Source organism: Lactuca virosa, chromosome 5 (assembly GCF_052849685.1).
Source record: "Lactuca virosa cultivar CGN04683 chromosome 5, Lactuca_virosa_CGN04683_v6, whole genome shotgun sequence".
Taxonomy (NCBI): domain Eukaryota; kingdom Viridiplantae; phylum Streptophyta; class Magnoliopsida; order Asterales; family Asteraceae; genus Lactuca; species Lactuca virosa.
The window spans coordinates 432141556-432285734 of record NC_136430.1 but is presented as its reverse complement, the minus strand read 5'-3'; the positions used below and the strand labels follow the sequence as shown (position 1 = coordinate 432285734).

At 37.0% G+C, this 144179-nt stretch overlaps 3 protein-coding genes and 1 pseudogene across 3 annotated transcripts; all 4 read right to left on the bottom strand.

Annotated features, from left to right (window-relative positions):
• Window positions 1–9861: 9861 nt before the first annotated feature.
• Window positions 9862–11583, bottom strand: LOC145114177 (uncharacterized). The gene is made up of 3 exons (XM_079050171.1): window positions 11329–11583; window positions 10739–11138; window positions 9862–10655 (listed from the first exon to the last, which is right to left on the bottom strand). The coding sequence occupies exons 1-3, from the start codon at window positions 11581–11583 to the stop codon at window positions 9862–9864; spliced, it is 1449 nt and encodes a 482-aa protein (XP_078906297.1).
• Window positions 11584–22416: 10833 nt separating this feature from the next.
• On the bottom strand, window positions 22417–23981 carry LOC145113329 (ran-binding protein 1 homolog a-like). Its single transcript, XM_079049431.1, has 4 exons — window positions 23726–23981; window positions 23484–23635; window positions 23258–23383; window positions 22417–22783 (listed from the first exon to the last, which is right to left on the bottom strand). The coding sequence occupies exons 1-4, from the start codon at window positions 23869–23871 to the stop codon at window positions 22566–22568; spliced, it is 642 nt and encodes a 213-aa protein (XP_078905557.1). The 5' UTR covers window positions 23872–23981; the 3' UTR covers window positions 22417–22565.
• A 21466-nt stretch (window positions 23982–45447) lies between these two features.
• LOC145114176 (protein PLASTID TRANSCRIPTIONALLY ACTIVE 12, chloroplastic-like) lies at window positions 45448–116217 on the bottom strand (annotated as a pseudogene).
• Window positions 116218–138755: 22538 nt separating this feature from the next.
• LOC145114175 (mitogen-activated protein kinase kinase kinase 18-like) lies at window positions 138756–140263 on the bottom strand. The gene has a single exon (XM_079050170.1). It carries the CDS (start codon window positions 140193–140195, stop codon window positions 138756–138758), a length of 1440 nt encoding a protein of 479 aa, XP_078906296.1. The 5' UTR covers window positions 140196–140263.
• Window positions 140264–144179: the final 3916 nt, after the last annotated feature.

The window sequence follows — 144179 nt, the reverse complement described above, 5'->3', positions numbered from 1 at the left end:
CCCACCGAAACGTCACATTCTTCTTGGTCATACGGGTCAATGGCACCGCAATCTTGGAGAAATCCTAAATAAATCTTCGGTAATAACCCGCTAAACCCAGGAAACTACGAATCTCTGACGCATTCTTCTGTACTTCCCACTGCATCACAGCCTCGACCTTGGCTGGATCAACCGAAATACCCTCCTGGTTGATGATATACCCCAAGAATTGTACATCTCGCAGCCAGAAATCACACTTGGAGAATTTGGCATACAGCTTCTCCGCCCTTAGGGTCTCCAGCACTTCCCTTAAGTGCTGTTCGTGCTGCTCCCTGGTCTTAGAATAGCCCAGGATATCATCAGTGAAAACGATCACCGACCGATCCAACATCGGTCTACACACCCTGTTTATAAGATCCATGAACGCTGCTAGGGCATTGGTGAGCCCAAACGGCATCACTACAAACTCATATTGCCCATACCGAGTCCTGAAAGCCGTCTTCGGTATATCCTCATCCCGAATCCTCATCTGATGGTATCCCGGCCGAAGATCAATCTTGGAAAACCAAGACGCACCCTGCAGCTGATCGAACAAATCATCGATCCTTGGCAACGGATAACGGTTCTTCACCGTTAGCTTGTTTAGTTCCCTATAATCGATACACATCCTGTGAGATCCATCATTCTTTTTCACGAAAAGAATTGGTGCTCCCCACGGGGAACTGCTCGGACGAATGAATCCTCGGTCTAACAACTCCTGAAGTTGTGTAGATAACTCCTGCATCTCGGGTGGTGCCAACCGATATGGTGCCTTTGCTATCGGAGCAGCACCCGACACCAAATCGATGCGAAACTCCACCCGCCTCTCCGGAGGCACTCCTGGTAACTCTTCGGGGAAAACATCCCGAAAGTCCTGAACAACCAGCACACTGCCTACGTCCTTTGTGATCTCTACCCTTGTATCCGAGATATAAGCCAGAAATCCCGAACAACCCCGCTGCAGGAACCTCTTAGCCCTCGCAGCCGAACAGAGGGTCGGCCCCCGCGATGCCCTATCACCATATATCACCAGTTCTCCCCCACTTGGGGTTCGAACCCTCACCAAATGATGCTCACAGTCAATCATGGCCCCGTTAGCCCCCAACCAATCCATTCCGATAATCACTTTCAACCCTCGTAACGGTATCGGGACTAGGTCGATACGAAATCTCTCACCAAGCACATTCAGGACACAGTCCCGATACACCCTTGCAGCACTAACGGTGCGGTCATCTGCAATCTCCACCTCGAGTGGGGAATCCAAAGTTCCCGACGCGTCCCGGAACTTCTTGCTAAGCGCAAGAGATATGAACGATCGGGTAGCACCCGAATCAAACAAGACATGAGCAGACATACCATTGACCAAAAAGGTCCCTATACAAGCATATAATACACATAAGCGAAACATATACATAGAGCAAAGAAAGAATAATTACGTACCAGCCACAACGTATGGCGCTGTGCGTGCATCTTCGGTAGTCAGCTGAAACGCACGACTCTTCACTGCTGGAGCTTCCGCTTTAGCAGGGCGACCATCGGTGATCCTCATTGTGGCGGGCGCAGGCGCCACCACCGCTCCTCCTCCTCCACGCAACCTCGAACAATCGACATTTTTATGGCCAGTCTGGTTGCAGTGGAAACATATCAAACCCTTCTTGGGGCAATCCATACTCACGTGGCCCTGCTGACCACAAGAGTAACATCCCGATATCCCAGCTGTCCGATAAGCCCCACTATGAAACCTCCCGCACTTGGCACATCGGCCCCGACCCTGCTGGCCTCTTCCCGAAGAATCTGAGGTCTTAGGCTTCTTAGCCTGACCCCCTGCTGCCTGCACCTGCTCAGTTTTCTGCTTCGTGCGGGAATCCAACTCCATCTCCCTCTCACGGGCCTTCTCCACCATCTCATTTAGGGTTTTGCACCCCGTAAAGCTCACAAACTCCCGAATATCATCCCTCGACATGGAATGATATCGGGTCCGTCTCATCTCCTCATCGGTAGCATACTAAGGGATCAACAACGCTCGTTCCCGAAACTTGGCGGTGATCTCCGCCACAGTCTCGATGGTCTGCTGCAAATCATGAAACTCTCGCACTAGCCGTTGCACCTCAACGGGTGGTGCAAACTCCAAATCAAATCGCAGAACAAACTCGGCCCATGTCATCTCAGCCACCCCGACTGGTCCCACCTGTTTAGTAACCTCGCCCTACCAATCCCGTGCTATGTCTCTCAGCATGCAAGAAGCAAAACCAACCTTTGCAACATCCTAGCAAGAACTCGTGCGCTAGGCGTTTTCGATATCCGCCATCTAGCGTCGGCTGACAATGGGGTCCCTGACCCCGAAAAACTCCGGCGCCCCACACGCCTTGAACGCCCGGAACGAGGGAGTCCGGGCTCCAATCTGGCCTGAAGCAATCTCAGCCCTAAATGATCTGAGTTTCTCATACATGATCTCTATAATGCCCTCCTTGACCATCCCAAAGATGACTAGGGTAGCGTCGAGGATGCTCTTCGTAACCTCGACTGCAATGATATCGCGCAGTCTCTCATCAATATGCTCGGTACCGCTGCCCGATCAGGACCCAGACCCCGATCCGGACCCTGATCCTGATCCCCCGGTCCCGAATCGTGTCACCACCATGCTGAACTGAAATGTCATAAATCAGAACGTCTATAAAGGGGATCTTCCCACATCGCTCCTCCTTAGAGCTGTCAGATGTAGCATTGGCTCGGGCACAGGTCATGTGCTTTCAGTAGTACGGGCCCAATACTACCTTCCACACCTACCTGTACCTTTCCCCAAAGCTCTACCTGATAACTCCAATTCGTCCCAAAACAAATCATATACTACAAACCACCGCATACCCTAAATCCTAGGCTGTCCTAAGATTTGCTCTACCCATATCAATCAGACCAATCATAACAGGTTGCCTTTATGCATGCAAATTATACACATAAAAGGATCAAATAGGCTTTCGAATAAAAGATTCTACCCTAGGACCACAACCAAACAAGGAACAGGAAATAAGGCCAAATCAATCATTTTGAGGCTATAACCTCCTAACCGTATACAATTTTAAAAGCCTACACATACATACAATCATCAAGCTCAACTATCAGTATAACATGGCTAACACATTGGGAACTACTTACTTGGCTCGGCCGATCGCGCGCGTTGCACTCTCTTCTTTTCATTTCTTAAAAGTTTTTAACTTTTATTTTGAAAACAATTTATCATTTCCTTAGTTTGAGTCCTGACACACCGACAGTGTGCCCGAATCCCTCAAACCAAGGCTCTGATACCAACTTGTAACGACCCAATTTTTCAAAGAAAATTTTCATTTTTAATTAACCAAACACATTTCCATAAATCAAGTAATTCCAAAACAATTGTTTCAAATCCATATTCATTACAACTTTATTTTCAAATATCAGAGTGCCCCATAAATCGCCTGAGAGATAGTGCACACCGCGCCATCAAGCTTTGCCCATGCCATTGGACTCAGATGAACCTGAAACAAATCCACAAACTGTAAGCGAATGCTTAGTGAGTCCCCCAGAGCATACCACACACATACACATATCCTGTTAGCTAATCAAAGCTACGCACATAACACATAAGCCATGCATACATAAAACCTGTAAGAATGCCATGGGCTACCCCACATGGTCTTTACTTAGGACTGCCATGGGCTACCCCACATGGTCTTACATCCAATGCCATGGGCTCCCCCACATGGTCTTTACCTAGGAATGCCATGGGCTACCCCACATGGTCTTATATCCAATGCCACGGGCTCCCCCCGGGGTCTTCCATGCAAAAACACACAATAACATATCATAACAAATCACATATCATATTAAATCACATAATGACCAACACATATAACATAATCACATAATGGGCCGGCCTTGGTGCCTTAGACCCATGGATATGGTGAGAAGACTCACATCTCAAAGGCTGAACTGGCGAGCTGAAAACATATATATCCCACGCTGCTCCTCCCAAACTTCCTATATTCAATGAGTAAATAACTCAGCATAAACCGATAAATACCCCCAGGGTCAACCCTGGTCAAAGTCAAGGTCTCGTCAATAGTAGTACAACGGTAAAAAGACAGACGAAAACGGACGTCAGATGAAGAAGTTATGAAATTTTAACGGACTTTTCCTGTCTCGCCCAGTTAAAAATATAATATTAATATAATATTAAAAATAAAGTCAACATTAGCCGATGGAGTCTAAATGAAAGATGTAGAGCATAATCTCACCTACGCGTGGATATAAAGAACGTCAAAAACGGAGCTCGTATGCGAAAGATATGGATTTTTGAAGTTCAGAGCACAAACTTTGAGAATTTGACTGCATTCACGACGTGAACACAATGTTCACGACGTGAACTCAGTGAACGACGCGTTTCGAGCCTAGAAGACACACGACAAGCCTAGTGGATGACCGAGATCAAACCTCACGACGTGAACAAGCATGGTTCACGTCGTGAATCTCGAAATTCAGCCTATAAATAGGAATCGAAGCCCTCCGGTTTTAGGTTACAATTTCTCACTCTCTCTCACTTTTTACTCTCTTCCAAGCTACTTTTAACCCCCCTAAAGTCCCGGTATCATCCCTAAAATCCGAAGCAAGTCCCGACGCCCCGAAGTTCCCGATAAAATCATCTTTCCAGTCGAAACTCTGCCCGCATAAAGTCTGGATTTTAACTAAAATCATCGGTTTCGTCAAAGAAAGTCATATATAGAAACGCAGTGCTGCCTGAATCGTCATATCATTATTCGGTTAATTCATGGTGAGTTCAATATACAGGAACAATTGTATGTTACGTGTTATATGTGTTATGTGTTTTTCTGTGTTATCATCTCGTGTTATTATTTCCGCTATTATGGTAGCAAAGTTGTACCTTTGACCATGTGATCAGTGAAAGGACTTAGATTCACGGTGGTACTGGTATGTAGCCTCTGGCCATGTAAATCATGTCTCGTAAGAGAATGACTTCTATTCTATGGCATTGGCAGAAGGTTAGATAGGGCTAAAAGCCTGAAATCTACCAAAATGTTTAATCAGAAATCGTATGTCTTCTGTGCCATTTGGGCCGAAGTGTTATTGATGTATATCAAGTATTAAAATTGCTATGTCTCATTGATTGTTATGGAAAGCCTGTCGCATGATTCACATATGCCTTTGTTGTTCCTTGTTCCCTTTGTTTCTGTCATATTGGTATATATATGGCATAGCGTTATATTGTATCTATTATTGAACTCACTAAGCGTCACCGCTTACCCCTCTCAATGTTTAACAATTGCGGGAGATAAGTAACCAGTATAGTCATATATTGTTGGAAGGTTTAGAATAGTTATAATATTACTTTTGTATTTAGGGATCATGTATGTATAAAAGTATAGTATCCTGGGTAGTTGTGTAAATATAACACTTTGTAATAGTCGGTTTGTATCCAGTAGTTTGTAATCACTTTATCAATGTAAAATATTGTTTTTATGAATATGCATGTAGCATGTTTTGGAGTAACAATTGTCAAGTATGAAAGTTTGGGTCTTTCAGAAATACGAAAGTTAGGGTCTTTCAATCATGGTATCAGAGCACTAGTTTAAGCGAACTAAATATCACAGATTGATATTTAGACTTAAACTGTCTAACGTTCAATATATGAACGGAGTCATTTGTAAGCAGTGTTGTAGAAATCGGCCTTGGCGGCCGATTAATCGCTTGGCGGCCTCGAACCGATTACGATTAGGGTGCTTGGCGGAATTTGGTCAAAATTGGTCAAACTCGGACTTGGCGGTCCTTGGCGGTCATAGGCGGGAAATATTCAAAAAATTCAAAAAAAAATAATTTTCAAATATTACACCAAAATTTTAAAATTTTAAAATTTTAAATTTTTAAGCTTTCAAATTTTAATATATTATACTAAAATTTTTAAATGTTCAAAGTTTTAAAATTAAAATTTCCAAATACTTAATTTTTTTGGAAATATTAATTTTTTAAATAACTTTATTAATAATTTAGGGTCCCCGATTAATCGCCGATTAATCTCCGCAGAGTCTGATTAATCGCTTATCGCCATTCGACCGCCGAGCTACCGCCGAGCGATTTTTACAACCTTGTTTGTAAGTATATGGATACAAACCATAGGAAAGACTTAAGTGGGGTATTGGGTAGTGATAAACCTTAGTATTCTAAAATATTAAGTTACTTTAAAATTTTTCAGAGAATTAGTTTAAGTGAACTAGGAATTTTGAGAATTTCTAGACTTAAACATAGATTGTTAAGGGACGATGATACGATGTGTATCTAGTATACTTTAGGTTGAATACCTAAATGGACAAGCACTAGAATATTAGAGGAGATATGCCTTATATTCTAATATGTGCTAAATGATAAATGGATATAGCATGCCTTAGGTTGCTTACTTATATTGCTATTACTTGAGAAAGTTTAAGGTCTGTTGCCGACCTTGGTCTGGAAGTGAAATTCCTTTCGACTTAGGAAAAATATTAGGATATGCTGGATCGAGCTTATGCATAAAAGAATTCTAGAAAAATGAATTTAAGAAATCCAAGATATGTTTGATAGAAACGTGAAATCCCTAGTTGAGTCTTGGAGAAATTGTTCTATGTACTTGTTTGAACACACTCAAGTGTGAAAAGTTGTTTTGTGAAAACTTTTGAATGGTGACTTGGGAACTGCGAGACAATACTTGGGACGAGTATGAGTAGGTGTGAATAGTAGTAGAGGCCTATACTACTGGAAGCACATGACTCACACTTGGATCAGGTAAAGTCACAAGATGACCAAGAAGCTAGAAAATTGATTTCGTTTTTGTTCGAGTATGTCATTACCTTCGTTTCGGTGATGACTAAGAAGATGATTTTCGTTCAGACCTAAATGATCGTAAAGATTCGAGTCCGACTAATATACATCTGCAAAGTGAATTGATTGGTTCAGAGAACCATGTCTCGTGTAGTGACAAAATTTCAGTCAGAGAATTGAAGAAGGAGATGGTCAGACGGAGAGAACAATCCAAACAGTAGAAGATATGCTTTGTGCATATGTCTCGGAGTTGGTGCGCGTCAAGTGGAAACACCATCGAGGCCCAAATTATAATTAGGAAAATAAGAATGAGATAAGAGCGAAATATTCCCAGTCATTTATATCGTTATGATTTCGGGGAAGAAATCCTCAAAAGGAGGAGGTATTTGTAACATACACGTTCAATTATCGGGTTATGTAATTTTAAAAGTGAAAAATATAATGAAATATTATATGAATTTGAGCGTTGAGTTCTAACAGATAGTTTTTACTAGAAGTGAAGTAAAACTATGTTTAGAATCGCTCGGAAAATATTGGAAGTCTTATAAGATTCCAATCAAAAGTCAGATATTGAAATTTAACGAAAATATAAAATTTGAAATAAGTAAAATTTTATTTTTGAAAGTTGTAGATAATTTCGTTAGAAACATTTAGGCAAAAACCTCATCGAAATCCGAGTTATAACGAAGAAGTTATGACCAATCGAAGATCCGCGACAAAACCGGCACGGCGCCGAATGACGTAAAAAGTTAGTTTTTGATAAACTACTTTTTTATCCTTGGTGATCTAAACGAAAGTCGTAGTATTCGTTAAACCGAGAATTTCTATAAAAAGAACTTCCAAATCTGACTTCGTATTAGGAAGTTATGATTTTTCTAAAGTTTCGGAATAGCAGTAGACAACTAAAAACTTGAAATAAAGATCGATTGATTTTTAGCCGACGCAACCTAAACGAGAATTGAAGGTCTCGTCAATATTAGTACAACGGTAAAAAGACAGACGAAAACGGACGTCAGATGAAGAAGTCATGAAATTTTAACGGACTTTTCCCGTCTCGACCCGTTAAAAATATAATATTAATATAATATTAAAAATAAAGTCAAAATTAGCCTACGGAGTCTAAATGAAAGATGTAGAGCATAATCTCACCTACACGTGGATATAATAAACGTCAAAAACGGAGCTCGTATGCGAAAGATATGGATTTTTGAAGTTCGGAGCACAAACTTCGAGAATTTGACTGCATTCACGACGTGAACACAGTGTTCACGACGTGAACTCAGTGAACGGCGCATTTCGAGCCTAGAAGACACACGGCAAGCCTAGGGGATGACCGGGATCAAACCTCACGACGTGAACAAGCATGGTTCACGTCGTGAATCTCGAAATTCAGCCTATAAATAGGAATCGAAGCCCTCCGGTTTTAGGTTACAATTTATCACTCGCTCTCACTTTTTACTCTCTTACAAGCTACTTTTAACCCCCCTAAAGTCCCGGTATCATCCCTAAAACCCGAAGCAAGTCCCGACGCCCCGAAGTTCCCGATAAAATCATCTTTCCAGTCGAAACTCTGCCCGCGTAAAGTCCGGATTTTAACTAAAATCATCGGTTTCGTCAAAGAAAGTCATATATAGAAACGAAGTGCTGCCTGAATCGTCATATCATTATTCGGTTAATTCATGGTGAGTTCAATATATAGGAACAATTGTATGTTACGTGTTATATGTGTTATGTGTTTTTCTGTGTTATCATCTCGTGTTATTATTTCCGCTATTATGGTAGCAAAGTTGTACCTTTGATCATGTGATCAGTGAAAGGACTTAGATTCACGGTGGTACTGGTATGTAGCCTCTGGCCATGTAAATCATGTCTCGTAATAGAATGACTTCTATTCTATGGCATTGGCAGAAGGTTAGATAGGGCTAAAAACCTGAAATCTACCAAAATGTTTAATCAGAAATCGTATGTCTTCTGTGCCATTTGGGCCGAAGTGTTATTGATGTATATCAAGTATTAAAATTGCTATGTCTCATTGATTGTTATGGAAAGCCTGTCGCATGATTCACATATGCCTTTGTTGTTCCTTGTTCCCTTTGTTTCTGTCATATTGGTATATATATGGTATAACGTTATATTGTATCTCTTATTGAACTCACTAAGCGTCACCGCTTACCCCTCTCAATGTTTAACAATTGCAGGAGATAAGTAACCAGTATAGTCATATATTGTTGGAAGGTTTAGAATAGTTATAATATTACTTTTGTATTTAGGGATCATGTATGTATAAAAGTATAGTATCCTGGGTAGTTGTGTAAATATAACACTTTGTAATAGTCGGTTTGTATCCAGTAGTTTGTAATCACTTTATCAATGTAAAATATTGTTTTTATGAATATGCATGTAGCATGTTTTGGAGTAACAATTGTCAAGTATGAAAGTTTGGGTCTTTCAGAAATACGAAAGTTAGGGTCTTTCACTAATTTTATCAAAAACAGGAACACATTTATAAATAAGTTCAAAAGGATTTTTACCATTTAAAACAAAAGAATGAGTTATATTTATTAAAAAAACAATTGTAAGAACAACATCTCCCCAAAACTTTCTAGGCAAACTAGACTGAAATAAAAGAGACCTAGAAACATTTAGAAGATGTTTATGTTTTCTCTCCACAACACCATTCTGTTGTGGAGTATGAACACATGAAGTTTGATGTATAATACCCTTACTCTCAAGAAAAGTTTTCATATTAAAATTCACAAACTCAATCCCATTATCAGATCTGATTGTTTTAATTTTAGCTCTAAATTGATTTTCAACCAAGGCATGAAACTCATGAAAACAAAATAAAGAATCACTTTTAGACTTCAACAGATAAACCCAAGTAGCTCTAGTAAAATCATCAACTATTGTAAGAAATAAACTAAAACCACCAGAAGCAAGAACTTTATAAGGACCCTAAACATCCAGATGAATAAGTTCACCAAGTTTACTAGATTTATGTTAACTTAATGGAAAAGGTTCTCTTGTTTGTTTAGCCTTATGGCAAACTTCACATGGCATGACATTTTCATTTTCAAATTTAAGAACAGGTTTTAACACATTTAAAGCCTTATCAACAGGATGACCTAACCTATTATGCCAAGTAAGTTTAGAAACAAAGCACTTAGAACTGTTGACAAAACTTGACCTACCTAGAGAGTTATTTTCAACATAGTAAAGACCTCCAAATTCATTACCAGTTTCCATAGTCATCTTGGATAGAGAATCCTGAACATAGCAATAATTTTCATCAAAAGTAACTTTACATTTGTTTTCCTTACACAACTTATGAACAGATAAAAGATTGACATGAATATCAGAAACAACAAAAACATCGGTTAAGATGATAGAATTTGAAAGATTCATGTTTCCAATTTTGTCAATCTTGGCAGTGGACCCATTAGGATGATCCACCTTCAAGTTCAACTTGGAAACATCAACCATATCAAAAAGTTGTGATTCAGAAGCAGTCATATGTTGATTAGCTCCTGAATCAACAACCCAACTTTTATTTTTAAAAGAAACATTATTACACATCATAACTACCATGTTGGCATTTCCAGTAATATCTTCTGAAGATTGTTTTTCATTAAGAAGTGCCAAGACTTTAGAAAATTGTTCACTTGTTAAAAAATGTTGATCAGGCTTGTCTGAAGAGGTTACTGAAGAATTAAAGTTCTCACTTGCATGAGAACAAACATGGGAAGCAGTTCTAGATGAAGAAACCTTATTAAAACCAGATTTAGGTTTGAAATCTTTGGGATATCCAATAAGTTTATAACACTTTTCAATTGTGTGACCCTTTATACCATAATTTTTACCAAATTCTGATTTCTACCTTTAAATTTCCTGTTATCATTAATTTTTCCAGCAAAAGCTGAAGAAGAACTACTCTTGTTAGACAAAACAGAAGTAGATCCATTTCTTTGATTAGAATCTTCTCTAGACACAACATAAAAGGCAGTTTTAACATCAGGTAAAGGTTCCATTAACAAAATGTAACTCTTGACCTGATTAAAGGACTCATCTAAACCACTTAAAAATTGCATGAGTTTCATGAGTTTAGAATGACATTTAGATTGAGTAGCAGCATCACAAACACATTCAGTACACTTAGTTAAACCATCAAATTCCTTCCATGGACCATCAAGTTCGTTATAGTAATCAGAAACAGAAAAACCATTTTGAGAAAGAGAATTTATTTTTTGATGAACATTAAAGACAACAGATCCATCAGCCTTGTAATAAGTGTCACATAGATCATTCCAAATATCCAAAGCAAACTCAGAACATACATGACTAATATATATATATATATATATATATATATATATATATATATATATATATATATATATATATATATATATATATATATATATTCTCAGATAAAGAGTTAAGAATCCAAGAACAAACAATAGCATTTACCCTGTCCCACTTAAGAGATCTAACATGATCCTTTTTATCCTGAACCTCAGTACCTTCAATAAATCCTTTTTTATTTCTAGCTTTCAAAGCTCTAGTCATAGAGCTTTTCCAAACCCTGAAATTCTCAGTTCCTAGTAGCTTAAAGCTAATGATTGTACTACTAGTGTAATCAGAAGGGTGAAGATACAAATGATCATCAAAATCAACAGTTTCAAGTTTACCAGAAGAAGATCCTTCAGGTGTTTGACCAGTCATGATTACCAAGAATCAGACACAAGAAAAATCATAAATCCAAACTCTAATCTTAGAAGTTTACATCTAGTTTCTGTAAATCAGTCCAGATCTGTAACCATATAAGGTCAGAGCAAGATGAGATACATATGTAAAACAACCAAGATCAGCAGATAGATGATAGATCTAAAACACCACAACGAGAGAACAGGAAAAGAAAAGAAGTGTGCGAAACTTACATAGATCCACAATAAACGCACAACAAGCAGCTAAGTCGTTTCGATAGATCAAAATATCTACCACTGACCACCACAGGGCAATCAAATTCCAGACACCAACCCTGTTAATGATATCATGTTTGCACAATCTTGACGTTGACCGTCAAGATAATGTATACGTCGGTTTTAACCTAGGTTAAACCACCACATACAAGAACGTTTACTCTCAAGATAGTGACAAGACAACACCATAGTTGATGGAGGAAAAAAACTTCAGGATCTGAAATCAGATCAACGACCAAACTTCGCGATCTAACAATAGACCGACGGACAACTTCACGATCTAACAATAGATCGACAAAAAAAGAGCCAGATTAAGACACAAACCCTAATCTGAAACCCAAATCAGGAACCCTAAAATGAAAACAATGAACTTCGGACAACTAGAACGTCAAACCACTCTCTGATACCAACTTAAGAAAATAGAAACAAAGAGATTCAAGATATCACAACATCAACAATTCTTATTCATGTAAGAATCAGTTGGTTTTCATCTACTTACAAAGGAAACCTCACTAGAAAAACACTCAACCCTCTTATAGCCTAATCTATCTACTGAATACAAATAATCAATCAAAGAAGGAACAAGAACAAGCCTAACTCAATATGAACAGACTCAGATTCAATATGAACAACGCAGAGAGAAAGAGTGAATCGTAAGAATGAAAGTAGTCAGAATGAATTAAAACCACACACAAAGCACACATTTATACAACGGGTCAACCCGATTATAAATCAAGTACAACCCGCGTGTTTCTACTTGATAAGTTCCAAAAGTGCTTCGCAGTCTAGAAGATCCACTAACTTTGTACTAACAACCCTTCCTGCAAATATCTAACAAACGCAAGAAATACAAACTAACATAATCTATCCTAAATAAATAATAAATATCTATTAAGGATACAGAAAGATATACCAATGAATTATAAGTTTGAAGAAATAGACATTAACTAACTCAACAGGGTTGCACAATCCTTTTGTGAAAACATTTGTCAACTGTTGCTTTGTTGGAATATGCATGGGAGAGATAAACCCTAATTTGTATTGGTCTCTCACTATATGTCAAACAATGTCAAGATGTTTTGTTCGTTCATGAAAAATAGGATTTTTGGTAATGTGTATAGTTGCATTATTATCACACCATAGGGAAACATGGATTTTCAATGTGATATGTAAATCTTTAAGAATGTAGCTTATCCAAAATAGCTCGCATACAGTTGAAGCCAAACTCCTGTATTCAGCTTCAAATGAAGATTTTGATATAGTCTTTTGCTTCTTAGTTTTCTAGGAGATCAACGATGATCCCAAAAATATACAATATCCAGTTAAAGATCTTCTTATGTCTGCACAACTAGCCCAATTTGAATCACTGTATGCATTAATTATCATTGGTAAATATGATTTCTTAAAAAAATAAACCTTTTAAAGGATTTCATTTTAAGTATTTTAACACGTGCAGAACAACCTTCCAATGTAAATCTGTTGGGGCATGTAAGTATTGGCTTAGTTGTAGTACAACATAGCTAATATCCGGCCTAGTAAAACTAAGATAAAGAAGCCTTCCCACTAATCTTCTATATCTTTCAGGATCTGCAAGTATTACTCCTTTATCAGAATTAATAGTTGGAGTGCATGGTGGTTTGACCCCACCTAGACCAGCATCAACAAGAATATCCAAAATGTATTTCCTTTGATTAACATATAAACCATTTTCTGTTTTGAGATTCAACTCCCAAAAAATAACTTGCTTCACCCAGATCTTTATTGGTAAATTCTTTGTAAAGAAACTACTTGACTTTTTCAATTTTACTTTTGTTTGGATCTTTTATTAAGACATCATCAACATACATTACTAGTGCCATAAAGTATTTATATTCCCCTATGGTGAACAGACAATGGTCATGTCTAGATTGCGTTAAACCAAACTTTATAAGCTTGTTACAAAACTCAATGTGTCATTGTCTACTGGCTTGTTTCAAACTATAAAAGGATCTATTCTACTTGCATACTTATCCTTCCTTGGCTTTTGTATACCCTTGTGGTGGTGTTATTGATACCCAGATGATGTAAATGCCAACCTTTTAATGTTGAAAGAGACAATAACATTTTGATTGTGACAACTTTGGAAACTGGAGAAAAATTGTCCACATAATCAATACCATAGACTTGATTGTGGCCTTTAGCTACCAACCTTGCTTTATACCTTTCAACTGTTCCATCAGGATGAATTTTCACTTTATAGACCCATTTAGAGCCAATACGTTTCTTGTTATTTGGTAGGGGCATAAATTTCTTCAGAGGCATCAAGTTCTGCTTCCATTGCCTTCACCATTCTAAACTTTGAGAAGCTTCATTGTATGAATTAGGTTCCTTGATTTTGGTGATTGAAGTTAAAAAAATCTTGTGACATTTAATAAGTAAGACATATTAAATATACAGAAAAGTAGGTGGAAAGTGTGGAGAAAAGTATGTTTTTGAAGTTTGAGTGGTTCCATTAGGTTCTACAGTAGAATGTATGACATAATATTTATGCGAAACGAGTTGAGTTCTTATACGTGTACTATTTCTAGTATCATGGATTAAAAGATAAGGAGATTTTTTTGTAGGAATTGAAGCTACTTGTGAGTTGTCTTGACTGTTATGAAATGATTCATCTTCATTAAGGTCAACATGATTTGGATCATAATTGTCCGAAGGTATAAAGTCATCTTCATGTGTTTCAAACAAGGGTGAATGGGTGTATGACAGTCTGCACTAAAATAATATATTTCAATAGAAAAAATTGGATGGGTGGTATTATCATCTTGTTGTTTTGATAACCAAATATTCCTTCATAGAATATATAGAAAATGTGTGTTTTCATGGGTTGCTTATGACTCACATTTTATAAATCGGGATTTTGATTTACTAACCTTTCATTCCATTTTAATACTTTAGCTGATACTTTTTTAACTTTAAACACTTATCCTATCAAACCCTTTCGGTAACTCAAATTTCAAAATGCAAAGAGGCGACAATGGTAGTAAGCCTAAGAGCCTTTAAAAACCGACTTTATTCAGAATCGATGAGACCTTCTTAAATCTCTCTTATATCATCAGATTGAGTGAGCCTAGTCATGGTTTGATGATGATGTTTCTGCTAAACATGTAAAGGGACATGTTTGTAATAATCCATTATATATATAGTATTACTATAAGTTTAAACCTTTTAAATTTGTATCTTTATCTTTTAAATATTCTAATTTAATTCTCTAATTAAATCATATTCTAATTAAACAATAATCAAAATTAATTTATTAAATATTCATATTTAATTTTTTATTTAAATAATATTTAAAATTAATCTTGGGTTGAATATTTAGATTTAAATAATTTAAATAATTATTAGATTTATCCATTTAAGTATTCAGAAAGTCCCAAAATTTTGGAAATCTGGAAAACGTAAGGGACACGCTGCGAACTTCGCAGATCCAAAAAAATGATTTTGATTTTACAAAGCAGTGCATATAATTAAAACCTAAAGGCTCTGATACCACTGTTGGGATTTTAATACATCTATACACATTATATTAGCACAACGAAATAAACAAATAATCCTTATGTGTACATGCATGATAGGATCTAGGTTTTACTAATTATAGCAACCTACTTTAAAACTGTAAATCTACTAAAGAAATACATAATTAATAATGTCTTTGTAGCTTGATCTTGATATTCTTGAACCTTCTTGATCCAACTATGTTGCTTGGATGAGAAGGCCCAACAGAAAATCCCTCTAATGGAATCACACCAAAGACTCCAAAAAGAGAACGAAAAGAAAACTATGAGAGAGTTAAAATTTATACAGTCCAAGGAAGGGTTAAGAAATTCTCACATAGAAAGGGAGGCAAGAAGTTGGCGAAATCTCAAGCCAGGGTGCAAGTAGGAATGAAACCATTATCACCATATGTATAGCCTTAAAGCTTTTGTCAAGTTTAATCTTCCATCCCATGTGGGATGGAGTGAATTCGAATTTTCCTTATTCCATAAGGGTTTAGGAACATTCCAATTAGTCAATCTTTTAACTAATTAATATTCAACCATTTGAATTAATTAATTCTCAGTTAATTCCAAAAATAATTTATGATTAATTTATTAAACATAATAAATAAATTAACTAATTTTCTCCTTAATTCTATTTCTTTTAATTCTCATTTGTGTCATTGGGGAAACCTAAAAGGATCCTATTATTATTTATAAATATTACCAATAGTTAATGATGTTGTACATTATTTCCAACAATAGCATGAAATTTGAAAGGGTAGAAGTGTTTAATGCATAACATGAAAAGTACAAGTTGTGTAAATTGGTAATACAGAGTTTTGAAACTTGTTTATGGAACGATTAACATATCATTAATAGAGATTAGCAAGCTAATGATGTATAGCTTGAATTTGAAGATGGGTACCATTGTTAGTGCTAAATATAAAGTGTTATAAGCCATAACAAGCTTGGTTAATGAATATAACATAGGACTATGAATTATTAAAATAACTATGGAATAATCGATTCTATAGGAAAGTAAGGTAATAGAGTTAAAGAGCAAAGCAAGGATGTGGGAACATGACTTATATAAAATATTTTTATGTTTGAAAGATTTCTAAAGCACTAATTTAAATGTATGGATAACTTTCTTATAAAATCACTGGTTGAAATGCTTGAAAGGTTTTCTTATAAAGCAATAGTTTAAAGGTTTAAAAGGCTTTCCTACAAAGCGAGTGTAAATGTTTATAAAGCATACTAAATGAATTACAACTTGGTAATGTTAAAGCTTTTGTTATGGTTTTATACAAGGTTATTAATGTTTCCAAATTGTTTTAAGCTTATATGTAGCATATGCATATCAAGGCATATTGTGTGAATGGATTGCGTAAAAGAAAGGTGATGAGCATGTGTACACTAAATGTAGTTGCATAAGTGTCAAGTAAGACTGGGAGATGTCTTGGTAACAATATAAGAAGATTCTACCGGGATGATACCTCCTTCGTGAGGTAGATGTCTTATGGAAAAAAGAGGCAAGATAGGTTGATATGTTCTTGTCGTTTTGGTCTAGGCTTGGGGTATCACTAAAGGTGATTAGACGGTATAAAAATCTAAAATCAGTAATTAACGGATAAACATAATTAACAGTATTACTGTATTAGCAAGAAAAGCACTAGTTGTAAATCATGCATTGCATGATTTCAAGAAAAAAAAAATAAAGAACTGGTCAAAGAGTCTAAAAGTAAAGAAAAGAGTTTTGTTAAGTTTTCTTAGAAGTAAAGTAAAGAGTTTTATATAAACTTTTGGAAAGTATAGTAAAAGTTTTGGTAAAATCTTTTGAATTTTTTTTTGTGTCTAGACGTTTTTCGTCTTAGGTATCTCTTTTATGACATGTACAAAAAGTTTTTGTTTTGGACCACTTTTGAAAAACTTACCTTGATGTCATGATTATTTTTACAACCATAACACTAAAAACATTAAAAAAAATATTGGATATTACAAGTTGTTTAAACAAATTAAGATTGGATTATCCACTCCTACGCTTAAACTTTGAAAATCAGAAATGTTTGAAAGTCGTAACATCCATATGCCTATGTGTTTGGAATCTTATGCGTTATTTTAAGTTATTAGAATTGCATGCTTAAGTAATTGTCGAGATAATGTCATAAAAACTCTTAAGTTTGACCGAAAATGTCGGTTTTACCTTCCGACGGATTTTTGGTCGTTTATGCCGCAAACCTGTCACTTTTTTTGTTGGTTTTACCATTTTTACTTGTAATAGCAAATTTCCAGGTTACCATAAAATATTATTTGTGAAAACCCCTTAAGTTTATTTTGCAAAAAAAAAAAAACCCTTAAGATTATAAACATATATTAATTTTACCGTACTTATATTATGAAATTAAAACCAAAACATATTTTTACCTTTAATTACGGTAATTTTATATTGGTTCGATATAAACTTTTGATATTTGAATTTTAAAAAATATTTAGTTTTATCTAGTTTTAAATATATTTCTTAATTAATACTTAAAACTTTTCAAAACAAAATTAAAAAACATTTTTTAGCTAATAATTAACTACCCTAAAATAGTTAAACCTTTTAAACATATAAAATATTTATGTTTTTGTTTTAGAAATGATAACATATACAACTATATTTATTTTTATAAAAAAAATATAATATAACATTATTTCTGAAATACAAACTTTTTAAACATATAAAATAATTTTATTTTCTTTAAAAAAATTAATTGCATGGAAATAATGTAACCACATGGTGACCATGATCAACTCTAAAACTGTTTTACGAGCCATAAATATATACAACGAATCCAAAAAATACATGTAAATCACATATAAGAATAAGATTAGACAAACATATAGCACACCAACGACTTATTTGAAAAGAATTTGGGACGTCACAAACACTTAATGAGCATATGTCGAATATCTTTTTGTAGAGTTGTTACAAATCGGATATAAAGAATAATGAATGTCAATATCACAACTAGATAAATTTGTTTTGGTAGGAAAGCGTATTAACCTTACTAATGGGTCATTTGATAGTTGTGAACTGAGTTAGAAGCCGACTGAGTTAGAAGTTCTAATTGAGTTTACTTTGACTAAAACTTGTTGTTTGATTTTGCATCTAACTGCCTGTGTAAAATAACTATATTACCCTTAAACAATATTTTTTATGTTTTTAAATCATTCTTCTCTGTTTATGTTTTCTGTTTTTACACAAATATACACATATTTTTGGCATACACACATATATACACTGATAAGTTCATTAACATCTACACACTACAATACCCTTCTAAAGACAATAAATAAACTTTTCATATAAAAAATTATAAAATGCAAACTTCAAAGTATAACAACATACAATTAAAACCCATCGGCATCGTGTCATCAACAATAAACAATAGAAAATTAATAACAAAAGCTGACCAAAAATACCAATGTGAAGATGTTCTTTTTTGGACCATGATTCACATTTTAACAAAACATACACTTTAAAAGTTCACTCGAACTGCAAGACAAAATTGCTTTTGAGAGATTTGTTTATCTTCACCCACGATTTTGAATGTGCTCTCCACGTGATGACCAAAATGTGAATTCACATGTTTTGAGTTGGTTAGTAATCTTCTACGTAAATTCAAAGATGACCCAAGATGCAATTCAAGTGTTTGAACATATGAGGGTTCATGGCTTAAAACCAAATTTGTCTGCTTAAGATTATTGGTTAAAGAGAGGTTGACAGACACAAATCGTAAATATATTCAACAATCACAATTCAAGTATTTCGGTCTTAGTCTCATAAGATTGAATTGAAAATTCCTCTCAAATCAGCATAAATAGTTCATAAAATCCAAATGCCCCAGTGGATATGAGGAACAAATGATAATTTGATCGAATAGGGTTCCATGAACTTGATTGTAGTCCAAATTGTATAGAGTTTGAATTAGAATCACTCGAATTCCAACCACTGGAAATTGATTGCCAATAAAAAATATCAACATATGAAACATGGACAAGGCTTTGAATTTAACTGCACCATTATAGTTATATATATCATCAATGATCAACATCCACATCGATGAATAGGTGCAACATTTATAAGGGCAAAGATGTAAACAGTTAAAATTGATCCTAATGGCTTTTACAAGCTGTCAATAAAAATAACAAGATTTGAATATGTGAATATTAGAGCATACGACATGATCAAAATTGTTCTCGATATCTCGATTTAGCAATTGGAGCGACGCAGATGGAGGGGAATGAGGAAGATGGTGGCACCGTTTTTTGTTCAGCCCTAACACACACATGGACGACAGTGTAAGTCAAAAGAGGGAGGAGCGACCCAGACGGAGGTAAACTGGGGGGAGGCACCGACGTAGGAGGTGGGAAAAAAGGAATGTGTGGGAAGGAGGGGGCAAATCGGCAGAAAATGATGTTTTAGTCTCGGTTAGCATTATATTTCTATCGGACCAAGTTGAATAATTTTGTGGACCGAGTAAGAGGTATCGACCGAGTTAGGTGCAAATCAAACACTCTAACCGAACCAAGTTAGACAGATCGAACCCGATCAACACCAAATCAAACAGACCCTAAGAGAGATTTTATTCCATTTGGTCTTTATAGGAAGCGACGTCAATTTGAGAATCCTTAATAACATACCCAGACCATTATTAAGATTTATAATCTTAAGGGTTTCTTTGCAAAATATTTGTAAACTTAAGGATTTTTTTTTTTGCATAATATGCTTAAAATGTTAAAGACAAAACTATAAAATTGGTCCTGTGGTTTGCGAAAAACTTTGAATAGGGTCCAAAAAATTTTCAACTTGCATGAAAATTCCAAAATCAAGAATTTCCTTTGATTTTGGTCCAAAAAAACTTGAAAAGACGATTATGCATTTTTATTTTCTTTTTTGTATTTTTTATAATTATTCTAATACTATTTTGACATTACAAATAAAAAGAAAATGAAAGAGTTATCCTCTCTCTCTCTCTCTCTCTCTCTCTCTCTCTCTCCTCGTCTGCAATTTAAACTAGATACACATTGTTTGATCTCGAGAAGAAATTAACAGAATCAAAACAAAACGAAGATGTGAAGCTAAAATTACGATTGATAGAACAAGTCGTGTTTATCATGGAAGAAGCAGCAGAAGTCGTTTGGGGTCGTTTTTGGAAGCCGAGAATGCTTCTGTTGTGCTCAATATCAACTCATTTAATTTAATCTCAATGGCTTCAATCACAAAGAAGATGGATTTAGGTTAAAACTTGAAAGCTGTATCAAGTTATTGAACACAAAAGATGCTTCAATCGAGAAACTCAATAGAAAAATCACCCAACTTATTGCAGATAATCTTGAAGTTTTAAGTTTGAGAGAAAAATTCAAATCGCTAGAAGAAAAAGTCAACGAATCAGAATATAACCTGAAGAATGCGAATTCAACAAACGAATCGATTGAAGAACATGTAAGAGAAATAGAAAGCATTATAAAGTCATTAAAAGATAAAATTTACACAATAGAAGCTAGGGCTAAAACAACCGAAGGGATGATGGCTCAATTGACCGATTCAAACATTAAATTAACTGACAAATTAGGGTTTCTGAAAGGAAGCCATGAAAGCATCTCCAAGAACAATACTTGAAAAACAATCAAGAGAACGCGAGCTTCAGTTATAAAATGCAAAGGGGTCTTTTGAAGTTGTTCAAGAACAACAAAAATGCAAAGGGGTCTTTTGAAGTTGTTCAAGAACAACAAAACATGTTGTATTCTGTACTGGTGGCGGTGGAATTGAGATCCAACTTTTTTTTATTAATAATTTCTTCATTCACTTATCTCTTCTTCTCAAGAACATCATCTTCAGAACCAAAGAAAAATTGGTAGAGGAGGATGTCGTCCCTGAGCAATCATCTTCATCGTATCAGCTAAATCTAGGTTTGAATATGGATTTTAAGGTTTTTGGGATGATCAGAGAAGATGAATTAGGTGATTGTTTAGAGAGAGAGAGAAAGAGAAAGAGAGAGAGAACGTTGATGGTTGGTGGGGGGATAATTCTTTCATTTTTGGGATGATCAGAGAAGATGAATTAGGTGATTGTTTAGAGAGAGAGAAAGAGAAAGAGAGCACGGTGATGGTTGGTGGGGGGATAATTCTTTCATTTTCTTTTTATTTTTAATGTAGAATAGTATGAGAATAAATATAAAAAATACAAAAAAAATGACATAATCGTCTTTTCAAGTTTTTTTGAACCTTTGGACCTTTCAAGCGAAGAGAACTTTTTGAACCCTATCCACAGTTTTTCGCAAACCACAATGACCAACTTTGTAGTTTTGTCAATGTTAAATGTGATACAAAAAAGATGTAAGGTGAAGAATGTAACATGCTTAATGCCTTGATTACGACCACAATAATCAAAACTTAAAGAAAGTAAGTGCAAAATTTCACAAAATTAAAGGGTCAACATCACCAAAAAAAATCCTCACAAAAATCTAAAGCCAAATATTGTGTGTCAAACATTGATAGAAAGATATGTATGCCTACTTTCTGGTATTTGCAATTATCATGTAAGTTCTACCAAACCATAGGGACCAATTGTGTAATTTTATCTAGCACGTCTAAAAGAAGGAAAACCATAAATTTCAGTTTTGACCATCTCTGACCCAAATTATTACTCGTCCAAACTTCTACAATAATTATGTAGTGCTATTTAAAAAACAAGTTCTTGGATTCAATTTTCTTGTGAGAAAATAAAATAAAGAAGTGAGAAACATTAAATAAGAAAATGATATAAAATAAAATAAAGAAGTGAGAAACATTAAATAAGAAAATGATATAAAATAAAATCCAAAATGACTCAAACCAGAGTTTTGTAGAAACAAATAACAGACGTATGCATATGCATTAACCCAACAAACGTACCATAACATCTGTAACATAAAATCCATTCGCCCACCCCACCCCACCCCACCCCTATTAATTTATATCTATACTCATAATAAACTCAACCAGACTCAATTGACCCACCAAACTGACCCATCACACAAATTCAAAACCCAAACCCGACTGACCCAACTGACCCAAAATGACTCCATTCTTGCAACATCATCTCTTACAGATGCTGACTCAACAAGACCTCTCATTAGGTGATGTTACAATACCTGGTATATGTGAGATACATGATGATGCCTTATGTAGATGAAGCTGCTTCAACTTCTTTCTTCTCTTCTGATTCAGCTGCTTTTTCAGTCTCCTTCACTTCCTCTTTCTCTTTCACTTCTTCTTTCTTTTCATCTCCAACACTCAACTTCTCAAGCAATCCAGCAGCATTTGAAGCATCTTTGTTCTCTTCTTTTCCTTGTTGGGACTCCGCCACTTCTTGAAACGTTTCCATAAACTTCTTGCAATCTATCATACACATTACAGCAATGAATCAATGATATAAACAAAAGAAACACAAATTGTAATTCAAACAAGGGATGATCAGCATGAAAGTTGTGATCATGTGCATGAAATGGAGTGGAAGGATGGGGGACAAGAATGTAGGGAGAAGTCTAAGTTGGCATTCAATACTAGAATGCAACCCACGCCTTTTGTTACAACCCTTAACCAAAAGCATACTAAAGAATATGCAAATGGTGTTTTGTATGATATTGAAGAGGTTGCGAATGTCACAATGTTATAACTTAAACAAGGACAGGGGCCCTCTTCTAGAGATTACCAACGTCTCCCTTCCATTTCACTACCATATCATGCTCAGACCTTTTACTTGAGACATCATATCAATCCCAAATTTCTAGACATATCATAGCTTGGAATTTAAACTCAAATTTGAGTAAAAAGTAATCTGATGCAAATATAATCGAATAGAAGTAAACTTACTGTCAATTGATCCAAATCTAATGCAGAAAAGCTCATCCTTGAGTTCGCCATCAGAAAAATCAGCAGCATGCCACACACATGACTTTTCGTTTCCAGCGTGTTCTTGAACAGTCATGGTAGGTATAACTACATAACATAGCAGATGTGAATCAGCAACGTATCCAGGATTTGGTATAATCAAATCGATAATATGATCTAACAGATTCAGGTAGTTGTCTATCCATACCTAGATGATTGGCGCAGATCTTTAAGGTTTTAGATTGACGCATAACGAGACGAACTTTTCCAGTTTGTTTGTGCTTTAAGAACTTAACTGAACCAGCACCTCGTTCTTTCCACTGGTTTCCATCCTTATCAAACCGATATAACTTGGCTTTACTAAAAATTGAAAATAATAAAAGTTAAATTTCAAAACTAGTAGCATAAACAGCAGAACAAAGTAAGATCAGATCGAAAAGAAAATATTACAGATCGAGAATAGCGTCTTCGTCTTCTTCCCCAGTGGTGACAGCGACTTCTTCAAGTTTGACGATCGGGGCGACCTGTGCTCCGGTGTCTTCGTCTTCGGCTGCGACGGTTTCCTCCTCCTTGTGCTCTGGATCGTTGCTTGCCATTGAAGTTGAAGATTGTAGAGATCGAAAAAGCAAACTGTGTGTGTGACAGTAAGAAGAATGGAAATCGGAGCTTCTGGAGGCAGAACGGCGGCCAAAGGTGAGGGTTACATACAATTATACAAATGGGGGAGTAATGTGTTTTTGTACTTCATATTGGGCTTGCACTTGGGCCTAGTTTTATGATTAAAAGTATGGATTCAATTTGGGTTTAGCTAATTTAGGCCCAATCGTTTTAATAGTTATGTTTATCAATTAGCAATTATTATTTAAAGAAAAAAAAATGTGGATGGAAGTGGTTTGTGTTTACTACATCATTTTCATTTTGACATGTAAACTGATTTATACCATGCCAATGTTTTCGCTCTTATTTGGCTACACATTACAACCAATAAGCGAATAACCCCGTTTGAAAATATTACAATTCCAATTTAGAATATCATTCACCAGTATTTTAGAATATATATTCTTTCAACCGTTCAACTAGTAAAATTAATTTATAAAACTATATAGAGATGTTAGCGTTCACAAAGGTAAAATGGTTATTTACTTACATTCAAATGATTCATCTGGTCCATAAAAGAAACATTAGAGTGGTGGGTATGGGCAACGCCCCACACGCGTTACTAGGAGAAAAAGAAGGAAATGCCGTTAAGAGATGTTATGGTGGTAACGGGAAGCAACGGGGATGCCTTTAACATGGAATAACATGGGAGGGGGGCGGTGTTCATTGGCGTTATTAGGTGTTATTAGGCATAATAACGGGAGTGGGCAACGCCGAGTAGCCTTACTCATCCACACATACATCATTTTTCCGGTTAATACTTTATCTATGCAAACATTTAATGTCTCCACCATTCAGACATTTAATATATTTTAACAAAAGGTGGTTAATTGTGGCATGTTAAAAAAATATAAAAAGCACAAGTTTTATCCTTTTGACTTATTATTTGTTAACAAATACCTGAATTTATAAATTCATTTACCTCTGGAAAGTATCCGATATATGGCTCATTATATGTTCTCTTGATTTGTAGGCCTTCTTAACTTTACATCTAATATCTTTAATCATATCCTTTACCAGGTCCAAGGTGATCCCATATCTCCCATTTACGAAAACAACCCAGTCATCAACATGAACTATGTTAAAAGTGTCGACGTATATATGAATTTTTTATTTTAAAAATGATTCTATATGTAAATGTTTTTAAAGGCAAGCAAATAATTTGGGAAATCTAGAAACTATCAAGCGCCTTTAGCATTTCCACCTCTGATTTTGTCCATTAGAGTTTATTTCGCCGTATCGAAAGAATTGATGGAGATATGCTACAAATAAGAATCAAGATTCATGAAAGTCATGCAAAATTGAACATATAATATGAAAATTGTTTTACTAATAATAGCAATGTACTTACATTTTGTTATCTATATAGGCTTTGTACTTATATCTTACGTTTTGTTATTGTCAGTAAAGAAATATAACTATTTTATTATTGTGGGTGGAGATAATGCAAGTATGTTGCTATAAATATAATGGATAAAAATATGTAGTACATTGCATATGTTAATAAATAAAATATTAATAATTCATCATCAAAATTTAAGAAAGTTTCTTTATATCTTCCGTTTACACTTCCTAGAAAGACATATTTCAGTAAAAGAATTTGAACTGAAGATGATAATAACATAATTCTTCTAAACGTTAGGACGACCTAATAATACAACATACCTAGACAAATTTTCCCGAACATAGAAAATTTGGATTAATTCATAGTTTATCTTGGTGGATTAAGGTAACAAATTAATGTTTACATGAATTCTTTTACATGCTTATTGACCTTCTATTATACTCTAATGTAAAAAAAATCATTGGATGAGATTCATTTAGATATATATATATATATATATATATATATATATATATATATATATATATATATATTATGAAAGTAATAGAATATGTAAATTACTTTGAAAAAATCTACTTAATGAGACAAAAAAGGGGAAACATGGAAAGAGAAAGAAAGAGGATGAAGTCGGTATACACTGAAGTCAATATAAAAATATAACCTTGAAAGTCACATCAGGAGGGTGAGACTGCAATACTATATGAAAGCTCGTATCAAATACCCACCAAATGATTCATATGAATCCCATATGAACTCACATCATTCCATATTAATGTTCACAAAACTTATAAAAATGAATACAGTTTGGTTAGTGTACATACCCACCTAAGGATTCACATAAAACACAATAGCCTGTAAATTTTGTTGCAGTTGCATCAGCTCTCTATATTGGTAACCAAAGAAACATAATGTTTCAAAATTTTAAATAAATTTTCTATCATTTTAAATTGAAAGCATGGAATTAGAGTGTTGGAAAATGGGTAGAAGAATTTACCTAGACATATCAAGATCCAGCATACATAAAATGTACTTTTCTTGACCAAAAAGTATGTGTATATCGTATATAAGTACCTACCTAACTTATATAAAAATATACTTTTTTATAACCTAAAAGTATGTGTTTTCGTGTATGAGTGCATAACGGACTTATATAAAATTATATATTTGTAAACTCTACAATTATGTGTTAGTCTACATATAAGTACTATTTCAACTTATATGGTGGTTGACAGTGGTTGTCGGTCGTCGGAAAAGCTCATCGGCAAATATTTTTTTGTCGGAAATGAAGGTTGTCGGAGTAGGGAGGTGGTCGTAGATTTGATTGGAGCAGAAGGGGTGGTCGTCGGCATCATATCGACACAAAATGTGGCTGCCAGCGGTAGCGATGGGCGACGGTTGGCCCGAAACACAGAGAGAGAGAGAGAGAGAGGGATATATATATATATATATATATATATATATATATATATATATATATATATGTGTGTGTGTGTGGGGGGGGGGGGGGGAGGAGAGGGGTTGATCCTTTTTCATATTTATAGGGATTTGGTGGCAATGTGGTCCACCAGATTTACGACAGGTGGCACCACTACAATTGCGAGAAGTGGCGCTACCTCGATCCACGTGCGACAGTCCGACAACTTACTTTTTTTTTTTCGAAAAAACTAGTTCGTTGCCTATGAAATTATAGTTCGAAATATGTAAAAATATTCACCTAATAAATAGCATAGCAATGTCAAATAAGCTTTTGAAGTGAGTTATCAGTGGGTTCCCGGTTGCGGCTATTCGACTGTTTTTTGTGAAAGTACAAAACTTTGTGATACGGAAATTTCGAGAGTATAATCAAATACTTCAATATTGTCTGATTCATAAAATGTAAAGGTTTTTACTTAACAAAATGCATAGCCATTCCAATGAATCATTTGAAGATTCGTTTACGGGAGGCCAGTAATGTTTTGTTTCATTCTTATCCACAATGGTGTCAGGTTTTTTCGAGAAAAATGATTTAGTTCCAAAATCATATAATATATTGATTGGTGTTTATGGAAAAAATGTTTAGAACCAAAAATTGACGTTTTAAAGTACCCTACGCAGTGTTCAAAGAGTCGTTTCTGGCAATTCCAGACCGCAAACTGTTATTTAACAGATTGTTTTCTTTAAATGTCTGTAACTTTTGCATTCGGACTCTGTTTTCGACGTTCTTTATATCTACGGAATTGTATTTGCATTTACTATATGTTTAGTGTAATATTTATACATAATAATACTTAATACACAAATCTTGTTTTCAGTGTATCAAATTATTACTTATGTATAATGAATAGTGTTTCTTTGTCAATGATATATGTCCAATGAAGACTTGAGTGGTATTCTGCATGCATTTCTAAGTATAAATACTTTAATTGAATTAAAATAAATGGAATATATTACATTATGTCAATTACATTGAGTGTTTGTGGTAGATTGACCGACGAACATTGACATAATTTCACAGGTTGTAACAATTGGAGAGTCATCATTAACGAACTTCATGGAAATAAGATATTAGAATCTTACCTCCCAAATTCAAAACCCACACTTGTAACAATTGGAGAGTCACCATTACCGGACCTCAACAACTTTATGAAAAAAAGTTAAAAGTAAGAAGGCAAGTTAAGAGTAAATGTAGATCAAACAACCTTTATAACCTGGAATGGCCATATGATGTTACATGATAAGTCCCTTTCATTGTAACATATTGTAATCCAACCCTTCAACATTCCGAGTACATGTTTGTAATTCTAAATCCTCATCGTCTAGTGTACAATTTTGAATGTTGAGTTATTTGCATGCCTAGAAATTAGTCAACGACTGCCCTTCCAACAAAACTATTGATGCTCTTGCTTTTTTGACATAGAAAAGTAAATTTTATTTAATTTTACCAACAAAGCATTAACCTATAGGTAACACTAATTACACTTTCAATCTCTGAATTCAACAGTCATGTGGGGACAAAAGAGCATATACTACGAAAAAAGAAGAAGCGAGTTTTGTTTGTTTTCTTCTTTATCACTTGGTGATTGCATCAGACATGGTTATCATACATGCCTTACTCTTGAATAAAACATACTTAAACTTGGTTCCAAAATTGAAATTCATCGTATCTAAATGTAAATTCAACCACTTACCTTTCAGAAAATATAATTTCACTCCCCTCCAAAACATATGCACCAATCAAACAAAAGAAAACCAAAAACAGTTTGCTATGAATTGAAAGACCTGAAATGGGTTTGAAAATAGGTTCTTGAAGGGGCTCCTGTTAAGACAAACAACAACATAAGTGTGTAGCCTACAATAAAAGAAAAAAATAGCACCAAAAAGACAAAAAAAAATGTAACATTCATAAAAATCATGCCAAATTTAAACTTTTTAAAACATTTCAAAACCAATTGATTATTACAAAACTTGTTTTCAAAATAGTTCAATGTCAGAGTATCCCATAATTAAATCATAAAACCATAGGAGGTGTACGATCACGCCTTCGCCTTCCCGCGATCGTCAGAAGCACCTGAAACAAAATCAACAACTGTAAGCCCGAAGCTTAGTGAGTTCCCCCAAAATACCAACGTCATTCAGATATAACTGTATCATATAAACAAACACAACATGCATAATGAGCCATCAGTCTGACTGGACCGCCTCACAGGTCATCAGTCTATCTGGACCGCTCTCCGAGTCATCGGCACGTCTGGACCGCATCTCAGGGCATTCAGCCTATCTGGACCGCTCGTCGGGCCTTCGGCCTGGCTAGTGTTCCCTAACCGGGTCTGCAGTCTATCCAGTATGTCGTGGGTATCTTGGCCTACAGCACAAAGCAGGACCTGCCTCAACCCAATCCCCAACCCAACAAACATGTGCATATAAATATCATACGCTGGCATGCAAGTACAGATAGTCATACAGATCTAACAGATCACTAACATGGAAACCATCCTATAACCAGGATACCGATCTAACCGATCAATAACATAGCAACCATCCTATAACCCGGATACAAATCATAAAAGGGTCGACCTTGGTGTCGTAGACCCTGTTGATATAGTGAGAAGAACTCACCTCACAAGTAGCTCGAAGTGATAAGATCAAACTTCACCAAATGCAGCTCCAAGTCCAACACCTACATCCACCGGTGATCCACTTCTATAAATTCCCAAATTACCAAAATACCCCCAGAATTCAAACTGGTCAACCTTTGGTCAAAATAAAAGTCAACGGTCAAAGTCAACAGTCCATGTTGACCCGACTCGTCGAGTTCCTTAAGAACTCAGAAAGTCATAAAACCCTAACTCACTCGCCGAGTTTCCAACCAACTCGTCGAGTCCATGCGTGTCCATAAGTCGGGGGAAACCCTTACAGACTCGTCGAGTCCCCTTACTGACTCGCCGAGTCCATGCAGAACCCAACCACAGTCATGATGGGTTTTGAGCACTACATCATTCCTATGGTGTACATGCAAATCCTAAAGCTTTGGATCTAGTTTGTCTAATGAACATGCAATAATCATCCAAAACCATAAACCCTAGATTTAGCATACAATAATCAAATTAACATATGAATTAGGGTTTAGATCTTACCTTGATTGTTATGTAGCAATAACAATATCAATTCCTCCTTGTAATTGCCTTCTGAAAGCTTAGTGTCACAAGTGTTACACCTCTAATGGCTCACAAACACCAAGAGCAAGAGGATGACTTAGGAGAAGAGAAGGAGGCACCAAAAACGTCCAAGAACCCTTAGGGATTACTTCCACACGTTTTTGGGGCCTTAGGGATTCATTATATAGTGAGGCTATTAGGGTTTTGAACTAGGAAACCGTAATCTGACTGCTTAGGCCCTAAGCAGCCCATTGACTCCCTCCTTAGAAGCCTTGGACGAATGCTAATGGGTTTCCCCATAGATTTCGTCCACTCCAATCTTTTATGGAGTCCATTAGCCCAACATTAAACTATCACACAATTGACAGTTCTAGTCCTCTTTATTTAATTAATGTCTTTTAGCCACAAAATTAATTCTTATTAATTCTTGACTAATATTAATTAAACAATATGATTTCTCTTTTAATATATTATTCGTATAATATATTAACAAATCATAATCAATCTCTTTCTCCACAAATCATCCTATCAAGTTGCTTTGGTGAAGGCAACCCAAAAGGACCATGCTCACGATCGGGTCAAGTACATACCAAAATAGTTTTGGGCTTAGACACCTAATCCAACAGTCTCCCACTTGGATAAGTCTAATAACTATTTTACAGATACGACTTCGGAACCTGATCAACAATCGTAGCTTTCAAAAGTCGCTGTCGAACTCTGATCTTATCAGTAACGCGTCCTTTAGATAAGGGATCATATATTCCTCCATTCTAGATATCGTATGAACTGAGACATGGAATTTAATTATACTCTTTGCTCATGTGTTGTTTCCCGATTTCCGATTTATGACGACTGACAACAGACTACAATTGAACACATCAACTCAGTCCCGGCTTGGCCAAGCGCTTAGAGTGTCATCACTAAGTCATCGAGGGGCCCACATATATCGCTTTTATCCCACATTGGGTAAAAGGAACGGATAAAATTGGACTCAATGCTCGCTTGTACATACTCATCAAATCACACACAACAATATGTTTTATAACACCAAGTTACTGGTGCGTTTACATATTATCAATGTGCAACCAACTTGTAGAATACAACTCACACGTCTTCGTTTCAAGAATATAAGATATTATCGTCTCACCAATCACTCGTGATAAAATCCATGAAGCGATCCAAGTGAGTGTGGGTTTAATCCAATGCTCAAATCTTAATTCATAAGCACTCATGAACGTTGTAGCAAACTTTTGCTATGTCTAATACACTTTAGACATTCTACAAGCCAATTCACGACGGTCTTCTTTCATACCTACTTCTAAAATATGAACGACTGTGGAACGTTTGAATAATTATTATTCGGGAAGTCAAAACATGCAAAGTGAAACACAAGAATAATCGAATCCAATATGGCCCCAAACTTTTGAGTATAAATAAAACTCCTTTTATTTAGTCGCCATATTTATTACATATTATTCATTGTATAATGTTTCGGATAATCAACTTATTACTTGAATTATAACAGCAGTTGTCCCATGCACCAAGCATGCACACTCTGTTTACCTATGATCCTTACTTTGTGAAACAGATCAATTGAAAACATTTCTAATGATGCTCATTTCACAATCCCTAATCCTTATCGTTAGGGTAAGAACACAAAATTCTCACAACTAGTAGAATATGTTAGATTCTAACATTTTATACAATGATCCTTTTGTAATCTTATTGCACAAAAGTCACCAAGACTTTGCCAATGAAATTACAAAGTTCTCTATTGGATATTGCTACAAGGCAATTCCATAGATATGAAGTCTCACATTCAAAGTACATTCCTTTGAACATCCTTCTTGCATAAAAGTTTCTAATCTAGACATGGATTCTCAATATCCAACTCCCAATATGGAAACATTTCCATATTTGCCATATGGCAACTCATTATTAATAGAATCATATCTATTCATAATAATGTCATTGTGCTCCATTCATTACTATACTTCCAACTGCTCACAAGCGACCAATCCTTAGCGAACCTTAGATTATCCTTGATAGTTGTTTAATTATTTTAGTCAAATCTGGTTCTAGTCCTTCTCCCTCTTAATGCCCTAGGCATTTGGAAAATTTTAGAACGGTCAAATATTACAGCATATGCAATCGATCCTATACCAGAAGCGTATGGGATACGATTCATAATGTCTTACATAAAAGCATGATACTTTATCAGCCATTTGCCATAATATTTTTGTTTGTCACATTCTCACAATTCGAACTATGAAGAGGGATGTCGTGATCATAATCGAATTTTGAGACCGTAATTAATATATCCTTGACTAAATTTGATTAAAATTTCTCGATCTAAGCTTTTAGATTTCGAAACTAAGTATAATATTCTCTCCCTTAATTATAGCAAAACAACTTTTCAACCCCTGCAACTTTGCAAAGTGAACCTTTTGTTTTCTATAATTAACATTGCTAACTTGCAATACTTAAAATAATAATCATGCTCCCACTAACATGATGATTATATCCTTACCAGCATAACACTTATGCTCCCACTAGCTTTGACATGTATTCAGAAATTTGCTAAACTTCTAGAAAACAATACTTATTGATTTCCAAAGATCATATTTCTAATACGATACGCTTCGACAATCTTTTATCTAGGCTTTTAGAAAACAACTCATACACCTTTCCTTAGATAGCTCACATGTGTGCCTAAACAATTCTAGAACTTATAACAATAAGTCTCGAATGTTCAAACTAATTGTCAAATCTCACAAGTCGAACTATGAAGAGGGATGCCGTAGTCATAATCGAATTTGAGAATGCAATTTACATAATCGCTATCTCATTAAAATCTTCCTAGTGAAAGCGTTTCCTCACAATCATTTTCATGAAGGAGAGAAACCTTATGACACTTAGATTTTATGGTGTATGTGTTCCTATCCATGTAAATTTGTCATAACCATAATCATAAGATAATGTTTGTGACAAATCCAAACTCTTATGGACAGAACTTGTTCATTCTTTATTTCTTGCCATCAAGGGTCCCACCATTTCTTCCAAGTCTTCGAGCAGCTCACCCCTACCTATCAATGTACTTTCCATTGATCAGGATGCCTTGCCTTTATGCAATCAATTGAGAACTCAGAGAAATCATATGCATAGTTGACTTAAACTGGAATGGCACAGAAACAAAAAACTATGTCAACACGATAGGTTACAAACCTCAAGTCGTGTGCTAGTGTTTAACAATAGGTTTACCCTTGATTAGTTCTTGAAACTTTTCAAGATCATTTAGACTCCCACTGACCTCTTGACATATAAGATTCTCTTGTCAAGAAACATTTCTTGACAAACAAATATTCAAGAGTTAGTGCGGATTCTTATCAAGACAAACCACTACACACATTTGGTCTTAGTTGGTCTTTGTCTTACCCACGACATCACAACCTACCAATTTCAAGCGTGCAATAGCAAGAAAACATTTTCCTACTTCACATTTGATGAGTGTGTTAAAACTTCTTAAGATGTGTCACTCAAGTCACAATCTTGTAATATGACTCTAAGACTTGATTTTGAACGAAGTATGATTCACCTATTGATTTAACCATTTCAACAATTTCCGATTCCTCTTCTTAGCCATACTAGTGCACTAAGATTTACTTAGAGGAACAATTGTGACATGGCTATACAATCACTAAGTTAATCATAAAACAGATACTTAAGTACTCTCCCATTTTTTCATATTGGAGAAACTTTTATCTTTCTGCCTAATTGATTCTTCTTATTCGTTCTGCTATTCATTGAAACCTTTCCAATGATTCAGAATCATACTTAATCTTGTAAGTATAACCATATTTACTAATCTTTTAGCAAATCATGACGAATATTTTATTGTTCTTTGTGATGGACTCGACCAGTGTACAACATTGTGTACCAGATCTCCTAGTCCTTCACATGAGTCGCATACTTATGTGAACAATGAATTAGTCTCAATTTCCCAAATACGAAGGTTCTCATTCATCACATAATACCAGTTGCATGATTCCAAGTTTCTGTCCAATTGAAACTTGGGCGATGAGAATCTTTCCTTATTTGGTAAATTTCTGACATTACCACAAATAACATAACTAAAAAGCAAATCCATTCACAATATTGCAAAAATAGAAACATTCAAACACCAATTTTCATAAAATCCATCACAAGGAAACATAAATAAGATAAAATCAAAATTTATTTTATTGAGGAAAAAATCCTGTCCTTACAATGCGATTACACATGAAAACTATGTAAATATTATTTAGCAATCTGTCTTAACTCTAAAGTAGCAGCTAAAAAATCTGATCTTTGAATCATGCGATCGAAATCCATTTCTTCATGTCCAGATTCAGCTCACTTCTTTCTTTTAAGCTTCATTTCTTTTCTTCGATCCTATAAAACACCAAATGTAATCATATCACATCATGTATTAAGAATCTAAAAAGGAACTTAATGGAGCCAGATAGTGGATATTACCTGAAGCAAAGTCATACATCTTGACTCTCACATCTCTTAGATCTCTCAGGTAATCAGGGCAGCTTCGTAACCAATGCCCCTTTTCTTGGCAATAGAAACATGTGGACCTCTTCGGAATGGCACACGGGACAATCTCAGACTCAGCCTTTCTCTTGCGTAGAGAAAACTTTTCTGGACTTCCAATGTTGCCATTGCCCATAGAAGATTGGGACATTGATTTACCAGACAAATTTGCTCGACCAGTGCGCCAAATCATTTCTGATTCAGCAGCAATAAGCAAATAAGTCAAATCAATGAGGGTCACGTCGTGGTCCATCATATAGTACTCTCTAACGAACTTACCATATGATTTGGGAAATGACTGAAGAACCAAGTCAACAGTCAACTTCCCCGAGACATCGACACCCAACATTCCCAATCTATCAATATGCAACTTCATATCCAAGACATGAGCGCATACCGACTTTCCATCTTCGTATCTTTTCGCCAATAGGGCTTGAGTGACCTTGAACTTTTCAAGTCTTCGAACACGTAGGTCAGGGAGAATTATTGGAGGAGGTGGAGGAAGTGAAACATGATTTCCATTTCCACAATCCAATCGTGGAACATCATCTTAATTTGAAAAACTTTTTTTCCTAAGGATTCCGGAAGACCATATTTGTCAGACTTTGACATCTACAAAACGGGAGAAATTCAAGTTAGTTGATTGAGTCCTTAATAAAACATTCAAATGAGATATTAAGGTTAGGACCCAACACAATATTCTACAACTTGGAAGAGGGATGTCATAATCCAAACCGCAAAACTTTTGAAGGTAGGTAAATGACGATTTACCAATTTCCACCATGAAAACGAAAATTGAAGGTTTAAGTTTTAAATGAATCGAAACTCCTAGATCTTTTGAGATTCATTGAACTTTTCAATGACATGTTTAATCTCGATTATGCCCTTCATTTGTGATTGGGATGCTGAGGATCACAAATAAGGTGTGAATAACCATGCGAATGTACGAGGTGCCCTCAATGTTGCAGTCACCTAATCGATGTGCCGGGCAACCACACACGCTCCGTTGATCTATGACAAACATCGAGTCACCCTTTGCTACCAATGTCAATCCCAACTTAGTGTGTCGGTTAACCACACACGCTCCACTAACTGTCTCGGCAAGGGTACAAAGTGTAATTCCATGGAATTGCATCATATTCACTTTTCCTAAAGTAACTAAGATTTGGGAATTTATAAAAGCGTTTAGTTACTTCGTATTTTATTATACTTATAATGGAAGGGTGTGTCCTATCCTACCCGTTCGGCTAACGACCCTCCACTAGTCAATAGTGTGGTGGGTAAGAGTGTATACCCATTCAATCGCCATTTTATAAGCAATTTCCTTAAACACCCCTTAGAGACCAGCTTCGTGAATGAGACCTACTAACGGTAAGATTGACTCTTTACTCATACATATATAATATGTTAGACTTTTAAATGTTATATAGTATAAGGTGTATTTTACACTTTTAAAATACTATATGGTCTTATTTAATAAATTATACTTTTAATTTAATTAAATGTAAACCAAATTATTATGGATTTATTAACTCTCTTTTAATTATACACTTAATTAACTTAATAAAACCATAAGGGTGTAATTTGAACTTTTCAAAAAAAAACTAGGGTTTTAGAATTTAATATTTTAAAATTAAACTTTTAATCAAAATTTTAAATTCCAAAACTTGAGGGCAAGTTTTGAAACTTTTCAAAACATTAGGGTATAGAATTTAAATATTTCGAAATTAAACTTTTTAATAAAAATTTAAATTCCAAAACTTGAGGAAAGGTTTTGAAACTTTTCAAAACATTATCAAGAACATTCTAGATCAAATTACAAATAATAACAATTAAACAATTAATTGGTGATTATCTAAATATGACCTAATTTAATTTCTTGCAAGATAATTCAAAACAAAATTACAAGTAATTAAAATTTATCTTATAAAACAAGTAATTATATTAATTTTGACAATTATCTTCTATTTTGGTAAGGATAATCACCAAATATTGATAAAATTCGGATTTTATTAATGAAAAACATTTTTGGTAATTATCCCACAACAAAATATGGCAAAATCTCGAAAATTCCTCCTTCTGACCATCTGACTCGTCGACTCAGGGATGGACTCGTCGAGTTCCCACTGGACTCGGCGAGTGCACATATGGACTCGACGAGTCCAGGCTCCAGAAGGCAGAATTTTTGACTTTCAGTAATGAATGATCATGAAAAACATCAATTACATCAAACAAACGGCCTAGGCTCTGATACCACTGATGGGTTTTGAGCACTACATCATTCCTATGGTGTACATGCAAATCCTAAAGCTTTGGATCTAGTTTGTCTAATGAACATGCAATAATCATCCAAAGCCATAAACCCTAGATCTAGCATACAATAATCAAATTAACATATGAATTAGGGTTTAGATCTTACCTTGATTGTTATGTAGCAATAACAATATCAATTCCTCCTTGTAATTAACTTCTGAAAGCTTAGTGTCACAAGTGCCACGCCTCTAATGACTCACAAACACCAACAGCAAGAGGATGACTTAGGAGAAAAGAAGGAGGCACCAAAAACGTCCAAGAACCCTTAGGGATTACTTCCACACGTTTTTGGGGCCTTAGGGATTCATTATATAGTGAGGCTATTAGGGTTTTGAACTAGGAAACCGTAATCTGACTGCTTAGGCCCTAAGCATCCCATTGACTCCCTCCTTAGAAGCCTTGGACGAATGCTAATGGGTTTCCCCATAGATTTCGTCCACTCCAATCTTTTATGGAGTCCATTAGCCCAACATTAAACTATCACACAATTGACAGTTCTAGTCCTCTTTATTTATTTAATGTCTTTTAGCCACAAAATTAATTCTTGATTAATATTAATTAAACAATATGATTTCTCTTTTAATATATTATTCATATAATATATTAACAAATCATAATCAATCTCTTTCTCCACAAATCATCCTATCAAGTTGCTTTGGTGAAGGCAACCCAAAAGGACCATGCTCACAATCGGGTCAAGTACATACCAAAATAGTTTTGGGCTTAGACACCTAATCCAACATGTCAATCATCATCGGAATCGCCGAGTCGTCTATTCGACTCGTCGAGTTCATGCAATCCATTTCTTATACAGATGTTTTTAAGCCACCCCAAAGCTCCATATTGCAGATCCAACCTCCTAGGGCATGGTTCTTACGTAAAGTTGCAAACTTTACATACATGCATGGTCCTAAATGCCAAAACTAGACTAAGGGAAAGGTTAACTCAAAGGGAAGGACCCAAGCTTGCCAAATCTCATAACTTTATGGCTAAAGGGACCCAGGGGAGTCCAGACCTGAAGTTGCAACTCTAGATCTTGCCCCAATACCCGAAATGACTTCCAAAGGTGCTAAAGATGGCCCTAAACCCAAACATGAAGAGATCTAGCTAAAGATAAGCCAAGGTAACGACTTGTTACCTTCAAAATGATGCCAAGAAGAAGTAGAGTCAGATCCACTAGCTCCTCTTTGCTCCAAGCTTCTTATACTTCACACCTTCTTCACAAATGCACCAAAAATTACTCTTTAAGCATCACAACACTCAAGAACAAGGTTAATAGCGATTAGGGTTTCTTCTAGCCGTCAAGGGGTGATAAGGGACTGGAGGAAAGGACTTAAGATCGTTTAAATAGGGTGCAAACCCTAAAAATTAGGGTTTCATCTCCCAGCTCCTACTCGTCGAGTCCGGGTCCTCCGACTCGTCGAGTAGATCCAATAATCCACGCGGACTGACTAAGTTCTACACGATGAGTTGGGGCCTCCAACTCGTCGAGTTCCTTCTATAAAATAAGCAAAAAAAAATTTAAAAATATACCTGGGAGTCGGGGTGTTACAAAAAACATACAACACGACAATATGCAACAAAGGAACGAAACAGTTGACACATAAAAAATCAAATTAAAGACAACATCTCAAGAATAAGATAAACTAGCACTTGTACATAAGCAACACAAACCATACAAGTGCAACAAATAACATATGGTAAAAAATTAAGCATACAAAATTTCGACAAGTATGGCAACAATCGTAGCAATCATATATAAAGCAACGTTCACATGGGAAACATAAACCCTAGAAAGACAGAAAAGAAGATGGCACACCCAACAAATAAGAGATAAGAAATCTACATAATACAGAAGGTGCGCATTCGAGAAGTCGACAACTAATTTGAATTTGGTAAAAAAAAACTTGGAAAGATGTGAAATTACGATGTGATGAAAAGATGACACGTATCCAAAGAGAAGGTTGTTGGAGTGAGACAAAGATGGCACTATCCAGAGAGAAGACAAAGTAAATCCAAATTCAGTGGAGCTAATATACATGAAAACCAACCAGCCGATGGAGAGACAGTTTGACTCGGCTCGAAACTAAAATTATTCATAAGCCGTTACATAAATTGATGTATAAAATAATATTCTAGAGATAGTAAAAAATTAAGGTCTCGTTTGATAGACATCTTTTCAGGTCCAAACAGATCTTTCTGGTTGAATGGACCGGAAAGACTGTTTGATATGCACAAAAAAATGAGACTTTCCCGGTAAGATATGTCTTTCCCAAAAAGCTCCAAAACCATATCTTTCTGGCTGAATAGGCTGGAAAACAATTGTGCCCCAAACCCTGCCTCTTTCTTTCTTGGATTATTAATTTCTTTTAAATGTATTTTTTTAAAATTTCGTTTTTATTTTATTATTACTTTTTATTGGATTGTTATATATTAATAAATATTATTTTTAATATATAATATTTATGTATTAAATTTTATTGAATTATTAATTTCTTTTAAATAGTTCTTTTTTTATTTCCTTTTTATGGATTAATTTTTTATTGGGTTATTATATATTAATAAATATTGTTTATAAACATATAATATTTATATATTAATAAATATTATTTTATTGGATTATTAACTTATTCTAGTTATTTTTTTAATTCGTTTTTGTTGGATTAATTCTTTCTTTTTTTGGAAAACACCATCATCATCCTAATATATTTTAAAAAAATGCATTCATCCCACAACTATTAGACATAAAGCGGGTCAAAAATCACATGTTGAATTATAAAAAAAAATGTTAGAAAGAATAACAATGCAACATCAACTTGAAAAAAAAAACTAAAAACAACTTAATCGGCATTCTAATTGAATATATAAATGATTATTGTAAATTTTGATTTTGTTTGACAATTTGTATGTTTTTATAATTATTCAGCAACTCCATCCATCACAGTATATAACAAGAGGGTAATATTGTCATTTTTCATCATTCAACACAGTAAATCAGACAACATGGTTTCTTTCCCAGTCAGAAAACTTTTCCATACACCACTTTCTCAGACAACACTTTTCCGGACATAAACTATTAAACGTGACCTTGGAAAAAAATCAAAATAATAAATGAAATCGAAGAAGACTCTTCGTCATCATTCAAAATAATCATGGGCTGCGAATTAGTGGAACCTATCTACAATTTTGTTGTAAGTGTAAAAAAAAATCTCTCTAATCCATGATTTCATGTGTAATCTTTCACTTTGTTAGCATGATACTTTGACTATAATTTCATATGTTTTTATTGTGATTTTTTACATTTTAATTGCGATATTTGACTATAAAAATACATAAAAATTTTATACAATATATTCTTATCTATGTAAAGAAATTATATAAAAAGAAATAGTGATTTTGAATCTTACTAGATTATGATCCGCGTTAAACGCGGCGAACATATAAAAAAATTACATGTAAAGTTATAAAAAGCCAACACACTAAAATAAGATAAAATAACTTAAAAAAGTTAATATCATTAGACAAAATAAAACATGAGTTGACGATTAAAACTACAAATTAAAAAAAAAATATATTCAATCATAAACTAATATGAAATAATAAATATCTTCATTATAAAAAAACAACGATTTTCTAATGTAATTTAAAATATATACAATCATATATTTCTACTTGGCATAGTCACTATCTCAAAATCTGAACAAAATGAAAATACTTAATGAGAACGATGTGTCGGATCGACATACTCAATCGTATTTCCTTTAAAGAAATAAAAGAGATTGTTTCGATAATCTCACCATTCATGTGCACCGACATTGTAATTACAAACATCTATTTTAACCCACAGATTCTGAATGAAAACCCAAATACCCCACAAACGATCTCCACTTATTGAAAAATATCTCAATTTTCCGTCAAACTTGATAAGTCTCGATGCATACAAGTTGAAATCATTAATAATATAATGTGCATATATCACTGAATATTCTTCGGAATATACATCGAATCGCAAAATGTCATTATTAGACAATAAGAAGTAAACCAAACATCCACTTATAATTGCCTCATCCGAAACAGTATAAATAGAAGATGGTAACCGAATACTACGAAGCTCCCTCAATTCTCATGTAGTAGAAGCAAACAATTCTAGGTGGAAGTAATCATAGTCCACCTGATGCTTAAGCAGATCACTACAAAGAAAATAACATATCATTAATAAAATAAACTAAAATAATATACCTAAAATATAATACAAACAAAGTCTTACGATGACAGCGCGGGTCTTACACCTAATTTTGATATGTATTAAAGTAATTTCATGTTTAAAATAAAATATACCTTATACCGATTCCTTGCTAATTTATGGTTTTTAAAATTTACGGACAAAATCATTGTTTTTTATTATGTAGTGATATTAAATAGTTTTTTATGTTGTAAAACAAAATCATTGTTGTTTTTATGTTGTAAACAAATCAATTCTTATGTAATTTCTGAAAGTATGTATTAGAGGATACAATCATATATCGAGAAATAACCATCGGGCTTTAAAAAATGTAACCTGCTCACAATGATTCAATGTAATTTGAGCTAATTATGTTAATAACTTTAATTATAAGGTATAACTACTATAAATAGTTGTCTATGTTGCAATTTATAGTTTTTTTTAGAAAAATTAAATATTCTGCTACTTTTGGTCCTACAAATCTTACTATCCAATTAAATGATGACATGTGTCATTTTAGTATACTAAAATATCATTAAATGAGCATTAAATGTGACACATGCCATCATTTAATTGGGTAGGAAGATTTGTAGGAACAAAAAGTAAGAGTATATTAATTAATATTAACTAATTTTATTAATATATTAATTTTATTAATATATTAATTAATTTTATTAAATGCAACCTAATATTAACTAATTTTATTAATATATTAATTAATGTACATAATAACCTTCTATTTATGAATTCCTCTTTCTATTAATATATTAATTAATGCATATAAATGTAGATAGTAACATTCCATTTGTAAATTCATATTAATTAATTTTATTAGTATTTATTAAAATAAGACCAAATTACATAAATGGTCTATACTATGAACATGGTCCTTGTGGTTACCAAATGTTACAAACTCAGTCGTTATTATGAACATGGTCCTTGTGGTTACCAAAACTTGCGTGAATGGTCATTTTTTGCTCACATCGTTACTTTTGGTCCTTTTAATAAACATGTGTAGTACACGGGTCTCACACCAAGGGTTGAAAAATTATACATTGTAGTTTATTTTTCTTGCTTTCAATGAAATGAACTGAAATAATATAGAAAGTCCCAAAATCAAATAAGAGAAGTTTATTAGTCCCAAAATCTATATTAGATTTGATGGTGACACTAAAAAATAGTTTGTTGTTGTGTAGAACTGGTAATCTATAAATCTAAATTGGTTAGTATAGCTTGTCATTTAGAATCTGTATCGATTATTGTATGTCAAGTCTCGTCACATATCACGTCTGAAGTTGAAGTTACATGTTATGATGATCGTAAAGTATTACACCAATGACCAATCCATGTAAGAAAAAATAACCTAAAAGTAAAAGAACGTCTAAACAAATAAATTATAAACCATTCAATTACAATCGATTTTGAACCTCAAAACCACCCAACTTACAAAAATCAATCATAATCCGTAAACACTATTATCCAAATTTTGTTTTAGTTTTGAAACCACATACAATAAAGAGATTACAGTATATATATACAAGCAAAACTTTTTTTTCTCACCCGCTATGATTAGCAGAGCAGGAAAACAATTTGAACCAAAGCTTCATTCCCATGGTTGTGTTGGAAGTTGTCCTTCTCTCTGTAACTATAAAGTAAAGACAGAGGAGGTAATAGTTTGTTGTTGTGTAGAACTGGTAATCTATAAATCTAAATTGGTTAGTATAGCTTGTCATTTAGAATCTGTATCGATTATTGTATGTCAAGTCTCGTCACATATCACGTATGAAGTTGAAGTTACATGTTATGATGATCGTAAAGTATTACACCAATGACCAATCCATGTAAGAAAAAATAACCTAAAAGTAAAAGAACGTCTAAACAAATAAATTATAAACCATTCAATTACAATCGATTTTGAACCTCAAAACCACCCAACTTACAAAAATCAATCATAATCTGTAAACACTATTATCCAAATTTTGTTTTAGTTTTGAAACCACATACAATAAAGAGATTACAGTATATATATACAAGCAAAACTTTTTTTTCTCACCCGCTATGATTAGCAGAGCAGGAAAACAATTTGAACCAAAGCTTCATTCCCATGGTTGTGTTGGAAGTTGTCCTTCTCTCTGTAACTATAAAGTAAAGACAGAGGAGGTAATAGTTTGTTGTTGTGTAGAACTGGTAATCTATAAATCTAAATTGGTTAGTATAGCTTGTCATTTAGAATCTGTATCGATTATTGTATGTCAAGTCTCGTCACATATCACGTATGAAGTTGAAGTTACATGTTATGATGATCGTAAAGTATTACACCAATGACCAATCCATGTAAGAAAAAATAACCTAAAAGTAAAAGAACGTCTAAACAAATAAATTATAAACCATTCAATTACAATCAATTTTGAACCTCAAAACCACCCAACTTACAGAAATCAATCATAATACGTAAACACTATTATCCAAATTTTGTTTTAGTTTTGAAACCACATACAATAAAGAGATTACAGTACATATATACAAGCAAAACTTTTTTTTCTCACCCGCTATGATTAGTAGAGCAGGAAAACAATTTGAACCAAAGCTTCATTCCCATGGTTGTGTTGGAAGTTGTCCTTCTCTCTGTAACTATAAAGTAAAGACAGAGGAGGTAATAGTTTGTTGTTGTGTAGAACTGGTAATCTATAAATCTAAATTGGTTAGTATAGCTTGTCATTTAGAATCTGTATCGATTATTGTATGTCAAGTCTCGTCACATATCACGTATGAAGTTGAAGTTACATGTTATGATGATCGTAAAGTATTACACCAATGACCAATCCATGTAAGAAAAAATAACCTAAAAGTAAAAGAACGTCTAAACAAATAAATTATAAACCATTCAATTACAATCGATTTTGAACCTCAAAACCACCCAACTTACAGAAATCAATCATAATCCGTAAACACTATTATCCAAATTTTGTTTTAGTTTTGAAACCACATACAATAAAGAGATTACAGTACATATATACAAGCAAAACTTTTTTTTCTCACCCGCTATGATTAGTAGAGCAGGAAAACAATTTGAACCAAAGCTTCATTCCCATGGTTGTGTTGGAAGTTGTCATTCTCTCTGTAACTATAAAGTAAAGACAGAGGAGGAGGACCTTTATGAACGTGACTGACACTCACACATCTAATAAATCAAATTGACATCAGGAACCAATGTTGGGGCCATTTGGGGTATGTTTGCTTGAATAGACTCATGCACACCGTGTCATTTTGTTGAAGGACACCGTTTAATATGCATTTCATCGCACCTACAAAAATAGATAACATAAAGTATAACAATCTAATTTATATGTAGTTTGTTCATCATCACATCCTACTTTCATTTCTTACTATTGTATAAATGTATTTTTGAAACTTCTACTAAATTATATCAATATCAAAAGGAACATACCATGCGTACAAACGGGATCTTTAATAAGTCCACGGCGACCCAATTTTGTCCAAACTTCCATGGGGTGCATTTAAATTATTAAATAACATCAAAAAGGCTTTAATTTTATTATGCGAAGGACATTTACGTCTTTTACAGACATACGAGATCAAGAGCAAGTCTCTATCCCACCTATTTGGGCTAGCAATTTTTAAAAAAAAATTATCATTGACTACTGCAAATAAATGTACATGCATGTACCTTGAACCATTTGACATCCTCAGGGCTATGAAACATATATCTTACTGCAACTTTTGACTTTGAAACACGTTGAGGATATCTACATTAAGCACAATAAATAACACAAAATCTTTCAACCCAATAATACTATACAAACTATAAAAACAACCCGCTCTTATTTCGTCATTGTGGAAGGTTATTTTAGTCATTTGACAACCTTCAATAGACTTTACAAAGTTGGTGCAAGAGCTTGTTACAATTTTAGAGGTATGGAGGGTGCAAAACTATTTTCATTTCAACGCCATAAAAATTAAGGATTAAATGCATAAAATAGCAATGTACTTATGTTATAGCAATAACACATATATAAAAAATTGACGTACAATGCCTTAATGAGAAAAAATGAAAATATAATGATGTAATAGGCAGATATAAAAAAACAAATAAAAGTATGTTGCTATTTCTCTCAAGTATCCCCAACTTTAACTCAGAATATATATATATATATATATATATATATATATATATATATATATATATATATATATGAATTGTATCTTACCCAGTCAACATTGATGTTTTTCAGAAAATTTTTATCAGGATCAATACGTTTTAATGAGCCAATAGCAGCAAGGGCAGGTGTGGAAAAATCACCTATACTCTTCATAACATTTAATGGAAGAGGAGGAAAAGTGATTGGAGCATATACTAAAGCAATAGAAAAGCGTCCTGCATGAAGAAATCTTTCCATTTTGTGTTTCTCTAAATTAAATCTGTCAGTTGCAAAAGTCGGCCTGTAAATTTTTTAATTTCTGGTCAAGATATGATCATATGAATTATATTATATCAAAATCATACAAAGGACACAAGTACATAGATATTTTAAGTAGTTGAAAGGTAGTTGAAAAAAAATCATAAAAAGGAGACAGATGCTACCTTGTGACAAACTGCCTGAAGCCAACATGAAATATAAGTTCTTCTTTGGCTTTTATTGGCTCACTGTATGTCTCGTGTTTCTTTAACCTACCGAACCATAAAAATAACAATAATGTAAAAAAATGACAGTAGAAAAAACTGCAGCATAAACATATTAAATACAAGCTAAAAATTAAAAAAGACATTAACACATTCACTATAAGTTTTTATAAACTGTTAAAATAGTAATAGTTACCAAAAAAGTGAATATTAATTAATAATTGAGATAAATAATAATGACATGTATTTTACTCATGCTACAATAGAAGCAATGTATTTTATGTTTAATTGTAATAGCAACGTATTTTTTTAAACATAATAGAAAATTAGCAATGTGCTCATATTTCTTAACTGATTATAGCAATAAATAACCTCAAACTTGTAAAGTGCTTACTAAATTTCATGTTGCATATCACTATTATTGGTAAGGAAATAAAAGCATTTTGCTATTATTCAACATGTGCTTCTTTTATTTTTCTCTGACAAGAAATCAGTGAATACCTTCATCTTCAGCATGTGCTTCTTTTATTTTTTTCAATATCTTTCTCTGACAAGAAATCAATGATTACCTTTGATTTGCGAAGCTCGGGAGTAGTTTTCCATACACTCCAATTGCGTGTAATATTTTCATCGTCCTCAAATTTTCCCTCATCATCACTATCCTATTAAAAGGAAATACATAACAACAATATTATTATTATTATAATAATAATTATATTTACAATTATAACAATAAAAACACTCATGGCACAATAAACTACCTCCTTTTCACCTATGTCAACAGTTTTAGCCATAGCTTCATCATCAGACACCGGTTATATTCCCATTCTGATCAATAATACAAAAGTAACCTTCTCTGAGGCCAATATTCTGATCAATTACCTTTACTTTTTTAACCTTCTCTGAGGCCAATATTTTATCAATTTCCTCCTTTGATGTTGTATTCCCATTCTGATCAATAATACAAAAGTAATTGTTAGCTTAATAAAAGACAAATTATACACGGAAGAATATTTTTTTTTAAAGTGAAATTTACTAACCTCTTGCAAATAAGCTAAAATATTAGGTGTAGGTTCATGAAAATCAGGACCTCTGAAATCAATCACTTGATCTGGATCTTGGATATAATTCACTGTTGGATAAACCGAATCTCCACCCCATACTACAAAACAAAGGGCAAATATGTCAAAAGTTTAATTATGCATTAACTTAATAATTGAAAAACTTACTTTGCTTAATTTGATCTTCTCTCATCCTCATAGCCAATGGATCTCTTGAAATCTAATGATCAGTTCCCATCATTATGCGATATTCAGCAACAGTTTGACATGAAAACATTTCTATAAGCTGTGTGTTTTCATCTTCTCCAGTTTCTTCAAAATGTTTTTCAATAGCTTCACGTGATGTGTCATTTTTCTATGCTTTAACCCATTCTGAATAGTATGCTAATGGACCTTCTTTTTGCAATCTCTCACGTTCAGCCTGCAGCCTGCATCATTCATTGGAATGGAATCACAAAAGTAATGGAATGGAATTCATGATTCTATACTTTTATTCTTTATATAAATGCTTTCTAGCTCTGTAAAGAGCAGTTTCAGTCAAAGTTGGCTCTTCACCAAAAAGCTTAATTTGACAAGTTTCTTCCATGGCCTTGAAAAACACCTGAAGTCAAACAATAAGGGTATATAAGTAATTTCACAATAATTTCAAGGGTATATAAGTAATTTTACTAACTGTTTCAGCGTCAGGTCGTTTCTTCTGCCACGTGGACCATTGTTCTTTATCTGGTTTTCTCCAATTCCACCACAACTCTTCACTTGTAAGAGGCTCCTTAATTGGTTTTCTCTTTTGAGGATCAATAAAAGGGTGAGGGTTTCCAATCTTCTTGTCAAGTTCATATCCACTTAACTTTTTCAAATCTTGATCTAAATCTTCACTTAAATCATCTTCTTGATCTAAACTGTATCTCTTTCAGTGGAATTGGAAGCAGGAGTTGTTGAGGATTTGTTGTACATTTTCATTTTCCTTTTTCTTCCTAGATTTTGACCATAAGATGGAGATACAGATGATGTGTCAGTAGGCCCAGGGACATCTGCTGCTCGGGCTTGACTGACTGTGCCCTCTGGTAAATAATCCTGCCTGAGAATACTTGCGCGGGCACCTGAAGCTGGCTCACCTGCCCAAATATTGAGTCTTTGTAACTATGATATGGGCCCTCTCAACATATAGTTTCTCAAAAGATGGTTTCTCTTTCTCATCATCTATTTTTTAACACTTTACACAAGGAAATAATGGATCCCTTTTAGTGGTGTTCAATCTGAGTTTTGAATGCCATAGCGAAGATGGAAATGAACCTGAAAGAGATGGCTGTAGAATTCATAGATTTTTAATGAGTTTTCTTTCTTTGAGTTTTAGTAAAATGTCATTTGTAATGAAACAGGTGTCTTTCAGAATGTGTTCTTTGCAAGTTCACACATAAAAGTTCAAAGTAAACCTACTTAAAGAACACTTAAGTGTTTGATGAAGAAACAAACTCCGCTTCTTTATAGGTAACAAACTAATTTCACAAGTTTTATGGTGTGTGAATCCAATAAATCGAAGTGACTTTTACCCAATATGATTATTGGGATTTCAAATTTGTTTAATGAAGTTGAACACATATACAATTAGAGTGTTTATTTCAGTCGATTTGCTAATAGTCCCTTATATATTTGATATTTATATAATGATAAAGGCCAAAGTCAAGATTGGTAACAATACTAAATAAGCTACAAACTTATAAATATGATTTACCTCCATAAGCATGCAAGCCTGCACTTCCTTACATATTTATTATTGTACAATGTTAGACATAATCACCTAACCTCTCAACCTCTTCTTTCCATGTCACATATTAAAGTAGAATATGTCTGCAAACTCGCACCAACATCTTCATCATATTTAACACGGAGTTCCTCCTACACATATAAATCACATCACAAATGGTATTTATAGTTTTTAAAGAAGGAAAATTTTGAGCTGGTTTGGTTTTTGGGTTGAATTTTTAGTAATAGCACCCCACACATTTATTGCATCCATAGGCTAAAACAAAAAGACACAAAAGTGCAATTGAATGGTGGTAGGAATAAGATGGGGATAGACCAAACAACCTACTATATCTTTTCATGACAGAGGCAAAATCAAACAGAAACAACCTCTGAGGCATTTCATTGAATGGGTGGTGAGCGGAGCTGCAAATTTCCACTCACGCCAAAATCAGGGGTTCCTTTGAGCCCAAAGGGGTTAATCGATTAAAGAAATAAAAGCATGGTAAATCCAGTTGAAGAGATTACCCGATCGGGTTTCAGGAGGATTCCAAGTTACGATTGGGGAGATGGTTTTGTAATACGCTACAATCATCCATACAATCATAAATGATTTTGAAGATGAGTAAGCATTCTTCGGATTTAATTTTCAGCAGGAAAATCAACTCAAAGAGGAGAAAATTATAACCTTTTGTCCAAGCCAATCAGAGCGCTCTAAATCCGTAATCACATTGTTTCCGGCTAGGTTTTTACAGGGAGTCGATCATACTGTTGAGAGGGAAGAAGTTTTAGGTAAGCACGTGAGGGGTAATGGGGAAGCGATGGTAGGTTACCTTCTTATAAGTTGTAAAGGCGACGTACGGAGGGTGGTGGTAACAAACAGCTGCCAGAGACTTAAGAGAGAAAAAGAAGAGACATAGGAGATGTGGTTTGACGACGGTTGATGGTGTGCAGAGGAGATTAGGGTTTTTAACATGTAGATGTACGACTGTGAGTTACGCGTCTATATTTTGATCAATGTGACGTCATCAAACAGATCAAAGGGTAGATAGCTTATAATTGAATTCCAATCAAGGATCCTGATTGTTTCATGGGTGAATTAAAGGTTCTCTTTTAATAATATTTAGAGATTACACTAAAAAACTATGAGTTACAGGCCGTTTGTACCGGTGGAAATGAGATATTGTTGATGTCCAACCAATATATGTTGGGCCACAAGAAATTATAGCCCATGAAGAAATCACACGCAAGCCATTGCCTTTGCCGTATGTAATTTCATTGGCTAAAAACATCATTTTCTTAATTTTTGGTTACTTCTAGGAAAGTAACTAAGAAATTGGCTAAATTTGTCCTTTTTCATCTTTTTAAATATTTTATGCATATTTTCTTAATTAAAACCAACACCTTGGTGGGTTACCGGATAACATTTTGGTGTACCATAGAGATGTTTCAAGTCAAACCTTGAGAGTTTTAATTAATGGTTGATCATGTCATATGTATGCAACTCAGTTCCAAAAGAGTATGCTTAGTATCATCACCTTCATCTCCTCCAAACCTTGCAATACCAGGGATTCACAATGAGCAATAAGAAATTCATTCATTCTATTATACTTGTTACCTGTTATTTGTTAAAGTGATCCATAACGAAATTAACTTAATACTGGTATTAATTGAATTATAACAAAATTGAGTTACCCGAAATTTCGATCTTTAGTTTTTCACTTGTTAGTTGTTGATTAAATTAACTTAGTCGTAGGGTGTTAATCAGATTATAACAAAATTCAGTTACATGAAATTTTGATATTTAGTTTTTCAAATTTACATAATAGGTTATAAAATTTTCAATACTCTGTTAACTAAAAATCAAATGTATGTTATTTTCTAATAATTATTTTTGCTATTTGAAAATCGATTAAATGAACGTTTAGCAGTGGAAAAATACCTTATTTTTCATAAAAATCTTCTATGATTTTTTTTTGAAAACATGTTTGATTTAATATATTGTTTATAAATTCAAGAAAAAAAATAAATTTTCAAAATTTAAAGTAACGTACAAGATTAATAAAGAGTAAATTACATAAATGGTCCATATGGTTTGATTGAATTCACAATTTTAGTCCCTAAGTTTAAAAATTGATAGGTTGCATCACTATCACTGTGGTTTTTGAATATTGCGTTGTAGGTCTTTGCTCCATATAAAAATACCAAATTACATAGAAGCTTATACTTTTGGCTCTACTAGTAAATACACATAGGAATTATACTTTCTACAATACTAGCTTTAAGCACATAAACATTAAGCACCTACAGACTATATATATATATATATATATATATATATATATATATATATATATATATATATATATAAACACACACCGTAATACATAGTATAGTGAGATAACTCACTTGATCGAGGTGGAAGATCGTCGAGAAACTAGCTTCTGGGCTTATGCTTCAGCTTATCCCTTTTAATCAACATAAGTACAAATACTATTGTGCTTCAATATTCGTTTGTATTTATACTATTTCCCGGATTCATCAACAATCTCAATGAATAAATCGAGATCTAACAAATAAGGAACAACCATGTAAGATCATATCAGAGGTATGGTCTATTTTCGTATACGAAGTATACTGTATGGAAATATCACTTAAACACCTTACTAAATCTAGCCTAGACATCATTTTTGTAAGTAAATAAGTCAATATTACGATTGGAATTACTGATAAATCTTATTTATAGATTCATAAAAACGACTGTGAATATAAATTTAAGTTGCACTTAAATCGTAGTAAGTGCAACTTAACTTACAAAAATTTATAGCGAAAAGTTGGGATCTGTGCGGGCATAACTTTGACCCGAAAGCTTGTATTCATCGGGCTCCTAGATACCTCATAGTCTCGCTAAAGTAAGATTCTCCGGAACCTTGAAGAAAGCTTCTAAAATCGTGACTAATGAGAGAAGTTTTAGAGACAACTGAATGTGAAGAAGAATGAAGGCTGACCTGCTATTTATATGCACTCTACATGTTGGGCGCACTGCGTAACCAACCCATGGCGCGTCGTGCCTATGGATAAGTAGGAGATACGACTCTGTAAATGACACGTGCCACGATATGGCTGGTGATGCGTCGCTCTAGTCGGGTAAAATTACGAATCTTCAAAAGATCACATTTTTCGCATACGGGCTCCGTTTTTGACGTTCTTTATATCCATGTGTAGCTATCGAAGCATACTACAACTCTCATTTAGACTCCGTCGACTAAGCTCATCCTATTTTAAATTTAACAGTCTATGAATATTACACTGCAAAAGATCGTGTAAAATTCATAATTCTTACACACAAACTCTATTATCGATGTTCTTTATATCGAAGATTGGTATTTACGAGATTTTTAACTATTGTGTACATTGTTTTTGCTAACACTCAACCGATTTATATTACGATTTTTGTGTCGCACACTGTTGCACTAAAACTTCGAAAAATCATAACTTCCTCTTACGAAGTCAGACTTAGGCATTCTTTATATGCATGCCTTCGCTTTTCCAATTACTACGACTTTTGTTTAGATTACTTAGGCTAATAAGCAACATATCTCTGATTCACTTTTTCCGACATGTTTTTGTGTATAGGGTTGAACGTGAAACTTCGAAAAATCATAACTTCTTCATATGAAGTCAATTTAAGCGTTCTTTATATCTACGAAAATCGTATTGACGTCTACTACATGTTTATGATGATTATTTTGGCTAAAATCAATATATTTATACTTATAATTTTATAAACAAACGGTTATATTAAATTCTACTGTAGAGTGAAAACGAGGTGTTACAGCTCTCCCCCACTTACAAAGATTCCATCCTTAAAATCCTACTCCTAGCGTACCTAGATGTCATCTTATTGGAGTTATCGATATCAACTCGTGATCTAGACGACATTGTTGCATCGATATTTCCCGTATAACTTCGGTTTCTACATTGGACGTAATTTCGAACTCCTCGCGAGGTTTTCTAAAACCGTAAATTCGTCGGTCTAGACTTCCATAATTTATACTCTATGAAGGATGATCGCCTTTAGACGAAAAATGTCAATTTGTTCCAATAACTAGGAACATTTGTCGACTCGTTATGAAGAAACTAGGGAAATTTATCTATGACATCCTAACAAAATCCACTTTCCTGAACATGCCTCTATAAAATGCTTATGGTATATCGCTCTAACTTTGTGTCTTATGACAACTTTCTACAATACACCCTTAAAACACACACAAACCTAGATTTGCAAGCGGTTTTCTCTACCTAGTTCAGGTGTTCTAACATCCTGAAACTTACTTAAAACTACTGTAACGTGTTTACTGGTTCGAAAACTCTGGAACCAATACTCTAGTACTGGTGACGGAATCATTATAAGGCTTTCTCATATTTCAACCTATTAGGTTATAATGAACAACAAATCACCAATAGCCTTATCGAAAGGCTTTAACTACTTTATATGTATCAAGGTATAACTACCGCTCGAGAAATTTGTTCATATGCTTACTCACGACACGTCATGATACTATTCAACTATTGGGATTACGATGTCAGATATCTCTTGTCATTGTTCCTATTGGGCCTGAAGACTCACAATCAACCCTTCGGTGGTCTTGAAGACTCACAGTCATTATCACACTGTCCTGAAAGAACCCATTCATCATACTTCCTTAATATCTACTTATCACAACAAATATTCGTTATTTAAACTTTTGAGGCTACAACCGATATGAGGTCCTTAATCTGAATGCTAAAGTATAACTCTTATGCTTATCGGAAAAAGGAATAACTATACCAAACACGTAGTATATCCTAAAGCCTAAAATGATATTGATGCATATAAAGTTGCACTCGACAATCTACCTAACGTGACCCTTAACTGAACGAGCCTATCTAAGAAATTTACACAAGTCGCTTACTATCCTTTTGTGTTAAACACCAATCGAAACATTCTACCCTAAAAGCTTGAAAAACTCCCTGACAATATCCTATCGTCTTACTGCAATTTCTAAATCTCAGAGAAAATCCTTAGATCTTTTCTTTGTAGGTCGATCTTTTATTAATACAACATCATAATTGACGAGGCGTCTCCATAGATGAATATATAGTAACCACAACTACTCATGCAAGTTTTAACAATGAGTCACTCCTAAAATTGAACTCTTTCCAGTTTACGCTAGGGACTCTTAGTTAATTTCAACTACTACCGATAACAAGAAGACTGTCTAGTCGAACCTGGATCAAAATTTTGATCCACCAATCCTATCACATATGTTGCTGATACATCCGCAATCCCTTGAAAGGTATTAATGCCTCTGTTAATGGACATAGTCCATCCCAAATGATCTCCTTCTAGACGTCCCTTATTTTATCTATGCGTGCCTCAGACGACGACTTGAAACGGTCGTACGACAGAAACTCTCTCTCCTTTGACATTGATCCTACCACTTCAATTCCTTGGCACGAGATAATTGAATCCATACTATGGTTTTAACCAAAATTTCTAAGTCTGGTATATGTCTTGAGTGCGCGATGCTTTCTATGGCGAACTACGCGACCTACTGAATTCCTTATCTTACAACTCTTATGTTGCGAAGATAAATCCTACATCCTTGAAGGAATGAACCTATATTGTTATTTTGGCTATCTGGGTCGCACTCGAGAATTTGGTAGTTCCTAAATCCTACCAGACGCTTGGGAGGAAAGGTCAACATTTACTTGAGAAGTACTCCTAGAAACTTATAGCCTATGAGTATTCTAGTAGAATATTTCCTTCTTCTTTTTTCCACATAACGTAACCGAGACTATCAACCTCCAACTACTTGTGCTGCACCTCTCCTACATTTTGACGTTGAAACCAAAAGTCGAACTAACTTTTGCACTTTTACCTTAAGGGTCGGTTCTCCTCACTTGGGTTCGACTCATTGTCTGCTGCTACCCGTAACTGACCAAAGTCCAAACTGGCCTTGCCTGCGTGATTTGTAACTTTTTTTTACTTTGAAGGAACTCTGATTGTCATATATAATGACTTTGACCTTCCTGACGTAGCATCACTTCTTATGCTGATAGCTGTCGATCTTCTCATATAACACAACCAAAAATCGAATATGATTTTGACAAGCACAACGTTGTCTAGAAACGCAATAATGAACACGTATATCTAAATGGTATAAGTGGGTATTACTAACCTAGTTGAACTATTAGTAACAACAACGGTTTTTGGATACACTCGATCCTTCCTGTTTCTCCAGGACAATCACCTTGATTACCTTCTTCTTAAATCTTATGACTAAAGTCGGTACTATATGGGACGGGATTCTTAGAACCAACTCTCTTATACACTTCTAATTTATTCGGACTCAATCTTTTATGTCCACTTAGGCCCGAACTTAGAGCCACTAATCTAGACATCACCATCTACAGGCAATGACGGAAATAACGTAAAACAAATTTATAGTGTTAGTCACACTACCTACCCAACTACCAGTGGCTTAGTAACTTTGTAACTCCTCCCGATCCAAGTGATAGTCCTCTGCTTCGGGTACTATAGGCCTCAACTACCTTTCACACCTACTCATACTTGTCCCGAGAATTGCATCGTAGTTTCCAAGTCACTTTTCAACACTACACACAATGATCGCTAAACACACACACACACATATATATATATATATATATATATATATATATATATATATATATATATATATATATATATATATATGAGCACATACAACAGATCTTCCTATACTCAACTAGGATTTTACGTCTCTACCGACAACCTACCTCATGAATATATACCCTATCAAGTACATACTATACTTCCTAGACCCTCCTTCTAGGATTACCTCCACTTCACCCTGCTATAAGCTAATTAAGAACTTCTGTCAATATTAATTGGTTATCTGATGAATACAATTACATGTCGCTAAAATCAAACAGTTTGTCGACTGAAAGATCCGACACTACAACGGTTGGACTCAAACGAGAGATGCGCAATAGGGCCTAATCAAGCAATCTAAAACTATTTAATTACGGGAGCATGCAACCTAACATATTTGTCAAATTAACTACTTAATATCAATATAGGTTCTAAGCAGCGAATAACAACCAAATCTCTAAGTTATAAGACATCTTAAGTATCAGGCAATTCTTAACCTGTAATTCCTGAAAATAACCTTGGCTTACGTACTAGCATGCATTTCTAACAGTTCATATATTAGAAGACATAACAATATAGGTATTTTGGGAATCACTTTCCTTTATGAGCTCTGGCTGACTATACGCATCACATTCTTTTCTTTTGAATAAAGTTTTGTTTCTTTAAAAGATTTGTTAAGATATTCAAATCCTTAGTTTAACTATAGAATCACACGAGTGTTCATCCAATTCTCTTAAACCATGGATATGATACCAACTTTTTACGTACCCATTTTTACCATACAATTTTTCATATTTACTTGTTCAATTAAATAAGAGTATACTTACATTATGCGGAAAACATGATGCCAACACGCGTTTGTATAGTCGAGCCTTGCCATTCTCATGATCCGAAGAAGTACTTGAAAACATTTTTTAATCAACTGGTTAATCATGAAGCTTAGTGATTTCCCCAAAATATCATATACCACAATACATATACATGCATACAAATAATGGCTCACGACCATTCGACGATCCACCAATTGGCTCACGACCATTCGACGATCCACTAATTGGCCCACGACCTTTCGCCGATCCACCAAATGGCTCACGATCTTTTTACCAATCCGCCAATTGACTCATGACCTTTTGCCGATCCACCAATAAAATACGGATTTAGACTTACAAATTACTTGCCGTTTCGTCGTCAACACTCAGGTCTATAGGCTCCTGACCTGTCGTCGTTCCGCCGACAACCCTTATTCTAACAGTAACACATAATTAAAGTACAATAACATTTAAGCATATAGAGGCTTATACTTTTGGCTATAATATTAAAAACATATATGAACTATACTTTCTACCCTACTAGCTTCAAGTACACCAACATTAAGCACCTAAAGACTATACTACTAGCTCTTATATCCTAGCATACATGGATATATATTGTAATACATAGTATAGTGAGATAACTCACTTGATAAATGTGGAAGATACCCAGGAAGCTAGATTTTGGGCTAATGCATCAACTTATCCCTTTTAAATAACCTAAGTACGAATATTATTTCGCTTCAATATTCATTTATATTTATACTGTTTCCTGGATTCCTCAACAATCCCAATGAATACATTGAGATTTATCAAATAAGGAATAACCATGTAAGATCATATCGGAGGTAGGGTCCGTTTGGTATACAAAGTATACTGTTTGGAAATCCCACTTTAAACACTCACTAAATCTAGCCTAGACGTCATTCACCTAAGTAGACCAATCAATAATATGACTATAATTATTGATAGATCTTATTTATAGATTCATCACAACGACTATGAATATAAATATAATTTATAGTTAAAGCGCAATAAGTGCAACTTAACTTATAGAAATTTCTAGAGAAAAGACCGGATCTGTTCAGGTAGAACTTTGACCTAAAAGCTTCTATTCGTCAGACTCATTGATACCTCAGATCCTCACTAAAGTAAGATTCTTCGGAACCTCGAACAAAGCTTCTAAAATTAGGACTAAAAAGAGAGAATTGAGTGTGAAGAATAATGAAGGTTGGCCTGCTATTTATAGGAACTCTGCAGGCGGGGAGCGCTGTGCAACCAACCCATGGCATGTTGCGCCTATGGTTAGATAGGAGATACGGATCTGGAAATGACACGTGTCGCGATGTGGCTGGTGATGTGTTGCTCTAGCCGAGTAAAATCGTAAATCTTCAAAAAAATCATATCTTTCGCATACGAGCTCCGTTTTTGATGTTATTTATATCCACACATAGCTATTGATGAGTACTAAAACTTTCATTTAGACTCTATCAGCTAATTCTTATTCTATTTAAATTTTACAGTTTATGAAGTTTACACTACAAAAAACCACGCAAAATTCATAACTCCTTCACACAGACTCCGTTCTCAATGTTCTTTATATCAACAAATCGGTATTTATGAGATCTTTAACTCTAGTTTATATTGTTTTGGATAACACTCGACCAATTTAAATTTTGATTTCTGTGTCACACACTATTGCACCGAAATTTCGAAAAATCATATCTTCCTCTTTCGAAGTCAGATGTAGGTGTTCTTTATATGCATGCATTCTCTTTTCCGATTACTACGATTTTTGTTTGTATTACTTAGGCTAACAAGCAACCAATCCCTTATTCACTTTTTATGAAACGTTTTGCAGTATATGGCTGAACGTGAAACTTCGAAGAATCATAACTTGTTCATACGAAGTCAGATTTAAGCGTTCTTTATATCTATGGAAATTGTATTGAAGTCGAATACATGTTTATGATGATTATTTTGGCTAAAAATTAATATATTTCTACTTTGAGTTTTATAAACAAACGATCAAATTAAAGTCTACCATAGAGTGAAAACGGGGTGTTGCACTGTGTTCTTAAGATATACCAAACTATATGTTGAGATATCAAATGTTGATTCCACATGCATATTATACATTACATAATTATATATGGATAAAGGATAGGGATGATACTTTTGTCGCTACATATGGTGATGTAAATTTTTAAGCCCTCGAAGAAGGTTTGAACATAGTTCTAGAGGGTTTTTGCTTAGATATGAACTGTTAAGATGAAATGCTTCAACTAGATATTCAAATGATAATATGTTATGAGAAAGGTAAGCAAAACGTCTCATAGATGTTTGTAATCTTGTGACCTTTAAATTAGTAAAAATTGTCTTATTATAAACGTTTCTTTTTATGTTCCTTTTTATGTTGGATCATACAATGATTTTTATGTTGATTCTTATATTCATTTTTTGTTTCATTGTATGTTCACACATGTTAGATATTATATTATTTGAAATAACAAAAATTAGAAAATAAGAATGATATAAAATACAAATCTAAACATGTTTTCTAATTTGTCTAAAATGGAAACTGAAAAACCAGTCAGTTTTAACATGTAATCAAACACATTTTCTAAATTTTTCAATGAAAACTGAAAATGAAACTTCACCTATTTTTTGAATTATTTTCCTATAAACTAAAAACCGTTTTACACAACCAAACGACCTTAGGAGTCCCTAGCGTAATTGGCAAGAGTTCTATTTGAGGAGTGACTCAGTGTTAAAGCTTTTGTAAGCGGTGGTAGTTGTTGAAGATTCAACATTGGAGACGCCTCGTCATATGAGAAGTTGTTGTAGTTCGATCTGAAAAGACAGGATCTAAGTACTCCATTTGGGATTTTAAATTTAAGTAAAACAGTAAGAGATTTGTCAAAGCTTTTCCAAGTTTTATTGGATGAAGGAGTTAGGTTAGCAATAGAGATCACAAAAGGATAGTAAGCGACCAATGTAATTTTCTAGATACATTAGTTCAGTTACGGGTCACGAGTGCAACTGCGTATACGTTAATGTCATTTTAGGCTCCAAGATAGACCGCGTGCTATGATTAGTATTTATTAAAGGAGTAAGTGTAAGATGATAAAAGACTATAGTCAAATTATAACACTCGTTGGTTAATATAGGACAATAGACTTTAGCATCTATACAATGTAGATTAAGGACCTCTAATCAGTTGTAGCCTCAAAAGTTTAAAAACAAAGATCTGTTGTGATAAGTAGATATCAAGGAAAGGATGATGAATGGGTTCCTTCAGGGGAGTTGGATAATGGTTGTGAGTCTTTAGACCACCGAAGGGTTGATCGAGAGTCTTCAGGCCCGATGAGGATGATGACAAGAGAGATCTGGCATCGAAATCTCAGTAGTTGGATGGTATCATGACGTATCATTAGCAGACATAGGAACAGATTGTTCGAACGATAGTTAAAGCCTTGCAAGAGGGCTATTGGTGACCTGGTGTTCATTATAATCTAAGTAGAATGGTAGATAACCAAGCCTTATAATGAGTCTGTTACCAGTACTAGAGTAGTGGTTCCAAAGTTTTCGAACCAACAAACCTGTTACAGTGGTATTAGTTAAATTTCAGGATGATGGAACACCTGAACTAGGTAAAGAAACCACTTGCAATCTATATTCGTGTGTGTTTTAAGTATATTCCATAAGCCATTATAGAGGCATGTTCTGGAAAACGGATTCTGTTAGAGAGTCATGAATTTATTTCCCTAGTTACTCACTTCTTAATGAGTCGACGACGTTCCTTGTCAAAGGAACAAATCTAAATTTCATGTCTGATGGTGATCTTTCGTCATAGAGTATAGATTATAGAAGTCTAGACCGACGAATTCTCGTTTTTTGAAGACTTGTCAAGAGGTTTAGGAGTACGTCCAAAGTAGAAAACGAAGTTGTACATGTAATATCGATGTGACAACGGTGGCTAGATCACGAGTTGATCTACTTTACTCTAATAAGATGACATCTAGGTGCGCTAGGAGTAGGATATCAAGGACAAAATCTTTGTAAGTGGGGGAGAGTTGTAACATCCCGTTTTCACTCAATAGTAGAATTCAATATAAACCGTTTGTTTATAAAATTCGAAGCAAAAATATATTACTTTTTAGCTAATGTAATCATCATAAACATGTAGTAGACGGCAATACGGTTTCCATAGACATATAGAACGCTTAAATATGACTTCGTAAGAAGAAGTTATGATTATTCGAAGTTTTGTGTTCAACCCCATATGGCAAATCGTGTCGTAAAAAGTGAATCGAAGATAGATTGCGTATTAGCCTAGGTAATCTAAATGAAAGTCGTAGTAATCGTAAAAACGAGAATGTGCATATAAAGAACATCCAAATCTGACTTTGTATGTGGAAGTTATGATTTTTCAAATTTTTAGCGTAGCAGTGTGGACGCGGAAATCGAAATTCAAATCGGTTGATTGTTAGCCGAAACAATCTAAACGAGAGTTGAAGATCTCGTAAATATGAACCCGTCGATATAAATACAGTAAAAACCGGATTTTGTATGAAAGAGTTATGATTTTTATACGGGTTTTAATAGTCAAAACCCTTTAAAAATAAAGTGAGAATTAGCCGACAAAGCCTAAATGAAAGTTTTAGTCCTCGTTAATAGCTACGCTTGGATATAAAGAATGTCGAAAAAGGAGCTAATATGAGAAAGATATGATTTTTAGAAGAAAATAAAATCTCGTACGCGCGACACGCATAACTTTTAGAAGGGAGGCGTGGACAAAAGGTAAAGTGACACGTGGTAGCAAGGCAGATGAGATATGTCGTCGTAGCGTGCAGCGCACATCCTTTTGATTCCTATAAATAACAGCTTTGGTTTCCTTCATTCTCACACCAAATCCTCTTTTTTTTCTCGCTCTCTATAAGATCCGGTTTTTTGGAGTTTTAGGGAATTCTACTTTAGTGAGACTCTGGATCAACAGAGAGTCGGGCAAAAAGAAATGCTCGGTATCAAGGTCTTGCGCGCGACTTTTCGGCTTTTCACTAGGAATATCTGTAAGTTAGGCTACACTTACTACGCTTTAAGTGGAACTTATGTTTATATTCATAGTCATTGTTATGGATGTATAAATAAGATTTATCAGTGATTCCAGTCAAAATACTTATTGATCTACTTACAGTAGAGGTGTCTAGAATGGGCACGTTGACTTGGTTGTTGGATTTCAAAAAAGCTATATGCCGAAATGATCCTGTCTCCCAACTATCATGCCTGTCTGATCCTTATTTGATAAAACTCTCGGTATTTATTGGAACGAGTGAAAAGATCTAGCCTCCATTACCAGATTGCCATATATGTTTACAAGCTATAATATTATAGGTTAATACTCGTTACGCGCATTGCTCGCCAATTGGATTACCCAGAGAACTGTTAATCGTTTGAATAACTGTCCAAGTGAGTTATATCACTATGCTATGTATTACAATATATATCCATGTATGTTATGATATAATAGCTTGTAGGATAGTCTTTATATGCCTAATGTTACTGTACTTGAAACTAGAAAAAGTAAATAGTATAGTCTCTTAGGTGCCTGTGTGAGTAAAGCCGAAAGTGCAGTCTCTATCTGCGTAACTGTTATTGTATTAAAGTATTCGTTACAGTTAGAGTATGGGTTGACGACGTGTCGAGAGCCTATAGAACCGAGTGTTGAGGACGAAATGGCAAGTAGGCCGTAAGTCTAAGATACATATATTATTGGTTGATCGACGAAAGGTCGTGAGCCAATTGGTGGATTAGCGAAAGGTCGTGATCCGTTGTTTGTATGCATGTATATGTATTGTGGTATTTGGTATTTTGGGGAACTCACTAAGCCTCATGCTTACCCAGTTGATAAAAAATGTTTTTCAGGTACTTCAATGATTTATGAGAAAGGGCAATGCTCGACTGTACACACACGCATTCGCATCATGTTTTCTGCATAATGTAATTATACTATGATATATTGAATAAATAAAAATGAAAAAAATTAGTGTTGAAAATCGGGACGTTACAAAAAATATTCCATCATTTTCACCATTTACTGAATAACACCTCACCCTACGAAACGCAATGTGAAACTGTAATGCCACTGCTTTCGTTTTTATCCATTTGACGAAGAGTTGGTCTTTACTTCAGTGGCGCCCCCTTCACCTACTTCGCGGTTGTAGTGTTGGGTGATTCTAATCCAAAAAGAAGACTCATCTACAAAGTTGATGTAATTTGGATCTTCAGTTACATCGTCTCATGTATGAGCCAAAATGATCTCTTCATCTGTGTTCCAAAGACAAGTCATTTTGAGAGATGAAGAAAATTTGAAAGTGGTGGAAAATAAATAAGGTTGGGAGAGATGAATGAAGAATGTTTGAATGTGGCGGAAAATAAAGAATATTTTTGGTATTTTTTTTGGTATTTACTAGTTGACGAATGGTTTAAAAGTTAAAATTTTGAAAAAAAACGGTTATATTTTGAAAAATGGTGTATTTTTTTTGAAAATGGAATATTTTTTTGAAAGTGATAAAAAACAATCACACTCTCTCTCTTCTACAACAGGTTGCCAAGTTAACCCTTCCAACTCATCATGCCCAATTAGGGGTGTTCGCCGAAGATACGTAGGGTGTGCCGAGCTCAATATCGAGCGACTCCGTCTAGCCTTAAGCGAACCCTTTACCATAGTCCATAGACACACTTCTATTACATTCATCAACAAAAAGTCTTTCAAACAAATTAAGAAGCTTCTCAAGCATTCTTTTTTCAAACAATCTAAATCTAATGAATTTATACCACTTAGGCTCCATTTGATAGTTGCTAACTGGGAAAGTTCTGACTAAGAAATGTCTGTCTGAGTAAGAATTTCTGACTGAATAAGAAATCATGTTGTTTGATTGTTCATCTAACTAAATGTGCTGACTGATGCAAAATGACTATTTTACCCTGATAATGATAATATCGGATTTGCCCAAATCTATTTTTTAAACAGTTTTTATTATTTAAGAAGACTTTTTTATATATCAAAATCATCAAAAAAAAATAATAATAACCAATTGACCATAATACTCTTGAATTCTATAAAGAAAGTAAGAAACAGTACATGAGATTCTTTACCTTATACGCCCAGAGAGCAGTGGAGATAACAAAATTGTTTAATTTTGGCAAAACAAATAACATGAATGAGAATCAATCCTTCACCAAAAGTACAAATCAAAATTAGAGGGACAAAAATAGTACCAGAAGCAATAAAACCAGAAACGAACATCAACAATATCCCTGAATTCTGAGGGATTCGCCACAGCAACCAAACGGAAATTGAAGATTGAGAAAGGGAAAGAAGGAGGACGATGGAATTACAATCATCTACAGTTTATACCTGATCTTGTTATTAGTTCCTGCGATTTTTGAAGCTATACATAGTTGTAATCATGAATTGAATAATCAATTAACAAATACAAAACATAAAATTACTTGATGATTATCCGGTTGCAGCAAAGAATTAGCCGAAGTCACGAAAAAAAGAAGATGCAGGGTTAAGATATCAATCGTGGTTCCAAATCACACGCATGTAATGGATCACTGTGAGAGAAGAAACGATTCATTGAAAGATGAGAAAGAAAAGGAGGCGCTGTGGAGGTGTCTTGACGTCTCTCTCGTCGGAGATCGAACGGAGGGACGGTCTTTATGTCCGGTGGCGGCGATGGAGATGCAATGGAGAGCTGTCAATGGAGGCGGCCTCGTTGATGGTATCGTTTTGGGAAGAAATAAAAGAGAGGGTATAAGCAGAATTTTTTCAGTCAGCTGTATTTCAAAGTCTGACCGAAAAAGAGATATGGGCCAGACGATCTGATTGAGAAAGCTTCTATCAAACACATCTTGTGTGACAACCGGGAAATTCAATCTTGTACAATTAATCAATTCAATCATTATTCAACTTGTTTTGTAAATTTCTACTACTATTCAAGGGTTCATTTAAGTGTTCTAAGCTCGATTTTGACCAAGGTTGAGATTAGGAATGAGTCAGCATGCCACATAGTGAGAAAACCGAGCCATACACACCTCTTGGAGGAGTGTACGGCCGTACACATGGGTGTGCGGCCGCACACCCACTCCCTTGGCAGCACACTCACTTTTGGGCAGCACCCTTACCCCTATATAAAGGGTAGCCTCCTTCCTTTCATTCCTTTAGAACCTTGGCAGCACACAACATCATTTCCTCTCAAGTTTCTCCAACTTTAAACCTCCCAAAGCTTCAAGAACGTGAGTACTTCTTCCCCTAGCTTTCAATTCATGAAAGACCCCTCTATCTAGGCCTTAAGTGTGCAAAAGTGGACATGTTCTTCGTGTTGGAAGTGAGTGCGGCCGCACACCTTCATAAGGTGGGCCGCACACCCTTAAAACACCCTCCAAAGTGAGAGTTTAATTTCCATATTCGATGTAGACATGCCCCTAGCCTTGTTGTACATTGGAATGGCATTTTTAGACATCTTTGTGTGGGGTGTACGATCGCACACACCTGAGTACGGCCGTACACACCCTTGTGCGGAAGCACACCCATGTGTGCGACCACACACTCTTGTGTGCGACCATACACTCATTCTAGGACCATAAACACACCTCTAGGACCCTTATCTTGCACTACAATTGGGTATAGAGCTAGAACACTTCGTGGATGTGAGTATGGACCTTGAAACACCCCAAGAACACCTTCCATCATGAGTGTACGGCCGCACACCCCTTGGGCCGCACACCCATGGCCGCACACACCTTAAAGGTGGCCATACACTCCCCTCATGCAATCCTTCAAGGTTCTAACACTTAGTGCAAGTAGTCCCAAGTTCCTAGAGTGGTTCTCCATCACATTTAGTGGTGAAATACCTCCATTTGACTCCTTTATGTGTCATTGCATGTAATTTAGGGTCAAATCGTGTTCAAGGCTTCACTTGAACATCCAGCGTTTCGTGTCGATCCTTCATTCAAATCACCCGAGGTGAATACCCCTACGTTTTTCTGAGTTTTCCATGTTTTCAGGGGGGGGGGGGGGAATACAAGCAAAAGCATAAGGAAACTTGTGCTCAAAATATATTATTTTGTTTAAGATAATTATACCTTCAGCATGCTTTTATCACGGAAAAACAATTTTACTAAACGATTAAGAAATCAACTCGTAGAAACATGAACTTGTGAATCATGTAGTAAAATGTATTATTTTATAAAGGATTCATGCAAAATCATAAACAGGATTTTCAGTATTATTACTTGTAGATTTGTTAGTCTAAGTTGGAGACACGTCCTTGGTAACACTCCCACATAATCAGAGTGTAGGACTAGCACTTATGACCAGAATCTCTTGTAGGGAGAGCGTGACTGTTGTGTATAGATCGATAAGGGACTGAATATCCCGAACCTCGTTTCTAGCTACAGTGGGACCGGCAGGTCTACGGGTGACAAAGTCATAAAGGATATTGGCCCCCATACGTGCCGTATCAAGTTAATGTATGGTTATAAAACTCGAAATTTAGATAGCAGAGATTTACTTTTGTAATAATGAATCAAGTGAACTAACCTCAAAGTAATAACCGATAGATTACTGGAGGGTATCACTAATAATACCTTCAGGACTTAGTTCATCACGGTTTTCTTTTATTTAGTTTTATTTATGTAATAAGGCTAATATACCTCTCTGGGTGTAACCAGGGTTTTTAAAAGAAAACTGCTTTTTCGAGTATGGTAGATACTTGCACACCTCAGTTTGGAACGGATAACCAATCATCAACCTTTAGGGAAAATATAGGATTTTCCCGGGATAACCCGACTATTCAAAAGCAGATTGTTTAATATGTAATCAATGGATATTCATATTCCTTCCACGACTCCTGGGATTGTACATATCTTGTATGAATCTGGAAGTTATGGAAGGAATGGGTTTTTCAAGCACGTTTTTCATAAGAAAATGTAGGATTTTCTTGAGGAACACTTTTCGAAAGGATTCCAGAAACACTTTTCCCACCAAAACTAAATGCTTATGAACTCACCAACTTTATGCTGATATATTTTTCAAAACTGCTTGTATTCTCAGGGAATCAGTAGACATGTACTTCTTGGATTAGAGGAGCCGGAGCAATAAGAGTCATGTTTTCTATATTTTGCATACTTTAAATGTATTTAAAACAAGTTTCAAACTAATGTAAACAGTTTTCATGATTGTATTCAATGTTTGGTTGTGTTTACTATGCTTGCTATACAAATGTTGTGATACTACGCATGACGTCCTCCACCCCCAAACGTTTCCGCCGTTCCGGTTTGGGGGTGTGACAGATTGGTATCAGAGCCCTTGTTTATAGCGAACTAAGTATACCGAACCTTACATGGTATACAACTATAAATATTAAGGGGCCTAAGTGCTCTAAACTAAGAAGTATACTTTCGAAAATACAAGTATTTTTATAAAAGTATATAAGTATACCCGAGTATCAGAATCCGTGTCGTAAGTAGAACAAAACAAAAGTATTTGGATGTTGGACACTGCGGTTAAACTTGGGCAGTTATGTAATCATGTCTAGGGTCAATATAGCCCGATCAACTATATTCATTCGAGACATGACCAACATGTGCTTGGGAGTGACTATGGTGTTGCGGCAAGCCTAAAAACTTACCAAAAACATCCCACATAAAATACTATAGGAGTATTTTAGCTAGAGCCAAACTCAGTATATAGAATCATTCCAAGTGTTGCTACCTCTTCTTTCTTAAGCGATAACTTACTTGCATTAGTAACCTTCCTGTGCTTATCGCTTGGTAAAACACTTTTATTATCAGGATGAGATATATCTTGTTTCATATATCTTGAGGACTTACCATCCTCTTCTTCCTGATTGTTTCTAGAAAAAGATGCCTCCTCGACCAAGACCCAACAGAAGGGACAACACTCCGCCACCGCCACCACCTCCCCAGTTCGACCCCGTCATGTTTCAGGCAGCAGTTACCGCCGCTGTAACCGCAGCAATGGCACAAGTAAACTCTGGTGGGGCTGGAGGTGGAACCGACCCTCATAGACAAGATGGAAGTCAGGGACAACAAAAGGAGTGTTCCTACAAGGACTTCATGACTGCAAAATCCAAGTCCTTCGATGGAAACGAAGGAGTCATCGCTCTGACTCGGTGGTTCGAGAAGATCGAATCCATCTTCGAAATTTGCACCTGTTCCGAAGCAAACAAGGTGAAGTTCGCCGCCTGCACCTTCACCGACAGAGCTTTGACCTGGTGGAATGGTCGAGTCAAAACCCTAACCCTGCCAGTGGCTAATGCCATGGGTTGGGAAAGACTGAAGGAACTCATGCTTGCGGAATACTGCCCGAGGGGCAAAGTGCAAAAGTTGGAGCACGAACTCTGGAATTTGAAGATGAAGGGTTCTGACATCGCTGCCTACACCGCTAGATTCTGTGATCTGGCTCTCCTCTGTCCGGGAATGGTCACCCCGGAAAGCAAGAAGATCGAAAGGTACATTTGGGGACTGACGCAACCAACCAAAGGAAATGTCTTGGCTGCGAGGCCGACCACATTTGAGAGCGCCAAGGATCTGGCTCAGACTCTGATCGATCATGGAGTCGATCTTGACGAGGTGACGGCTGCTCCTCCACCATAGAAGGAGAGTAGTGGGAAGAAGAAATTTTGGAACAAGCGCAAGGGCCAGTCCTCTCAGGAGCCATCCAAGAAACAACAAATAGTGGCAGTCCACGCTGCTACTACTCCTGCTACTACTCCTGTTGCAGTCCCCGTTACTCCAACAAACCCCAGTCGCTATGCGGGAAAACTACCTCTGTGCAACAAGTGCAACTACCATCATCAGGGACAGTGTCGGGAGATGTCGTGCACCAGCTGTGGCAAGAAGGGACACACAACTCGATTTTGCAAAGGACCAGTCCAACCAACCAATCAGGCTCCTGAGGCAGGTGCTGGTCAAGCCTGTTATGGCTGTGGAGAGGTTGGGCACTTCAAGAGAGATTGTCCCAAGGCAACAACAGGTGGCAATGCAGGAAGGGTGCTAGCAAAGGGCCAGGAGGAAGCGGTCGCTGATCCTACCGTTGTTACGGGTACGTTCCTTCTTGACAACTCTCATGCATGCATTCTTTTCGATTCTGGTGCGGAAAGGAGTTTTGTTAGTCATGCCTTCAAGCATCTAATCAAATGTAAATCCCAACCTTTAACCGAAACGTTCACCGTCGAAATGGCTAACGGAGAGAAAGAAAGCGCGAACGACATATTCATAGGCTGTACTCTTACCTTAGGCAATCATTCCTTCCCTATTGATCTTATGTCTGTATCTATTAAGAGTTTCGATGTCATTATCGGTATGGATTGGTTGAGCCCCAATCATGCTGATATCCTTTGTTTCGAAAAAGCCATTCGCCTCAACCTTCCCTCTGGCGAAACCCTCATGATTTACGGTGATAAACTCAGTTCGAACCTTCGTATCATCTCGTGCATTAAAGCTCAGAAGTACCTGCGGAAGGAATGTCATGCGTTTCTAGCTCATGTTGTTGATGAGACACAAAAGGGTAAAGACCTCGAGAGTATCCCCGAGGTCTGCAACTTTCCGGATGTCTTCCCTGAAGATCTCCCAGGAATTCCTCCCGAGCGTCAAGTCGAGTTTCGTATCGACTTAATCCCCGGAGCTACTCCTGTAGCTAAGTCTCCTTACCGTTTAGCGCCAGCAGAAATGCAAGAATTATCCAGCCAGCTCAATGAGCTGATCAGCAAAGGGTTCATAAGGCCGAGTTCCTCACCCTGGGGAGCTCCGATCTTATTTGTGAAAAAGAAGGATGGATCCTTTCGGATGTGCATTGACTACCGAGAGCTGAATAAGCTAACCATCAAGAACCGATATCCCTTGCCCAGAATCGACGATCTCTTCGACCAACTTCAGGGAGCCAGTTATTTCTCAAAGATCGATCTAAGATCAGGGTACTATCAGTTGCGAGTTCACGAGAATGATGTGCCCAAGACAGCATTCCGAACTCGCTATGGACACTACGAGTTTGTAGTAATGCCTTTTGGTCTGACCAACGCACCGGCAGTATTCATGGACCTGATGAATCGGGTGTGCCGCCCTTTCCTGGACAAGTTCGTGATCGTGTTCATCGACGATATACTTGTCTATTCTAGGAGTGAGAACGATCATAAACAACACTTGAAGCAGGTGCTGGAAACATTAAGAGCAGAGAAGCTATATGCAAAATTTTCAAAGTGTGAGTTCTGGATCAGGACGGTGAATTTCCTTGGTCACGTGGTTAGTAAGGAAGGTATACACGTGGACCCTTCCAAAATCAAAGCGATAGAGAATTGGTCTGCACCAAAGACACCCACAGAAATCCGGCAATTCTTGGGTCTCGCGGGCTATTATCGCAGGTTTATCCAGAATTTCTCCAGAATCGCTAATCCTTTAACTACCCTGACACAGAAAGGTGTAACCTTTAGTTGGGGAGTCCAGCAAGACACTGCATTTCAAACATTGAAGCAGGCCCTGTGCAGTGCACCTATTTTTTCCCTGCCTGAAGGGACGGAAGACTTCGTAGTCTATTATGATGCATCCAATCAGGGCCTAGGCTGTGTGCTCATGCAACGAGGAAAGGTCATCGCCTATGCCTCGAGGCAGTTGAAAACACACGAGGTCAATTACACAACTCACGATCTAGAGTTGGGAGCAGTGGTCTTTGCATTGAAGATCTAGAGACACTATCTCTATGGAACCAAGTGCACTATCTTCACCGACCATAAGAGCCTGCAACACATCTTTGATCAGAAAGAGTTAAACATGAGACAACGACGATGGGTAGAGCTACTCAGTGACTACGAGTGCGAAATTCGTTACCATCCCGGCAAGGCCAATGTGGTAGCAGATGCCCTCAGCCGAAAGGAATATTCAGGACGAAGGGTGAAGGCATTGACAATGACCTTTCATTCCCATCTATCCGTACAAATCAGGGAGGCTCAGCTGGAAGCCTTGAAACCAGAGAAGTTGGCGGATGAGGCATTGCGGGGAATGGACAAGAACTTAGAGGTCAAGGGAGACGGAGTCTACTATTTCATGGACCGCATCTGGACCCCGAAGTATGGTGGTTATAGAGAAGTTGTCATGAACGAAGCTCACAAGACGAGATACTCTATTCACCCAGGGTCAGATAAGATGTACTTGGATCTCAAACAACTCTATTGGTGGCCAAACATGAAAGCGGAAATTGCAACCTACGTGGGCAAGTGCTTGACTTGCGTCAAGGTAAAGGTGGAATATCAAAAGCCCTCAGGTTTACTTCAACAGCCAGAGATACCTGAGTGGAAGTGGGAAAGGATAACCATGGATTTTATCACCAAATTACCCAGATCTCCGAGCGGTCACGATGCCATCTGGGTGATTGTCGATCGGTTGACTAAATCCGCCCACTTCCTGCCAATCAAGGAAAACTTCAAGATGGAGAGACTCACACGAATCTACATTCAAGAGATATGTAACACCCATAAAATTTGAGCCAAATTAAAACATTTTAAATCATTCAAAAACCATTACGTTCATACAATTCGTTTTCAAAATAGTTTAAACATCAGAGTATCCCCCAGAACCATATCATATAAATCATAAAACTTGAGGAGCGGTACGATCACGCCTTCGCCTTGCCACGATCTCCTGAAGTACCTGAAACAATACACTGAAACTGTAAGCCCGAAAGCTTAGTGAGTTGCCCCCAAAATACCAACCACACATATCATACTCATAACATATCATAAATAGAACAGCCATGCACATCGGGTCTACTGTGTAACTGGTCCGCCCGCACCGGGCCTTCAGTCCACTTGGTCCACCCTCCGAGTCTAGCCATGTACGTCGAGTCTACAGTGTGATTGGCCCGCTCGCACCGGGCCTTCAATCCACCTGGTCCACTCTCTGAGTCTACAGTATGACTGGTCCGCCCGCACCTGGCCTTCAGTCGGCCTGGTCCACTCTCCGAGCCTCGGCACGTCTGGTCCGCCCTCTTGGGGCCTTCAGCCTATCCGGACCGCTCGCTGGGCCTTCGGAACATCCGGTCCGCCCTGGGTATGTTGGCCTACAACACAAAGCAGGACCCGCCTCAACCCAACCCCCGTCAAACAACCATGTGCACATACAACAATTAATCACATAACAATCCTCAACCAGACAAACAGTCTAACAGATCACATAGCATATCAACATCCTAACCAGGATTCCGACCTAACCGGTCACTAGCATAACATTACCCTATATCCCGGGTACCGACCTTAACCAGGTCACTAACATAACACCATCCTAAATACCAGGATGCAGATCTAGCAAAACAATAACATAACAAACAATATCCGGATTTCCATCCGATAAAGGGCCGGCCTTGGTGCCGTAGACCCTGTCGATATAGTGAGGATAACTCACCTTGCAACTGCCGAAATCCTGCAAATATCTGACTGCTGACTCATCGGGACTCCCAACTATCACATGATAATCACCAAGTTAGAAACCAACATGACTTTCTAGGCCAAGGGCCCATAATACTCATTAAGTCCATCATCCTCTTATTGGGCCAAGACCCAAAACCAAATCCTCATGCAAAGCCCAATATTGGCCCAATTTACTAAATTGGGCCCACCTCACCAAATGGGCCTAGATCCAAGGTCCATAATAATTATTGGGTCTAAATTACTCCATCCATAATGTTCAGTCACGGCCCAAGCCCCACTAGCCCATAAACAACCCAATCACTTAAGGCCCAAAATAAAAAACCCAACAGAGGGAGTACGCTGGGCGTACTTCGATTCTCGCGGACTGGGAACGGGACACTGACCCACTACGCTGGGCGTACATCAGCTTACGCGGGGCGTAATCTCGCTGAACTAAAATTCCACATAAGTTCTTAATGGCTTAAGCTCTTAAGCCCAAACTTCAGATCCATCGACCAAACATGCCTAGGATTCATAAAGTCTCAAACTTTATTACTTGGGACGTCCATAAAGCTCTTAACTCAAGGTCTCAATCCATTAAGACCCACCTACATCACACATGAGACAATCAAAGCCTTTGGGACCTCATTTTTCTCACTCAAGACCTCTCCTAAGGTCTGAAAGGACAATTAATCTCAACCAACTCGCATCATGCATCACTTTGGGGTTTTTGGGACAAGAAATGGTGTCAAAACCTCATAACACCTAGATCTACACAAAATAGATGTCAAGCAAGAGACTTTATACCTCAAAAGGGCTCCAGAAGATGATGCCTTCCTAGATCTACGAGCTCCAGCCACCAACTCCTTCCTTGACAACTTCTTCTTTCTTCTCCTAGGCTCTCCTTTGCCAAACCAAGCTCCCCAAGGTCAAATATCCACAATCATGGAAGAAAACGGCTACTTAGGGTTTCTGAGAGTAAGAGAGCAGATATGGAGGCTAGGGTTGGAACCATAATGTTCCTTATATAGTGGCTGACCCTAAAATTAGGGTTTCTGGACACTGGACGTACGCTGGGCGTACATCCTGTACGCTGGGCGTACGCCCCCAACACCCGCGTTCATTTAACCGCTCTACGCTGGGCGTACCCAGCCAATTACACGCATGCACTCCATGCATGCCTAGGACCCCTTTGCCAAATATTTCCTTTAGGAACCATTATTGACACTATCTTCAAAGTGTCATAACTCCTTTATTCTAAGCCCGTTTCCGACGAACTTTATATCCACGAAAAGGTGGCGAGAAGCCCTACGCTTCTAGCAACACACCCCGACCCGAAACCTTCTCGAATAAAACCCATTGCCCATAAAAGACCAAAACGCCCTTACTCTTGATCTCGGGGATCCATGAATAATTACTCTTAGAGCGGGGCGTTACAAGATAGTTCGCCTTCATGGGGTATCTGTATCCATTATCTCCGACCGGGATAGCAGGTTTACCTCAAGGTTCTGGCAATCACTACAGAAGGCTCTTGGAACTAAATTGGATATGAGCACGGCTTATCATCCGCAGACTGATGGACAGAGTGAGAGAACAATTCAAACATTGGAAGATATGTTGAGAGCCTGCGTCATCGACTTCGGCGCGTCATGGGACACTCATCTTCCTTTGGTTGAATTTTCCTACAACAACAGCTACCATAACAGCATCAGGGCTGCGCCCTTCGAAGCCCTCTATGGCCACAAGTGCAGATCCCCTCTGTGCTGGGCTGAAGTGGGCGACACGCAGCTAGCCAGGGGCCAAGTCCCCGACAGTACTCTCACTGGTCCTGAGATCATCCGAGAGACAACTGAAAAGATCGTGCAAATCCGAGAACAACTGAAAGCCTCACGAGATAGACAAAAGAGCTACGCCGTTAAGAGACGAAAACCCTTGGAATTCCAGGTCGGTGACCGCGTCCTTCTGAAAGTCTCTCCCTGGAAAGGCATGATACGTTACGGAAAACGTGGAAAGCTAAACCCAAGGTACGTTGGACCATTCGAGATCCTTGCTAGGATCGGTCCCGTAGCATACAAACTCCAGTTACCACGAGAGCTCAGCAACATCCATCCTGTCTTCCACGTGTGGAACCTAAAGAAGTGTCTGTCCGATGAGACACTTGTGATTCCTCTCGACGAGATCGAATTAGACGAGGGTCTACACTTCGTGGAAAAACCTGTCGAAATCATGGATTGGGAATTCAAACGTACGAAACAGAGTCGTATCCCGATAGTGAAGGTCCGCTGGAATGCCAAGCGGGGTCCTGAATTCACTTGGGAGCGCGAGGATTCTATGAAGCAGAAGTACCCCCATCTCTTTCCTAGATCATGATTGTACTTTATCCTTGAATTTCGGGACGAAATTCCCTCTAACGGGGGGATGATGTGACAACCCGGAACTTCAATCTTGTACAATTAATCAATTCAATCATTATTCAACTTGTTTTGTAAATTTCTAGTACTATTCAAGGGTTCATTTAAGTGTTCTAAGCTCGATTTTGACCAAGGTTGAGATTAGGAATGAGTCAGCATACCACATAGTGAGAAAACCGGGCCATACACACCTCTTGGAGGAGTGTACGGCCGTACACATGGGTGTGCGGCTGCACATCCACTCCCTTGGCAGCACACTCACTTTTGGGCAGCACCCTTACCCCTATATAAAGGGTAGCCTCCTTCCTTTCATTCCTTTAGCACCTTGGCAGCACACAACATCATTTCCTCTCAAGTTTCTCCAACTTTGAACCTCCCAAAGCTTCAAGAACGTGAGTACTTCTTCCCTTAGCTTTCAATTCATGAAAGACCCCTCTATCTAGGCCTTAAGTGTGCAAAAGTGGACATGTTCTTCGTGTTGGAAGTGAGTGCGGCCGCACACCTTCATAAGGTGGGCCGCACACCCTTAAAACACCCTCCAAAGTGAGAGTTTAACTTCCATATTCGATGTAGACATGCCCCTAGCCTTGTTGTACCTTGGAATGACATTTTTGGACATCTTTGTGTGGGGTGTACGACCGCACACACCTGAGTACGGCCGCACACACCCTTGTGCGGTAGCACACTCCAAGTGTGCGACAGCACACCCATGTGTGCGACCACACGCTCTTGTGTGCGACCATACACTCATTCTAGGACCATAAACGCACCTCTAGGACCCTTATCTTGCACTACAATTGGGTATAGACCTAGAACACTTCGTGGATGTGAGTATGGACCTTGAAACACCCCAAGAACACCTTCCATCATGAGTGTACGGCCGCACACCCATGGCCGCACACACCTTAAAGGAGGCCATACACTCCCCTCATGCAATCCTTCAAGGTTCTAACACTTAGTGCAAGTAGTCCCAAGTTCCTAGAGTGGTTCTCCATCACATTTAGTGGTGAAATACCTCCATTTGACTCCTTTATGTGTCATTGCATGTAATTTAGGGTCAAATCGTGTTCAAGGCTTCACTTGAACATCCAACGTTTCGTGTCGATCCTTCATTCAAATCACCCGAGGTGAGTTCATACCCCTACGTTTTTCCGAGTTTTCCATGTTTTCAGGGGGGGGGGATACAAGCAAAAGCATAAGGAAACTTGTGCTCAAAATATATTATTTTGTTTAAGATAATTATACCTTCAACATGCTTTTATCACGGAAAAACAGTTTTACTAAACGATAAAGAAATCAACTCGTAGAAACATGAACTTGTGAATCATGTAGTAAAATGTATTATTTTATAAAGGATTCATGCAAAATCATAAACAGGATTTTCAGTATTATTACTTGTAAATTTGTTAGTCTAAGTTGGAGACACGTCCTTGGTAACACTCCCACATAATCAGAGTGTAGGACTAGCACTTATGACCAGAATCACTTGTAGGGAGAGCGTGACTGTTGTGTATAGATCGATACGGGACTGACTATCCCGCACCTCGCTGCTAGCTACAGTGGGACCGGCAGGTCTACGGGTGACAAAGTCATAAAGGATATTGGCCCCCATACGTGCCGTATCAAGTTAATGTATGGTTATAAAACTCGAAATTTAGATAGCAGAGATTTACTTTTGTAATAATGAATCAAGTGAACTAACCTCAAAGTAATAACCGATAGATTACTGGAGGGTATTACTAATAATACCTTCAGGACTTAGTTCATCACGGTTTTCTTTTATTTAGTTTTATTTATGTAATAAGGCTAATATACCTCTCTGGGTGTAAGAAGGGTTTTTAAAAGAAAACTGCTTTTTCGAGTATGGTAGATACTTACACACCTCAGTTTGGAACGGATAACCAATCATCAACCTTTAGGGAAAATATAGGATTTTCCCGGGATAACCCGACTATTCAAAAGCAGATTGTTTAATATGTAATCAAGGGATATTCATATTCCTTCCACGACTCCTGGGATTGTACATATCTTGTATGAATCTGGAAGTCATGGAAGGAATGGGTTTTTCAAACACGTTTTTCATAAGAAAATGTAGGATTTTCTTGAGGAACACTTTTCGAAAGGATTCCAGAAACACTTTTCCCACCAAAACTAAATGCTTATGAACTCACCAGCTTTATGCTGATATATTTTTCAAAACTGCTTGTATTCTTAGGGAATCAGTAGACATGTACTTCTTGGATTAGAGGAGCCGGAGCAATAAGAGTCATGTTTTCTACATTTTGCATACTTTAAATGTATTTAAAACAAGTTTCAAACTGATGTAAACACTTTTCATGATTGTATTCAATGTTTGGTTGTGTTTACTATGCTTGCTATACAAATGTTGTGATACTATGAATGACGTCCTCCACCCCCGAACGTTTCCGCCGTTCCGGTTTGGCGGTGTGACATCTTGTCTGACCGAGTCAGCCCAAATCGCTGACTCGGTCCCAGTCAGATGATAACAAACAGGGCCTGAAGCTTTCACAAGTGTTTCCAGCACTTTCTGATCGTCTCCATGCATTGAAGGATCGTTTATTGACTTTATTATCATATTTTGAGATTCGTCTCCATGCATTGAAGGATCGTTTATTGACTTTATTATTCATATTTTGAGATAATTGAAAGGACCCATTTCTATAATTTCATATTTCTGAAAGACCCAAACTTTCATACTTGACAATATAGTTACTCCAAAACATGCTACATGCATATTTATAAAACATTATCTTACATTGATAAAGTGATTACAAAAGATTGGATACAAACCAACTATGTTTTAATATTTTACATAACTACCCAGGATATTGTAAATCTATACAAACCTAAACCAAAATACAAAAATAATATTACAAACTATTCTAAGTCTTCCAACTATACTAGGTGTTTATTGCCTGCATTATGTTAAAACATTGGGAGGGGTAAGCGATAACGCTTAGTGAGTTCAATAATAGATACAATATAACGTTATGCCATATATATACCAATATGGCAGAAGCAGATAGGAGCAAGGAACAACAAAGGCATAATGTGATAAACTTTCCATATCAATCAATGAGACGTAACAATTTCCATACTTGATATACAATCAATAAAGCTTTGGCCCAAATGACACAGAAGACATACAACTTCGGATTAACCTTTTAGTAGATTTTAGGCTTATAGCCCTGTCTAACCTTCTGCCAATGCCATAGAATAGAAATCATTCTCTTACGGAGACATGTTCTACATGGCCAGAGGCTACATAACAGTACCAATATGAATCTAAGTCCTTTCACTGATCACATGGTCAAAGGTATTTCTTTTGCTATTAAAAATAACAAATAAAAATAACACGGAAAATACTCAGGAATATCATTCTACCGAAGCCAAAGTGATGCCTATGTCATACACTTCATGGTCAACGGTTCATACCAATACCCAAGTGATGCCTATGTCATACACTTCAAGTCAGAGGTACAACCTTGCTATAAAAATAGCGGAAACAACAACTCAAGATGATAACATGGAAAAGCACATAGCACATATAACACATAACATACAATTGTTCCTATGTATTAAACTCACCTTGAATTAACCGGGGGTCAAAATAATAATTTGTGCAGCATTTCGGCTCTAAATATGACTTTCGTCACTGAAAACCGGGCCCTGCGAGGGTTGGGCTTCGAAACCGAAAAGATAAATTTCCCGGGTCTTCGGGCACTTCGGGGCGTGTTTCGGGCATTGGAAATAATCCCGGGGCTTCGGGGGATGTCAAAATAGTAAGAATATTGATTTTTGGGTGAAAATAGCAAAATTTTCATTCTACCGGGAAGGCTCGCAGCCTACCTTTTACAAGGTCCGAAGGTCGGCCGAGCTCGGACAGATGGCAGCAACAGGAGCGAGGCGCGTGGCAGCAGCGAGAGGCTCCGGGTGGCTTCGCATGCGAGGGGCCAGCGAGGCTCGGAAGGACACGGAGACAGCAGCACGTCGGACGGGGATTAGGCTGCTGCTCGGACGAATCAGAAGGCGACGCGTCAGCAGCTGGGTGTTCGACTCGGACACATGGCGCGATGACTCACCGAAATCAGCCTTATCCTTGCGAGGTTTCTCGGAAATTGTGCCCCGACCTTCTAAAATCCGTAACTTTTGCATACGGGCTCCATTTTTGATGTTCTTTATATGCACGCGTAGAGAAAATTATGCTCTACAACTTTCGTTTAGACTTCGTCGGAAAATTTTGAATTTATTTTTATATTATTATTTTTAACAGACCGGGACTGGTAAATCCGTTAAAAATTCATAACTTCTTCATCCGACGTCCGTTTTCGTCAGACTTTTTACCGTTGTACTGCTAATGACGATACCTTCGATTCTCGTTTAGGTTGTCTCGGCTAAAAATCACTCGATCTAAAATTCGAGTTTTTAGCCGTCTACTGCTAAGCTGAAACTTAGAAAAATCATAACTTCCTCATATGATGTCAGATTTTGGCGCTCTTTTTATCAAAATTCTCGGTTTAACGAATACTACGACTTTCATTTAGATTACTAAGGCTAAAAAGTAGTTTATCAAAAACTCACTTTTTACGTCATTCGGCACCGTGCCAGTTTTGTCGCGGATCTTCGATTGGTCATAACTTCTTCGTTATAACTCGGATTTCGACGAGGTTTTCGCCTACGTGTTTCTAACGAGATTATATACAACTTTCAATAATAAAGTTTTACTTATTTCAAATTTTATATTTTCGCTAAATTTCACTATTTGGCTTTTAATTGGAATCTCATAAGACTTCCAATAATTTATGAGTGATTCTAAACATAGTTTTACCTTATTTCTAGTAAAAACTATCTGTTAGAACTCAACACTCAATTTCACATAATATTTCATAATATTATTAACTTTTCAAATTACATAACACGATTTCAAAACGTGTATGTTACAATTACCTCCTCCTTTTGAGGATTTCGTCCCCGAAATCACAATGATTTAGATAAATGAGGATATTTCGCTCTCATCTCATTCTTATTTTCCCTAAGTATAAGTTTATTATCCCGTTTCACCTTGGATAATGGAACCGTTTCATCATATAGGCTCAAGCATTTACGTAGATATCTTACATGAAATACATCATGAATACCTGCCAAATCTTCAGGCAATTTCCAAGCGGTATGCTTGTTAGATAATTTTGAAAAGTCCAATAAATCTAGGACTCAATCTCCTTTTTTTCTCAAATTTCATAATACCTTTCCACGGGGTTACCTTCAGTATCACCCACTTGGAATTCTATGGATCGTCTCCTCCATTTCTACACAGGTCTTTTTGTCGATCCTGGGCTACTTTCATTCTTTCTCGTATAATTTGAATCTTATAAGTGGTGTCTTGAATCATTTCAGGACCACCAAGGATTTTCTGTCCTACATTATGCCAATATAAGGGTGTTCACATTTACTACCGAACTCTAAGACACATGTACGAAACATATCTTCTACTGTTTGGATTGTTCTCTCCGTCCAACCATCTGTCTGGGGATGATAAGCTGTGTTGGGAGCAACTCGAGATCCCAATTCACTTTTCATACTCGCCTAAAAGTGAGAAGTGAAGCGAGTATCACGATTGGAAATAATCTTTAGTGGCACACCATGTCTCGCCACAATTTCGTCTAAGTAAACTTATGCTTATTTCTCCATTAGAACCGTTGTACGTATGGCGAGAAAATATGCACTCTTAATCAGCCGGTCGATAATTATCCAAAGGCTATCATTCACAGTTTTCTTCTCCTCTTTCAAGGTATTAACTGTATAAGCCGGATAAGTAGAATATCCCTTCGATATAAATTTACGAGTTTTTAAGAAAGAAATTTATTATTTTCACCGTAGACATAAATAGAATCCCTCCTTTCGATAGGGATGCATATCATCTCTTCGTAGCACAAGAGATCTGCGTAGTTCTTTGACAATCGATTCATGTCGAGAATACTCTCAAAGTTGGGAAAGAAGATAGGAATTAGGTTAGCAGGAAGATTATAACTTTCAATTCCTATGACACTATCTCTATAGACTTTATCAGTAAGTAATGATATATTTCCTATGTTATCTATATGAAATGATTGGACAATTGCGTAACATGCAATTTGAAAAGAATGTGCGAATTTATAATGCACGAAAGAATCTGAGGCATCACAATCAAATAAGATGTGAGTAGATCTAAAGTTTACGAGAAAATTACTAGTCACAACATTCGAGTCCTAACTTACTTCCTCTGTGGTAATCTAAAATGTACGATATTTAACTTTTGGTTTGCCAAACGATTGTCAAACTCTTCAAACTTCTTAATTACTAGCGGTGCTTAAACCTACACCCGCTCATCATTCTCTATTGGGTCTTCGATCCTAATCTTTGAGTTAAAACTCAATTCTCATTGCAGACTCCTGCTCCTTCTTGGTTTATAGACTAAACCCAAGATAAGGTCTTTACTTTTGCTATAACAACAACTCGAATGGTCTTATTCTAATGACCTTTAATTTTATAACGCACAAGACACATAACGAACCAAACTCTTGTATTAGAATCATATCGAATAAATCAAGCTGATGGAATAAAGAATATGAAAAGAGTTTGATCAACACGTGGATGCTTTGGAACAGAAAGAATAGCACCACGTATCTCTAATTCGTGCTTTCGGACATATACATCTTTTAGCTTTTGGCACCTCCTCCTTTTTAGTTGGAGTACTCTTTGATTGTTGAACGGAAACTTGACTCCCCGCAATTTGACTAGTAAGAGTAGGGCGGAAACATTTCTTGTGGCCAGTAACACCACATAGCAAGTCACATCTCTGGCAAATGATTGCTCAATTCTTTAATGAAGATTGTTATATTTCTATCGACTACCTCGACCATTTACTTTTTCAGTATTCCTACTGAAGTTTCGTCATTACTCAATACATGGCTTTCTAAACCAATCAACTTTATCTTTGTAGATTTATATTAATCGGACTCCACTCTTTATGACATTAAGATTTGAACGATAATTATTTCCTTAGTCATTACCGAAACGAAGGTAACGACACACATGAATAAAACGGAATCATTTACTAGCTTCTTGGTAACCTTGTGACTTTTCCTGATCCAAGTGTGAGTCCTGTGCTTCCAGTAGTATAGGCCTCTACTACTATTCACACCTACTCATACTCGTCCCAAGTATTGTCTCGTAGTTCCCAAGTCACCATTCAAAAGTTTTCACAAAGCAAATTTTCACACCTAAGTGTGTTCAAACAAGTACATACAACAATTTCTCCTAGACTCAACTAGGGTTTTCGCGTTTCTATCAAACATATCTTGGATTACTTATACTCGCCTTCTAAAATTCTTCTCATGCATATGATCGATTTAATATATCCTAATACTTTTCCATAGGTCGATAGAATTTTTTTTTACTTCCATTTCTTCATATAAATTCTTTCTCGGGTAGTGTCTACTCTGCAAGACATACTACACCCAAAATTTCCTCTAGCAGTGTAAAGACAAATAGTTTCCAACTACTTACATCGTCTTCTAACTCATGCAAACCATCATGCATATTTGTTGGTTTCATTATCCTTTCATGACATCGTCATTCCTGTATCTGAGTAAGTCTTCTTCTCATGGTTGTATCTTTTAAGTCTACTTCATAGGAGTCTATCCTAAGAAGTCTGCATTATAGCTGCATCTCAGCAAGCTCTACTAGCTTCAACTTGATTCTCTGTCATTCCTAACTACAACATTTCTTCTCATACAATAATATGAGTGTATATCTTCTTCAACTAAATACTCTATCTTACTCTAACAAGTAAGCCACTCAGCCTTTTCACAACCAAATAACCTATTTCACTATCCCAATCTTGTATGTTAAAGTCGGCTTAACACACAATGGAACTTCCATAAGGAGGTGATAGAAGTCAATCATCACTCAATATTATTAAATTCTAAGTTTGAGCATCTTGTATAGGGTTACTACTCGAACTACATACTTCATCACAAAGTCTTGGCCTAATAAGTCTAAAAACTTCATTAGCCTTTCCTTTGATCTTCATTTAATTCTTCTAAATCTTGGACTACATTAATTTCAATACTGTCGAAGTATTTATCACCATCTTCGGTTCTTCCGACTCTATAAACTATCACTGCTTTAATCTGGACAGCGGTGGAACAACTTCATCGGTTATGCCAAAACATTTATCTTATCCAAATGTATTTCAAACGCACATCTTTCTTCCAAAGATGTTATTATATTATCTTACATATTTTAAATGCATAATACCACTCTGTTGGTATTAATACACTATTTACGATTACACTTCATATTTATTATTTCACGATATCCTTCGATCGTTTATCAATAAACTTATCAATATCAACTATCATAAGTATCTTTATTACTTCGAAAAGTTCATGTAAATTCTATTACGAAAATTCTTAGAATTCTGAACATAAAATTTTCTAAACCAAGGTCGGCAACAGACCTTAAACTTTCTCAAATAATAGCAATATAGGTATGAAACCTAAAGCATGCTATATTTACTTATCATTTAGCACTTAATAGAATATAAGGCATATCTCCTCTTAATATTCTAGTGCTTACCCCGTTAGGTATTCAACCTAAAATATACCAGATACATATTGTATCATCTTCACTTAACAATTCATGTTTAAATCTAGAAATTCTCAAAATTCCTAGTTCATATATACTAATTCTCTAAAATTTTTGAAGTAACTTAATGTCTTAGAATACTAGGGTTTATCACTGCCCAATACCCCACTTAAGTGTTTCCTATGGTTTGTATCCATATATTTACAATGATTCAGTTCATATATTGAACTTCCAATAGTTTAAGTCTAAATACCAATCCATGGAATTTAGTTCACTTAAACCACTGCTCTGATACCATGATTGAAAGGACCCATTTCTATACTTTCATATTTCTGAAAGACCCAAACTTTCATACTTGACAATATAGTTACTCCAAAACATGCTACATGCATATTTATAAAACATTATCTTACATTGATAAAGTGATTACAAAAGATTAGATACAAACCAACTATGTTTTAATATTTTACATAACTACCCATGATATTGTAAATCTATACAAACCTAAACCAAAATACAAAAATAATATTACAAACTATTCTAAGTCTTCCAACTATACTGGGTGTTTATTGCCTGCATTATGTTAAAACATTGGGAGGGGTAAGCGATAACGCTTAGTGAGTTCAATAATAGATACAATATAACGTTATGCCATATATATACCAATATGGCAGAAGCAGATAGGAGCAAGGAACAACAAAGGCATAATGTGATAAACTTTCCATATCAATCAATGAGACGTAACAATTTCCATACTTGATATACAATCAATAAAGCTTTGGCCCAAATGACACAGAAGACATACAACTTCGGATTAACCTTTTAGTAGATTTTAGGCTTATAGCCCTGTCTAACCTTCTGCCAATGCCATAGAATAGAAATCATTCTCTTACGGAGACATGTTCTACATGGCCAGAGGCTACATAACAGTACCAATATGAATCTAAGTCCTTTCACTGATCACATGGTCAAAGGTATTTCTTTTGCTATTAAAAATAACAAATAAAAATAACACGGAAAATACTCAGGAATATCATTCTACCGAAGCCAAACTGATGCCTATGTCATACACTTCATGGTCAACGGTTTATACCAATACCCAAGTGATGCCTATGTCATACACTTCAAGTCAGAGGTACAACCTTGCTATAAAAATAGCGGAAACAACAACTCAAGATGATAACATGGAAAAGCACATAACACATATAACACATAACATACAATTGTTCCTATGTATTAAACTCACATTGAATTAACCGGGGGTCAAAATAATAATTTGTGCAGCATTTCGGCTCTAAATATGACTTTCGTCGTTGAAAACCGGGCCCTGCGAGGGTTGGGCTTCGAAACCGAAAAGATAAATTTCCCGGGTCTTCGGGCACTTCGGGGCGTGTTTCGGGCGTTGGAAATAATCTCGGGGCTTCGGGGGATGTCAAAATAGTAAGAATATTGATTTTTGGGTGAAAAATAGCAAAATTCTCATTCTACCCCGGAAGGCTCGCAGCCTACCTTTTACAGGGTCCGAAGGTTGGCCGAGCTCGGACAAATGGCAGCAACAGGAGCGAGGCGCGTGGCAGCAGCGAGAGGCTCCGGGTGGCTTCGCATGCGAGGGGCCAGCGAGGCTCGGAAGGACACGGAGACAGCAGCACGTCGGACGGGGATTGGGCCACTGCTCGGACGAATCAGAAGGCGACGCGTCAGCAGCTGGGTGTTCGGCTCGGACACGTGGCACGATGACTCACCGAAATCAGCCTTATCCTTGCGAGGTTTCTCGGAAATTGTGCCCCGACCTTCTAAAATCCGTAACTTTTGCATACGGGATCCGTTTTTGACGTTCTTTATATGCACGCGTAGAGAAAATTATGCTCTACAACTTTCGTTTAGAATTCGTCGGAAAATTTTGAATTTATTTTTATATTATTATTTTTAACAGACCGGGACTGGTAAATCCGTTAAAAATTCATAACTTCTTCATCCGACGTCCGTTTTCGTCAGACTTTTTACCGTTGTACTGCTAATGACGATACCTTCGATTCTCGTTTAGGTTGTCTCGGCTAAAAATCACTCGATCTAAAATTCGAGTTTTTAGCTGTCTACTGCTAAGCTGAAACTTAGAAAAATCATAACTTCCTCATATGAAGTCAGATTTTGGCGTTCTTTTTATCAAAATTCTTGGTTTAACGAATACTACGACTTTCATTTAGATCACTAAGGCTAATAAGTAGTTTATCAAAAACTCACTTTTTACGTCATTCGGCACCGTGCCAGTTTTGTCGCGGATCTTCGATTGGTCATAACTTCTTCGTTATAACTCGGATTTCGACGAGGTTTTCGCCTACGTGTTTCTAACGAGATTATATACAACTTTCAATAATAAAATTTTACTTATTTCAAATTTTATATTTTCGCTAAATTTCACTATTTGGCTTTTAATTGGAATCTCATAAGACTTCCAATAATTTATGAGTGATTCTAAACATAGTTTTACCTTATTTCTAGTAAAAACTATCTGTTAGAACTCAACACTCAATTTCACATAATATTTCATAATATTATTAACTTTTCAAATTACATAACACGATTTCAAAACGTGTATGTTACAATAATTTCCAGTTTATCGTATTTTGTATTCATATATATGTTATTTCAATGTCATCATATAAATATTATCAATTTGTTGGTGTAAAATGAAAATAAAGAAAATATCTAATGGACAAAACAAAAGGAGGAAATGCCACCGAAATGTTATGTGGGAACGGTATGTTCAGTCACATTTTTGTTTTGTGGTTTCTTTTTTTTGTAATCACTATCAACCATAGCAAATCTGGGGCAAACACTCTAAATCTGGTTGCTGGAATAAATCTGACTTGAAATTATATTTTTCCAAACTCTTTAATCCAAGAAGTTGTTCTCACCAAATGTAGAAATTGACTGAGAATAGAGAAAATGATGAATCTAATAATAAGAGAGATGTTGGTGATTTGTTTCACTAATATTATTTAAGTGTAAAGAGATTGATTTGTTAACCAAACACCGATCTTGATAAACATTAAACAAGTAATGGTGGTGCGGAGCGCACACTTTTTTAAGTTTGTTCAATATTCAAAGTAAACTGTTATTTAGGGGCAAAACCCCTGAACGCATGGGGGTCCGGGGGCATCACCTGGTAGCGGGTCGAAGGGGTGGCAACCCCTAGCTTAGGTAGAGATGTCTTGTGACAGTTTTCAGACGTAGATCTAAAACCAGTTTTTGGTCATAATTCTGGTACATACGAAATATAACAATCTAATTCTCTGTTCTTGCATCTTTTCTGAGTCTTATCCAATTATTAATTTCAGAAGTACCCAAAAATATTTCAATTAGAAAATGTTTCACTTCTCAGAATTCTAAGCAATCTCTCGTACCCCAAATTTCTATCAAAAGAAACTAAATATGGAATACCTTAGTACGTTTCTTCAAACTTTGATATAAACTAGGAAAAGGCCCGTACGTTGCACGAGTGAAAGTTTAGTGACAAAAATATAAAGAAGTAAAAATAAAGTGCCAAAATTATAAAGATGAAAAGTTTGTTGAAACTTTAGTGGCAAAATTAGTAAAAATAAAGTACCAAAACTATAAAGAGGAAATGTTTGTTGAAACTTTAGTGGCAAAATTATAAAAAAGTAAAAATAAAGTTGTAAAATTATAAAAGAATAAAGAAAAAGGGTTTTAAAGAAGTAAAAGTGAATGTTTAGTGGCAAAAATATGAAGAAGTAAAAATAAAGGGGCAAAATTATAAAAAAGAAAAGTTTGTTGAAACTTTAGTGGTAAAATTAAGAAAAAGTAAAAATATAGTGTTAAAATTAGAAACATGGAAAGTTTCCTGTTGAAACTTCCCATGTGATTTAATATATATATATATATATATATATATATATATATATATATATATATATATATATATAATTGGACTATAAAGTTGGGCTTTTAATTGGACTTTATGAACAAATAGATATGGGATTGGGCGTTAACATGAAATTATTGGTTATGCACATTGTAATTTTTTTAACATAAAAACTTTAAAAAATGAAACTTATCATGTCCATCTACTATGATAAGATTCATAAAAAACAATCGTCATTTGGAACGAAATACATCACATATCCTTTTCTCATCAAATCTTAATCGAAATCTCAAGACTTTAACATTGGACCTCTCATATAATAGGTCAAGGCATTAACCGAGGAGACCACTAGTTAGTTGGTTTAGAACAATTCATATATAATTTCGAAAATTTTGACTTGAAATTGATTGAGAAATATTCAAGTATAATTTGATGACAATCCATTTATGTTTGACACCTTGAACGAACTTTTAATTTTTTTCTTTTCAAAATGTACCGTTTGTTGATAATAAATACTATTAATACCTGTTTCACATTATGACTTTCATCCTTGATTATAATATTTAAAATATGAGTATTTTTATGATAAATAACTTTAAAGGGCAACTTTTAGCAGAACAATTGATTTACTAATGATTGTCGTCTTTAATAACGTTAAATTCTGAAATAAGATCAACGTTTATATTAAAAAAATAATAAAGAAAAAAAATTAAATTCTCATGCATTTTAATAACTGACATTTTTCTAGAACATGAATGACTTTACTACGTAAAGTATGGCTATTATTTCAGATGGTCCAAAGTTGGTGACTTTTAATTAAACGTTTTAAATGTAAAGTTAAAACTTTTTTAATACATCAAATATTAATTGCAACTACATCTTAGATGAAATAAATTTATTTCATTTAAACATAGTTAATCATAGAAACATTATTTAGTTTGTATTTTTATTTAATAAAATATGATATCATATTTTTCTTATAAAATTGAATCATTATTTTATGTATCATTTTATCATTATATTTTTCAGTTAGGTTTACCAAACATTATTTTTATTAGCCAATGACTAATCTATAATAAAAAAGTACGTGATTGCCTAAGTAAAGCCGATTAAAAACGAAATCAACAATACTTATGACTGGTCGGGTCAAGTATAACTAATAAAACCAACTGGTTTGCAAAAAACGAGTTCAACCCAACTGGCCAAACGGCTTAAACACTAGTAAAAACTAGTCTACTTTGCTATGACTTTTTTCTTTTTTAAATAGCCAACTTACAACAACCATTTCTAACGACGGATTAACTATGTTGCTTTTCTAGTTTCCTTTTAGTTATTTATCATTTTTTTACAACATCAAACAACTACATCTCTTTCATTTTATCTTTAATATGGGATATGTGATAAACATTTGCTATATAAATTTAAGTATAAATCTTTCACAATTTTTTTTAATTATTTCTTCTTTTGTCAGATACTATAAGATCAAGATAGGTCTTAAAATTTTTCTTATATAAATAAAAATAAAATTAAAAAATTAGGTGGATCCTAAGACCCACATTGGTATATGCTTCTGTTACCAACTAAATTTTTAGTTAGTTTACCAATGACTAATTTTCTAGACGTTAGTCTCCACATCATGAGTTCTATATATTTTTATACCGAACAAGAACAAGTTGTATGACTTCTTGTAAAGATAGCCACATATGGATGTTACAACAAACATCATAAAAGAACGATATGTCATATGAAACTAAAAACAGACAAAAATAAGAAGTTCAACAAATATTTATTTAAATTGAACGATTTTAAGCAAAAACTTATAACTTTTATGAAACTAAAAATTGTGATTGAATGGTGATTTGCATGATCTTTGAAAGGCACGAGTCACTCGTTTATTTAATTATGCATGCATTTCAAATAAGTTATATTTAACCATCTTTTTAAAAGCAAAATGCATTTCTTCTTGTTCTTTAAGTTAAAGATGCCTTTACAGTTTACACTACTATGTTTATCACGCGTTTTTATAACCGTCACATTTTCTTAAAGTGTAGCTCTAACAAGTATTCAGAGATATATTTTTTTTATCAATAAATACATGTGACTTTTGCAAAAATGGAGGAATAGGATCCATACTTCACAGCATTATAGAATCAAAATTTTCTAAGTCATATTTGTATCGTTATCGATCAATTTAATCAACATAATAATAGTTTAACTTTTTACTAAAAGATATAGAGGTATCACTTTCAAGCATTTAATTATTAAATGGTTTTCTTATATTCATATTTAAATAACTATCCATTAGAATCAAGATGTTAGTGAGCAAGATATGGACACCTTTGACTTAAAATGCAATTATGGCACGACAGAGAGATTGTCTTCTTTTCTTCTAACAAGACATAGGTCCCGATATCCATTATTGATTATAACTCATACATGTATTATGTCTTCATGGTCGGGTCACGTCTAATATGGACGTGTTCGACAATGTGGGATTGATTATATATATCAGTGATGGGATTAATTAAGGTCTTCATCACTATCTTCCGAGTCTTATCATAATACTTTTTGGAATTGTTTAAGTTACTAGACATAAAATATTACAACACAAAATGTTTACTCGTTTAAGCATTGTGTCATCTTGTTTAAAGGTGAATCCGATCTTATTCAACGGAGTATATAAGTCATTTCTTTTGAAAATTATCGAGGACCTACTGAGCTTTTAATCCTTCTTATTCTATTCCATAATTACAAATTGTATAATGCCAAAATAATATAGTAATCACATGTATAAAAAACATAAAATATGTAAAACGTGTCTTGCATGGTCAAAAAAACCATTCATAATATTTCACATGTTTTCAACATTAATTTTTCTCTTTCTCTATCACACACAAAACACATACGATGGTGTTTAAATCAGCTTAAACTATTACGAATTTACTACAACCTGAGTATTTTATAATCCGATTATTACAACTAGGATAAAGGCAATTGCATGGTGTTGTAGTTATCATTAGTTACCCGTAGTTTTTGTGCAACTTATTTCTAATTAATCCGAGTCTCTTAACATATGATTGTTTGTTCAAATCTTAATCCTATCACGGTGTGCATGTAGTTATCATATTTATCCTTATTTTGTGAAAATAACCACACATTGATTATGATTTAGATTCACTCGTACGATTTTGCATAACAAAAGTATTTTACTATTAATCAAGTAAACAAAATAACCATAACAAGATATTTTCAAGAAAACTAGTTTAACACATTAAATCTTTATCATGTGAAAATTATTATGAACACGTTCGTAATTTTGAATTGAAATTTTTACAGAAAAGCAAAAACATTGGTTTTTTTAATCAACCATAAAATAATAAATTGTAAATGTGATGCAATTGTTATGCAAGCTTGGAGTGAGTTCAGTGGTGGCGGAGCCCCTCATAGAGAGCTGATAAGCTTCACTGTGTCAAAAATAACATCAAACTTTGGAGACGGTCTGTGTTTGAGAATGAAAACAGGACTTTACTAGAGCTTAAAAATTTGGTGAACGATTTGGATTTGGAGGCTGAAAATAGGTAGTTGACGTCCATGGAGATATCTAAATTAAAAGAAAGCAGAATCAAAATTATTGATTTGGGGAATTTAAAAAAGGCTGATCTAATCCAAAAATCCAAAGTTAAATGGATAAGTGATGGAGATGAAAATTCTAGCTTTTTTCACAATTTACTCAAGATTAAAAATCGGAGGACTTGTATGAACGGGTTGATGATCAATGTCATTTGGGTTACCAATGTCGAGTGTATCAAGAAGGAAGTTTGTAATTTTTTTTGGAGAAAAATTTCGTGAGAACCGTTCTATCAGACCTCCTTTCATTAATCATAATTTTTCGAGGCTTTCTGATGTTGACAGGATATGGTTGGAAAGGCCTTTTGAGCTTGAAGAGATAAAAAATGCTATTTGGAATTGTGGAAACGAGAGAGCTCCGGGACCAGATGGTTTTACTTTCAAATTCATAAAACATTATTGCCCTATTACACAAGATGACATCATGCGGTTTGTCAAGCATTTTGAATCAGTTGGTAGTCTTAACAAGGGAAGTAATTCTTTTTTTATTACCTTGATTCCCAAAGTCAAGGATCCTCTTTCTCTAAGTGATTATTGGCCCATCTGTCTCATTGGATGTGTTTATAAAATTATCGTGAAGACTCTTGCTTCTAGATTGAAAAGGGTGATCGACTCTGTGGTTGATGAGGTTCATCCAACATATATTGAGGGGCGTAATACGCTTGATGGCCCTATGATCATCAACGAGATCTACTCCTGGGATAAAAAAAACTAAATCTAAAGTGTTCTTACTGAAGGTCGATTTTGATAAAGCTTTCGACTCAATTAACTGGAAATACTTGGATTTAATGACGTCGCAAACGGGTTTTGGCGATAAATGGTTATTTTGGATCAAGGAATGTCTCTCATCTTCACATGCTTCGGTCCTTTTAAACGGATCAACTACAAAGTGTAACACCCGTGTTCCAGATGAGTTCAGAGTAGGGCATATAGGAGTCAAAAACATTATTTTTGGCATAATTCATGTGTAACGACGTGACCAACCAAATGAAGGATTGCGTGTCTGGAGGATTGTAACAATCACATCGTGAGGTAGGCTGCAACCCAAGCCCATGATCTTTTAGGGTTTTCTTCGTATTTAAACCCCATAACTAGAATCTAGGGTTCATTATCAACCTCCATCACCCTCAAATCTCAGAAAACCCTAACCCTAATCCCTCTTCGTGGTTCTTAGCCTTTTTGTGCATTTGGTAGCTTGAAGAAGGAGAAGAAGAAGGTGTTCTAGTTGTGGATCTAGAAAGGAAACCTCATCATCATCATGTTGCTCATTATGGACCTTTGTAAGTGTCCAAGATTCAACCTTTATGCTTTTAGGTTGCTAGATCTAAGTCCTTATCCCTTTATCTTCAAGTTTGAGCAAAATGAATTGATGAGATTCCATAAATTTGACAAGTTTATGGATCCTTGAAGCCTTATGGGTAGTATTTGGTTCAGATATGGGATTTGGTTGTGAATTTGGATCATTGCATGGGTTTCGAGTCATTTTATTGGCCTTTTCCCTATATTGGATAAAGGACATGCATGGGGCATGCATTTCCATAAAGTTGTCAATTTTATGGACCCGTGGAGTCCCCTTAAGCTTCTACTAAAATTGGAGTTGGAGACTTAATGTATTAAGGGCTCAAACCATTAGGTGGTTTCTTCAGACTTCAGTCACGACGTGACCATAGAGAGGTCACGACGTGACCAAGGAGAAGTCCACGACTATATTTTCATGTTATGCTCACGACGTGACCAATGAAGGTTCACGTCGTGATGTCTGCTGAGTGGATTGTTCGTGACCGAGTTGGCTGAGTTGGAGTGAGATGAGTTGGAATCGGGCCGAATATGCTTTCACGAGGTGACCAAGGGTTGGTCACGACATGATGATCTTTGGTTGTCATTGTTGGATGTTAGATTTGGCTTTGATCGTTGACTTTTGGTCAAATATCTATTTTTAGAAGGTAGACTTAGGGTTTACTTTGTATGGATTATTAGGAGGTATTTAGCACCCATATGTTGGCTAGGGGGGACTGTTAGCGGCGGACATCATGGCATTTAGCTGAGTTTTAGTCAGCTATGTGTGGCTCCCGACAACTGAAAATTATATGAAAGACCCAGGTGTGGCTCCCGACAACTGTATGTAAGACCATGGTCTAGACCCTGACAGTTATATGTAGTATGCTAGTTGTCTTTGTGATGCTTGCATGGAAGACCAGGAGTTGGCTCTTGGCACTTGTATGTAAGACCTGATTTTAGCCCCAATAATACAAGGAAAGACCATGATGTGAGTTATGGCTGATATTGATTGTAAGACTATGGTTGATACATAACACTCCCTATCTTATATATATGGTATGTGGTATTTTGGGGAACTCGCTAAGCTTTGTGCTTACGTTTTGTGGTTTAAACATTTTCAAGTACTTCCAGTTCTAAAGGAAAGGGTCCGACTTGATTGCACAACATCCCATGATGGTTTTTTTCTCACCGATTGTTATTACAGTACTCTGATGTTTGAAAAATACATTTTACTCTGTTTGGTTTTGAAACAATTGGTTGTATTAAATTAAATGTTTTTAAATGGAAATTTTTATCGGTATTTTTGGGACGTTACAACTTGGTATCAGAGCCTTGGTTTGAGCGATTTGGGCATACTCTCGGGTGTGTCTGAACTCAAAATGAGGAATTGGTAATCTTTTTGAAAGAAAATAAGTTTTCTAAAAAGAGGTTTTTAAAAGAAAAAGTGGCGCGATGCGTGCAATCAGCCGAGCTCAAGTAAGCGATTCATAGAATACCCATAAATGTTAATATGCTATATGTTCAGCATGCTAGAAGTTAGCATACAAATATGTTTAGGGTTGCATGCTATAATGCCTATTAGGAGAGAATGCCTATTCAGAAGGACGCATGTTGATGTTTTGTTGCTTATAGAGTTCTACTGCTCGAATGTTGCATGCTTTGTGCTTTTTAGGACTCATATTGATGTTAGTTAACTATTAAATGAATATGTTAAGTTATATGCTGTAAAGGTTAAATAATCTTAGAGTGATTGATTTGGCCCTATTGTGCAACTCTTGTTTGAGTCCACCCGTTATAGGGTTGAGTCTTTTAGTTGAAGGATTATCTAAGTTTTGTTTCATATAATTGTATTCATGTAGTTATTAGTTGACATTAGTAGGAGCTTTTCAGCAGTTCATGGCATGGTGAGGTGAGGGATCCTAGGAAGTGCTTTAGTGTGATTAGTGCGCTGTTTAGCGGGTATTAAGAGTATCAGTATGAGGAGGTAACTTAGAGGATTCAGGGTGATTCTTGAGGAAAGTATAGATAGGTGTGTACTAAAAACACAGGATCCGTACTCGAATCGAGGAAAGTCACGAGGATTCTAGGAAGCCTGTAGAATGAGGAATTCCTTCGGGTATGTTGGTTGCTTTTATCATGGTGATGAGCACTCGTAGAGGAGGATCTGGTTCTGGTTCAGGTGTAGGCATTGGTGTAGAGCCGATTGATGAGATAATTCAGGAGTTTGTTTCCTATGAGATCACTCACAGTATTTTGGAGCAGACTCCTGTGATCTTCGGTACAATCAAGGAGGGTATCATGGGCTACTGGATGAGCGACTTGGGGCTTTTCATGCAGAGATTGTGGCTAGTCAAATTGGGACACAAACTTTATCTTTTAGGGAGTTCAAGGCTTGTGGATCCTTAGAGTTCTTCGAGGAAAAATAACCCCATTGCTAGTAGACGATGGATTACTGACATGAAGAATGCTCAACATACTAGTTTCTGCCCGGAAGGATAACAGGTAGGATTTGCATCTTGCCTTCTGAAAGATAGAGCCTATGACTAGCGGGAGCAGATTGGTCTTTGGAAGCTGAGGCCATGGTGACCATGTCTTGGTCTGGTTTTATGTCGAGATTCAGAGCAGAGTTTGCACCGGCCATTGAGGTGCAATAATTGCAGAGGGAGTTTCAGGATCTTCGCCAGATGACGGAGACTGTGACGGAGATCACCACCAAGTTCAGGGAGATGGCTTTGCTAGTTCATCAATATGTTGCAGATGAGGAGATGAAGAAGGTGAGGTATCATGATATGATACAGGATGACATTCGAGAGTTTTTGAGCATGTCCAGCTGCAGGACCTTGGAGGACATGATTGCTAGAGCCTGGGAACGGGAGATTTATTTGGAGCTTTTAAAGAAGCGAAATCCGGTTCATACTCAAGAAGCGGAGCGCTCAACGAAGAATCCCAAGATTTTCGATTCGCGAGTTAGCGGCCGGAAGGGCCAGGGCCTTTGCGGAAAGTGCGGGAAACCGCATGATGGGGTATGTTGATATAGAGGTATGGGTTGCTACAAGTGTGGTAGGTTTGGTCATGTCAGTAGGGATTGTCCCCAGGGGTTGAGTCCGATTTGTTTTCACTACAACTAAGTGGGCCACAAGAAGGACGACTGTCTGGGATTGATGGGTGGGGCTGTGAGGATACCTGCTCCAATTACACTGAGGATTATTGATGGTCGTAAGGGCAGGGTGGAGGCTCCAATGATGAAGAGTTGAGCATTTCAATTGCAGGCCGAGTAGGCCCGAGTTTCATCAGAGGATGTTGCTGGTACGTAACATATTATTTTCCTTCATGCTTTTACTATTTACGTTTTGTGTGTGCGAGACGCCATGTTCGTATTATTTAAGTTTCCACCTAAGAATTGTAGTTTCTTTATGATTGTCTGGTTATTATTATTGAGGGATTTTCATATGCCATTTTGCATACCGATGATATTGGTTAGAGGGTATTTTGATGAGTCAGTTATAGGCTTCAATGTGGGAGGTGTAGGCCGACGATAGGGTGAGCCCTAAAACGAGAAGAGTTGATTGTTCTACTTGGAGGATCATCTGCCATATTGATTTTGATGATTTCAACAAATTGGGTCCGAGTTAGTGGCAGTGCAGTTCTTTTGGATCTTCGAGTTCGGGATTCTAGAAACCCTTCATGATTGCGAGGAAAAAAAGAGGGATCAATTTTATTCATGCCTTCTGGGCATGGTCAATGCGTTCCGCATGGGTTCTACTCTGTAGCAAGTGGATTATTGGGTTGTTTGGCGATCTGATTAAGATAGTTAGGTTATTCCTTCTCTGTCATCGGTAGAGTTGTCCGAGGATATTGGAGTGGTAACTATGGAAGGTGCATTTGAGGCGTCAATCTTTCGTCAAGTTTAGCGAAGTGTTATTTTGGTTTTTGGGATGTATGTGTGTACTATTGATTGCTTGATCATGGAATTTTATTCTTGCAAGCGCTGGATAGTGATGATCTTGAGTAGTAAAATTATGGACAAATTGGGAATTCGGGTGGTTAAGTAATTGGCAGAATATAGTTGAATCCAAGTGGGGGAGAATCGTTAGGATTTCTGGGAATACTTCCAAGTGTGAGTCAACTTGGAGTTTCATCTCCAAGGTCAAATGGATATGCAATTCTGGTTGTGATTTGATCCGATTACGTAAGCATCGATAGTGGCACATTTTGGACTAATGGTTAAGTTCATGTTAAGGGTTGTGTTATGACCTATCTTCCTGTTCTTGTCTGATGAAGGCTCTAGGGTTCGAAACATGACCCGAACACTTGGTTGGGATTTTCGGCTCATGTTGAATTTGGCAAGGTATGCATGTGGATAGTTGGAAAGGCCATGGTTTGGGCCCATGGCAGATTGGAAGTGTTGTAAGACTGCGGGGTGACCCATAACATGCACTAGGTTGGTAGGCAGTTGTAGAAGTGTTGTAAGACTAAGGGGTGGCCTGTAGCATTCACTATGTTGGTAGGCAATTTTGGAAGTGTTGTAAGACTGTAGGGTGGCCCATATCATTCAGTAGGTTCCTAGACGATTGTGGAAGTGTTGTTAGACTACGGGGTGGCCCGTTGCATTCACTAGGTCGATGAGCAGTTGTGGGTCTGTGATTTGGCTTGTATCTTTCACTAGGTTAAGTTAGACCATTGCAGGATGAGTTTTGAGACTGTGGGTGAGCCACAACATTCATAGGAGTACGAAAGGTTGTAGGCCGACTAGGGGCTAGGTGTAATGTAAGACTACGACTGAGCCGTAACATTCATCTGGAGCGAAGTGGACTAGCTAATGTTTATGTGATGGTTGGTTATGTCATCCTTGGTTCGATCATGAGGGTTGTTGGTGCCGTGTTGGCGAACATGCTAGGATAGCCTTGGTCAGTTAAAATATTGGTTGGAGTCTTATGGTGCGGCCGTGTACGAGGTTATCATGTAACATCCGAAAAATACTAAGTAAAATTTTAATTTTAAGTCAACCAAAAAATTAGTTCATTCATTCCAAATACCAAAATCATGAGCAAGGAATTGTATTAAAGTTATAAGAGTACAAAATGAAATCATAGAATGCGGAACACTGATGGATTTGTGCGATCATGTCGGACCCTTCCCCTTCGAACTAGAGGTACCTGAAACTATAAACATAAACTGTATGTAACATCCCAAGTCCAGGTATACCTTGTAAACCTTAATATTTTGAGCACTTGTCCATTTTGGCCCTTTTTAGAAAAAAAGTGGTAAATGAGTACGCGAGGCGTACTAGAGTGTACGCTTAGCGTACTCATATGCGTGCATTTGACGCGGAGACCACCTAGTATGCTGGGCGTACCAGAGGGTACGCTGGGCGTACTAGGCCCAGAATGAAAACCCTAATTGTTGGTGAGTCCCCTATATAAAGGATATGATGGCCTCATTCCTGGCCACCATTCCCAGACACCAAACCCTCCTAACCCTAAATCATCGTTCTTATAGCTTGTGAGTGCATTTGAGGGCCTGTGAGTGTAATCTTGTGCTCTTGGAGTGGGAAGAAGCCTTGGAGAAGAAGGAGTGAAAGTCCAGGCTTTTGGATATGCGCTTAGCTGTGTGGAAAGCTTCACATAGATGTATAAAGCTTCAAGATTTCTCACTCTTTTGATTTGTGCATTTATACGGAGTATTTTAGGGTTTTTTCCCAAAAGATGGAGACTTTATGAGATAATGAGCTCCAGAGACCATGATCAACCCCTTTTAGTGTATTTTGTGGAGTAAAGTCATAAAAATCCAATCTTGGACGTTAGAAGCAAGCCATGCACGAGATATGAGCTTTATGAGGAAAGAGGATGCGTGTTTTGAGTGTTTGTGACCTAATCAGCCATGCAAAGGCTTAAAGTCACTGACTTTATGGATTAAGAGATATTAGGGAGCCCAGATTTGTGATATGAGCCAAGGTCTTAACTAATTAAGACCAAATATGTGAGGAGCGTGAAAATGGGACTTACGCTGGGCGTAATCCTAGTACGCGCAGCGTAGGGGTCGAGCATCCCCGATATCTACATGGCAGCTGAGTACGCCCAACGTAGAGAGCTGGTACGCGCAACGTACACCCTGCCGTTGATTTTTGGTTGACGTTTAGGGTTTTGGTCAACGTGTGGTCTATTGAGCCATGAAGGGGTAAAATGGTCTTTTACCCTTTTGTGAGTGTATGGAAGGGTTAGTCTAGCTTCATGAGAGTAGCTATTAATTGGGGATAATTATTGTGTGTGTTAGGCGGAGGCTAGACTGGTGATTCGAGTTCGAGGTTGTCCAATTCTTACGAGGTGAGTCTTCTCACTATACTTTACCTAGAGTGGTATTTATGTGTGACCAGAGGGTCGTATGTGCTTACTTGAGTTATGCATTTGTCTGTGTGATATATATGCTATATTTGATGGGTTTTGAGCATTCTAACACTTCCTAAGTGTACATGCAACCCTAATAACCTTGAATCTATGTTTTCTCTATATACATGCAAATTTCTTTTTCAAGGTTATTTCCTAACTAGCATGGCATGGGGATTACATAAAACATAAAACTAGTAGAAATACATACCTTGTTGTTGCTTGGATTCCTTCAAGACTTTGTGAGCCTAGCACCCCAAATGTTGTGCCTCAAATGCTTCACACAACACCACAAGACTTGGAATAACTTGAGAGAATACTTCTAGCACTCAAAATTGGTTATGCCCTCTCTAGTAACACTATGTCCACTAGGTCCACTTTTTGCTAGCCATAGGGTTTCTTTTATAGTGTTGTCACAATTAGGGTTTACACATGAATGCCCTTAATTGTCATGACTCTTGATTTCCCATGACCCATGGATTTGTAACTCCCATGGACTATCCATGGAGCTCTATTTGGTTACATCCATAACCCATAAACCATGGATCATTAATCCACCATAAAAGAATTGATGATTGTCATAATCAACCCTATATATTTAATTAGTCTAACTTTGATCACCAAATTAATCCTAGATTAATACTTGATCAATACTAATTAAATAATACTATTATTAATATATTAGAACTTATAATATATTAATAATCATAAGTGCCTTATTCTCTCATTTAGTCTATCCAAGTATTGCAATGCCATGCAACCCAAATGGACCATGCCGGGTCGGGTCAAGTACATACCAAATAAAGTTATGGACTTAGACACTATATCCAACAATATTATGTGTTACTAAGACCGGACCAGAGGGTCCAACGAGCTGTGAGACCGGAGGGTCCTCACTAAGACCGGACCAGAGGGTCCAACGAGTCATGGGACTGGAGGGTCCCACTGAGACACATAGACCGGAGGGTCTTACAGAGTTATAGCCTCGAGTGGCTAATGTGTTGTATGTGGTATTTTGGGGAACTCACTAAGCTTCGTGCTTACCGTGTTATGTGTTATGTGATTTAGGTACTTCCCAGGATCACGGGAAGGTGTCGGCATGATTGTATACACACAGCAGAGTTTGAGTTATGATTTAGAGGATCCTGGAGTTTGATATATATATATATATATATATATATATATATATATATATATATATATATATATATATATAGTCTTTGATTATGAGATTTGATGATTGACATTGTGACATTTTGAAGTTTTATTACTGTGATAAATGTGTTTTTAAATTGAAAAATTTGGTTTGAAAATTTACGTTGTTACAAGTTGGTATCAGAGCCTTGGTTTGAGGGATTCGGATGCACCTCCGGGTGTGTTTGGACTCAAACTGAGGATTTGAGAAAATGTTTCAAAAAAAAATATAATTTTTCAAAATGGGAAAGAGTTTAAGAGAAAACGAGTTGGAGCAGTGTGTACAATCAGCCAGAGCCCGAACGGTGATTTCCTAAAATGCCCTTACTTTTGTGTCATGAGATATTTTATGAGATATTATGCATGCTAGAGAATGATCTAGGTATTTCATATCGTAGGGCTAGGGTTGCCTGATTTGTGATGCCTTAGCTTAGGAGTCGTTGTTACATGTTATGTGCTATGAGTAGGTGCTAATGAGAGTAGTGAGCAGGAACACTTAGAGAGAGAATTCTGAGACGAGAGTAGTCTGATACTCAAGAGAGATAGAGTACTTGGGAATTAGAATCCAATGAGGAGGACTTGGGGTGACTACAGGCCGGGTGTGGAAGGTAGTACTGGGCCCGTACTACTGAAAACACCAGATCTGTATGCAACCCAAGTAAGAATCCTTAGGAAGCTAAGGAACAAGTAGGGATGGGTGATCGAGTGTGAGTATGCTCGAGTGAGTCTTTAATGATTTTGTGTTGTGTTTCAGAAGCATCATGGTGGGTACACGCCACAACCCTGGAGGCAGTTGGACTAGTGATGATGAGATTCGGAGGATGATTCACGAGGAGGTGGCCGCAGCTATCCGAGCAGAGATTACTGAGATGTTTGGGTCTATTAAGACCACCCTGATTGATACGTTTGATGATTGATACGCTGCTGTTACTGAGGCTGCTGCTGCTGCCGCCACTGCAACTGTCGCCACTGTTAGGCCTCACGGAGGTGACTCGTTGCTGTACCGGGAGTTCAGCAACACGAAGCCACCAGATTTTGATGGGACTCAGGATCCAATTGCTGCGATGAGATGGATCTCTGATATCGAGGGGTGTTTCTACACTTGTTCATGTCCGGAGGACTTGAGGGTATGGTTCACTTTGAGCCAGCTTCGCTTGGGGGCGAAGGACTGGTGGAAGTTTGTGACAGCCAGTTACACTCCTACAGAGCACACTGCAGTGACATGGGAGAGATTTACTGCGATGTTTCGAGATGAGTATGTTCCCCTGGTGGAGAGGGAACGATTGGCCCAAGAGTTTCTATCCCTCAAGCAGAGGACAGAGTCAGTGACAGTGATTAGGAGAATGTTCCATGAGAGGGCGTTGTTCTGCCCTGAGCACGTGTCTACCGAGCAGGCACGTATGAGTCGATATTTGAGCATTTTGAGGAGCGATATTCATGAGTTCGTGGTGAACTCGTCTTATCGGTCATTTGTCGAGCTTCAGGAAAATGCCCGAAAGAGGGAGATTGAGCTGGAGACTCACCAGGGAGGAGGCGGAGTCTCAGGGGAGGGATCGGCGACCGGAATAGTCTCAACCGGCAGCCAAGCGGGCTAAGCCCGCTGATTCGAGATCTGGAGGCCAGAAGGGCCGCACTTGTCGGAAGTGCGGCAAGAGTCATGAGGGGATACGTCGAGCGGGTGTTTGCTACAAGTGTGGTAAGGAGGGACATATCGCGAGGGATTGCCCCAAGGGGTTTGCAGTCTGCTTTCACTGCAACCAGACCGGCCATCGGAAGGCCGAGTGCCCCCAGCTGCTTCAGGGATTAGCACAGGGATCTGCACCCGCTGCTATACGAGCTACCGAGAGTCGGCCCGCGAAGGCAGAGGCGCCGAAGGTTCGTGGGAGAGCCTTCCAGCTGACAGCGGAGGAGGTCCGCATAGCACCTACTGTCGTCGCCGCTATGTATTCCTTTATTCATTCTATTTTGAATTATTTGTGCTTATATTGTGATATGATTAGGTACTTTTCTTGTGAGTTCTGTACATGCCTTGGTGTTATTTGACTCGGGTGCGAGTTGATCCTTCATATCATTAGCCTTTAGTCGCCACATCAGTATCCGACATGAGTCCTTGAGTCGACCTATGAGAGTTTCTATAGTCGATGAGTTGCGGTGTTTGCCACTGATGTGATCCGGGGATGTGTGCTCCAGATTTTTGGTGTTGAGTTTCCGATAGATCTGGTACCGATCGTGATGGGTGATGTTTGTGTCATTGTGGGCATGGACTGGTTGAGTCGGTTCGGAGCTGTAATCGACTGCGAGCGTCAGTTGGTGACCATACGAGACCCTAGTGGGGGAGTGCTTACAGTATATGGCGAGGGTACCATATCTGGGTCAGCATTCTGTTTGGCTGCCAGAGCAAGGTAGAGTCTACAACAGGGTTAAAGAGGCTTTTTAGCGTATGTGATGGATACACGAGCTGCTACTGAGAAATTGAGTTCTATCGCCGAGGTTCCAATAGTGAGGGAGTTCCCGGATGTCTTTCCCGAGGAGTTACCGGGTGTGCCTCCCGAGAGGCAAGTGGAGTTCCGAATTGATTTGGTTCCGGGAGCGGTGCCTATCGCCAAGGCACTTTATCGCCTTGCGCCACCAGAGATACAAGAGTTATCCTCACAGCTCCAGGAGCTGCTGGGGAAGGGATTTATCAGACCGAGTAGCTCGTTGTGTGGAGCGTCGATCCTTTTTGTCAAGAAAAAGGATGGTTCACACCGGATGTGCATTGACTACCGGGAGTTAAACAAGCTGACGGTCAAGAACCGTTATCCATTTCCGGGGATCAATGATTTGTTCGACCAGTTACAGGGCGCGTCTTGGCTTTCCAAGATCGATTTGAGGTCTGGATATCATCAGATGAGAGTCCGTGAGGAGGATATCCAGAAGAAGGCCTTTAGTACTCGTTATGGGCATTACGAGTTCGTGGTGATGCCTTTTGGGCTCACCAACGCACTGGCGGCATTCATGGATCTGATGAACCGGGTGTGCAGGCCTATGTTGGATCGATCGGTAATCGTGTTCACCAACGATATGTTGGTGTATTCGAGATCCAGAGAGCAACACGAGGAGCATTTGAGAGAGATTCTTGGAGTTTTGAGATCAGAGAGGCTGTATGCCAAATTCTCCAAGTGTGAATTTTGGTTACGAGAGGTCCAGTTCCTAGGACATCTCGTTAATCAGAATGGGATCTTGGTCGACTCGGCCAAGATTGAGACAGTTATGCGATGGGAGGTGCCGAGATCCCCATCCGAGATCAGGAGTTTTCTGGGATTGGCCGACTATTATCGGAGATTTATCAGAGATTTCTCCAAGATTGCCGTCCCCCTCATCAGGTTGACCCGGAAGGGCGTTACTTTTACTTGGGGTCCCGAGCAGCATACCTCATTTGAGACTCTTCGCCAGAGATTGTGCGAAGCCCCGGTGTTAGCCCTTCCCGAGGGAGTGGAGGACTTTGTGGTTTTCTCTGATTCATCTATATCCGGGTTGGGTGCAGTACTGATGCATGGAGGGCACGTGATAGCATACGCATTGAGGCAGTTGAAGCCTCATGAGACAAGATATCCCACCCATGATCTGGAGCTGGGGGCGGTGGTGTTCGCCCTCAAGATCTGGCGCCACTATTTGTACGGGGTCCGGTGTACCATATACACGGACCACAAGAGCCTAAAGTATCTCATGGATCAGCCCAACCTAAACATGAGACAAAGGAGATGGTTGGATGTGGTGAAAGACTATGACTGCAAGATCCTGTATCATCTGGGCAAGGCTAATGTGGTAGCCGACGCCCTGAGCCAAAGAGCAGAGAGTGCTCCGATCCGAGATGTGTGTATGAGGATGACGGTGATGACTCCAGTCTTGGATACCATTCGAGAGGCTCAGGTGGAGGCCATGAGACCGGAGAACCGCAAGAGGGAGCGGGTGATTGGACAGGTGTCCGAGTTTGTGACGGATAGCCGAGGGCTTATGACTTTGCAATGGCGGATTTGGGTGCCCTTTACGGGCGGAGCTCGGCGTATACTGATGGAGGAGGCGCATAGATCGAGATTCTCGATCCATCCTAGGGCTACTAAGATGTATTTGGACCTGAAGAGAGATTACTGGTGGCCCTGTATGAAGCGGGATGTTGCTTGGGTAGTTGAGAGGTGCTTGACCTGCCGTCGGGTCAAGGCAGAGCACCAGCCACATGGTCCATTGCAGCCTCTGGAGATTCCCCAATGGAAGTGGGAACAGATCTCTATGGACTTTATGACCAAGTTACCAAGGACTGCGCGTGGAGTTGATACGATTTGGGTGATTGTGGACCGACTGACGAATAGTGTTCACTTCCTTGCTATTAGTGAGAGCTCTTCTGTAGAGAGATTGGCCGAGATTTTATGTGAGAGAGGTGGTATCTCGGCATGGAGTGCCGATATCGATAGTGTCAGATCGATATGTGCGCTTTACTTCCAGATTCTGGAAGAAGTTTCATGAGGAGTTGGGCACGCGCTTGCACTTTACTACTGCGTACCACCCGCAGACGGACGGACGGACAGAGCGAGAGGACGATTCAGACGCTTGAGGACATGTTGCGTGCCTGTGTCATGGACTTCGGAGGAAGTTGGGACACTTACTTACCCCTGGCTGAGTTTTCCTACAACAACAGCAACCATTCGAGTATTGGTATGCCTCCCTTTGAGATTTTATATGGGAGGAGGTGTCGAACTCCTATCTGTTGGGGAGAGGTGGGACAGAGAGTGATGTGTGGCACTGAGATAGTGCTAAAGATGACCGAGCAGATTCCGCAGGTTAGACAGAGATTACTAAGGGCCCAGAGTCGCCAGAAAAGTTATGCGGACAGGCGACGGTCTGAGCTAGAATTGCAGGTTGGAGATTTTGTCCTCCTGAAGGTATCCCCATGGAAAAGGGGTGATCTGATTCAGGAAGCGGGGTAAGCTGGGGCCCCGATACATCGGTCCTTTTAGAGTGACCGCCAAAGTAGGCAGAGTAGCCTACCGGTTGGAGCTACCAGTGGACTTGAGTCAGATTTATAACACCTTCCACGTATCTCAGTTGAGGAGGTGTGTAGCCGATGAGACGACAGTGGTATTCCTAAAGGACATTCAGGTGGATGCGAGCCTGAACTACATTAAGAGATCGATCACGATTTTAGATCGAAAGGTGAAGGTTCTGAGGAACAAAGAGGTACCCCTGGTTCAGGTCCAGTGGCAGCTTCGGAAGGGGTCCGAGTCGACTTGGGACCGGAGTTGGAGATGCGGGAGCAACATCCAGAGTTATTTGCGGAGCATGACTGCGAGGGCGAAGTCTGATTCTAGTGGGGGAGAATTGTAACATCCCAAGTCCAGGTATACCTTGTAAACCTTAATCTTTTGAGCACTTGTCCATTTTGGCCCTTTTTAGAAAAAAGGAGGTAAATGAGTATGCGGGGGGTACTAGAGTGTACGCTCAGTGTACTCATATGCGTGCATTTGACACGGAGACCACCTAGTACGCTGGTCGTACCAGAGGGTACGCTGGGCGTACTAAGCCCATAATGAAAACCCTAATTGTTGGTGAGTCCCCGATATAAAGGATATGATGGTCTCATTCCTGGCCACCATTCCCAGACACCAAACACTCCTAACCCTAAATCATCGTTCTTATAGCTTGTGAGTGCATTTGAGGGCTTGTGAGTGTAATCTTGTGCTCTTGAAGTGGGAAGAAGCCTTGGAGAAGATGGAGTGAGAGTCCAGGCTTTTGGATCTGAGCTTAGCTGTGTGGAAAGCTTCACATAGAGGTATAAAGCTTCAAGCTTTCTCACACTTTTGATTTGTGCATTTATATGGAGTGTTTTAGGGTTTTTTCCCAAAAGATGGAAACTTTATGAGATAATGAGCTCCAGAGACCATGATCAACCCCTTTTAGTGTATTTTGTGGAGTAAAGTCATAAAAATCCAATCTTGGACGTTAGAAGCAAGCCATGCATGAGATATGAGCTTTATGAGGAAAGAGGATGAGTGTTTGCAAAGGCTTAAAGTCACTGACTTTATGGATTAAGAGATATTAGGGAGCCCAGATCTGTGATATGAGCGAAGGTCTTAACTGATTAAGACCAAATATGTGAGGAGAATGAAACCGGGACTTACGCTGGCCGTAATCCTAGTACGCGCAACGTAGGGGTCGAGCATCCCCGATATCTGCATGGCAGATGAGTACGCCCAGCGTACTCCCTGCCGTTGACTTTTGGTTGACTTTTAGAGTTTTGGTCAACGTGTGGTCTATTGAGCCATGAAGGGGTAAAATGGTCTTTTACCCTTCTGTGAGTGTATGGAAGGGTTAGTCTAGCTTCATGAGAACAACTATTAATTAGGGATAATTATTGTGTGTGTTAGACAGAGGCTAAACTGGTGATTCGAGTTCGAGGTTGTCCAATTCTTACGAGGTGAGTCTTCTCACTATACTTTACCTAGAGTGGTATTTATGTGTGACCAGAGGGTCGTATGTGCTTACTTGAGTTATGCATTTGTCTGTGTGATATATATGCTATATTATGTGTTACTGAGACCAGACCGGAGGGTCCTCACTGAGACCGGACCAGAGGGTCCAACGAGCCATGGGATTGGAGGTTCCCACTGAGACACATAGACCGGAGGGTCTTACAGAGTTATAGCCTCGAGTGGCTAATGTGTTGTATGTGGTATTTTGGGGAACTCACTAAGCTTCGTGCTTACTGTGTTATGTGTTATGTGTTATGTGTTTCAGGTACTTCTCAGGATCTCGGGAAGGCGCCGACATGATTGTACACACACAACATAGTTTGAGTTATGATTTAGAGGATCCTGGAGTTTGATATATATACAGTCTTTGATTATGAGATTTGAGGATTGACATTGTGACATTTTGAAGTTTTATTAATGTGATAAATGTGTTTTTAAATTGAAAATTTTGGTTTGAAAATTTAACTTGTTACATTGTTAGCACAAAGCTTAGTAATTTTTCCCAAAATACCACATACCATACATACATCGGCCCCACCCGGCATCAGGCCACGCCCGGTACTGATCAGGCCGCACCCAATTAACAAGCATGTTCGTTGGTGGGATGTCAAGTCCACCAAGCAAATTACACCGTTTGTTTGTAAATAAAACGTAATATAATGGTAAAAGGGGGTATCGATCCTCAGGGAAATGGTTGTATTCAATCACCAATGCAATCTAATAGAACTAGTGTAAATAAACTAACTAACTACAATTAAACTAAAAGGGGGGTGCTGTGATTGCTTGAAAACTAAAAGACTTGAATAACTAAAAAGCTTGCAATTAAGCAAGATGGTGAGATGCTCAAATGTTGGGAACAATTGGTTAACCAAGGCAATTCAACACAATGAACATTTGTGTGTTTATCACTAGGATTCAATACAAAACTTATCATTCATCCCAAATTGGCTATAGCAATCATGAAGCATGATATGCCAAGATTCCTCATAGGTAGTATGGAGGTTGGGGAAGCCCACAACACACCTTCTTAATCAAAATCAAAGATCCAATTGAAGCAATTGAACCCAAGAAGTTAATTAGCCTTAAGAATGAAGGAATCCCCAATTCCTAGAGGATGTCAATGCTTACACATCCATAAAGGAGATATGATTCATAAGCTAGAGATGATTTCTACCATCATAAAGCTCTTGTTCTAAGTAAATTCAATGATTCAATGCAAAACCAAAGAAATAAACCAACAATTGCTCATTCAAGTACCAAACTCATGATCAAAGTATCAAACAAGCATAAGAAATATGAACTAGAATCATAAACATGAGATAATTGATAATCAAACATGAATCCTTCAAAAACCCACAAACATTCAAGGGTTTTAGCCAAAGTTAACCAAAATAGAGAGTTTAGCCACTCATGGCAATAGAATAACAATCACAAAAGTCTAATTGCATAAAGAAACTACCAATAACTTGGAAAGATGAAAAGAAATGAGTCTTGAGCTTCAAAATCGCCTTCTCCTGGTCTCTAATGGTGTAAAATCGAAGTGACAGTTGATAGATCCCATCCCCCATGGTAATGGCAAGTCAAATGACCAAAATGCCCAAAACTGGGCAGTTACGCGTGTACTCGCGCGACGGAAATTCCACCCGCGCAAGTGCTGCTAGAATGTTATTGGCTCATTTTTCCTTCACTAACCATCCCACTACCAAAGATTCCCTTGGTCCCCTCCATATCCCACATGATTCAAATTAACCAATCATCTTTTAGTTTCAAATATGGATGCTCCGAACCCAAATTAACAATCCATGATCCATCTTCACAAGCCCACTTCATCCAAGCCTTTAGCTTTTTCCGCCAAGCCCAATAATGCATCGAAAAGCCCACTAAGCCCAAATCCAGTCAAACCACAACCGCAATGAGCTCCAAAACCTTGCAAAATTCCTCATGCAAAATAAAAAGTCCCCGATACGATCCATGATAAAGAAAATAAAGAATATACAATGCAATACTAATAAAAAGAGCTAAAAATCTAAAATAAACTAATAAAAATAAGGAAATAAAATAAGCTATCAAATCACCCAAAGCTTAAACTGTAACGCCCGTAGATCCGGGCTAGTCAATTAAGAGATAATAGGGGTCGAAAACGACTTTTCGACAAAAGATTATTTAGAACAAATAATCTTAACCAAGTTGTAGAATATGTCTTAAGGGTTCCGTACATATAAAGAACGCCGAAATCCGAGTTATAACGAAGAAGTTATGACCCGTCGAAGTTTCGCGACGGAACCGACACACCACCGGGAAGCGTAAATAGTAAATTTACGATAGGGTGACTTTTAGCCTTAGCGATCTAAACGAAAGTCGTAGAAAATGTTAAACCAAGAGCGTCCATAAAAAGAACGCCCAAATCTGACTTCTTATGATGAAGTTATGATTTTTCGAAGTTTCGGCTTAGCAGTGTACAACCCGAAGTTCGAATATTAGATCGAACGGTTTTTAGGCGACACAACCTAAACGAGAATCGAATATCTCGTTAACAGTAGCGTAACGATAAAAAGACAGACGAAAACAGACGTCGGATGAAGGAGTTATGAATTTTTAACGAACCAATCCTGTCCCGGCCTGTTAAAAATATAAATTTAAAATAAAGTCAAAATTAGCCGACGGAGTCTAAACGAAAGTTGTAAAGTACGTTTCCGCCTACGCGTGGATATAAAGAACGTCGGAAACGGAGCTTGTACGACGAATATACGAATTTTTAAAGTTGGAACTCGAAAATGCGAAGCCTATTGCGAGATTGACGACGTGGCAGCATCTGGATCGTCCATCGCTGATTAGAGGAACCGCTTCGGATCGCGACACGTAGCCTCGCATTACGCCCCGCGTCCGAGGTCGAGTACGCCCCGCATACTCCGGTCTTATCCGGGTCCGATGCACGTGCGAGACAGCTGGATGCGAGCTGGCAGCCTCATCCGAAGCTACACTCAGCATAAGTCCGAGCTGTTGGCCCTATAAATACCATGCGAATTCTCTCGGATTTCTCACACATTTCTCCACTCTTTCTTTCACTACTTTCTCTCTCTAGGGTTTCTAACCCCCCTAAACCCTAGGTAAACCCCCTAGCTCCCGAAGGAAACCCCGAGGCTCCCGGAGTCCCGAGAAAAAGGGTCTTTCGGTTCGGAAACGCTGCTCCTAGCGAAGCCCGGTTTTCTATAAAACCCGTTGTAAGTGAGCTACGCCTACGCTATTTTTAAAATAGCTTCTAATTAATTATAGTAACATTATTAGGACCTTAAAATAATTATTTGGGTTATTATTATGAGTTATATAGAGTGTTGTTTAACGCTTATATAATAATAATAATATAAGCTAGACTATTAATTAGTCGCGGTTAATGTTAGACTAAACCCTAGTGGTATTGATACTAGGTTTTGTCAAGGGAAAATTGTTTTGAGATAACGAAGTGCTGTCCGAGTACCGAGTCACCACCTAATCAAGTGAGTGCATAGTCCCTTTCATGAACATGATTTTAATACAAGTATTGATTGAAGTATTAAATATATGTTTATGTGCGAGTTATTTGATGTTGCCTGAAGTACGTGTTAAAGAACATACCTGATTATATATGATGATTTAGGATAAAAGAGTAAACCTAAATTAATTATGGGGAATATTGGGTAGTATTTTTTTACGAGTACGAGTGAGTTATACTCAGAGAATAGAACTTTAGTATATGCCACTGATCCGGGAGCATGGATTAGACATAGTCATTGTCCCTAGTCCGAGAGTATGGATTGGACATAGCCAACTGTCATTAGTCCGGGAGTATGGATTAAGACATAGTCAGTCGTCCTTAGTCCGGGAGTATGGATAGGACATAGTTATTCGTCGTTAATCCGGGAGAATGGATTTACACATAGACACTTGTCCCTAATCCAAGAGTATGGAACGGGCACAATTATTGATCCAAGAGCATAAATTAGATCCGAGAGTAAGGGTTAAGTAAGAGGTAAAAATTTAAGGTCCGAGAGTATGGATAGTCTTGTTGAAAGGATTAACAGGGTAGGGTAAGAGTTGCTTATATATATGGTGAAAATGTATATTTTGTGAGTTCTAAATTATATATATGATATAACATTGTGGGATTGAAATCTCTATGTACTCACCAGGTTTCCCAACCTGACTCACCCAGTTGATTTGTATCACAGGTGTCGATATGAAGTTACATTACACTGAGAGATTAAGGAGATATAAATCACTAGTGATAATGAATGTAAGTTCTGTTTATGCTTATGCTTCTGTATTGACAATGACATCCCAGTATTTTTAAATGAATAAAATACATTTCTTCGGAAAGGCTTTGATAACACATTTATCATGTTTGAAAACACATTTATCATGCTTATGCTTCTGTATTGACAATGACATCCCAAAAGAGGTACTCTGATTTTTATAAAGCATAAACAAAAATCGGTCTTTTCTGGCCGTGAAAATGGGAGTGTCACAGTTGGTATCAGAGCATTAGTTTAAGAGAACTAGGAATATGGATTTATTTCTAGACTTAAACTTAGAATGCTAAGCAATGATTGTGAGGAGTGTGTAATACACCTGAATAGACACAAGCACTAGCTTATTTAGGAAAATACCTAACATGCTTTTATGTGCTAAATGATTTATGATATGCATTATATGATCGGATCTATGGTCTGTTGCCGACCGGATCTGGAAACTTTATGTGCTCAGGTTTCTAAACGTTTAATTACGGTATTAGAATTGGCATATAACTTTTCAGAGTGATATGGAGATTTACACGTCGATCGTAAATAAAATCTTTCCTATCTTAATTCTCGTCATTACACACCGAGCGTTTAAATTGGTGAATAGATCGAAATGGCAAAAACCCGTAGTGGAGCTGGGAACGCGAATGGAAACATGAATCAACCACCAGTGATTGAGCAAATACCTGTTGTAGTAGCCGCTCCTGAGCCAATCACGATGGACGGAGTGAAAGCGTTGATCCAGATGATGTTGGATCGTCAAATGGAGGAAACAAGGCGTTTACTTCAACAAAATCGAGAGGAACTTACGATGCCTATTGAACAGCCCGAGCTGAATGACGGGCAGTCTGAGGAAGGGAACGACAGCAGGACCGTTGGTCAAGCTGATCCACCGGTGATTAGGAGGAACAATCAAGATGATAGAGTCGAGAGGAATGGATGCAAATACAAAGATTTTCTAACTTGCAAGCCATCGACTTTCACTGGGAAGGAAGATCCGATCGGAGTCATGGATTGGATCTCGGAGATGGAATTAGCCTTCATGACATGTGATTGTAAAGGCAAGCTACAAACCACGTTTGCAGTACGTCAATTCAGAGGAGGCGTTGTTCGCTGGTGGAACACCCTGGGGAAGACTCTAAGCCCCAATGAGCCCCTGCAATTGACTTGGGCAGAGTTTTTGGTGCAATTCAAGCGTAAGTACTGCTCAGCCCAAAACCTGCTCGAGCTAGAGAACCAATTCCTAACTTTGAAGAAAGGAAGCATGTCTATCGATGAATACACCAACAGCTTCACGGACAAAATGGAGTTTGCTTTGCGCCTTGTCCCAGACGAGCTGACAAAAGTTGACAAGTACGCAAAGGGACTTCCCTGGGAGTATGCAGTGCCGGTACGTCAGGCACCTACTCTAGAGGCAGCTATCTGGGCTGCCAAGTCTGTTGAAGATATGATCAAGGGAAGAGCCGCCAGCAAGGTTGAAGTTGGTGATAAGAGAAAGTTTGAAGGATCCACAAGATCCGACGAGAAGAGAAAATTATCAAAGTCTGGGGAAGGATAACAATGGTGTGACAAGTGCAGAAGGAAGCACATTGGGAGATGCTCTAAAGAAATGACCTGATTCAAATGCGGGAAGACTGGTCATTATTCCAGCGAATGCACCACCAAGAGAGAAGTCTGCTTTAAGTATGGTGAGGAAGGACACTTCAAGCAAGATTGCCCAAGGAAAGAAGAAGCCGCAAAACCAAATGTACCGCCAAAGCCGAAGGCAAGAGCATTTCATATGATCCTTGACGAAGCAGATGGCAATGCAAGGAATCAGGAATAAGAACTGATATCCGAAGATCAAGTTATAAAGTAGTCAAGCGGTTAGTATCAGGAGGTGTAGCCTATTAGAGGCATATTCTAGGGTGAACTTGAACACCTATGTAATCGTTTCAAGGAATAATATAAAACCTTCATTTTGCTATCTGATGTGTTAAGCTATTGTGTGATTTTCTTGTATGGTGACTTGGAAAAAAAAACTGCGAGACAGTACTTGGGACGAGTATGAGTATGTGTGAATGGTAGTAGAGGCCTATACTACCGGAAGCACAGGACTCACACTTGGATCAGGGAAAGTCACACGGTTACCAAGAAGCTAGTAATTGATACCGTTTTATTCAAATATGTCGTTACCATTGTTTCGGTAAAGACTAAGAAGATGATTGTTATTCCGACCCTAGTGGTCATATCGAATTGAGTCCGACTACGACGAGTATGTTAAATGGTTCAGAGAACCAAGTTTGAAGTAACATCTGACTGAGGTCGGAAGATTGAAATAAAAGACAATCAAAGCGATCAGTAGAGGTATCACGATACTTGCTTGTAGCTTAGAATGCTACCTTTTAAGATGTGATTATGTCACATTAGAACATGAAGAAAGGTATAGTCTGTTCTGGAAATTTGACTCTAAAAGACCTGAGTCTAAGCGTTGCAACATACGATGATAAGTCATTACAATATGACACATCGGTCCATGGTAGTAATCCTAAGATTGTTAAGAAGAAGAAGTCGTCTCCAGTAAGGATCGAGATTGTGACTTGAAGGTTGTAATTTGGAGTCCAACGAGCAGGTGCAAGATCGAGCACCGCCTGCAGTTATGGAATCCAACAGTTTGATACTCGTTTGAAGCAACATAGAAGATACAATTATTATTTAGGATGAAGAGATAATGTATGGATTCATTATACAGCCCTGTTTCGTTGATGATTCTGGGACGTAATCATCCTAAGGGGGAGATAATTGTAACGCCCGTAGATCCGGGCTAGTCAATTAAGAGATAATAGGGGTCGAAAACGACTTTTCGACAAAAGATTATTTAGAACAAATAATCTTAACCAAGTTGTAGAATATGTCTTAAGGGTTCCGTACATATAAAGAACGCCGAAATCCGAGTTATAACGAAGAAGTTATGACCCAACCTAAAAGAGAATCGATTAGACATAGTCATTGTCCCTAGTCCGAGAGTATGGATTGGAGCCAACTGTCATTAGTCCGGGATTATGGATTAAGACATAGTCAGTCGTCCTCAGTCCGGGAGTATGGATAGGACATAGTTATTCGTCGTTAATCCAGGAGAATGGATTTACACATAGACACTTGTCCCTAATCCAAGAGTATGGAACGGGCACAATTACTGATCCAAGAGCATAAATTAGATCCGAGAGTAAGGGTTAAGTAAGAGGTAAAAATTTAAGGTCCGAGAGTATGGATAGTCTTGTTGAAAGGATTAACAGGGTAGGGTAAGAGTTGCTTATATATATGGTGAAAATGTATATTTTGTGAGTTCTAAATTATATATATGATATAACATTGTGGGATTGAAATCTCTATGTACTCACCAGGTTTCCCAACCTGACTCACCCAGTTTATTTGTATCACAGGTGTCGATATGAAGTTACATTACACTGAGAGGTTAAGGAGATATAAATCACTAGTGATAATGAATGTAAGTTTTGTTTATTCTTATGTTTCTGTATTGGCAATGACATCCCAATATTTTTAAATGAATAAAATACATTTCTTCGGAAAGGATTTGATAACACATTTGTCATGTTTTTCTCGGAACAAATTCCGCAACATTTTTATTAAAAGAGGTACTCTGATTTTTATAAAGCATAAACAAAAATCGGTCTTTTCTGGCCGTGAAATGGGGATGTCACATAAACCTAACTTGTCCTCAAGTTAGAACAAGACTAAAATGAGCTCGGGATGAGCTAAACTAAAAAGGAAAAAGAAAGGTACCATAGAACTTGGTCAACATCAGTCAACATGGCAAGAATTAGACCTTCATGGACCCTACACATCTTCAAAATGTTCCCCGCTTTAGAGCCATAAACCACATTCTCAACCACTTGATGGGCGAATAGATCACGGCTGGATGTAGTCGCGGTGTGCAAGACAAAGGAAACAGAGATGCGCCCAGTAGGGGCACTTTAAATCACCAATGCAGATCATAATGCACGAAGGAAAGACGCCTCTTCACACACTATGATTCCTACATTTATCAGGCTAAAGTGTATAGTACGAAATAGGGTTTTGCAGCGCGGCCTCTGGGAAAACATCCGGTTTCAGAGGTTTCTCCCTTGTACTGTCCTTTACAGTCTACCGTCTCATCGTCAAGGCCTTTTCTCACCAAAAATCAAAAATAAAATAAAATAATAAAAATTCTACTTAACCTAAATCTAAACCTAACAGCTTAAATCTTCAATCTTGGACTTCTGTTATTTGGTCTTCAGCCTCTTTGTTGCTTGATATTCAGTCTTCTTAAATCTTCAATTTTTTTTTTAATTTTTTAATTTTTATTTATTTATTTATTTATTTATTTATTTATTAGAACTAAAGCCTTGAACTTGGATTCTTGTTCTTCTTTTTGTGTTGCTTTTTTTCTTCATTTTTCTTCTTTGTTTTTGTTGCTTTTCTTTAATCTTCTTCATTGTTTCTTTTTGTCTTCACTTTTCCAATTTCTTCATTTTTTTGTGTTTTCTTCTTGTCTTTCTTCTTTGAAGGTCTAAGGAATTTCACCATGTAACATAAGACTCCAATAATGAAAATGGAGTAATAGATAGAGGCTAACATGAATACCTAATGATCATTGACAATGTGCCAAGATCAACTAAAAGGGTGGGGTATGACTCAAAAATGGGTGTTACCGAAAAAACTTGGTCCCAAAAGATATGAATTGGGGGACCCACTTCAAAGTTCATCAAGCACCTCAATGCAAAGTGTGATAAACAAAATCTATCTAACTATCTACTCTAGACCCCTAGAAAAAGATGACCTATCTTAAAAAGGTGGTGAGAATCTAACTAAGTAAGGCTCGGACGAGACTCGGGAGTATTAAGGGGTACTCCCCCCAAAACCAAGATGCGAGTCTTCAATATCTTCAATGTCTTCAAAATACCTTACCGGGCTAATCTTTGCTCGCACACATTGGCATGACCAACCACATCCCTCCGCACCTAGACCCAATCAAGCTACCTGCATCTGACCCCCACACAAGCGGTCTCAAAGTGGTCTGTGAGGCTCAAAACGTGTCTCATTTCTCAAATACAAGGAATTCCATATCGAGACCCGGGACCAATCTATGATTCAATAGTTATTACTCGGCGCTATGGTACCTGTAGGGATGAGAAGACAAGAGAGAACAAAAATGTATGAACTTAAACTAGAATGCATCTAAAAAGTATGAAAATTAGAAAAGAAAGAAATAAAATATGCAATATTTTTGAAATTTTTATGCAATTTTTATGAATGACCTAAATGACTTACTCAAAATGCAACAATATACAACCTAAATGCAATCAAAAAATAAAAGATAAAGAATTCCTCACCCCAAGCTTAAAATTAAGCATTATCCTCAATGCTTACGATGAGAGTAAGGAAGGATCATACTGCGATCAAGGTGGAGGAGGCCCGCGAGGACGGTATAGAAGCAACACATGGGTCGTACAATGATGTGTGGGTGGAGTTCTTGGCCACCTAAATACACATGGATGAAAGCTTGGTCACGCAAAGGAAGCATATGAAATGGCTCAAAGTTTTCTTATGAAGTGGCATATTTGCGCGGGTACCCTCGCAAACTTTGCGCGGGTGGGGGCAGTCTCGCAGATCGTTGTGCGGGTGAGTATCACGTCGCGCAGAACCTACGCGGGTGGGGAGCAGCCGAACGCGCACAGCAGTTTACAACTCGCGTGGGGGTAATTTGAGCTCGGATTTTGCGCGGGTAGGGTTGGGTCGCGCAACGTTTGCGCGGGTACCCGCACAAGTTGCTGATTTTGACATTTGTTTTGCAATTTTTCGCTCCACAAGCTCCGGTTTTCTTCCATACTTTACCAAGATCATTGCTAAACCTCAAGATGCTTATTTTTGACCAACTTCAAGCCTAGAAACATCAAAACTTCAAGCGGAGATTATTTATTTACAATGCATTTATTTAACGTCTTTGCCAAGACATAGCCCCGCTTCCGTCCACCTTCGTAAAGCGGAGTTTCCAATGTTACGTTGTCGAATTCTCCCGTGTCAAAGCCTTCATAAAATGGTTTCAAACGATGCCCATTGACTTTGAATATTTGATTTGTTTCCAAACTCTTAATTTCAACCGCACCATAATTAAACACTTTTATAACAATAAAATGTTTATGCCATCGAGATCGCAATTTTCCCGGGAATAGCTTTAAGCGTGAATGATAAAGAAGAACTTTTTGGCCCAGAATAAAGTGTTTTTGGGTTATGTGCTTGTCATGAAATGCCTTTTTCGTTTCTTTGCATCTTTTGAACCTTTTAATTATCTTCTTCTTGACCACTTCCATCAATGGAGGATTCAATCTTCTTTGAGCCTCTCTTTTAGGCTTGCAATCATCTTCCATGAGAATCTTGTGTGTGCATACATTAGGGCTTATATCGTTTATTGGCTCAATCACATCAACCCGGTACAATGGAGAAACATTACTAGGGTACCTCATTGCTTCAAAGATGTTGAAGTGAATGATCGCTCCATCAAACTCCATAGTAATTTTCCCTTTATGGACATCAATGATCGTGTGAGCGGTATTCATGAAAGGTCTTCCAAGGAGGATCATAGATGATTTGGAAGGGGTCTTCTCTTCAAGATCAATGACATAAAAATCTGCGGGAAAAACAAGTTGATTAACTTTTACTAACACATCCTCCAACACTCCTCTTGGAGACACACTTGACTTGTCCGATAATTGAATGATTACTCCCATTTCTTCCAAAGGTCCAACATTGAGAGATTGAAAAACCGAGTATGGCATCACATTGATCGAGGCTCCAAGATCTAACATGACACTTTCGACATGCAAATCACCAATGGTACATGGGATAGCAAATATTCCTGGATCCTTGCATTTGGGAGGCAACTTCTTTTGGATAACCGCATACACGTTTGCATTGACTTGAATCTTTTCATTCGCCTTGAATTTCCTCTTCTTGGTGCACACATCCTTGAGAAATTTTGCATAACTTGGAATTTGCTTAATAGCATTCAATAGTGGAATGTTGATTTGGACCTTGCAGAAAGTTTCAAAGAATTCATTTTCTTCCTCGTTTTTCTTTGAAGCGGCTAACCGGGAAGGGAAGGGTGGTGGTATGATGGTCTTGTTGGAAGATTCGGGTTCCTCAATGTTTGGCACAATCGGGTCCTTTGGAGGAACTACAACCTTCGAAGGTTCAACAATAATAACTTCATCTTCTTCTTCTCTTGAAACTCTTTTAGGGTTGCTTTCTCCAAGTGTTTTCCCACTTCTCAAGGTTATTGCACTCACATTGGGGTTCTTCTCGGTTTGAGATAGAAGTTTACCCCTTTGTTCTATCTTGTAGAGAGCGGTGGCCAAGTCTCCAATTTGTGCTTGAATGTTAGAGAAGGTGTTCTTGGTCTCTTGTTGAAATTGGGTTTGGCTTTGAGCAAGAGAAGTAACGAGTTCTTGAAGACTCATTTGATGGTTACCACTTGATTGGCCTTGTAGTTGAGGTTTTTGGTAATTTGGAGGGGTATAAGTTGTTAGTGTATATGGAGGTGTCTGGGAAGGATATTTTGGATATTGAGGTCTTGTCATAACATTTGGTGGGTATGGGTTGTTTGGGTTATTCCTCCAATTTGGGTTGTAGTTGTTTTGAAAGCCTATGGGTCTTGGTTAACCTTGATATCCTCCCATTGCATTAACATCTTCCGGTTCACTTGCAAGTGAGGGACACTTATCCGTATAATGTCCCGTCATTGCAAAAATTCCACACACCATTAACTGTTGACCACTTCCCACCACCATTTGACTTAGAACATTAGTCAAATCCAAGAGCTTTGATTCTAAGTGTTGGGTGTTGCTAAATTCACCAACCACATGTGGGGAATTTCTCTTCATTTCATGTCGAGTCCCAAAGTTCCTTTGATTTTGAGAAATGGTTCCAAAAAGTGAGCGTATCTCTTTAGGTGTCTTGTTGAAGATGTCACCACCACTTGAAGCATCAATCATCCTCCGATCTTTTTCATTCATACCCTCATAAAATTGTTGAAGAAGTAATTGTTCGGGTATGTTGTGTTGAGGTCAACTTGTACACAAGTTGTTGAATCGCTCCCACAAATCATGAAAAGTTTCATTCTCCCCTTGACGAATCCCCAAAATGGCACTTCTTTGACTTGATATCCACGAGGTGGGATAAAACTTGCTATTGAAGGCTTTGAGTAACTCTTCCCATGTGTGAATAGATCCCGGTGGTAAGTTGAATAACCACTCTCTAGCTTTATCTTCCAAGGTGAGCGGGAAGGCGGTTAGCTTGAAATCATCCAATGTCACGTGTTCGGGCAACATGATAACACATATCATATGAAAGGACTTCAAATGCCTTTGAGGATCTTCTCTATCCAAACCATGGAACTTGGTGAGTTGATGTATGAAACTTGACTTCAATTCAATCCCTCGGCGGTTTGCGGGATAAACAATACGAAGAGGCGTGTGAGTAACATCCGTCTCCATCATTTGTCTAAGTGTCAACTCTTGAGGGGGATTGGGTGAATTGGGGTTATTGGGATATTGTTGCATGTAAATGGGAGGTTGTTGGTAAGGTGGGTATGGGTATTGTTGGTGATTGTAGATTGGTGGTGGATAAGGTTCGTAGTTAGGATATTGGTTGTAGGGAGGTTGACGTTGTGGATACATTGGGTTTTGGTACATTGGAGGTTGTTGGTAAGTGGGCTGATTTGGGTAATGTACTTGTTGTTGAACTTGAAAAGCATTGGTTTGAGGTTGGTTGTTTTGGTGGAAGTGTTTGTTTTGTGGTTGTGGTTGTTGATAGTTGGGTTGGTTTTGAGGAGGGGTTTGATTCCAAGGTGGCATATCAATGAGAGGTTCTTGTTGTTGTTGTTGTCTTGGTTGTTGGGGTGGGGTATTGGCATCTTGATTGTTTGGGTTTGGGTTGGGATTGTGAGGTGGAGTGTGATTCATGGCTATGTAGTTTTCAAATGCAATATCTTCAAAGGAATGACCAAGAATTGGAGAACTCGGCTCGGTGTCGGTATCACTTGAAGTATGAACTTGGTCTTCTATGTTGATTAGTGGAGAATAGGAAGAAGCTTGAACGAGTTGTTGTTGCTTTGCTTGTTTGGCTAACTTTTTCAACCTTTTTGCTTCTTTTTCAATTTCTGGATTGTAGAGTAGTTCACCGGTTCTTGTAGACCTAGGCATAAACAATCAAATAACAATAACCAATTTCCCCGTCAACGGCGCCAAAACTTGGTGGGATGTCAAGTCCACCAAGAAAATTACACCCTTTGTTTGCAAATAAAACGTAATATAATGGTAAAAAGGGGTATCGATCCTCGGGGAAATGGTTGTATTCAATCACCAATGCAATCTAATAGAACTAGTGTAAATAAACTAATTAACTACAATTAAACTAAAAGGGGGGTGCTGTGATTGCTTGAAAACTAAAAGACTTGAATAACTAAAAAGCTTGCAATTAAGCAAGATGGTGAGATGCTCAAATGTTGGGAACAATTGGTTAACCAAGGCAATTCAACACAATGAACATTTGTGTGTTTATCATTAGGATTCAATACAAAGCTTATCATTCATCCCAAATTGGTTATAGCAATCATGAAGCATGATATGCCAAGATTCCTCATAGGTAGTATGGAGGTTGGGGAAGCCCACAACACACCTTCTTAATCAAAATCAAAGATCCAATTGAAGCAATTGAACCCAAGAAGTTAATTAGCCTTAAGAATGAAGGAATCCCCAATTCCTAAAGGATGTCAATGCTTACACATCCATAAAGGAGCTATGATTCATAAGCTAGAGATGATTTCTACCATCATAAAGCTCTTGTTCTAAGTAAATTCAATGATTCAATGCAAAACCAAAGAAATAAACCAACAATTGCTCATTCAAGTACCAAACTCATGATCAAAGTATCAAACAAGCATAAGAAATATGAACTAGAATCATAAACATGAGATAAGTGATAATCAAACATGAATCCTTCAAAAACCCACAAACATTCAAGGGTTTTAGCCAAAGTTAACCAAAATAGAGAGTTTAGCCACTCATAGCAGTAGAATAGCAATCACAAAAGTCTAATTGCATGAAGAAACTACCAATAACTTGGAAAGATGAAAATAAATGAGTCTTGAGCTTCAAAATCGCCTTCTCCTGGTCTCCAATGGTGTAAAATCGAAGTGATAGCTGATAGATCCCATCCCCCAAGGTAATGGCAAGCCAAATGACCAAAATGCCCAAAACTGGGCAGTTGCGCGGGTACCCGCGCGACGGAAATTCTACCCGCGCAAGTGCTGCTGGAATGCTATTGGCTCATCTTTGTCCCCTCCATATCCCACATGATTCAAATTAACCAATCATCTTTTAGCTTCAAATATGGATGCTCCAAACCTAAATTAACAATCCATGATCCATCTTCACAAGCCCACTTCATCCAAGCCTTTAGCTTTTTAAGCCCAAATCTCCTTTGGTGGATCCACCAAGCCCAATAATGCATCGAAAAGCCCACTAAGCCCAAATCCAGTCAAACCACAACCGCAATGAGCTCCAAAACCCTGCAAAATTCCTCATGCAAAATAAAAAGTCCTCGATACGATCCATGATAAAGAAAATAAAGAATATACAATGCAATATTAATAAAAAGAGCTAAAAATCTAAAATAAACTAATAAATATAAGGAAATAAAATTAGTTATCGTTCGTAACATGTAGTGGGCCCCGCCCAATACATATAGTAGGCCCCGTCCAAACATATATATACAAATACATGAAAGAGACACAAAGACAACTAGCATCCTATAAACATAATCCAATGGGCTGACATTGGTGCCTTCAACCCGTAAATACTGTAAGGAGACTTACCTCAATCCGAAGGTAACAAAATCTCACACTCGCTGCTGTTACAAAAGCTCCTCACACTAAACGCATCCAAAACAACCCTAATTAATAATTAAGGTTATAACCCATAATCAAAGGTCCATTAGATACTCTCTCTCTCTAGGGTAAAATACCATTTTACCCTTCCAAGGCTAGACCCCACCTAACTTGACCTGATGCTAGAAAATAACCAATACCACCCTTTTTGATCATACACCTTGCATACTCTAGCTGTACGCCATGCGTAGAGCCTTCCCACAGAAAACATGCAAAGTCACTCTATGCGGTGCGTACTCCAAGGTTACACCATGTGTAACCCAACCGTTGCCAAAGTCCATTTTTAAGTCCTTAATACCTTAAGACCAAGCGTCCAACTCTCAGATCTGCACCTAATGGATGTCTAAAATGATAAACTTTTAGGCTTTATGCCTTTGCATGGATTAATAGATCCCAAAACCAAACCTTAGGTCCAAACCACCCTTTAATAACTTCAAACCCTTGCATTGGTGAAAAGCAACCATGAAAGTCCTATTTTTATGACATAAAATCCTCATAAATGACAACATATGACAATCATAAGCTCTGGAGTGACTTTTTCTCACAATAACAAAAACCATGGGACCAAAAACATGCAAAACTCTAAATTATGTTAGATCCAAGCCATAGAACCATAAACGTGAGAGCTTTATACCTCCATAAGTTTGCAAAAGAGATGGAAGCTATGGATCTTCAATCTTTAGTCAGACCAATCCACAATGATATACTTCTCATTCTTCAATATGCACCAAGAACACACAAAAGAGGCTCACACAAGCTAACCGAGGATTAGGGTTTTCAAAATACTGTTTGGGGAGAGTGGAGGCTGAGCATGAAGAGGCCTCAAGAGACTTAAGGTGTTTAAATAGGGTCTCCACCCTAAAAATTAGGGTTTTGGGTACAACGTGAGTACCCCTTGCGTAGGGCATGAAGTCATCGCGTCCTTCTTTAATGAATTACGCCAGGCGTACACATCATGTACGGCCAATGTATGGAACATCTTTGCAAAGAATTTAATACTTTAAAATGAAAACACATGGAAAACGGGTGTTACATATCAGCTTCAGCAAAGGGTTGAGATTTGTTACTCCAGTTGATTTATAGGTCAACATGGAACCAAGAAATCTTGGATAGATCGAAATACGAATGTTTTGTTAGCAGGATGTGATTTGCATGTTGGTTTGGCACCAATGATTGAGACTCGTGTTGGGAGCCATCTTTATTTTCGGGTGCAAGCTTATTGGCATTAGCGAATGGTCAAGGGTTATGTTTTCCAATTATCAGTAAGATAATTCAGGGTCGAAGGAGTTTGTTCGTTTCAGGTTGCAGGTTGAAGTCTTTACGGATATGAATTAAATGGTACAGTGTGTATAGAAGTCAGGCATGGTATCAAGATTTCGAATTTTGGGTAGAGTAGTGGTGGTTTCTCTTCGTTGGTTAGAGTCGATGCATCAAGATTTACGTCTTCGTTAGGGTATGTGATGTCTGCTAAGTTTAGATTTTGGTTGCAGTGTAGGGAGGCGGTCGTTTGTGCAAGATGACTTCTCAGTCCTAATTGGAATTCAGGAAGTTCTGACGGAGTTAACTGGTGTGGCGGAAAAAGTAGCAAGGAATGACTTTGAGGACGAAATCTAATTTAAGTGGGGCAGAGTTGTAACTGTTGGGTTTTGAGCATTCTAACACTCCTATGGTGTACATTCAACCTTATAAACCTTGGATCTACGTTTTCTCTATTATACATGCAAATATTAAATATTCCAAGGTTTCATCCTAACTAGCATATTATGAAGCACCTATAGTACAAAGTTCTAGTTAGATGACATACCTTTTGATGTAGCTTGATGTCTTCAAGCTTTAAGAGCTTAGCCCCAATAGTGTGGAAGCCTCAAGTGGAATCACAAATCACCAAAACACCTTGGAAAACCTTTAGAGAATATGGATACTTGGCTCACACTATGAAATCGGTTATTGCCCTCTTTAGTGTATCCACACTAGCCACTAGCATAATTTCATGAACCATAAGACCCTTTATATAGTGTGGAGGATTAGGGTTAAACCCTAATACCCATGACCTTTCATTTTCTAGGATCCATGGGTTAAAGCTCCATGGACTATACATGAAGACTTAGCCCAACCTAAATGAACTTGGCCCACTACACATATATATATCTAAGAGTCCATATTTAATTAGTTCCTTTTGATCACTTAATTAATTATAAATTTATTCTTGATCAATACTAATTAAATAATATGATTATATATTAATATATTAGAACTTATAATATATTAATATAAATCATAAATATACTATTCTCAAAAGACTATCCATATAAATTGTGTCGGTGAAGTGCAACCCAAATGGACCATGCCGGGTCGGGTCAAGTACATACCAAATATAGTTATGGACTTAGACATTAATCCAACAGTCTCCCACTTGGATAAGTCTAAAACTATTATTGAGTATGACTTCAAAAACCAACTGGCAATCGTAGCTCTTAAAGCCGCTGTCGAACTCTGATCTTGTCAATGAACTCTGACCTTTGTCAATGACTTGTCCATTAGATAAGGGATCATATATTCCTCCATTCTAGATATCATATGGACTGAGACATGGATTATAATCATTCTCTCTGTCCATTTGTTGTTTCCCGATTTTCGATTTATGATGACTGACTGATTGAACAAATCAAATCAGTCCTGGCTTGGCCAAGCACTCACATGTGTCATCGCTAAATCATCGAGGGGCCCACAGATATCGGTTTTATCCCGAAGGTAAAAGGAATGGATAAACTTCGACTCATATGGCTTGTTCTACTACTTGTTGAATCATACACAAAGGCACATTTTATAACATCGAGTTACCAATGCGTTTTCGTGCAATCAATGTATAACCAACTCATAGTAACAACTCATATCTCTAGGTTTGAAGAATATAAGATATTATCGTCTCATGATCACTCGTGATAAAATCCATGAAGTGATTCAAATGAGCGCGGGTTGAATCCAATACTCAGAACTTATGAGCACTCATGAGTGTTGCAGCACCACTTTGTCCACCAACTTGGACCTCTACAAACCAACCCATGACAGTCTTGATTCATATCTACTTCCAACATATGACCGACTGTGGATGGTTTGAATAACTTAATCATTCAGGAAGAGCGACTTAGTTATTCTGGAAGTCAAAACATGCAAAGTGAAACACAAGAATAAATGAATCAAATATGGTATCAAACCCTATGAATATAAATAAACACTTTTATTTATCACCATACTGATTACTCATTATTCATTCTTTTGGTTTTATCAACTTTATACTTGAATTTAAAACAATAGTTGTCCCATGCTCCAAGCATGTACACTATGTTAATCATTTTAGTCATATCCAATTCTAAACCTTTTCCCTTCTTAATGCCTCTGGGCATTTGGAAAAATTTAGAAATGACAAATATTATAGCACATGCAATCGATCATGTACCCAAAGCAAATGGTACACGATTCATGATGTCTCACATAAAGACATGATTCTAGACCAGTCTTTTGCTACAATATTTTTATTTGCCATGTTTTTCAAAATTTGACTATGAAGAGGGATGCCGTAATCATAATCGAATTTTGAGAACACAATATATAGAATTTCCTTAAGTTGAACCAATCCAACATGAAATTCATATATATATTCTTGACTAAAGATGATTAAGGTCTCAATCTAAGCCTTTAGAACTGAAATGAAGTATATCTTCCCCCTTAATTATAGCAAAACAACTTTTTCAATCCCTGCAGCCTCACGAATTGAAACTTTTGTTTTCTATAATTAACATTGCTAACTTGCAACACTAACAATAATTATCATGCTCCCACTAACATGATGATTATTAGCATAACACTTATGCTCCCACTAGCTTTGACATGTACTCAGAAATCAGCTGGACTTCTAGAAATCAATACTTTATTGACTTTCTTACCAAAGTTCAGATTTCTGATACGAGATGCTTTGATAAAACTTTATCAAAATCATACACCTTTCCTTAGATAGCATGCATGTGTGTCTAAACAATTTCAGAACTATGAAAAGGGATGCCGTAATCATAGTCTCAATTGTTTAGACCTTTTGCCATCTGCTTCAAATCTACTTGTTGGAAGTGTTTCCTCACCATCATTTTCATGAATCGGAGAGAAACCTTATGACCCTTAGATTTTATGGTGTATGTGTTCTTATTCATGTGAATCGTCAAAACCATAGTCACAAGACAAGGATAATGACAAATCCAAATTCATATGGACTGAACTTATGCAATCTTAACTTCTTGCCACCTGGCAGTACAGGGCCTGCCTTGCTTCCAAGTTGTTATGCAACCAATTGAGAACTTTCTGAACTCCTATGCAAAGCCAACTTTAACTGGAATGGGCACAAAATATGTCAACACGATAGGTTATAAACCTCAAGTCGTGTGCTAGTGAAGAACCTCAGGTTTTATTCTAGATTAGTTCTTGAAATTCTTTTTAGGATCTTTAAGACTCCCACTATCCTCTTGACATATAAGACTATCTTGCCAAATATTCAAGAGATAGTGCGGATTCTTTATCAAGACAAACACTTCACACAATTGGCCTTAGTTGGTCTTTGTTTTATCCAAAACATCACAACTTACCAATTTCAAATGTACAAGAGTATGACACTTTTACTCTTACATTTGACAAGTGTTTTAAACCTTTCTTTAAGATATGTCACTCAAGTTAAAATCTTGGAGTATGACTCTAAGAATTGTTTTGGAACGAAGTATGACTCATCTTCCTGATCTAACCATTTCAACAATTCATGACTCCTCTTCTTAGTCATAAGAATGCACTAAGATGACCTTTAGAGGACTAATTGTGATATGATTTCTAAATCATTAAGATGATCACAAACATGATACTAAAGTACTCTCCCATCTTTTCAGATTTGAGAAACTTTTATCTTTCTGCCTAATTTGATTCTTCCCATTCGTTCTGCCATACATTGAGACTTTTCCAATGTTTCAGAATTATACTTAAACTTGTAGGTATAACCATATTTACTAAACTTTAGTAAATCAAATAGTCTTAACGAGCTTTGTGGTGGACATGACCAGTGCACAAGAATGTGTACTCGATCCCTTTAGTCCTTCACTTGACTCACACATCCATGTGAACAAGTAATTAGTCTTGATTTTCCAAAGCTTGAAAGTTCTCATTCATCATACTATTCAACTTGCATGATTCCAAGTTTCGGTCCAATTGAAACTTGGGTGATGAGGAACTTTCCTGATTTGGTAAATTTAGACACTACCACAAATGAAAGAATCAAATCCATTTTCCAATATTGCTGTCAGTGGAATCATATAAGCAACAATTTTTCACAAATGTCATTGTAAGGATACTTCAAATAAACAAAATTAAACAATTTTCTTTTATTTTAAAACTTTGCGGAAAAACTTATCCTTACAATCCACATGGAAAATTGTTGTTATCTATTCCTTAGCAATATATCATAACTTCTTAAGCAACTGCTCAAAATTCTGATGCGATCGAAATCCACCTTCGCGATCAGAATCAGCATATACTTCCTTTAAGATTTCTCTCTATTCTTTGATTCTTAAAACATCAACATGTGACCCAGTCACATCATGTAATGAGGATCTCAGAATAGAACTTAACAGAGTTAGATAATGGGCTCTACCTGATGTAGAGTCAAACTTATTGACTTTAACATCCTTAGGTAAATTTGGCAGCTTTGCAATCAACGCCCCTTCCTTTGGCAAAATAAACATATGGACCCTTTGGTAATGGGACTATCTCAGACTTAGCCTTTCTCTTTACCATTTGGTCAACCGGGTTGACTATGGCCAATCCCTTTCCATTGGGAAGAGAATGCTTTTTCTGGATTTCCAGTGTCACCATTGTCACTGTCCATAAAGTTTTTGGGAAGTTGATCTTCTAATCAAATTTGCTTCACTATCGTTCCAAATCATTGCTGATTCAGCAGCACCAAGCAAATAGATATGATCATTAAGGTTCATGTCGTAGTATGTTTCATAGTAGTCCCAAAGGAACTCACTATGTGACTTAGAAAGTGATTGAACATCCAACTTTCTCAAGACTTTGACACCCAACTCTCCCGGCTTTTCAATATGTGACTTCATCTCTAAGATGTGATCACACATAGACCTTGCTTGCCATTAGGGCTTGAGTGACCTTGAACTTGTGGGTAAGGGAGAATAATTGGAGGAGGTGGAGGAAGAGAAGTATGACTTCCATGAGCCAAACTCGGGAAGTCATATTCATTAGGAAAGCTTGGTTTGGGAAGATCATTGTTGTCTAAACCAGACATCAACAATGGGAGAAATTCACGTAAATTTGATTTAAGTCCTTAATATAACACCCAATATGATATATTAAGGCTAGGACCCAACAAACTATTTTATAACTTGCAAGAGGGATGCCGTAATCCAAGCTATAAAATATTTGAAGGTAGGTGAATTACCAATTTCCACCAAGATAAACGAAATGTATTATTAGGTTTTAATTGGTTTTGAAACTCCTAGATTCTTTTGAGATTCATTGAACTTTTCAATGACATGTTTCAATCTCGAGTGTGCCCTTCAGGTTTTGTGACTGGGATGCCGAGGATCACAAAACAAGGTGTGAAGTAACCATGCAAATATACTTGGTACCCTTAATATTTACCCCTCAATCGATGTGCCGGTTAACCACACACGCTCCAACGATACTATGATAAACATTAAGTTACCCTTTGCCTACCTTGTTAAGTCCAGGTTAGTGTGCCGGTTAACCACACACGCTCCACTAACAGCTTAAACAAAGTGCAAAGTGTAATTTCATGGATTAGCACCTTATTCACATTTTCCTAAGTAACTAAGATTGGGAATTTATAAAAGGTTTAGTTACTTAGTATTTATCATTAATACTTTTAATGAAGGGAGAATTATAGTCATTGTCCTACCTGTTCGGCTAACGACCCTCCACCAGTCAAGGAAGCGGTGGGTGAGAGTGGACACCCATTAAACTGCCATTTTATAGACAGTAACCTTATACCCCCCTTATAGACCGGCTTCGTGAATGAGGCCTACTAATGGTAAGACGACTTGCTCTTATACATATAATATATTAAACTTTTAATATTATAATAGTATAAGGGTGTATTTTAGACATTTAAAATACTTGGTGGTTTAATCTATTAATTAAACTATACTCTTAATTTAATTAAATTTAAACCATGTCATTATGGAATTATTAATTCTCTTTTAATTAAACACTTTAATTATCTATTAATAAAGTCCATAAGAGTTAATTGAATTATTCAATAAAAACATCATAATTCCAATTATTAAATTTAAAATTAAAACCATTTAATTAATTGTTTAAGTTATGAACCCAAGAGTTTTAGAATTCAATTCTTTTTTTTTATCATAAAAAAACTTTTTCCAAATTCCAAAACTTGAGGGCAAGTTTTGTAACTCTTGAAAACTTTTGGATTCCATAACTTATGGAGTTAAATACTTGTTTTATGATGAAACTTTTCATGTTCCATAACTTAAGAACAAGTTATGGAATTCTTTAAAACATTAAGACTAAGTTTTGTAACTCCATAAAAAACTTTGAATCAATTTTTTTAAAAACGTTTTCATATCCATAACTTATGGAGGTTTCAAAAAACTCTTTAGATCAAACTTTTAAAACTAATAAAATAATCATATCATTTTATCTTTTACTAAATTTGACCTAATTCAACTCATATAGCAAATGATTCAAATTTTACAAATAATTAGTTTTTCACAAAAACAAGTAATTATCTTAAAATTTGACAAACGTCATGTTTTTTTTTCCTTTTTTTTCTAACTTTGAAAATAAAACATTTGCATCAATATAACAGAAAACAACCCATGGCTCTGATACCACTGTTGGGTTTTGAGCATTCTAACACTCCTATGGTGTACATGCAACCCTATAAACCTTGGATCTATGTTTTCTCTATTATACATGCAAATATTAAATATTCCAAGGTTTCATCCTAACTAGCATATTATGAAGCACCTATACTACAAAGTTCTAGTTAGATGACATACCTTTTGATGTAGCTTGATGTCTTCAAGCTTTAAGAGCTTAGCCCCAATAGTGTGGAAGCCTCAAGTGGAATCACAAATCACCAAAACACCTTGGAAAACCTTTAGAGAATATGGATACTTGGCTCACACTATGAAATCGGTTATTGCCCTCTTTAGTGTATCTACACTAGCCACTAGCATAATTTCATGAACCATAAGACCCTTTATATAGTGTGGAGGATTATGGTTAAACCCTAATACCCATGACCTTTCATTTTCTAGGATCCATGGGTTAAAGCTCCATGGACTATCCATGAAGATTTAGCCCAACCTAAATGAACTTGGCCCACTACACATATATATATCTAAGAGTCCATATTTAATTAGTTCCTTTTGATCACTTAATTAATTATAAATTAATTCTTGATCAATACTAATTAAATAATATGATTATATATTAATATATTAGAACTTATAATATATTAATATAAATCATAAATATACTATTCTCAAAAGACTATCCATATAAATTGTGTCGGTGAAGTGCAACCCAAATGGACCATGCTGGGTCGGGTCAAGTACATACCAAATATAGTTATGGACTTAGACATTAATCCAACAGTAACACCTATGTTCCAGTTGGGTATACAGTAGGGAATATAGGAGTCAAAAGCATGATTTTTGGGAGAATTCATGTGTCACGGCGTGACCAATTGGAGGTCACGTCGTGACCATCCAAATAAAGGATCATGTGTCTGGAGGATTTTCACGGCGTAACATGTGTGTGGTCATGTCGTGAGGTAGGCTGCAGCCCAAACCTATGATCTTTTAGGGTTTTATTCATATTTAAACCTCATAATCTCGAATTTAGGGTTCACTATCAACATCCATCACCCTCAAATCTTAGAAAACCCTAAATATAATCCCTCTCGGTGGTTCTCGGCCTTTTGGTGCATTTGGTAGCCTGAAGAAGGAGAAGAAGAAGGTGTTCTAGTTGTGGATCTAACAAAAAAACCTCATCATCATCGTTATCTTGTTCTTCTAGGTTGCTAGATTTAAGTCCTTGTCCCATTATCTTCAAGTTTGAGCAAATTGAAATGATGGGATTCCATAAATTTGGCAACCTTTTGGATCCTTGAAGCCTTTTGAGTAGTATTTGGTTCAGATATGGGATTTGGTTTTGAATGTGGATCATTACATGAGTTTGGAGTCATTTTCTTGGCCTTTTCCCTAGATTGGATAAAGGACATGCATGGGAAATGCATTTCCATCAAGTTGTCATTTTTATGGAGCCTTGGAGCCCCATTAAGCTTCTAGAATGGTTGGAGTTGGAGACTTAATGGATTAAAGGCTTAAACCATTAGGTGGTTGCTTCATACTGCGGTCACGACATGACCATAGATAGGTCACGACGTGACCAAAGACGAGTCTGCGACTATATTGTCCTATTATGCTCACGACGTGACCAAGGAGGGTTCACATCGTGATGTCTGTTGAGTGGGTTGTCCGTAACCGAGTTGGATGAGTTGGATCGAGTTAAGTTGGAATCGGGTTGAGTGTGAACATGAGTCTCTTTGGTTTTCATTGTTGGCTGTTGACTTTGGCTTTGACAGTTGACTTTCAACATGGTTTGACTTTTGGTCAAATTTCTATCTTTAGAAGGTAAACTTAGGGTTTACCTTGTATGGATTATTAGGAGGTTTTTAACACCCATTTGTTGGCTGGGGGAAACTGTTAGCAGTGGATAGTATGACATTGAGTTGAGTTTTAGTCGACTTTATGATTCAGGTGAGTTTTCCATTATATCATTTAGGAAGACTAGGTGGCGGCCCCTGGCAGTTGTATGAAAGACCAGGGTGTAGCTCCCGACGATTGCATGCTAGACCAGGGTATGGACCCTGACAGTTATATGTAGGATTCTAGTTGTCTTTGTGATTCTTGCGTGTAATACTAGGCGGTGGCTCTTGGCACTTGTATGTAAGACCCGAACTTGGCCTCGACAATACAAGGAAAGACCATGATGTGGCTCATGGTTGATAGTGATTATAAGACTATGGTTGGCACATAGCACTCCCTATCTCATGTATGGTATGTTGTATTTTGTGGAAGTCACTAAGATTTGTGCTTACGGTTTGTGGTTTAAACATTTTCAGGTACTTCCAGTTCCAAAAGGAAGGGATCGACTTGACTGCACAACATCCCCTGATGACTTTTCCGCATCGATTGTTATTGTAGTATCCTGATGTTTGAAATTACATTTTACTATGTTTGGTTTTGAAACAATTGGTTGTAAGAAATTAATGGTTTTTTAATGAAAAATTTTATCGTTATTTTTGGGACGTTACACAAAGGAATTTCCTATTACGAGGGGGGTCGATAAGGTGAGTCTCTTTCTCCATTCTTGTTCATTATTTCTATGGAGGGCCTAAATATTGCAATGAGATCAGCTTGTCAAAATTCTCTTTTCCATGGGATTCAAATTCCTAATGGTGTACCTTCGATATCACATCCTTTTTATGTCGATGATGCCCTCTTTTTTGGTGATTGGACTAGCTCTAACTTTGCCAACTTGGCTCGTGTCTTAAGATGCTTTCATGTTGCTTCCGGCCTAAAAGTTAATTTTCATAAGTCCAATGTTTATGGTATTGGTGTTTCAGTGAATGAGGTTTCGAGTTGTGCTCGTATCCTTGGCTGTGATGCGAGTTCCCTTCCTTTCAAGTACCTTGGAGTGTCGGTTGGTGCCAATATGGCTCTTAAAAGAAATTGGACACCTATTGTTGATAGAGTTCATAACCGTATCTCGTCTTGGAATTCTACAACTTTATCATTTGGAGGGCGCTTAATGCTTATGAAGTCGGTTCTTGACAACCTTCCATTGTACTTATTATCCTTGTTTAAGGCTCCAAAGTCGATTATTGATACTTTAGAAAAGCTGCGGAGGCGGTATTTATGGGGTGGAAATGACGCGAAAAATAATTTAAATTGGGTTGCTTGGAATGTAATTCTAAGTGATAAGAATAAGGGAGGTCTTGGAGTTGGGTCTTTATTTTCGTTGAATTTGGCTCTCCTCACCAAATGGATTTAGTGTTTCAAGGTGGATTCTTCGACTCTTTGGAGGCGTGTCATTTGTGGGATTCATAATCTTGATAGAAAGTCTGTCGAGTCCTTGGCCAAGAAATATTTCCTTGGAGTGTGGTATAATATTTCAATGGTGATTCATGATTGAACAGGTATTGAAATTGATATTTATTCCATCTTTTACATTTGTGTCAAGTATGGTGCGAACACCTATTCTGCCGTGATAAATGGATTAGTGCGTCTAATCGTGTTTCACTTTTCCCATCTCTTTTTGAGCTAGACAAGAAAAAAATCATGTTTGGTTTCGGAAAGAATGGGTGCTGATTCGGTAAATTGGGCCTGAAAACAAGCTTCGAGCAACCAAACGGAGGTCAAGGAGTTAATTGACATTATCGCTTGACTGGATCTGGCTGCTATCTTTGATGGCAGAGATTCGTGGAGATCTTCTATATCTTCTAATGAAATTTTCTATGTCTGTGATCTCAAATGTTTAATCAATTCAAAATTGTATGTTCTGGTGGACAACCCCACGATCTGGTTCAGTTTAGTTCCTTTAAAAGTCATTATTTTCACTTGGTATGCTTGCATGGATCGTATCCCCTTCGCGATTTTTCTCTCTCATTGTGGAATCAATATTCCTTTCGCCGCTTGTTTTAATTGCACTTCGGGTTCGAATGACATGGAGCACATTCTTGTGGGGGTGCTCGTTTGCTCAGGAAACTTTGCAAAAAGTTCTTAATTGGTGCAAGGTTTTGCTTCAACAATTTTATTCTGTTGCATGGATGTCAACTTCGCAGCTCATTGGGGAAACTGCCCTAAGAAAGCAAAGGTTCTTCTAGCCATCATTGATGGCTATCTTTGGTCCGTTTGGCGACAAAGTCTTCAACAAAACATGTGTCTCTACCTCGAAACTCGCGGTTAATATCATCATTATGGTGTTTAGTTGAGTGAAACATAGGGGAAAATTTAATGTAATCGGGCTATATATATATATATATATATATATATATATATATATATATATATATATATATATATATATATATATAATTTTTGTCGTTATGTAAAGTTTTTGTAACATTATTTTGTCTTTCTAAAATAAGAAGACTATATCCTTGCTACAAAAATTGTGAAAGTCGTTTATATTTAGTGGAAAAATAATACCAAAAGACCTAAACAAGAACAAAGGTATAACTATCATTTTAGAACTAAAATAATAAAAATAAGATATACTTAAAGAACCATGATTGTAATTCTCTTCATTTTAAACAAAACATGTCTAACAAGACAAAAGACAAATTTAACTAATCTTAATAAGTTGTTGAAATTATTTAGACAAAAAATAAGGCTATCTAAAATTAACCACTAACGGTAGTAGGAGTAGCTTGGGATGGAGGCATTTGGACGGTACCTGTAACATCCTGTTTTGCTGCCATTTCTGAGCCACGGACCGGAAGGTGATTGTGTATGGTTTTGGGCCTTAAGGAGGCAAAGTTTAGTCCTTGTGGAAGGAGGTAATGATAGTTAAGAGATTTTACCCTTGAATTGTGTTTTGGGCTGAAGGGTAGAAAGGGAAAAATCATAGGTCGGGTTCTTGCATGAAATATGGATTTTTGTTCAAGAAGTTTTTAGTCGAAGATATTTAAATAATATTGAAGAGCTCTTCAACACAGTTCTGGGGATATAAAGAACGTCAAAAACGGAGTTGGAACAAAGAAGTTACGATCGTTTGAAGTTAGGACGGTTTTTGGGTTAGCTATGTAAGTAGGGCGTACGAGAGTACGCTGGGGCGTACTAGGGCATCCCTAATAGCAGCTTGTACTGTGAAAGGAATTGTGTGTGGTAAAAAAGTATGACATTATTGTATATGGTAAAAGGAATTGTGAGTGGTAAAAGAGTATGGCATTGTTGCGCTCGGTTAGCGATGAGAGGGACATTGATTGGGTTCCTGCAAGGCGGTGAAATAAGGTTGAGTATCTTTAGGCCCCCGTGGTGCTGGTCCTGACTTTCCAGGCGAATGATGGAATGTCGACAAGATCGGCGTAATATCGGGAGCATTCCAGGAATGGGCCTAATGATCATGATTGTTTATTTCTTCTGCATGTGGTACTTTCGGTGTTGGTGCATTATTCGAAGTCGGGAGACTCACGAACCAGCTAGTTTGGATAAAGTGAGAAGTTAAGGGTTGTTAGGAGTATCAGTCGTGCATCAGAAAGTCTCTTGCGGAGTGTTTGCCTTATAAATCTCGTTTGTTCGCGAGCTGTTATTAGCGGTTTGGTTACCAAGGTTGGGTATCAGTTTTGGAGTCTCGAATCATGAAGTTCATTGTGAATGTCTCAAGTGATTTTCCAGGTGGGGGTACACCTAAGCTGATAAGGGTTGGATGCAATGTGAAAATTCTTGGATTGATCATCTTTGCTCGTAGGAGCAGTGGTTGGTAATGGCGTGTCAGGGAGTCAAAGGTTTATTTAAGGTTTTTTGAAACATCCCAAAAATACGGTCCAAAAATTTCGTTTTAAAATCATTTAAGAAAACCATAATTCATCAACATCATAATAAAATCACAAGTCATGTATCCCCAAAACATCATATCAAAATCACATGACAAAACATCAGAGTCTAAACATCCCAGGCTGAAAACTGATGTGTGTGTCATGCAGTGGATTTGGTGTCTAATCTCATAACTATAATTGGTATGTACTTGAATTGATAGCAACACAGTCCTTTTGGGTTGCCCTCAAACCTAGCAACTGGACAAGGAAATTATGAAAGGAGAGATATTGATTTATTATAAGATTAATAAATTAATGTAAATGATTTATTAATATGTTAAAAGGTTAATATATTAATTAGAAATCATAATGTTTAATTTAATAGTTAGCCAGAAATCAATTACAATTGATTTTGGGGTTAATTGTATCCCCAAGTCATGTAACCTAGTTCAAATTTAATTGTTTAGTAACCTAGTTGTTGAGGTTTTTGTGTATTTTATTTATCATTTTAAAAAAATTCAACTGTTCATGAAATATAGTTGTAATGTTTGTTTTTGTGCAATTCAATTATTTTATGTCTATTTGCTTCTTAAAATAGAAACAAACATATTACACCAAAAAAAAAAAATCAATAAAGTATTAGTTTCAAAGCGGTTTTCTTTCATGTGTCATGTATAAATGTAGGATGCCCCGAAACAAATTGTTCTAAATACATATATAAACACAAACCCCACAATATCCAAATCAGTTTCATGTTGAGACATCCCATCAACCTCAATAAGTTGCATATCCAATTTCGGGTGGATGCCCGCATTCGTCTACTACTAAATTGTGATAGTATGTCGACTTTCTCTTCAAAGTTGTGGAACTTTTGTTCCCTACACAGCCTCGAAAAGGATCAAGACTCCTTAAATGGTCGTATATGATGAAAATCATAGTATCGGATTGTAGCTTACCTAACAAACGATGGCACTTCAAGATATTTATAGAAAAATGTATTTGTTCAACGTTAAACAGGGGCGGACCTAGGGGTGGTCCATGGTGGCACCGGCAACCCCTAACTTTTCCGGCCGCAGTGGAAAATTTTTCGGAAATTTTCGAAATTTTTATTTTTTATAAGATTAATAAATTAATGTAAATGATTTATTAATATGTTAAAAGGTTAATATATTAATTAGAAATCATAATGTTTAATTTAATAGTTAGCCAGAAATCAATTACAATTGATTTTGGGGTTAATTGTATCCCCAAGTCATGTAACCTAGTTCAAATTTAATTGTTTAGTAACCTAGTTGTTGAGGTTTTTGTGTATTTTATTTATCATTTTAAAAAAATTCAACTGTTCATGAAATATAGTTGTAATGTTTGTTTTTGTGCAATTCAATTATTTTATGTCTATTTGCTTCTTAAAATAGAAACAAACATATTACACCAAAAAAAAAAAATCAATAAAGTATTAGTTTCAAAGCGGTTTTCTTTCATGTGTCATGTATAAATGTAGGATGCCCCGAAACAAATTGTTCTAAATACATATATAAACACAAACCCCACAATATCCAAATCAGTTTCATGTTGAGACATCCCATCAACCTCAATAAGTTGCATATCCAATTTCGGGTGGATGCCCGCATTCGTCTACTACTAAATTGTGATAGTATGTCGACTTTCTCTTCAAAGTTGTGGAACTTTTGTTCCCTACACAGCCTCGAAAAGGATCAAGACTCCTTAAATGGTCGTATATGATGAAAATCATAGTATCGGATTGTAGCTTACCTAACAAACGATGGCACTTCAAGATATTTATAGAAAAATGTATTTGTTCAACGTTAAACAGGGGCGGACCTAGGGGTGGTCCATGGTGGCACCGGCAACCCCTAACTTTTCCGGCCGCAGTGGAAAATTTTTCGGAAATTTTCGAAATTTTTATTTTTTATACTACCGTGCAACTCCTAACTTTCCTGTGCAACTCCTATTGTAAAATCTTACGTCCGCCCCTGACGTTAAATGACATATATAATAACTATATGAAAATTAATTACATAAATAATATATATATATATATATATATATATATATATATATATATATATATATATATATATATATATATAATAACTAAATTTACTCACACATTGAACGCTCCACATGCATAAGGTTTATTGGGCGAAGGAGAACACCCAGAAGCAAAAATAGATCAATTGTCACATTGGGCGTGTTTGTCAAAAATAGTTGTTAGCTGGAAACGGTTAGCGGTTAGCTGGTAGCGAGTAGCGGGTAGCTGCTAGCGGGAAGCTGTAGCTTTTATTTGTTATATGAATGTTTAGCAAAAGTAGCTGGAGCTTTTGAAATATATAAAATTACATAAAAGGACAATTGATTAAAAATAAATAAATATATAAATATATTTTTAAGGGTAATTACGGAAATTGATTTCAAAAGCTCAGTAACGTTTTGTTAAACGCTACACCAAGTAGCTTTTAGAATTTGAGCGTTTTGTTTAAATTAAAAGTCAAAACGCCCGTACTGCCAAACGAAGCTTTTTGTTTAAACTAGAGCGTTTTGTCAAAAGCTAAAAACTAGAAGCTACCAAACGCTTCCAAAAGCTTCGTGCCAAACACGCCTTGTCCGAAAAAAAAAAAAAAAGCCAACATGATCGTCCACCTTTGACCTTTTGTCTACCTCTCCATCAACAATCAAATACAAGTCATCATATATGTTGTGCTAAATTTATAAGCCAATATAAAGGATCAAATAACAATATTTGTTATGTTAAACTTTTATAAAGTATTCGACTAATAGTCTAATACCAACTATGTTAACCAGCCCTTTTATGTAGAAATACTGTTAAATATCAGTATAATTATACAAAATTACAAATAGAGTCGACACAATGACATAACATCTAAAATAATCAAAGAATAACTTGTAAAAACACATTTGATAACATTTCGTGATATTACTATAATATTGTCAAATGCTTATATTATCATAATCCAAAACAATTTAAGATAATTTGACAGAAAAGATAAATATTTACGTATATTGTGATGTCTTTTTTTCTTATGTTGAAAAAAAAATACATAAAATGAACAATAATTCATGATTTTGAAAGAATTTGAGAGTTTGGTAGAAGATATTTACGAATAATACTTGCCAAAAACAGCAAATAAGCTTCATTGATCATCTACCATTTTGCAAATCACGAAATGTATTCACGTAACAAGATAACTTGTCTTACTTTCTAAAAAAAGTAGTCAAATGATGTTATTACACATTTCCTTTTGGCCATTTGATTTAATACCCTTCTCAAATTCTTATACTTTTTATTTAATTGTGTTAATACGTTTTTGTAAATTTAATTGTGTTAATACGTTTACTTTTATAAACTATTTATATGATCAATAGCCTTACTTTAAAATTGACGACAAATATATGCAATTCTCTTTTTTGGAAAATCAATCTACAATAATTATACAAGGTAATTATTATTTCTTCTTTCAAGCATGTTACTGTTACACCACAGTGAAAAGTAAAGGTTGCAAGAAAGAGGATTGTAGAAATGAATTACTTGAAATGGAGTTAACATGCTTATGAATATGGAATTGGGTTGTCTGGTGTGAAACTTTTCATCTTACCTGCGAGTAACTACTTCCTTCTTACATACCACACATGTTACCATCTCAGTACACATGATATATGTACATTTATCAATAAGTCTTAACTTTTTATATGAAATTTCGTATTCATTTTTTCAAAACTAGGTTGTATATAAATATCAAGATTTAACATAAACGGCTTCATTTTAAATTTAACTATTTTTTTTGAACAGTTAAAGAAAAAACATTTTGTAAATTTCATTCTCATATTAGGTAGCAATTTGGTATATAGTAATCAAAGAAGAAATAAAATGGAATATTACCCCGAAATTGGGAAAAATTATGTTTAAGCGCCACGAAGGAACTAAGAGAACGTTGTAAAGGTTTTTTTTCATCTTTTTTGGAATGAAATGATATATAATATTTTTATTCATAATTGTATGGTATTTAGTTCTTTATGTTTAGTAACTTTATAGATAATAGATAAGTTTTTCATTACTATTTGAAAAATCTTAAATATATATATATTTTGAACAAAGTAAAATATGTTTATATATAATTTATTTTTATTTAACTAACTTTTTATATAATAATATTTTTATTTTTTCTTTATAAAATATATATTTTTTTAGTTTTTTTATTTGTTAATAACAATAAATGACCTATTTCATTTTTTTCAAGTAAACCAAACACGACAATTTGATTGTTATATTTTATGATGGTTTCTTTGATACGGTATTCATAAGTTATCAAAATTATTATAACGTTTAAAATAGTTTTTAAGTTTACATAATACAAAAGAGAATCATACACCAAGTAATAGAATCTAAATACACATAAAAACAAATTAAGCAAGATATTAGTTTCACCTTACCAACTAACATTTCGATAATCTTTATTTAACAGAATATTTGTTGTTGGGTAATTAATAAGAAAACAACAGACTGAAAAAAGATCACAAAGTAGTTTAAAATTAAACAGAAACAGTTGTTTATAATAAATGTGTCGGACAGCATTCGAATTAAACAATAATAATTTCTTTAATGAAACATACATACAACAACTGTAATTATTATCCGTGTCTCTACTGCTGCAACCACCACTTGTACCTTGTGCATAGTTTCTGTTACACTGATGATCATTGTGAAACTGAAAACTCCCATTAGAAGAATCTCTATATTCCCGTATTCTTTCGTCCTCGTTATTCGCAGCCGAAAAGGAATATTCCGGCCAAGTTTCAGGCGTCTCGGCTACTGTAATCGTCAAACTTTCATCTTCTTCCGAAAACTCCGTGGTGGTGACTGCCGCATTCGCATTCCTCACCACCTCCCAGCCGTCGGATTCCCAGTTTGCCGATGAATTGGAAGCCAATGTAGCTATCCTTCGTACCCCGTTTGAAGAATTCAAATTCGTAGTTGTATTTTCAATCTCCGACGTTTCTCCGTCGGAGAAATTTGAGTCCGACCAATCGAACACGCATCTCGGTGACCATTTTCTGTCCATGAATTCAGATGAAGAAGAGCAGGAGAGCAAAAATGGGTGTCGTAGCAACTGATCGCAGCTCCATCTTTCCGACGGGTCTCTTCTGAGACACTTGTTTAAAAAATCATGTAGCTCGTCGGAAAAGTGACCTGGCAAATGTGGTAACTCGTCGGAGTACCCAATTTGAAACAGAGTGTCAACTCCTCTGTCTTCCCACGCTGGCTTTCCGGTGACCATTTCGATCACTGTACACCCCAATGACCAAACATCAGACTCCGGTCCTTGACACTCCCCACGGACGACCTCCGGCGCCATCCACAACGGACTACCACGTGTTCCAGAAACCGGAACACCGCCCAATTCCACCGCCGATCCAAAATCCGCTAGCTTCGCCTCCCCTGGAATCACCCCGACCAACACATTCTTCCCTTTCACATCGCAATGAACAATATTTCTCTCATGAATGTACTTCAACGCAGACACAATACACCGCGTATAACTCCGAACAGTGACATCCTCACCGTGTTTTGCCAACTCAGCAACAGTCCCACCTGGCATATACTCCATGTGTAAGTTCCGGTACACCACCGGAGAATTCTCCTTCTCCGATGTGACATCATCGCCGCGATACCCAACAACATAAGGAGACGTCAACGATCTCAGAATCCGAATCTCATTCTCCAAAGCTTCAGAGAATCGGTCGGAGTTTTGTTTCACGGACTTAACCGTGAAGACCCCACCATCGGATTTATCGACGGCGAGACTGACAGTTCCGAAAGAGCCTCGACCGATGCAAAGGCCTCGAACCCAATTTGGTGTGGTGGTCATTTTGAGAAAAGATAAAAGATTGGTATTAATGGAGATGGGGTTTTTCGAGGGAGGGTATTTATAGAAGGAGTGAAGGAAGTTGGCGTGAGAAGAGGGGAGAATGATACGGTGTTTTATCCTTATCTCGATGGTTGATCGTTAAAAGGGCAGGGCAATAACTGCAATCACTTGGCACAGTGCCACAGTGTGTTGTCGTTACTCACGTTAGGCTACAACATCCATATGTTCCGGTAAAGTTACAAGACTTTACATGTGCCAAAATTATGATCACAAATACTTTCGTAATTATAATGTTAAAAGTTAAAACTACATAAACAGGATGAGCCAACTAATTTCAAAAGTAAAATAAAAAATGTAGACATTATTTTGATTAATGATTTTGATCTTTAATTTTTAACTAGAAGGTTTTTTCGTAAGCGGCACGGGATGAAAGGTGTTGTTTTTGTGTGTTTGTTCATGTTTTTCAGTTTTTGGTGAAGAGATGTAATTACATTGTTATTATGGATTCAAAAATGAATTAATTTTTAGTTTGTAGACATTAGATGTTACACTCTAATAAATTAATAATATAACATAATAGACTTCTAAAGGCATCACTGGAACTAGTGGCGGACGCAGACTGTTTTAGTAGGGGTGTCCCTCGTACTTCAAGTCGGTGCACCTAATAGAAAAAAAAATTACACTACGTGCCGGAAATTGAGCAGTGGTCCGGGACCCCCAATGCTCCACTAAGGTCCGCCACTGACTGGAACCGTCCTCATAAGTTCTTACACTGTAGATTTAAATTTTACCATCTTCTCGGACTAGGGTTTTCATTTTGGATAATAGTTTTTTTTGTGAATTTTTAACTACAAAGTGTTGACATTTTAAATGTAAAATTAACCTAGTTCAATGTAAGCTCAACCGATTCGTTTCTTCAAAATCATTGATAGTAGTTGAGACGTTATTCAAGGATGTGGTGGATACCACATTTCATGATCTATTTAAAAATGGGGACTACTAAACGGATATAGTTGTTGGTATTTGGGTTCGAAATTGTAACGTTCGAAATTTCAAACCATTTTTTTTTCAGAATATAGTATAACACCAAACTTTGTTCCCAAGTGTAATATAAAACTCATTTGTTCAACATTGTAAAAACGTGGTTTTCCAAAACATGGTAATAACATAAAATCAACGACAGTCTATAACAAAATCAAAAGCGATGCATGTGCATTACAGTTAAACTGAGACCTTTTTTCGAACAGAGGAACAACATAAACATAAAATCAACAACTATAAGCACAAAGCTTAGTTTGTTTACCAACATACCATATCTCACATTACATACATACAAGACTCATATTCAACACCTAAGTGGATCTATAAGCTCATAGCCCTCATCCCAAAGACATGTTAGACATACAACCAACTCATAGTCAACACCTCAGTGTGCGTATATGCACAAAATCTTCATCCCAAAGACTTGTTAGACTTCTATCTATCATCCTAGTGGGCCTGGAGGCTTACAACCAACTCCCCTGGGATCAATACATACCAAGCAAATAGAGTAACCAACCTAAGCATACTTTTATACCCTAACAATACCTATCCAAGCTACCACACTATACATATCATGTCAAACACAATATAGTGAGAAAACTTACATGAGTCTAGCAACAAAAACTCAACATCGGTCTCTGAAAATGAAATAGCCAGCACATATCACCTAATATCAATATGAGATCAAATCCTTAGCTCAATACACAAACTCCTCAAAGTTTGACCAAAAGTCGATCTGGTCAAAAAGTCAATGATCAACGGTCAACGCGTTGTGACCTAACTATTGGTCACGTCGCAGTCACGTCACGGCAAAGTAGTCACGAACTTGATTCAAATCTTGCATCACACTTAATCCCATAAGATTAAAGCTCTAACTTTCCATATCTCAGTGAAATAAGGTCTTAATGGATAAATTTTCCAGCTTTATCTATTTGTATATCCCAAACATCAACAACACTTAGGTCAAACGAGAACAAAAATGCTACCAAGTTCATGCATGGTCCATGTAACATCCATAAAAATCATGCCAAATTTGAACTTTTTAAAACATTTAAAATCATTAAGTTATTACAATTTGTTTTCAAAAGAGTTTAAACATCAGAGTGTCCTCAGAATCAAATCATGAAAATATAAGGAGGTGTACGATCACGCCTTCGCCTTCCCTCGATCATCAGAAGTACTTGAAAAAAATCAACAACTGTAAGCCCGAAGCTTAGTGAGTTCCCCCGAAATACCAAACGCCATACAGATATAACCATATCATATAAACAAACACAACATGTATAATGAGCCATCAGTCTGGCTGGACCGCCTCACAGGCCATCAGTCTATCTGGACCGCTCTCCGAGCCATCGGTACGTCTGGACCGCCTCTCAGGGCCTTCCGCTTATCCGGACCGCTCATCGGCCTTCGACCTGACTAGTATGCCCTAGCCGGGTCTGCAGTCTATCCGGTGCGCCCTGGGTATCTAGGCCTACAGCACGAAGCAAGACCTGCCTCAACCCAATCCCCCAAACCAACAAACATGTGCACATAAATATCATACGCTAGCTATCAAGTAAAAATAGTCATACAGATCTAACAGATCACTAACATGTCAACTATCCTATAACCAGGATACCGATCTAACCGATCACTAACATAGCAACCATCCTATAACCAGGATACTGATGTAACGAATCACTAACATAGCATAATCCTATAACCAGGATACTGATCTACCAGATCACTAACATAGCAACCATCCTATAACCAGGATACAAATCATAAAGGGTCGGCCTTGGTGCCTTAGACCCTGTTGATATAGTGAGAAGAACTCACCTCACGATGTCGAACTGTAGTGATAAGATCAAACTCCCGAATCGTAGCCACGAACTCAACTTACCAAAATACCCTCAAAGTCCAACTGGTCAACCCTTGGTCAAAGTCAAAGTCAACGGTCAAAGTCAACAGTCCATGTTGACCCAACTCGTCGAGTGCAGCTAGCAACTCGCCGAGTTCCTTAAGAACTCAGGAAATCATAAAAACCCTAATTGACTCGCCGAGTTTCCAACCAACTCGTCGAGTCCATGCGTGTCCAAATTTCGGGAAAACCCTAACTAACTCGTCGAGTTTTCTTACTGACTCGTCGAGTTCATGCAGAACCAATACAGACAATCTTCAACCGACTCGTCGAGTCCCTTCAATCCATTTCTCATCCAAATGTTTTTAAGCTACCCCAAAGCTCCATATTGCAGATCTACCCTCCTAGGGCATGGTTTCCACGTAAAGTTGCAAACTTTACGTACATGCATGGTCCTAAATGATAAAACCAAGCTAAGGGAAAGGTTTAACCCAAAGAGAAGGACCAATGTTTGCTAAATCTGATAACTTTATGACTATAAGGACCAAGAGGAGTCCAGAACTGAAGTTACAACTTCAGATCATGCCCAATACCCGAATTGACTCACAAATATGCTATAAATGGCCTTAAACCTTTGCATGAGGAGATCTAGCTAAAGATAAGTCAAGGTAACGACTTGTTACCTTCAAAATGATGCCAAGATGAAGTAGAGTCAGATCCAAAAGCATATCTTTGCTCCAAGCTCCTTAGACTTCAAACCTTCTTCACAAAGTGCACCAAAATCACTCTTTAAATCTCATAAACACTCAAGAACAAGGTCTAGACTGATTAGGGTTTCTTCTGGCCGTCAAGAGGTGGTAAGGGGATGGAGGAAAGGACTTAAGGTCCTCTAAATAGGGTGAAAACCCTAAAAATTAGGGTTTCATTTTCCAGTTCCTACTCGTTGAGTCGGGGTCCTCCGACTCGTCGAGTAGACCTCACAAAATACGCGGCCTGATCCACTTCTACATGACGAGTTGGGGGCAACCAACTCGTCGAGTAGGTCAAAGACTATGACTTTAAGCTTTTAGATTTTATACCTGGGAGTCGGGGTGTTACAA

Bases quoted from the DNA above. Each gene is read 5' to 3' on its own strand.
- LOC145114177 (XM_079050171.1), bottom strand. From the start codon at position 11,583: ATGACTGGTCAAACACCTGAAGGATCTTCTTCTGGTAAACTTGAAACT. The intron at 11,139-11,328 runs GTAAATGCTATT...ACTTATTACAAG, and splicing joins GATCTCTTAAGTGGGACAGG to GCTGATGGATCTGTTGTCTT. The intron at 10,656-10,738 runs GTAGAAATCAGA...GATATCCCAAAG, and splicing joins TGATAACAGGAAATTTAAAG to ATTTCAAACCTAAATCTGGT.
- LOC145113329 (XM_079049431.1), bottom strand. From the start codon at position 23,871: ATGGCAAGCAACGATCCAGAGCACAAGGAGGAGGAAACCGTCGCAGCC. The intron at 23,636-23,725 runs GTAATATTTTCT...TTCAATTTTTAG, and splicing joins GAAGACGCTATTCTCGATCT to TAAAGCCAAGTTATATCGGT. The intron at 23,384-23,483 runs GTATGGATAGAC...TATGTTATGTAG, and splicing joins GATCTGCGCCAATCATCTAG to TTATACCTACCATGACTGTT.
- LOC145114175 (XM_079050170.1), bottom strand. From the start codon at position 140,195: ATGACCACCACACCAAATTGGGTTCGAGGCCTTTGCATCGGTCGAGGC.